Here is a 121896-nt window from a genome sequence, read left to right on the forward strand (position 1 = left end):
GATGAGCGACCATGTTATTCTTTTGTGCTCCTAAGATTTGGAGGCTTTAGTTCGAAAGGTCTGGGAACAGACATCCTGCGCTGCGCACGTCTGGGAAATCCTGGCAAACATCATTTATTAATAAAAATATATAATAGAGATGAAGACAGTAAAAAGTCACAATCTACAAATCCTAAATAATGTCAAGAATGTCAGCCTGTCACTATCCTGTACCCCGAGTGTCAGCTTGTCACTATACTGTACCCCGAGTGTCAGCCTGTCACTATACTGTACCCCGAGTGTCAGCCTGTCACTATCCTGTACCCCGAGTGTCAGCTTGTCACTATACTGTACCCCGAGTGTCAGCCTGTCACTATACTGTACCCCGAGTGTCAGCCTGTCACTATACTGTACCCCGAGTGTCAGCCTGTCACTATACTGTACCCCGAGTGTCAGCCTGTCACTATACTGTACCCCGAGTGTCAGCCTGTCACTATACTGTACCCCGAGTGTCAGCCTGTCACTATACTGTACCCCGAGTGTCAGCCTGTCACTATACTGTACCCCGAGTGTCAGCCTGTCACTATACTGTACCCCGAGTGTCAGCCTGTCACTATACTGTACCCCGAGTGTCAGCCTGTCACTATCCTGTACCCCGAGTGTCAGCCTGTCACTATCCTGTACCCCGAGTGTCAGCCTGTCACTATACTGTACCCCGAGTGTCAGCCTGTCACTATCCTGTACCCCGAGTGTCAGCCTGTCATTATCCTGTACCCCGAGTGTCAGCCTGTCATTATCCTGTACCCCGAGTGTCCGCCTGTCATTATCCTGTACCCCCAGTATCAGCCTGTCATTATCCTGTACCCCGAGTGTCCGCCTGTCATTATCCTGTACCCCCAGTATCAGCCTGTCATTATCCTGTACCCCGAGTGTCAGCCTGTCATTATCCTGTACCCCGAGTATCAGCCTGTCATTATCCTGTACCCCGAGTGTCAGCCTGTCATTATCCTGTACCCCGAGTATCAGCCTGTCATTGTCTTGTCCTTTGTCCTGTCCCCCTCCTAAGTGTCAGCGCGTCTTCCTCCACCTCATTTTCCTCCGTGTCCTCCAGCCGGTCTCTCTCTCACTTCTGAGTTTCCCTCCCCATTAGTTCCTGTTGTTTTCTTCTTCCCCATGTGTCATTGATCTTTGTTGTGCACTGGGGGTGATATTACAGTAATATTAGAGTCGTTACCCCAGGATTCCCCCTTGTCCTCTGCGGTTCCTCTGCTAGATGCCACTTATCCCAGCAATGAAGGGTCCCGGAGCTGTCAGGCGTCTAGACAATTTCCATCACCAGTGTTATTGAACATTTCTTCTTTTTTTTTGTCAGTTTTGTGTTTTTCTCAATTTCCGGCCTCATCTCCAACAATAATGTTTATGTAACTGCAGCCGTTATGTGACGGGAAGGGGAGGGGGGGGGATGAAGCTGCAAATGAAATTCCATTTTGACCTAGTTCAGAACTAATTCTTAACTCCAACCTTTTAGTGTCCTGTAAATCTGCACTAGTGTACATTACTTTGGTCTGAAGATTTTCCATTCTGTTTATGAACCAGGAAGCTGTGTATGAACAGCGATATAGGCCCTTCACAGGTATGGGGGAAGCATTGTGTGAAGATATGCTAAAAAAAGATGAATCTATGATCTGTGATGCCCCAGGCCCAACTTATTGTGGCCTCTACCGCATTGACAGATCAATGACTTGGGAAGTAAGGGAGGTGATGGCTCAATGTCTGCAGGAACTCATAGAAAACTAATAATACTATATACAAGGAGGAGCAGATTGTATACAGTGTCCTATCTACAGGTTATAGAGGAGTAGATTGTATATTGTGTCCTATCTATAGGTTATAGAGCAGATTGTATTGTAGTGAGCGCAGCTCTGGGGTATAATACAGGATAAGTAATGTAATGTATGTACACAATGACTGTACCAGCAGAATAGTGAGCGCAGCTCTGGGGTATAATACAGGATAAGTAATGTAATGTATGTACACAATGACTGTACCAGCAGAATAGTGAGCACAGCTCTGGAATATAATGCAGGATAAGTAATGTAATGTATGTACACAGTGACTGCACCAGCAGAATAGTGAGCGCAGCTCTGGAGTATAATCAAACAGGCTTTATTGGCACGTCCGAATAGATATTTTGCATTGCCAAAGCTAGTAAAGTGTGTGTGTGTGGGGGGAGTCGGAGGAGGGGGGGGTTGATTTGGGGTATAACAGTCCGTGGAGTCTCATCTTCCTCTTAGTTGGTGGCCGCTATATGGGGAGGCGGGGTGGTGTGGGTGGTTTGGGGTATAACCGTCCGTGGGGTCTCATCTTCCTCTTGTTTGGTGACAGCTGGACACGTATTGAGCAGCGATCTCCACAGTGGCCTCTTCTTCTCCCAGTAGGATGTAGAGTTTCCTCTTCTCGTCTGCAGATATGAAGTCTGGGACTGTACCAGCAGAATATATTATTATATAATTACCTTTGTTGAATAATTGATATTGGTTAAATTTGGTTCCATGAGATGTTGGTTTTTGGTTTTACTTGATTTTAATTCACATGTTTTAGATAAGATAAGATAATCCTTTAATAGTCCCACAGTGGGGAAATTTCAGCGTGTTACAGCAGCATAGTAATACAGATACAGGATAATACACAGTAATATATTACAGACGTAGACACACATAAGCTGAGAAGAGAAGATATACTAGGAGTCCATAGCAGCTAAGGGACAGAAGAAGGAAGACTTCATAATTAGAGATGAGCGAGTACTGTTCGGATCAGCCGATCCGAATAGCACGCTCGCATAGAAATGAATGGACGTAGCCGGCACGCGGGGGGTTAAGCGGCCGGCCGCCGTCAAAGCGGAAGTACCAGGTGCATCCATTCATTTCTATGGAGCGTGCTGTTCGGATCGGCTGATCTGAACAGTACTCGCTCATCTCTATTCATAATCATTAGTTGTCTGTGCAGAGTGTCTTCGCTTGGTCTGATGTAGATTATACAGCCTGATCGCGGTTGGAAGGAAGGATTTGTGATAGCTCCTTCTCACACTTGGAGTGAAGCAGACGGTCACTTACAGTGCTGCCAAATCCCATCAAGGTCTCATACATGGGGTGGGAGTTGTTCTCCCGCATGGAGGTCACCACAGTGTCCTTCTGTACTCAATGTGCCAATAAATAACTTTGTAGCTTTTCTCTGAATATTGGGTTGATCCTATCACTTTTATGTATTCAAGTCTTACTTGTCCTGTGTATACATGCTGACTCTGCTGTTTCTGGAGATACATTCTGTATATATCTTCTATCCTCTGTATATATCCTCTATACTCTGTATATTCCCTCCATCCTCTGTATATACCCTCCATCCTCTGTATATACCCTCCATCCTCTGTATATACCCTCCATCCTCCTCTGTATATACCCTCCATCCTCTGTATATACCCTCCATCCGCTGTATATACCCTCTATCCTCTGTATATACCTTATATCTTCTGTATATCCTCTATCCTCTGTATATACCCTCTATCCTCTGTATATACCCTCTATCCTCTGTATATACCCACTATCCTCTGTATATACCTTATATCTTCTGTATATCCTCTATCCTCTGTATATATCCTTTATCCTCTGTATATACCCTCTATCCTCTGTATATACCCTCTATCCTCTGTATATACCCTCTATCCTCTGTATATACCCTCTATCCTCTGTATATACCCTCCATCCTCTGTATATACCCGCTATCCTCTGTATATACCCGCTATCCTCTGTATATATCCTCTATCCTCTGTATATATATCCTCTATTCTCTGTATATCTCCTCTATCCTCTGTATATCTCCTCTATCCTCTGTATATACCCCCTATCTTCTGTATACCCCCTATCTTCTGTATATCCTCTATCCTCTGTATATACCCTCTATCCTCTGTATATACCCTCTATCCTCTGTATATACCCTCTATCCTCTGTATGTATACTCTATCCTCTGTATATACCCTCCATCCTCTGTATATACCCCCTATCTTCTGTATACCCTCTATCCTCTGTATGTATACTCTATCCTCTGTATATACCCTCCATCCTCTGTATATACCCCCTATCTTCTGTATATCCTCTATCCTCTGTATATATCCTTTATCCTCTGTATATACCCTCTATCCTCTGTATATACCCTCTATCCTCTGTATATACCCTCTATCCTCTGTATATACCCTCCATCCTCTGTATATACCCTCCATCCTCTGTATATACCCGCTATCCTCTGTATATACCCGCTATCCTCTGTATATATCCTCTATCCTCTGTATATATATCCTCTATTCTCTGTATATCTCCTCTATCCTCTGTATATCTCCTCTATCCTCTGTATATACCCCCTATCTTCTGTATACCCCCTATCTTCTGTATATCCTCTATCCTCTGTATATACCCTCTATCCTCTGTATATACCCTCTATCCTCTGTATATACCCTCCATCCTCTGTATATACCCTCCATCCTCTGTATATACCCGCTATCCTCTGTATATACCCGCTATCCTCTGTATATATCCTCTATCCTCTGTATATATATCCTCTATTCTCTGTATATCTCCTCTATCCTCTGTATATCTCCTCTATCCTCTGTATATACCCCCTATCTTCTGTATACCCCCTATCTTCTGTATATCCTCTATCCTCTGTATATACCCTCTATCCTCTGTATATACCCTCTATCCTCTGTATATACCCTCTATCCTCTGTATGTATACTCTATCCTCTGTATATACCCTCCATCCTCTGTATATACCCCCTATCTTCTGTATACCCTCTATCCTCTGTATGTATACTCTATCCTCTGTATATACCCTCTATCCTCTGTATATAACCTCCATCCTCTGTATATACCCTCCATCCTCTGTATATACCCTCCATCCTCTGTATATACCCTCCATCCTCTGTATATACCCTCCATCCTCTGTATATACCCTCCATCCTCTGTATATACCCCCTATCTTCTGTATACCCTCTATCCTTTGTATGTATACTCTATCCTCTGTATATACCCTCTATCCTCTGTATATACCCCCTATCTTCTGTATACCTTCTATCCTCTGTATATACCCTCTATCTTCTGTATATCCTCTATCCTCTGTATATGTACTCTTTATTATAGGTTACATGCATTGACCATTGTTTGCATGTCTCTCACAGGCGCGGTGTCACTGGTTGCAGCTCTTGCCATCTTCTGCTGATATTAATAATCCACATGGCCGGTTTCTGCTCTGATATCTCTCAGGCTTTATCTCGCACACTCTCCAGTAACTTCTGCACAGATATTACTTTTTCTCAGAAGGTATTTTTTCCCATGGGAACCAGGAGCCCAGACCCGGCCACCCAGGTCTAGTGCTGAGGCCAATTGCTCAGTGTCTTTGCTGGCTGCTAATCTTGGAGTGTTCCTGCGGTTTCCTGGATGGTTTTGTCCATGTTTGGTGCTACCTGCTGACCCCGTCCTGTGAGTGATGATGTCTGCACAAATCGCAGCTCCATTCCTCTGTTTATACAAAGCCCAAGTGCATCTTCCCTGCAGATCTGCTCTCTTATAAAGAAGACACTTTCTATGGATTTCCTTCCACTTGCATTTTTTGATGATCTTTTCCCAGAGTCGCATAGATCACAGCTTTCATTTAGTATCGCTGTTTCATCTTATTCACTGTTTTCTTCTATCTTCACAAATTTTAGAACCATATGGGAGATTAATTGCTCTCTATAGCCTTGGTCTACTTCTTTACGAACAGAATTCAAGTATAGACTTGTCAGTGTGGACTGACACAAGATAAGGTGAGATAATTGCATTGATTATTGCATCCCACCTTCTTCCATATGAATGGCTTTGACATACAATACCAGATGTAGACTGTAGACACACATGGCAATGTTTCTGGGGAATGCCGCCCTTGTTTTATCTCTCTAGACCACTCCATTATGGCTGTTTTGCACAGAGACTGACTTGCTTTGGACATTTATTGTAACTCCAGATGACTTTTATAAATCTGACAAAAAAATAAAATAAAAAGAAAGTTGTGCTATTGTATGCCATATTGTGGAGGAAGCAATGCTCTGTGCACACTAGACATCCCGCCACACCGTGTGCATGCTAAGATAATGGAGGCTATTCCAGTCTATGTGAGAGGTGTCTGCCCCTCTCTATTCTCCCCACACCAGGGGCAGAATTATTCCTCACTAATACAAACCCCGGCTTAGACTCTGCCCAAGGCAACGGTTTGGCTAAGTCAACATTCCCACGCCGACACTCTGTACAGGGTCGGGATTGCGCCAGAACAGTCTGTGTTCTGCGTGGAGGGGAATATACAGCAGAGCCGAGCGCTGGTCCTTCCTCTCTGATCTCTGGAGGCGAAAGAACAACACTTGGCAGATGTGCAACGTCTGTTCATATGTGTGTAATGTTTATACAACCATACAGAACCGGCCCGTCTGTGCCCGGGAAAACAATTCCCTGCTTATCTTTTGTTTTTTGTATTGCTAGAAAAATGCAGAGTACAAAGTGTGGGGTGGGCTCATCTCTTAGGCTGGGGTACCCGCTCTACCCCTGGGCTGCCACTGCCAGGAAGCTGCGGATCATGGTGGATAGATGAAAAAGCTGTGGCCACCCAAGATGCCACACAGCCTCACTGCCAGCAATATGTGCTGTGCCGCCATGTCCTGGCTCAGGGAGAAGGCCCTGCCATGATCCTATACTGGCTGAATAACCCCTGACATCCCGACCGCTTTGTGTTTTCTCATGTGGTGTTTTTTCCTGTATAAACCCCTGAAAACTTTTAAGTGATGTGAAATCAGCCGATCTCTGGTGGATTTACCACGTATGTGTGTTATACATGTACAGCTGTATGTTTGTCCACGTATGTGTTATACATGTACAGCTGTATGTTTGTCCACGTGTGTATACATGTACAGCTGTATGTTTGTCCATGTGTGTGTGTATACATGTACAGCTGTATGTTTGTCCACGTATGTGTTATACATGTAGAGCTGTATGTTTGTCCACGTGTATATATGTCCAGCTGTATGTTTGTCCACGTATGTGTGTTATACATGTACAGCTGTATGTTTGTCCACGTGTGTGTATATATGTACAGCTGTATGTTTGTCCACGTGTGTGTATATATGTACAGCTGTATGTTTGTCCATGTATGTGTTATACATGTACAGCTGTATGTTTGTCCACGTGTGTGTATATGTACAGCTGTATGTTTGTCCGGGTATGTGTGTTATACATGTAAAGCTTTAGGTTTGTCCACTTATGTGAGTTAAACATGTACAGTTGTATGTTTGTCCACGTGTGTATACATGTACAGCTGTATGTTTGTCTACATGTGTGTATATATGTACAGCTGTATGTTTGTCCACGTATGTGTGTATATATGTACAACTGTATGTTTGTCCACGTATGTGTTATATATGTACAGCTGTATGTTTGTCCACGTATGTGTTATACATGTACAGCTGTATGTTTGTCCACGTATGTGTTATACATGTACAGCTGTATGTTTGTCCAGGTGTGTGTTATACATGTACAGCTGTATGTTTGTCCACGTGTGTATACATGTACAGCTGTATGTTTGTGCACGTGTGTGTATATGTACAGCTGTATGTTTGTCCACATATGTGTTATACATGTACAGCTGTATGTTTGTCCACGTGTGTATACATGTACAGCTGTATGTTTGTCCATGTGTGTGTGTATATGTACAGCTGTATGTTTGTCCAGGTATGTGTGTTATAAATGTACAGCTGTATATTTGTCCACGTGTGTGTGTTATACATGTACAGCTGTATGTTTGTCCACGTATGTGTGTTATTCACGTACAGCTGTATGTTTGTCCACATGTGTGTATATGTACAGCTATATGTTTGTCCACTTATGTGGGTTAAACATGTACAGCTGTATGTTTGTCCACGTGTGTATACATGTACAGCTGTATGTTTGTCCACGTGTGTATACATGTACAGCTGTATGTTTGTCCATGTGTGTGTGTATATGTACAGCTGTATGTTTGTCCAGGTATGTGTGTTATAAATGTACAGCTGTATTTTTGTCCACGTGTGTGTGTTATACATGTACAGCTGTATGTTTGTCCACGTGTGTGTATATGTACAGCTGTATGTTTGTCCACTTATGTGGGTTAAACATGTACAGCTGTATGTTTGTCCACGTGTGTGTATATATGTACAGCTGTATGTTTGTCCACGTATGTGTTATACATGTACAGCTGTATGTTTGTCCACGTGTGTGTATATGTACAGCTGTATGTTTGTCCGGGTATGTGTGTTATACATGTAAAGCTTTAGGTTTGTCCACTTATGTGAGTTAAACATGTACAGCTGTATGTTTATCCACGTGTGTATACATGTACAGCTGTATGTTTGTCTACATGTGTGTGTATATATGTACAGCTGTATGTTTGTCCACGTATGTGTTATACATGTACAGCTGTATGTTTGTCCAGGTATGTGTGTTATACATGTACAGCTGTATGTTTGTCCATGTGTGTGTATATATGTACAGCTGTATGTTTGTCCACGTATGTGTTATACATGTACAGCTGTATGTTTGTCCACGTATGTGTTATACATGTCCAGCTGTATGTTTGTCCAGGTATGTGTGTTATACATGTACAGCTGTATGTTTGTCCACGTATGTGTTATACATGTACAGCTGTATGTTTGTGCACGTGTGTGTATATGTACAGCTGTATGTTTGTCCACATATGTGTTATACATGTACAGCTGTATGTTTGTCCACGTGTGTATACATGTACAGCTGTATGTTTGTCCATGTGTGTGTATATGTACAGCTGTATGTTTGTCCAGGTATGTGTGTTTGTCCACGTGTGTGTTATACATGTACAGCTGTATGTTTGTCCACGTATGTGTTATTCACGTACAGCTGTATGTTTGGCCACGTGTGTGTATATGTACAGCTGTATGTTTGTCCACATGTGTGTATATATGTACAGCTGTATGTTTGTCCACATGTGTGTATATATGTACAGCTGTATGTTTGTCCACATGTGTGTATATATGTACAGCTGTATGTTTGTCCACATGTGTGTATATATGTACAGCTGTATGTTTGTCCACGTACGTGTATTATACATGTACAGCTGTATGTTTGTCCACGTACGTGTGTTATACATGTACAGCTGTATGTTTGTCCACGTGTGTGTATATGTTCAGCTGTATGTTTGTCCACATATGTGTGTTATACATGTACAGCTGTATGTTTGTCCACGTGTGTATACATGTACAGCTGTATGTTTGTCCACATATGTGTGTTATACATGTACAGCTGTATGTTTGTCCACGTGTGTATACATGTACAGCTGTATGTTTGTCTACGTATGTGTGTTATACATGCAGTTCCCACTATAAGATTGGACTTGAGTAGGTTGTATCCGTCACTGTGCGGAGGATCGGGCTCAGTAGCTTCAGTCGTCTCCCATGTGTAGTGCGGAGAGGACATGTCGGGGCACAGATCTCCAGGATCATGTGCCATTGGCTTGTGAGGAATTGAGCGGGATGTTTTCTTTTAAAAGGTGCAGGGAGATTGGTGCGGATTATTCCAGATTTCAGACTTGTCACATTGTGCTGCTCCTGTCATTGGCTGTGCATCTGTGTACAAACAAACCAGCCCGTAGCGAGTGCACAAACTGGAGCAAATGTAAGAACTATTGTTATAGGCGACTCTAAATAACTTAACAAAGTCTGCCTGTTACCGGCATGTGTAATTGTTATAGATCCGGCAGATAGACCCGGCCCTCAGGCTGCAGTTTTGGGGGTCTCCCGACTCGGGGCATATTCCGACAATCACCGTTCACCTTCCACTTGGTAACCAAGTTGAGTCAATGGCGAGTGGCCTTCACCTACTAGAGGTCATCCTTATACCTGTCATCTGCCCCTCTCCTGCTGTGTATAGCGCCCCCTCTAGATCATGTGCTCACAGATGGCCATTAACTCCTTGAATCATCTGTCAGCCAACATTATTGCTTCTGCAGGGGCTCTTACCTTTCCTAGCTTTCCTAGAATCCTGAGATACAGATCTGTCATTAAAGCGTTCAGGAAACACGGATTGTCACCCAGCTTTCTGAGTGTCCTGATTTACCTACATAGGAAGCAATGAATCTCCTGCAGATGATGTATCACTGCAAAAGTAAGGAGGATTACTAGTCAGGACTCTAGGAAAGCTGGGTGTCTGGTTCACAGATAGATCTAAGAGATGCTGCAGATATTTCAGGCTCCTCTGTTCACATCGGGGTCAGATCTGAAATCTCTCGAGATGAATTTTCAGGATAATCTGGATTTTTGGTGATTTAGTTCCTATTTGTGGTTTGCTCAGCTGTGTGAGCAGGACGTGGTCAGGCCCTGACCCTGAGGAGGTCTCACATCTGACCTTCTCCTCCACGGTCCTCCCAAACGTCATAGACTTATAGATCAGACACTTACATTGTATGTACAACACCGCGGAATATGGGGGTGCTATATAAGAGGAATCAGTAAGAACGTTCACTGTTGTCCTGAATGGGGGGGGATAAGCAGAGAATGGCACCAATCACCGCTGATCTCTCACCACATCAGATTGTCCCATTCACTTCCCAAATGCCCCCCAGTGAGGGGGAGGGGATGGAGAGCAGCGACTGACAGATGGCGGTGACCTCTCCTCCATTCACAGGCCACATGGGCCGAGTGTGGCCCCAGGTAACCCCTTCAGGACCTATGGGAACCAGCCAGGAAGGGCTGGAGTTAGAGTTCTCCTTTAAGGTTGAATTCACACCTAGCAGATTTATTTTAGACCTTTCTGTATCTGGTTTGGGGTTATTTTGCCCAGCCCATAGTGATGGAGGGACCCCAGTGTAGGACAGAGGGATAGCGCCCCCCAGCTTTGTGTCGTGGTCGCACAGGTCAGCGGTCCCCTCTGAATTCTGGCACTTGGGATGTTCTTGGCTGGAACTGCCTATTACATTCTAGAAGGTCCTGCCTGATGGAGAACTACAAGCACCAGCATGGTGTGAGCGCGTGACAGGCTGGACCCCCCCCTCACTATCAGACAAAGCCCCGCACAGCCCCCGCCCCGGCCGCACAGCCCTCCACACTCCCATTCACATGGTAATGAGGCCGCACCATCCGGATCCCTCCGCGGACACAAGTCACAACTTTTGAAGTTTGTCTAGAAGTAGTTCTGTCTGCAGCGGAGGGAGACGGAGGAGCGACAGCGGCTCACAGCCTGCAACTGCAGTACCCTGCTGAGAGCTGGAGGAGTCCGAGGGCTCCGGGGAGAGGAGCGGGGAAAAGCTGTGACTACAGGTGTACGGGAGAGAGAGTCCGACTACAAGTGTACGGGGAGAGAGAGTCCGACTACAAGTGTACGGGGAGAGAGAGTCCGACTACAAGTGTCCGCAGGGAGACGGACTACAAGTGTGCGGAGAGAGAGAGTCCGACTACAAGTGTACGGGGAGAGAGAGTCCGACTACAAGTGTACGGGGAGAGAGAGTCCGACTACAAGTGTCCGCAGGGAGACGGACTACAAGTGTGCGGAGAGAGAGAGTCCGACTACAAGTGTGCGGAGACGCACCGTGTGATTACTGTCTGTGGAGCTAAGGATCCCGGGACTTATGTGTCTGCTGTAGTCGCATCCAGGAGGAATGGAGAGGGCAGGAGCCGCGGCTATACTGGTCCTGGCGCTGAGCGTTACCGCACAAGGTGAGGACTGAGCCCAAGAGCTGACACTCACAAACTGCTGATTATATACGGATACATTGTAACGACCAGGAGAGCTGTGTGTGCTATGTATAGGCTGACACATTGTAACGACCATTAGAGCTGTGTATAGGCTGATACATTGTAACGACCAGGAGAGCTGTGTGTGTTGTATATAGACTGATACATTGTAACGACCATGAGAGCTGTGTGTGCTGTGTATAGGCTGATACATTGTAATGACCAGGAGAGCTGTGTGTGCTGTATAGGCTGATACATTGTAATGACCAGGAGAGCTGTGTGTGCTGTATAGGCTGACACATTGTAACGACCAGGAGAGCTGTGTGTGCTGTGTATAGGCTGATACATTGTAACGACCAGGAGAGCTGTGTATAGGCTGATACTTTGTAACGACCAGGAGAGCTGTGTGTGCTGTATATAGGCTGACACATTGTAACAAAGAGGAGAGCTGTGTATAGGCTGACATATTGTAACGACCAGGAGAGCTGTGTGTGCTGTATATAGGCTGACACATTGTAACGACCAGGAGAGCTGTGTATAGGCTGATACATTGTAACGACCAGGAGAGCTGTGTATAGGCTGATACATTGTAACGACCAGGAGAACTGTGTGTGCTGTGTATGGCTGATACATTGAGCAGTATCTCCGCAGTGAGACTCCTCAGACTTCTGCCCTGCAGAGCTGACTATCTATCTAGTTACTTCTGATGGGTTCTCAGGAACCCGCTGGCTGATGCTGCTTCTTACCATGACTTGTACATCAGGTGTTGGAGGAGGCGCTGCTGCTTCTGGTGCATCACATTATTGGGGGGGGGGGGGGGGCGCAATGTGTGAAGTCTGATCATTATTGGGGGGGGTGCCCATTCTACTCGCTCACCTTTCTGATCTACAGCCCTATATAGTACTTTTGTAGGTCCGGACGTTGAGGGGCGTCAGATCCACCTTCTCCTGAAGTTCTGATTGTTGAGACGAGACCCCCTGAGCTGTGGAGATGGGGGGTTGAGGGTCGAGTTGCTGCCTGGGGTCATGTTCTCTGGCTGGAGCCTGTGTACAGCACCATGGAGTATGGCTGTGCTATATATGTAGGTTTGTGGAGTGATGTGCTCACTTTGGTTTAGTAGGTTCTAAGTTTTCCTTGTTCTTTGGCTGCAGAGTATAAGGGGTTAATGTGCCTGTGATCTATATTGGGGGAGGTCCGGGTATTTGTGATACCCCCAGTGTCTTATGTTTTATTGCAGGCTTGAATGCCTCTGACTTCTATGAAGGATCTGCCCTGAGTGGTGACGGCTTCTTGTCTTGTCCCATGAGCTTGCAGTTGCATTGTTGGTGGTTTCGATGTCGGCTCCATGTTGATGGTTTCCTGTCTCTCAGTCTAGGGACCGTCATTCTTCTGCTTTCTGTTTAGTGGCGGATGCTGACACCCCCCACACTGAGGTGTCCAGGCCTCATATCTGCCAACTCTCTAGTGACTGAGTCCTCTGTAGGGCCTGGGGTCCGGCTCTCCGAGGTACTGAGAGGAGACCCTCTGGGCCTGACAGGTGCTGCTGAGGTCCCTACCAGTTTGGCCAAGTCTTCTTAATAATAATATGTTGTAGCAGAAAGGGTTAACTCATAAAAAGGAAGTTTCTTACTACTATTATAGTGTGGACTGCCTGCTGCAGCGCCCCTAGTGGTCCCATCAGCAAGGAGATGAGACCTCCTTACTATTTATATGAGAACTGTCCTGCCTCAGCCTTGAGAGGGTTAACAGGCTGCCGTACAATTTAGGCTCAGGCGACCTGTATAAAACGCGTCACGTGAAGTCAGTGCTAAAATCATCACATGGAGCCTGCAAAGAAAATTCACTGGTTTGGCGTTTGTGTGGTTGTTGCGTCCCATGGTGCAGGCAGATACCATAGAGATGTATTGAAAGGTTTGTTGGGCAGCTTTGTGTAGGCCTAACCTTAGTGACTGGTCTCCAGGGTGTCACAGGGGGCGCTCTGGGGTCTCTTGCTGTAGGGCTTGTATTTGAGGATCCCCTCACGCCCCATTAGGGTGGAGTAGTTAGTTCTGCAGACAAGTCTCTGAACTTGTTTTGGAGCTGATTTCTGTCCCGGTAGCGAGAAGCTGAAGGCGCAGATTTCCCCGTCTAGTTTCAGAGCTCAGATCATTCATTTCCTATAACAGAATGACTTGCAGGTTGGGGGGGGAGGGGGTGTCTGGGTGTAAAATCAAGAATTTCCAAGTCTCTGACTATAAAACAGTCGCCGTCATTACGTTACATTAGGAGGCCGCGCCGTCCTTTTAGCTCTTTCCTAGTTGCATATGAGTTTGGACAATCTGTCTGACATAACGGGCCCCTCACCTGATCCTTATGGTGGCGCTCTAACATATCTGGGGACAGCTCACAAAGTGCTGTGTATATGAGTAGTGGCCGGGCCTGCTAGGGGTTGTAGTGCTCTGACAGGTGTAGTGCTATGTATGAGTAGTGGCCAGGCTTGCTGGGGGTTGTAGTGCTGTGTATATGAGTAGTGCCTGGGGCCTGCTAGGGGTTGTAGTGCTGTGACAGGTGTAGTGCTGTGTATGAGTAGTGGCCAGGCTTGCTGGGGGTTGTAGTGCTCTGGCAGGTGTAGTGCTGTGTATATGGGGCTTGCTGGGGGTTGTAGTGCTGCTCTTGTAGTGCTTTTGATCTTTTTGGAGTTAATTGGCCGCTCTTCTCCAGGAGGGCAGACACAGGCGGCAGGGGGGGTATTATAGCCCCGGCTCCAGGTATTAAGTGACAGGGGGAGCGGGACATGGATTCCTGCCCTGTGCTGAACAATATGTGAGAGGTGTGTGGAGCTGCGCACAATGGCCGGCTCTGATTTCCCCCTTTGTTGGGACTCCAGAATAGACCCTGCTCTGCAGCTGTTGTGTTTTCCCAGGAGCGGCCTGGAGGGATGGTGGGGGTGTTGTTTGGATGTCGCATGTCCCCTCCCCCACACTGGGCACATCAGGACAGTTGGGGGTATTACTCCATCACTAGTGAAGCCGAGGAATGATCCTTTTTGTCTCGCCTTCATATTTCTAAACCTTTTACCTGCTCTGCATGCGACAGTCTCCTCCCCAGTAAAAGTTACTAGATGACTAAAACAGTGGCTACTACAACTCCCAGCGGACAGTCTAGGCTAGCTTGCTGAGACTTTTAGTCACAGAGATGGTAAGCTATTAGCCGTCATTGTCCCCTTCCCCCATCTTCAGCAGCTTCGTGTGAAGAGAATTTCTGTAGGGAACTGCTCTCGGCTTCTGCAGGAATTAACATGAACTTGTCAACTGTCTGCAGGGGTGACAATGGCCGATCCCTGCAGAGAACAACTGTAACACCCAGGTGACTATATACCTGCAGGGCCCCATACCAGGCACTAATACCCAGATGACTATATACCTGCAGGGCCCTATACCAGGCAGTAACATCCTGGTGACTATATCAAATCAAACAAGCTTTATTGGCACGTCCCAGGACCCCATACCAGGCACTAACACCCCAGTGACTATATACCTGTAGGGCTCCATACCAGGCACTAACCTCCAGGTGACTATATTCCTGCAGGGCCCCATACCAGGCACTAACACCCCAGTGACTATATACCTGCAGGGCCCCATACCAGGCACTAACACCCCGGTGACTATATACCTGCAGGGCCCCATACCAGGCACTAACATCCAGGTGACTATATACCTGCAGGGCCCCATACCAGGCGCTAACATCCCGGTGACTATATACTAGGCACAGGGAGAAACATCATATACTTGTGCAGGTTCAGGGTTTGATAAGTCTCTGTCAGTGTTGCAAGGCTCTGACTCCTGCCCTTCATGTTCATGTTGGTGTTCAGGGCACTTGATGATGATGATGAAGTTCTGCAGGACTCGCACCTTGAGGAGCTCAGCTCTAGTGACCCCCATCTGGAAGAAATCCACCATTGCCAGTAGATGGTGTAATAGGGATGGCCGTCGTTTCCTTGTGCATATTTGTAATACTGAATTACTGACATCTACTCTTCTACTTGTTGTCTAAACTTTGATGGTTCTTCACTTTTTGCAGGATTACGGTGTACACAGCTGGGAGAAACGTGTCTGAATAACGGAAGATGTGAGGCTAGCGGGACGGAGTGCAAGTAAGTGAGCACAGTACACTGCAGGCTATTGCGCCCTGTTATCTGCTGCCTGTTGTGTTTGTCAGTGGGATGTGGGACAACACGTGTATATACCATCCTGTCTGTGCACATATAGGGGATGCCGCTGCTTGGGTCTGGTCTTTCCTGCTACCTGGGCTTGTCAGATTTGCTCGCTCAGGTAGTCGGCTTCAGGACTGAGGCTTTTGAAATTTCCCGGCCATGTAACTCGCTCCCTCTCCGGGATGATCCTGTGCAACAATAGACAGTCATTCAGGCCTATTGACAGGCGGCCCCTCCATTGTGAGCCCCTCATGAATACAGACCACTTTTTTCCCCTCCCTCCCTCACACTGAAGCCACACGGACGCTTGACGCTGTAAATCTTGTTTTCTTTTCATTGAAAAAAGCGACAGCTGGGGTTCGGTGGAAATGTGGTCTCCATTATTCAGAGATGCAGATTAGCATTGTGTGACTAATCACACGCTGGCCCACAATGCACCGCGGCCCAAGGACAATGAATGAAAAGTTTGGCCAAGAAAAAAAATGATTAAACTTTCGAGGAGATTTGATGAGAACTTGTATCCCGGAATCCATCATGGAATATTCTACGGGAGGAATTGGCGGCAGCTGCGTCTGTACAAGAGAACAGATCACCAACTTGTCTGCTGTTTCTTCACTGATGAATTTCTATTTTTCTGCTGTTTGGATGGGACTTTTTGCAGATCAGCATTGGCGGCGCTGGTGACTGGTTGTAGCGTCTGAATGAAGCGTGTGCGATGGCAGATTAGTCTCCAGGAGTTTCCCCGGCAGCTGTTCCCAAATGAGCAGGGTCTGCGCTGCCCCCGTCCTGTTTTTTTTTTTTTTTGTGCTTCTGTGTGTAATTTGTCGCTAGGAGCCAGATAAAGCGAAGCCGTGGTGACAAGCTGCAAAAACAGCGATCTTAAATGAGCGTGGTGCCCATAATCTGCCGGCAGATGGCCGCCCGCTCCCAGGGGCCTGTGAATAACACAAGTGTTCTGCTGAATGTTCCTCCCCGTGTATCGGGCTGTGTAATGCTAAGTAGCTCAGTCATTTTAAGCCCGATCATCTCCTTAAATAATTTTCCCAAAGGGACGTCTTTAAAGGAAAGTGTAATTATCACCCCATGTTCACGTCCCCCAGTACAGGAATCGGGGACATTAATTGCACCAATTAAACCCTGCGTTATAGTCACATTATAATAGGGAGGAAATTCTCAGTCAGTTGTTTAATGGGAAATTTCTGGTATTCGCTCCCTCCTGATTTTTGGAGCCTCTGTCATCGCAGCGCCAGGTCCAGATAAGCGTCAGGACTGATAGCATGGCATCTGAGCCAGCGTGGGATACAATATGGTGCACTGGCTGGCAGCCACATCTCCGTTTCACCTGTCACTTATCAGTTTTGCCCACAAAGGTTCCTTTATGTTCCCCCTAAATCCAATTAGAAAGGCAAGTGAAATAAAACCTTGTTGGGAGAGCGGATTCCTGGCTTTTCTGCGGCCGAGATGTAAGACAAGCGAGTCTCCTGCATCTCCAGAGCCAGATGCCACATTATATTAGGGCGCCCTGCCAGGGCTCGGGGGCTTCTGGGCTATAATTCTTTAACAAAACCTTTTCCCCCTAAAATGGACAAATTCCCCAGTAAGTTTTCTGGTCTCTGGTCTTCCCAGTTTGGTTATCTGTTCCTTGGAAAGCAGAGTTATGGATTTTTTAGACACTTTTTTTCCCCTATCCCCGGACATTAGAGTCTAGAAATGTGACAACTCCTAGGAGATGTGTAGTGATGACCGTACTGGTTGTCAGCCAGCGTTACCTGCTGCCTACATAACAAAGAATATTGACGGAAGGATGTGAAGTCTATAAGAAGTTCATCCCACTTGTAATCATGTTATAAGGGCAGGGGGTCTTCTTATATAATGACCTCTATGAGGGGTCTCTCCCCACCCATCTGCCAGGGTTGCAGTCAACAGCTGTTTGCACAGACGGCCTGGACTCTTGGCCCTTCCCCCATCAGTAGTATAATACCCCCATAGAGCAGCACATGAGCCTCCATATTGCCTGGTATATAGATGTAGGTCTTGTACATGGCGCCTGGGAGGAAGTGTGGGTAACACTGATAGAAGCGTTTACAGGGGAAGCCTGAGCTTTGACGGGTTAAGGACGCTTCTTCTCACTGCGCTGTCCAGTGCCACAGACCACAGAGCCGCCATAGTAGGTGGCAGCGGCATCATCATGAGTTTTTAGTACAATGTCACAGTTTCCTAACAAACAATCTGCAAAATGTAAAAGTCCTTCCTGCTGCTTGTTGTGTGCCAGGGTATAAGAGACCTATGTCAGGGCGCCTCTGCAGACCGGTACCTGAGTATACAGGGTGCTGTGCTGGGAGGTGACTGTATACCCAGACGCTCTGCCATGCCTGACTAGTCCTGACTGCCATTCCTGGAGTGTAATGGTGCGTCCCCTTGCCTTGGGGTTCCCATGCCCAGTGTGTTAATATTCCTCAAATTTCCCTCCTGGTGAGAGTAACGTCCATACAGAGGTGGGAGATTCACAGCTCACTGGATACTAAGAACTTGTTCAATGAGTCAAACATACAAATAAGCCCCAAGGCTGCAGAGTTTATAGGAGAGCGACGGAGGTCACCGCGCAAGGTGATTATTCTGCCGCCTCAAGTATATGAAGTGTGGAGATTAATGGTGCAGGGCGCTTAGACTTTGTGCTCAACAGGTGCAGAGGACGTTACTATAATCCGTCCAGGGTGTGCGGCGACCAGTAACCTTATTGCACGTGCCCGCAGATGAGGGAATCGGGGAAACCGTGTGCAATTACATGAAGTCACCGCTGTACCCATCTTTCTTGGGGCGGCCATCTTCATTCATCTCTGCAGGTACCTAGCTACATGAGCCTTGTACTTTGGGTCTCCCAGGATCCTGGTAACGTGATCTCCTCATTTGGGGGGAAAAGCCCCTCCTATTGTCTGCTCTTGGCAACTCCTGCCATGGAATCCCAAAGACTTCATCCATCATCCCAATCACTGGGGTCATGGATCCTGAGGAATGTCACGGGGGTGATGCCGACCTTCCTCTGCAGGGCTCGCAGCTTAGTGAGATCTTTATTGTATGTTTTACAGGATTGGTGCAGCCTCTGGACTTTTCCTGAGTCCTGAAGGGCAATAACCTGGAATGACATTTCTGACCCTGCTGGCTCCCTGTTTTGGTTGGATGTGGCCCGGTTTGCACCCAATAATCCCATTCATTCTGGCTACAGGACTTATTTTTATTTGCAGTTGTTGATGTTGGGAGTTGTGGTTTAGAGTAAGTTTTTATTGTTAAGCGTCTATGGGGAGCGAGGAGAGGTCTGTGTATGAGATCCCGTTACCCCTGAGGTATCTTTGCAGACTATTACAGGTTATTAGTTGTAATGTTCAGTCTCTAGGGTCGGTTATTACATCTCTTCAGGGTTAATAATCTGATCATTCTACCCAATTTTGCAGCGATGTCTGTTTGGCAACGAGTTTCAGATTCCAGGAACAGATGTAGAAAAACCACATTAAACTCCCATCCAGGTGGAGAGCCGTCTGTTGGGGGCCGGACACAGGCAGCTCGCTGGGTTAAACCGATCATTTGTGGGTTTTGGGGACAGGTGTTCTGAGGATCATCCCCCATGCTGGGGGTATGGGGGCCCTCACTGTAGTGTATATGCGGGCCTGGGCTTGTATAGGGGCCCTCTGTAGTGTATATGGGGCCCTGGGCTGGTAGTATAATGGCCCTCTCTGTAGTGTATATGGGGCCTGGGCTGGTAGTATAAGGGCCCTCTGTAGTGTATATGCGGGCCTGGGCTGGTAGTATAGGGCCCTCTGTAGTGTATATGGTGCCTGGGCTGGTAGTATAGGGGCCTCTCTGTAGTGTATATGCGGGCCTGGGATGGTAGTATAGGGGCCCTCTCTGTAGTGTATATGGGGCCTGGGCTGGTAGTATAGGGGCCCTCTCTGTGATGTATATGGGGGCCTGGGCTGGTAGTATAGGGCCCTCTGTAGTGTATATGGAGCCCTGGGCTGGTAGTATAGGGGCCCTCTCTGTAGTGTATATGGGGCCTGGGCTGGTAGTATAGGGGCCCTCTGTAGTGTATATGGGGCCTGGGCTGGTAGTATAGGGGCCCTCTGTAGTGTATATGGGGCCTGGGCTGGTAGTATAAGGGCCCTCTGTAGTGTATATGGGGCCCTGGGCTAGTAGTATAGGGGCCCTCTCTGTAGTGTATATGGGGCCTGGGCTGGTAGTATAGGGGCCCTCTCTAGTGTATATGGGGCCCTGGGCTGGTAGTATATGGGCCCTCTGTAGTGTATATGGGGCCCTGGGCTAGTATTATAGGGGCCCTCTCTGTAGTGTATGTGGGTCCCTGAGCTGGTAGTATAGGGCCCTCTGTAGTGTATATGGGCCCTGGGCTGGTAGTATAGGGGCCCTCTGTAGTGTATATGGGGTCCTGGGCTGGTAGTATATGGGCCCTCTGTAGTGTATATGGTGCCTGGGATGGTAGTATATGGGCCCTCTCTGTAGTGTATATGCGGGCCTGGGCTGGTAGTATATGGGCCCTCTCTGTAGTGTATATGCGGGCCTGGGCTGGTAGTATATGGGCCCTCTCTGTAGTGTATATGCGGGCCTGGGCTGGTAGTATATGGGCCCTCTCTGTAGTGTATATGCGGGCCTGGGCTGGTAGTATATGGGCCCTCTCTGTAGTGTATATGGGGCCCTGGGCTGGTAGTATAGGGGCCCTCTGTAGTGTATATGGGGCCCTGGGCTGGTAGTATATGGGCCCTCTGTAGTGTATATGGGAGCCTGCGCTGGAGGTATATGGACCCTCTGTAGTGTATATGGGGCCCTGTGCTGTTAGTATATAGGCCCTCTGTAGTGTGTATGGGGGCCCTGTGCTGGTAGTATATAGGCCCTCTGTAGTGTATATGGGGGCCCTGCGCTGGTAGTATATGGGCCCTCTGTAGTGTATATGGGGCCTGCGCTGGTAGTATATGGGCCCTCTGTAGTGTATATGGGGCCTGCGCTGGTAGTCTATGGGCCCTCTGTAGTGTATATGGGGCCCTGTGCTGGTAGTATATAGGCCCTCTGTAGTGTATATGGGGGCCCTGTGCTGGTAGTATATAGGCCCTCTGTAGTGTATATGGGGCCCTGTGCTGGTAGTATATGGGCCCTCTGTAGTGTATATGGGGCCCTGTGCTGGTAGTATATAGGCCCTCTGTAGTGTATATGGGGGCCCTGTGCTGGTAGTATATAGGCCCTCTGTAGTGTATATGGGGGCCCTGTGCTGGTAGTATATAGGCCCTCTGTAGTGTATATGGGGCCCTGTGCTGGGAGTATATGGGCCCTCTGTAGTGTATATGGGGCCCTGTGCTGGTAGTATATGGGCCCTCTGTAGTGTATATGGGGCCCTGCGCTGGTAGTAGAGCCCCAGCATTGGGGGACATTGCAGGCTTGCTGTGTAACCACCCGCACAGGGCCCGTCTTACTTGTACTTCTCATCATCTGAGGTTGTCACTGATCTGATACTGAATTGTGTTGTCAGGATGAAGCGTCTCCTATCTTTAGGTTCCTCTAGATGATTATAATCTTCCCTTCCCAAGTCTGCACTTTTTATTAAATGTTTTTGGGGTGAATTGCGGGTGAAATGCCATTATAGTGATAAGAATGTAAATGTTAGGACTGACCCCTCCGGTAACCCGCAGATACTCTGCCATCCGGTAACCCGCAGATACTCTGCCATCCGGTAACCCGCAGATACTCTGCCATCCGGTAACCCGCAGATACTCCGCCATCCAGTAACCCGCAGATACTCTGCCATCCAGTAACCCGCAGATACTCTGCCATCCGGTAACCCGCAGATACTCGGCCATCCTGTAACTCGCAGATACTCCGCCATCCAGTAACCCGCAGATACTCAGCCATCCAGTAACCCGCAGATACTCTGCCATCCAGTAACCCGCAGATACTCTGCCATCCGGTAACTTGCAGATACTTGGCCATCCCTTCCTTGACTCTCCCCAGCACCTGGAAACGTTTAGGACTGTAGTGATTACTCTGAGGAGGCCGGGAGGGGAAGGGGCTAATTCAAGTCGTGACCCCTTTACATTTTAAGGCTTCTTTCCCACGGTTAAGAGAGGAAATCTGGAAATGCCACAAGACTGAAGGCGGTGTGATGGTAACATGGCCGCCATGGCTGATAAGTGGCAGTAGTATCGATAGCCGAGATTTTTCTGATGTTTAGAGGCAGATCCAGGATTTTATTCTGGGAAAATGGGGTTGGGGGACTTTAAATGAGGTCTCCAGTTTTCAGACACAGTATAAAGCCAAAGGCCGTTCTTGTGGTCACTCTGGAAGGTTCCGGCGTCTCCTGCACTGTGTTTACAATGAATCTGTCTAAGACTGTCACGGACTCCCAAGACGGAGCTGCAGCTGGATCAGGGAGTTATCTGCTTGATAGCTATGTCTGCCCTTGAATCAGGGAGCCAGAGACCTTAGGGGGGTGATTGCCCTCTCCTATCCCCCCTTTCACCTAAATCTGCCCCTTTTACTGCCAAAATGTCTAAAAATGCAAGATGGTTACAGCCATTGTGGGGGCCATTTCTGACCAACATGCCTAACCAACAGATTACAGGTTGGTTATTCTGCCCTAAAGGAAAGCTGGGTTCTAACTCTGTATACGGCCATACTGACTGTTTCCTCTCCTTTGCTGAGCCAGATCTAATAGACTTTTCGCTACTTCTTGTGCAGTTTGACGTCAGTTTCCCACGCTGCCCTGCGGCCCAGACTGCGGCTTTCCCTCTTGTTCTTGTTGTGCCTTCCCTCTGGCTCCATTGTTGTCCTCTGTATTTCTTGGGAGGAGGCGGCAGATGGCTGCACACACAATGGCTGCGATCCCTCCACTCTGAAATAAGGCTGGGTCAAAGGTCACAGGGAAACATCTGCCATCTTGAGAGTCTTGGCAGCGGGCGATCAGCACGAGGCACAAATACCAAGTTTTATTGAACTAGTAAAGTGCGGTATAAATGTGCGGCAGATGGCTGTAATGTAGATGCCGGGTGCAGGTCGCTTCTGTTACTGCTTTTTAGTCACAGATGAAGTTTCTACATTTTCTTGATTTTTGTTGCTTTACTGTAATAAGACGCTGGGATCTTGCTTCCTCTTTTTGCTGGGTGCTTACTCTGGTTTGCATCTTCCTGTCCCATCTGTGCACAGTATACAGCACATTCTGCTGAGCCCTCTAGTCCCCCTGGCCGCAGGAGCTTGCAGTCTTCCTTAGGCAGGTCCTATAGTAGATGTAGTGCCCCTCCTATTGGTAGGAGACTCCTTATGGCCCCTAAGGCTCCTCCTGGGCTCAGGTCTGTTGCATCTCTTCACCCCTGATGGCTGCTCACAATATCAGCGCCCTGGCCAGTAACACTAGTATATAATGGCCGATCCCTGACGACCCCCAGCCCCAGCACACGCTGTCAGGGTTTGTGTCATTTTCTTTCTTTGCTCCTCCAAACTAGTTTTAAGAGGTGGAGAAGAATTTTGCAGTGTCCGGCGATGGTTTGCTGCCTGACTGCCAGGCACACACGAGATCTGCGGACTATGTATTTAGCATCTCTGTGATACATTAGGTGAGACGTCTCCAGATTTCACACCAGCCGCTCAGGGTCTCATCACTTTCCATATTTCTTCTTTTTCTTTTCCTAGATTTGGTCACGTTATGTGTCAGATTGCTGGAAATATAAGAAAGATCATTAATGGTCCATATTGCATAGGGGGGATATATGTAGTAAGTGTGTGTCCTATACGTGGCAGGGATTCCCATAGGTTCTGGGTTATTCTGTGCTCTCTGATCTGAGGTTTGGGCCCTCCGGGATGTGATGAGGCTTCATGAGACTTGTCATGTGCTTCTTGTAAGTGACCTAAAGGAGAAGCGTCGCTTGTGTCTCCACATCCGGAAATAGGCAGCGTGTGTATCATAGGGAGGAAACAGAAATCTTACAGGGTGTGGGGTTTTTTTTGTATTTCCCCATGTAATATGGCATAGAGTGTAGGAGGACGTACAAGGTATAGTATAGGAACGTTCCAGCCTGAGATCCTGCCTTGACCTAGTTCAGCTCACACAGATGAGGGTTTGTTACAATGTATCAGTTTAGGTCATTGCTGTGTAGCTCGGACTCGCCTATGCAGACTTTAGGGTGTATTCAGACTGTGCGGTGGCTGGCAGGACGCCATGTGTTTTATGGATTGTGTTCAGTGTTCCCTCGTTGATAACCTGACCAATTCCCATTGTGTCTACCTGTATAATAGCCGCGCTCCTGTCTGTGCCGTTGTCATCCTGCGGTTTTGGAGCGTGTTTTACTTTAGCCAGTTCTTCCCGGTCATTTGTCAGAATAGCGCCCGGCCGGTGCGGTCTCTGGAATGTCGCCCCCTGCAGGTGCATGTGGCCTTGAATAGCACATTGACTTGTGCCAGAGCTAACCCACAAGATAACATGCAGCCTATTAATATTAGCACGCGGGGCGAGGTGGACGTTCCAGCTGAGTGCACACTTCACACAGGCCACATGCCTTCACTGGCCTCAGCGGCTGCAGGACAATGGCGCCTCTCATGAGCTGGAGGCAGAGCGCACCCTCACCACCCACAATCCCGGGCTCATTCTTCATGATGATTGGGCAGCACTCACCAGGGGCAGCTGCCGCCTCTCATTAATATGCACACCTGTTCTCTGCAGCTTTTGTGCAGCCGGCAGATGCCCTAATTAATTTTGCTCCCATTCTTTGCGCTCCTTTTGGCCGGGATAATGCTTTCTCATTAACTCGAAATGTCTCCGATTCCTAACAAATTCTCTCACAATTCCCCAACAAAGAGAATGCGAGCCAGGAAAACAGGGGGGATGGGGGGGGGGGTCCTCCCGCCGAATTAAGGATCCAGACTTTTCCCAAAGTTTTTGTTACTTTTTATTCCTGTTTTCTATTCTTCTTATTAAAATTATCTTTGAAGTGAAGAATTCTTCTCATCTTGTATGTCTGGACTGTAATGTCCCCGGGCGCTCACAATCTAACCTTCAGATTCTGCTGAGTCTATCGCACCCCTGCAGACTGTACGGTGACCATTTTGTTGTTTGGTGTTTATGAATGGGGTCATGTCCCCCCTGTCCATGCAGCAGATGGGGCAGGTGTCTGTACAGTAACAAATGGTGGCCGTGTCCCAATGTGAACTGGGAGACTTGGACCTTCTGCCTGTGTTTGGGTGGTTTGTGATATTACGTACAATGTTGGTCTAAATAATATGTGAATGATCTATGTGATGGAGGGATCCTTGGTTCCCTTTATCAGGGGGTCCCAATGTCCGGCTATATGTAACTGATCTGTATACTCTTTCTGGAGGGTCCTGTATACTACTGCCTGCTCCTGCCCGCTCCTCCAGGGCACTAGTTGCTGCCACCTCTCCCTCTGCCGCTTTATGTTTATTCAGTTTTTCTTTGTTGACTTTTGGTTTTTGGGAAGATTTGGAAGCGCTGATCCCTGACCACAGGGGCGCACACTCCCAGAAATCTGCCTTTAATCTGTGAGGCGGCTGTGCTGGACAGTACACTGGTAACAGGTGGTGATGTTGGGGTCAAACATCTGCTGCACCCCCTCTGATCACCAGGCTGCAGGGCCTCGTGCCCATTTCATGCTTTTTACATGAGACACTAAAGTTATATTAAAGGCTTATCGCCTGGAGGTAGACGATTCTCTCGGGGCCAGGGGCAGATCTGGTTACCATTTGTGTATTGCACAAGCTCCTAAACTAATCCTGGAGGAGAGAGCTCAGAGCATGTCACCATTGAGAAAATCCTACAACTTCAAACACTGCCAGACATCCTTAAAACCGACCATGTGTCCTGGACCCACTACAGGACTAAAGACTGTTAACAGAGAGTAATAGATTGTATCTTCCTCTTGCAGGTGCCCGGGTCCGTATGTCGGTGAGCGATGCCAATTTACCAATCCCTGCACCAGTAATCCATGTTTAAATGGTGGATCGTGCCAATATGACATCAGAGGGAACAGCATTTACTTCACCTGCAGTTGCCCCCTGGGGTATCAGGACGCCCGCTGTATCACCCGGAAGGACAACGCGTGTCTCAGTAACCCTTGCCGTAATGGAGGGACTTGTAATTTGACCACCAATGAGTGGACCTATAAATGTCGCTGTCCCCCGGGATGGACAGGTAGGTGATACTTGTGTACTTTATGTTCTACCCTCAGTCGTGTGTTATTGGGGGGGGGGTGTCTTTTAGCTCCCCATTACCTCTCTGCTTATTTTCACAGTGAATACAATGCCACTTCTTGTTAGTGGGGGATCATTAACACTTTCATAACTTTCCCACAGGTGACACATGCCAGAAAGCTGACCCTTGTGCATCCAACCCCTGTGCCAATGGCGGGACCTGCGTCCCATTCGATTCTCAGTACGTCTGTAAATGTCCGGAAGGATTTACTGGAGAGACCTGCAGGACGGATGTTAATGAATGCAAAGAGAACCCGTGCAAGAACGGAGGAATATGCGTCAATGAGTTCGGCTCTTTTTACTGCAAGTGCAAGAGCAGATTTACAGGAAACTACTGTGATATCCCCTACGTGCCATGTAACCCATCCCCGTGCCAAAATGGTGGGACCTGCCGGCAGACGGATGACACGTCCTATGAATGCACATGTCTGCCAGGTATGTTCACTGAGCATTATTGTACTTTCCAGCATGTGAGGGCGGTCCTGAGGCTGCAGCCCCTGTAGGATGTGAGGGGGGTCCTGAGGCCGCAGCCCCTGTAGGATGGGAGGGGGGGGGGGTCCTGAGGCCACAGCCCCTGTAGGATGTGAGGGGGTCCTGAGGTCCCCTGTCCTCTGTGTAGGTATCAGCAGCTTCTCTTGTGCTGCGGCAGGAAGTGTTGTGTTTGTCGCAGTGACAATCCTTCGCCGCTTCCCTCCACAATACAAGGATATCGCCATTCACTCTGACCTTTTGCCCTGTGCTTATGAATTGGACGTTTATAAAGGGATTATAATGTTAAAGGTGAAGTTGGAAAATGTTTGGTTTTGAGCTTTATGGAGAACATGTGATTGCAGGTAGCTTCATACTCTAGTCACATCCAGAGCTGTTAATCCAATCCTGCCTAGTGCACAGACTGCTCCACAGACTGCAGCAGGAGAGAGATACAAGGCCCTGCAGAGGTGGAACCAGGAGATTGGTGGATGCAGCTCTGGAGGTGACTAAGGTATAGGGGAGTAATGATGCAGCGCTGGTTTATTCCTTCTGCCCCAAAGATGAGATTTGTGCCGCTGGAGATTCATCGTTTGCTTTTCCACTAATAGTTGTAACGTCTAGTTTAGTTCTGAGAAGTAAGATGAGGGCCGGCGAGGCGAGAACATCGCAACGCTCTAGAACAGGAAGCTTCAACCTCACACAAAGCGGAAGCCGTTTCTTCCTCCTCAGATCACAATAAGCAGCCAAGATGAAAAAAATCCCTCGTGTTAAGACCAAGACGAATAGAAAGATCCTGGTTGTCCCCTCATTATCCTGCGACTTCCCCCTCAGTGTAAAACCTGTGACATGAACTAAAGGAATCCGCGGGGGTCTGGCTCTGAAAAGGTTTTATTTGGTTTGTTGAGTTCCTGCAGTTATGGAGAGTTGTGAGTGCTGATCCCTATTCCCTGCATTACATTAATAGGTGACCCTCATGGAGTGCTGATCCCTATTCCCTACATTACATTAATAGGTGACCCTCATGGAGCGCTGATCCCTATTCCCTACATTACATTAATAGGCGACCCTCATGGAGCGCTGATCCCTATTCCCTACATTACATTAATAGGTGACCCTCATGGAGCGCTGATCCCTATTCCCTACATTACATTAATAGGTGACCCTCATGGAGCGCTGATCCCTAATATTACATTACTTGAGGACTCTCAGCTGTGCTCAGGTTGTGAGCGGACAGCCGTGTGCCTATAGTCTGTGTCAGTCATGTAGAGCCCATAGCATGTCCGTAGTGCTGGGTATATAGCAGATATATAGCAGGTGGTGTCTGTACACGGTCTGAGGTTTATGTGCATGTTGTTTCCTGACTGTTTTAGGGGTTAAGTTGTGAATCATTGGCCATTCTCTCCTTCCTCTTAGTTCTGCACCCGGGCATGTTATATCTGGGCAAACATTAACCTGCTTGGTACTTTGAAGCTGCACAACAATAGCCGCCCAGCTTTTATGGGCTTGTGGGCAGGTGTCTGCAGCAGCACATGTGGCCCAGGACATTTTATCACATAAGAACTCCCCCATAGATGTAGAGATCAAAGAGCAGATGATGTGACGGAGGTGCCTGCGTCGGGCTGACCGCGCTCCCATCACACCGGGGTTATTGCTGCTTGCTCACATTGTCTGACTACCATTTCTGCTCCAGCCGGTTCTGGGGGCGGCAGATTTAGAAACACTTTCGGAAAGACTTGTTTCTTGTTGTTGGATAAACATGTGAAGATCAGATTTCATCTGACGTCTCGGCGGCAGAGCGCGGCCGGCTGAACGGCAATGTTGTCACTGTAAACACAAGCTGGGCTGGGGCGCACATTGTTCACATTCACTTCTATTATAGGGCCCCTCCCGGGCCCCGCTGCTGTAATGAAGCATTTCTGTTATCAGATACATTGTGTATGCAGTGATTTATGGGCTTGCCCCAGTTCACACACACCAGTTATACGATGAATGGGAGCAGCCATGTGAAGGAACAGGTTCACACCGACCCACATGCTGATGAATCGCTTCCGCCAGCGCCGCTCTTTGCCGCTGTGTGTATAGTAAACTTACATTAACTGGAAAAGTTTGTTTTTCTCACAGTAACTTTATGTAACTTTTTTATCGTGTCCTGTATACGGACAGATACCATGTAGTGGCCAGTCTGGTGTGAACCCGGTAACGCCAATCTCTCTCCTGCCCTGATAAGTCACCACCATGTGTCAGTCCGGGCAGTCTAGTGTGCACAGTGTTATCTAGTTCCAGTCACTGACACCAAGCAGAGATCTTAAAGGCAAAGGCAAGGCCATAAAGCAAAGTGTGAGAGAGTTGCAGTAAATGGGTCACTTGAAAAACACTTGAATCGGCCAACTATCTGTGTACAGGGAAAGAAGGATCATTGGGTCAGATGATAGTTTGTCCCCCAGTCTGCAGAGTGTGTTTGGGGGAGTCAGGATACCCATGGATGTAAGATGTGGGGCCAGCTGTAGGAATAGTGAGTGTTATCACCCAGGCCCTGATAGGAGGCGGCAGTAGCCCGTTTAATGAGTAACTTTCCACATGTTGGTCTTGTGTACGGGGTGCCAACTATCAGTCAGGCGGCAGCATTAGAAGTCTGCTATCAGCAGTTTTATGAGCGGTCTCGGCCCTGGCATTCTCATTGCTGCCCAAGACTTGCACTAATCTCTCTTGTTGCTCAATTTTTCTTGCACTTTGCAAACAAAACAACAGATTCCCAGTAAGTGAGATTGAAGCGTTCTGTATATAGTGCAAACAGCCCAGGATATACTGCTTGTGTTGTGTATACAGCCCTGTAGCAATCAGAACTGCGCCTTACCTGCACACGGCAGAGGCCGTCATCTTGTTCCTCGATATAGTGCTGCAAATCATTAAAACCTCTTAACACAAAGGAAGCAAAATTTGTGTCGTCCCCCCCCCCAGCAATTATTGAATTTTATGGGAAAATGTGCGGATTTGACACAAATCTTTTGACTTCTGGGAATATTATAACTTTTTATAGGATTTTCTGGTCAAAACTGTGAAGTGAATATTGACGACTGTCCAGGAAACCAGTGCAAGAATGGAGGAACCTGCGTGGACGGGGTGAACACCTACAACTGTCGCTGCTCTCCTGACTGGACAGGTATGGCGCTGTGTCCGCTAGCTATCCCTCTTATATGGCTATATATTTATGGAAGATGCCACCGCCTAATTCCCTTCTTCCTTCTGGTTTGCAGGCCAGTACTGCACTGAAGATGTTGACGAGTGCCAACTGATGCCAAATGCCTGTCAGAATGGAGGCACCTGCCACAATACCCACGGAGGATACAATTGTGTCTGCGTCAATGGCTGGACTGGAGAGGACTGCAGTGAGAACATTGATGACTGTGCCAATGCCGCCTGTAACAACGGGGCCACCTGCCATGACCGAGTAGCCTCCTTCTACTGCGAGTGCCCACACGGCCGCACTGGTAAGAACGCGAAGCCTGATGCCAACACATGAGGCTGAATAACAGATTTCTTATTTGCAGCTTATCTGAAGTTTTCACTTTTGCATCCAGTAAATAAGTGAAGCCGAGCTGTCCTTTCTTGCATTCCAGGTCTTCTTTGTCACCTGGATGACGCTTGTATCAGCAACCCCTGCAATGAAGGCTCCAACTGTGATACTAACCCAGTGAATGGCAAAGCCATCTGTACCTGCCCCTCTGGGTACACCGGACCTGCCTGCAACCATGATGTGGACGAGTGCTCTCTTGGTAAGATTCGTTTTCCAATAACAAGCTGAATACCACAAAATTGCACAATAATGAAAAGCTGCATTAACCCTTCATTTGACTGTACAGGTGCCAACCCCTGTGAGCATGGTGGAAAATGCATCAACACCCAGGGCTCCTTTCAGTGTAACTGCCTCCCGGGCTACACCGGACCTCGCTGTGAGATTGATGTTAATGAATGTCTGTCCAACCCCTGTCAGAATGACGCCACGTGCCTGGACCAGATTGGAGAGTTCCAGTGTATCTGCATGCCAGGTGCGGCCATTGCTGCGTATAGGAAGATTAGTTGTGTGCACCTCCTTGTTCTGGTGCTGTCGCTGCTGAAACTTTTTTTATATGAACTATTCCTCTTTAATTTGTTAGGTTATGAGGGGAAGTTCTGTGAAATCAATACTGACGAATGTGCCAGCAGTCCCTGTCTACACAATGGTAGATGCATCGATAAAATCAACGAGTTTCACTGTGAATGTCCCACAGGTGAGTAGACGGATCAATAAGTCAGCGCTGTCTGGCGAGGTTACAGTAATCTGCACCTGCAGGCATCTTCATTCCATCGCTGGGAAAATCCCACTAATTCTGTATGGATTGCATCTGCTGTCCTCATATAATAGGGGGTCAGGGGTATCCTGATAAGACCATATACACACATGTAGTGGTGCTGACTGCTACAGGAGACATGTGCAGAGAGGTTGTGATGTCTGATCTCTCAGGATGTTCTGTCCTAGGCTGAAAGTAAGATTGGGGTCTCTGTCCCCTTTAATTCCTTGTGTGGAGGATTCCATGGTAACCCCGAGGAAGCTTTAAAGGTGCCTGCGGGAAGCCTGTGTATAAGGATCAGGAACGTAGGAATCCTAAAGTCATTATTTTAGGCCACTGGTTCTTTTGCTCTCACATGACAAGGGGCCTGGACCAGGAGAGACGATTTATTAAATGCAGTGTAGTGTGAAGTCAGACAAAGAATGTTAAACTGATCCGACGGGGTGGCAGGAATGGGGCAGACGGGCTTCATGTTGTGAGGCGTCTTCTCAGACACTGCCTGGTGCCATATTGGGTCACTTAAGGCAATGACTGGAAGCCTTGAGCGAGCCCCCAATAACCTGCCACTGTTTGCTGCCTTTCTAAGACATGTGTGCACTGCATAGTTGGGCAGGTTCTCCTTGTCGTCCATGCAGATTCCAGGGCTCAGTGAGGACCTAGTGCCATCCCCCTCCCTGTGTATATTTCCATCCACTCACTGAAGCTTTACCTACATGAAGTTGCCTGTGTCTGCAGTAGTTATCACTAAGTGATTGCAAAAATATTTCATCAAACAGCCTAAAGGTGTTTTCTTTCCTCTCCAGGTTTTAATGGTCACTTGTGTCAGTATGATATTGATGAGTGTGCCAGCACGCCCTGCAAAAATGGTGCAAAATGTGAGGATGGACCCAACACTTACAGCTGTCAGTGCACAGAAGGTAACGCACCCCCGGCATCAGCTCCTTGTCCTGACCAAAGGGCCAAACCTTGTATTAGTCTAGAGGATTAGAAATGTCCGCCCTGCGCTGCAGCAGCCGATGGACTCTGCATAAAAGAGCCTTGAAAGTGATCTGTGCCGGAGCAGATGTCGCAGCTTTGGTGTCGCAATTAGAGTGAAAGCGGAGCGCTCTCCATGTGGCGCGCAGGGCAGAGGTGTTGTCGGCACACAGGGGCTCTTCTTTCTTTTTTTTCCTTTTGTGCTTTTATCCTCTTTCTGTTGAGAAGGAAAAAAAAGACGCGGGAAAAGTTTGAGCCAGAAAGGAATTTTTTTTTTTTTGCATGGAGCATCGGCCTACGAGGAGTGGCCTTGATGGGACGATGACATGAGCCCGAGGGGAGACAATGGCACTATTGTCATGGCAGAGAGGGCTCACAGATGAATGACTTCTAATCAGGCTCCTGTGAATGGCAGCCAGCGATGAAAAGCTCTTATTTCCACCAAGTGCAGCCAGAGCTGTGCTCTGAATTCTTCTCTTTGCAAGACATTTTGCAGAACGAATCGCTTCAGCCTCTTTATCCATGTTACTGCAGGGACAGATAAGAGATTTTAGAGACTGCCGATCTATTAGGATGTAGGAGCGTGACTCTGACATGAGTGTAGGGCAGCGTACAGCTTCTCCATATAGTAATCGGTCCTAAACCGGTCCCCTGCTGCCGCTTCAGAATTACACGTATAGGAGTCCCAGGCCTAGCGCTTCTCCCTAGTGGTCGTGTATAACATTGGCCAATCTCATGGCTTGTGACTAGTAGATGAGAAGGGGCTGATAGCTTTCAGCATACATAAAGGCTGGTTATAATTGGTTGTAATAATGCTTCTGTGTGCAGGATTCTCCGGTCCCCACTGTGAAGAAGATATCGACGACTGCAAGCCGGACCCCTGCTACTATGGCACCTGCGTAGATGGCATCGCCACCTTTACCTGTGAATGTACCCCTGGCTATACTGGAAGACTTTGTGACACCAACATCAATGAGTGCATGAGCATGCCCTGTCAGAACGGAGGAGAGTGCGTGGACAAGATCAATAGCTATGTGTGCCAGTGTCTGAAAGGCACCTCAGGTACGAGGGATTCGTAGTCTCTGACTGGGGGGGGGGATTCTCAATGATCGTCCGACTCTCTGTAAATCCTCCTTTTGACATCTATTGAGCTTTCTCAGCCATGAGCCTGTTAATGTATGTGGCGATACAGCCGTGATACCTGGGACTCGATGGGCTGCTCGTGTAGCTGAACTTCTGTTTTTTCTTTTTAAAGGGATCAACTGTGAAACAAACCTGGATGACTGCGCCAGCAATCCCTGTGACTCTGGAAAATGTATCGATAAGATCAATGGTTACGAGTGCGCCTGTGAGCCGGGCTATGCCGGTAAGACTGCCAGATACTGAAGCATTGGTCATGGGGATATAAGGTACAGTCAGAGCATGACCGTGGGCCGCCTGCTGCTTAGAGGCTGAGGAGGATGGAGATTCGGGAGTCCATTCACTTCAGTGGGGGGGATCGGGTTTCTGACTGCTCCGTCTGATTAGAGGGAGTTAATAAGATCCTTTGATTTGGAGTCCACCCCTCTGGACGGCCCACTGCCCACCTGTGCAAAGCCTAGTTTTATGGTACTCCGCCCCCCCCCCCCAGCCCCAATTTCTCATCTGTCCTGTGATCAATGGAGCCTTTATGCCAGTAAATAGCCAGTGTGCGCCCCATTAAAGGCCTCCCTCCCATGAGAAACAGGAGTAAGTAACTGGAGAAATGCGACTCATGAGGCCCAGGCCGGTTCACAGTCACCAGGATCCTTTTTCCATTAATGACTCTCTTTATCGACATGTCAGCCGCCATTTTGAACTTTTATTTTGTTACTTTGTGTCCAGGAAAGATGTGCAATATTAACATTGACGAGTGCGCCAGCAACCCCTGCCACAATGGCGGCACCTGCGAGGATCTCATTAATGGCTTTAGGTGCACGTGTCCCGAAGGTTTCCAAGGGCAGATGTGCCTGTCTGAAGTGGATGAGTGTAGAAGCAACCCTTGTATCCATGGATTCTGCCATGATGGGGTCAACGGGTAAGTGTTCTCAGGAGGGGAATTTATTCTGACAGCCAAAGTGTTCAAAGGGAAAATATCTCCGGATACGAGTGAATTTATTCTACAGGCCTAATGTTGGATGAGACATAATATCGGTCCATTACAGTTCCTACATGACCTGTCACCACACACTTAGAATGGCAGATCTGCCTAGTTTTGGAGCAGTTGTTGTATTGGGAGGTTTGGCTACTCAGGCAGCCATATTGGACATCCATATAATTTTGTATTTAATGTCTGTTTTTTAGATACAAATGTGACTGTGATTCGGGCTGGAGTGGAACCAACTGTGACATCAATAACAATGAATGTGACTCCAATCCGTGTATGAATGGGGGAACGTGTAAGGATATGACCAGCGGTTACATCTGCACCTGTAGGGAGGGCTTCAGCGGTAAGTGTCACCTTCTCCGCGCTCCGGCCAGACTAATTGTGAATACCTAGATCTATGCCTGATGTTAAATGGTCTGTTCTTTCCTAGGACTGAATTGTCAGACAAACATCAATGAATGTGCCTCAAACCCGTGTCTCAATGAGGGGTCGTGCATTGACGGTGTGGCGGGATACAAGTGTATCTGTATGTTACCGTATACAGGTAAGCCATATATATATATGGACCCATGGCCTGTACCAGAAGCAGTGCTGTCGTCTGGGAGAGTCAGCTTTTGTTCATTGTTCTCTTCCAAGTAAAACGAAAAAAATATTTTACTTGGAAAAAGGCCTCAGTAGCCCCTCACCCCCATCCTCCCTCCAAAAACAACACAGCTTTCCTGCAAACAAGTAAAGACTGCGAGGAGTCTCTAACCCAATCCTGTCAGGTGCTGGGTGGATAAAATCCTCTGTGTTGGCATATTTCGTGCCATTTTTTGACAGTTCTTGGGCGACTAGCCCGTGGTATGTGGCTGAAGCCCTGATGGGTGGGTGAGGGAATATTTTGACAGATTTGCAGTAGATGGGAATTGCTGTCAGAGTCGAATCCTGCTTACTGACTTCCTGCTTCCCCTTCCATTAAAATGGCAATGTGCACAATTGCAGGAAACCCGATTGAATTTCCTGCCGGGCCCCGGTCGCCACAGTAACCCGAGGAGTATAGTGAAGGCTTTGGAAAAAGGCCACGGCCTATCGGGGAGAGAGCGCTTCATGAAGAAAATACGTTTCCTAGCTTTTGTTTTTCCTATTAATGTGCTAGAAATAAATATGGCCCTTCTCTTGTTCCAGGGGCCACATGTGAGGACGTTTTAGCTCCTTGTGCGAATAGTCCATGTAAGAATGATGGGAGATGTCAAGAATCAGAAGACTTTGAGAGTTTCTCCTGTATTTGTCCTCCTGGTTGGCAAGGTAAGCTTAGCCTGAGCAGCGAAACGTCACTTCTTCTGTAGAAACTGCAGAGACGTCACTGTCTCTTTAAGATAGTGTGTGGAAAGTGATGACTGATCTGACGCTACATGTGACGTCTGCGCCGCGTCTTCTTTATGTGTATCTCGGTACTGCTATCATGACTGAGATTGTGTAATGGATCCTATTGTGTAGCATACAGTGGTTTCTGGCGGATGGCTGGAGAGCTGCCATGTTTGTTCTGAGTAATAAAGTCCATGTAACTTGATATCTATAAATCCTTTGCTATAGAATCTCCTGCGGCAGCCGCACATACGTCTGATCCTTCAGCTGAGTCACTTGCCAGTCCGTGACCTGTAACCAGCATCTTATCCCTACAGTCTTATTACTATGGGTTTTATCTTCCCTTTCAAAGGACAAACCTGTGAGATTGATATCAACGAGTGCGTGAAGAACCCCTGCCGAAACGGTGCCTTGTGTCAGAACACGAATGGCAGCTACAAGTGCCTCTGTAAAGCTGGATATACTGGCAGGAACTGCGAAACCGACATTAATGACTGCCAGCCAAGTGAGTGCCAGCCGCAGCCGCCGCTCATTTCTGCTTGGTTATGGAATTTTTGGGAGAGAGCAAGCAATTGATTGTGGTCTTGTCACTTTTAATTTCAGACCCTTGCCACAATGGCGGCTCCTGCACGGACGGGATCAACGCCTTCTACTGCAACTGCTTACCTGGTTTTCGTGGGCCAAAGTGTGAAGAGGATATTAATGAATGTGCCAGCAATCCCTGCAAGAACGGGGCCAACTGCACAGACTGTGTGAACAGCTACACCTGCACCTGCCCTTCTGGGTTTAGTGGCATCCATTGTGAAATCAACACTCCAGACTGTACAGAAAGGTACTGCGGGTCTCCCACTCTGCTGCCCTTTATGTATTTTAGGGGACCATGATGGTTCCCTCATTGTGTACAGGTAATAATCACTGCCTTTCTTTGGCTGTCTCTTTGCCAGCTCCTGCTTCAATGGTGGCACCTGTGTGGACGGAATAAACACCTTTACCTGTCAGTGTCCGCCTGGATTCACCGGGAGCTACTGTCAGCACGACATCAACGAGTGTGACTCCAAACCTTGTCTGAATGGGGGCACGTGCCAGGACAGCTATGGGACCTATAAGTGCACCTGTCCCCAGGGCTACACTGGACTGAACTGCCAGGTAAGTACAACCTAGTCTGCCAGTTCTGTGGATGCAACGCAAAGAGCTATTGAACTCCATGGAACTGAACTGACTTATATTTGCAGAACTTGGTGAGGTGGTGTGACTCCTCTCCCTGTAAAAATGGAGGGAAATGCTGGCAAACAAACAACCTGTATCGCTGTGAGTGTAACAGCGGCTGGACTGGACTCTACTGTGACGTACCCAATGTCTCGTGCGAGGTGGCAGCTTTACAGCGAGGTGAGACTTCTGTGCACCCCATAATCACGTTACTGCACATAGTCACAATCCTGACACTTGTCACACTGTAACGCTTCTATCACCAGGAGTGGACGTCAATAATCTGTGCAGGAATTCAGGATCTTGTCGTGACACTGGGAACACCCACTACTGCCTGTGTCAGCCCGGGTATACAGGAAGCTACTGCGAGGAGCAGGTGGATGAATGCAGCCCCAACCCATGCCAGAACGGGGCCACCTGTACAGACTACCTGGGGGGCTACTCCTGTGAGGTGAGGAACTCCCTGCTACGCCTTATGCTGAATAAGATCAGCTCCTGACATGAGACCTTGTCATATTTATTATGTCTCCTCATATTCTGCAGTGTGTTGCTGGATACCATGGGGTTAACTGTTCAGAGGAAATCAATGAGTGCCACTCTCACCCCTGCCAAAATGGAGGAACATGCATTGATCTGATCAACACCTACAAATGCTCCTGTCCCAGAGGCACACAAGGTAATGGGGATATTGCTTTACATACATAGTAGATGGGAATACAATGCGAATGTCATAGGAACTGTCCCGTTACTTTGTATAAATACATCATGTTCAGTGTCATCTTTTTTTTCCTCCAGGAGTTCACTGTGAAATTAACATCGATGACTGCAACCCACTGTATGAGGTATCAAACCAAGAACCAAAATGCTTCAACGGCGGCAAATGCGTGGATCGTGTGGGTGGATACCACTGCAACTGTCTGGACGGCTTTGTGGGGGAGCGCTGTGAGGGGGATGTCAATGAATGTCTCTCAAACCCTTGCGATACACACGGAACCCAGAACTGTGTCCAGCTGGTGAACAATTACCGCTGCGAATGCCGCCAAGGATTTACAGGTAATAACACCTGTCCTGTCGCCGCCTCCTGTCTGTGACGTGGATCCCTGGTGCGCTAATGCAGCTCTTTATATTCCCAGGGAGACGCTGTGAATCACTGCTCGATGGATGCAAAGCAAAACCTTGCAAGAACGGAGGATCCTGTGCTATAGCGAGTAATACAGAGCGAGGCTTCATCTGCAAATGTCCCCCGGTAAGAAGAGATCATGTCTGAAATGAATTACATGTTAGAGAAGAAGGTGACCTGGAGCCTGAACCCCTGGCCTAGTCCTGCTCACACAGGCTCAGGACCTTGTTCAGGAATGTATATTAGAGATTTGCCGTACTTTGCTAAACTAATCAATAACTTTTTTTTATAGGGCTTTGATGGGGCCACATGTGAATATGACACTCGTCTGTGCGGGAACCTCATTTGTCACAATGGTGGAACCTGTATATCTGCCCTCAAGACCCCTAAATGTGTCTGTCCAGATGATTTCACCGGACCTTTGTGTCAGTATCCAGTCAGCAGCCCCTGTAATTCCAACCCTTGCTATAATGGCGGCACGTGCAAGTTTGTCACTGAGGAGCCTTTCTATCAGTGCATCTGCCCGCGCAACTTTAATGGTCTCATTTGCCACTTCTTGGACTATGGCTTTGAGGGTGGCCCAGGACAGGACATCGAGCCTCCTCATTTTGAAGATGTTTGTAAGATCGACCTCTGCTCCAAGCAGGCTGGAAATAAGATCTGCAACACTAACTGCAACACTCATGCCTGTGGATGGGACGGAGGTGACTGCTCCCTGGACTTTTATGATCCTTGGAAGAATTGTACAAATGCTCTTCAGTGCTGGAAATATTTCAATGATGGTAAATGCGACTCCCAGTGCAACAACGCAGGATGCCTCTATGATGGCTTTGATTGCCAAAACATTGACAACCAGTGCAAGTAAGTTATATTGACACACCAAAACACACTGGTGGGCAAAGATGTGGTGAGAAAACAAGGGCATGGTGGCAGTGTATGGCGAGCAGAAGTGGCCATGATGGTGGCAGTGTATGGCGAGCAGGAGTGGCCATGGTGGTAACAGTGTATGGCGAGCAGGAGTGGCCATGATGGTGGCAGTGTATGGCGAGCAGGAGTGGCCATGGTGGTGGCAGTGTATGGTGAGCAGGAGTGGCCATGATGGTGGTAACAGTGTATGGCGAGCAGGAGTGGACATGATGGTGGCAGTGTATGGCAAGCAGGAGTGGCCATGGTGGTAACAGTGTATGGCGAGCAGTAGTGGCCATGGTGGTGGCAGTGTATGGCGAGCAGGAGTGGCCATGGTGGTGGCAGTGTATGGTGAGCAGGAGTGGCCATGGTGGTGGTAACAGTGTATGGCGAGCAGGAGTGGCCATGATGGTGGCAGTGTATGGCGAGCAGGAGTGGCCATGATGGTGGCAGTGTATGGCGAGCAGGAGTGGCCATGATGGTGGCAGTGTATGGCAAGCAGGAGTGGCCATGGTGGTAACAGTGTATGGCGAGCAGGAGTGGCCATGGTGGTGGCAGTGTATGGCGAGCAGGAGTGGCCATGATGGTGGCAGTGTATGGCGAGCAGGAGTGGCCATGGTGGTGACATAGAGTTAGGGAGGTCATGGTGGTGACAGCTAAAAACTTAAATAAAAAAAAATCCTTTGAAATCAATGTGCTTATAAACAGAATGTGATGGGGGTAAGCCGCACTGACTGACCCTATGTTGTGACTCTTTCCAGTCCCCTCTATGACCAGTACTGCAAGGACCACTTCCGGGACGGTCACTGTGATCAAGGCTGTAACAATGCCGAGTGTGAGTGGGACGGTTTGGACTGTGCTAATAATATGCCGGAGAAGTTGGCTGATGGCACCCTGGTGTTAGTGGTCCTGGTGTCCCCAGAAAAGCTGAAGAACATTTCGGTGGACTTCCTGCGGGAGCTGAGCAGGATCCTCCACACCAACGTTGTTTTTAAGAAGAATGAACATGGAGAGTATGAGATTTTCCCCTACTATGGGAATAAGGAGGAACTGAAGAAACATCACATTAAGAGGTCCCTGAGGGAATGGTCTGACGCCCCGAGTGCCATCTTCACCGGTGTGAAGGAATCCCTGATCCCTGGCCGGTATCGCAGAGAACTGGACCAGCTGGAGGTGAAAGGGTAGGTAGAGCATTTACTTGTAGTGCTAAGTGATGTGGTGCCTTATGATGGAGAAGTAAGTGACCCCCCCCCCCCCCCCCGACCCTCCCCACAGGTCCATCGTCTACTTGGAAATAGATAATCGCCAGTGTTTTCAGACCACTTCTCAGTGCTTCAACAGCGCTACAGACGTGGCGGCATTCCTGGGTGCGCTGGCGTCTCTCGGCAGCTTGGACCTCCCGTACCAGATAGAAGCCGTCAAAAGTAAGTTCCCAAACTTTCAGGAATCCTCACACTGAAGAAATTCTACATATTTTTTTTTTTATCCCCTTCATCAAGCTTAGTAAATAAGACGCCTTTCAAGTTTTTTTTTTTCCCTTTGACTGGATTTACGTCGGGATCATTAATTCTTTAAGCAGGGGGAAAAGAGAGGGAGAGAAATTGATCAATAACGTACAGGAGGTGCTGGAACCGTTATCTCCAAAATCCCATGTAAATCCTCTGTCTTAACAGCTCAATGAGAGCGCACTGATGTGAAGGTGATTAATCCGTTTTCTTAAAGGAGTAAAGAAAACCCGTCTCTTGATACTGCCGTTCGGGGCAGGAGAGAGTTTTAAGGGTAATTTGCAATTCTGATGAGTAACGGAAAATAATCTTATTTTTGGAATGATTTTTTTTTTCGAGGCGTACAAATTTTTTTTTTTTTGGTTTTAAAGAAAATTCAGTTCATTTCCATTGTGTCAGCGCTTTGAAATGCAGCTTTAATGTCTGTCTCACCGAGCTTCTCCTGGTTATCTTCAGGTGAGACGGCTATTCCACCAAACATCTCGCCGCTCTATCCTAGCCTGGGTGTCACCCTGTGTGTTCTGCTCGTCATCTTTGCTGTCGTGGGAGTCATCATCCTCAACAAGAAGAGGCGCCGAGAACACGGTCACCTTTGGTTCCCAGAAGGCTTCAATCCAAAAGAGTCAACTAAAAAGAAGAGGCGAGAGCCCCTCGGGGAGGATTCAGTGGGTTTAAAGTAAGTGACCCCAGTGCTGGATGTGTGTGGACCCTGCGACATGAGCGATGAGCTTTTATACTGATCCTATGTCTGTAGTACTAAGCTGTATTAACCCTTTCCACTGGGTTCATAGTTGGGAATCTTTTTAACGTTTTATACAATTTTTATTTTTTTAATGTTTTGTTTTTTCTTTGTTAAAGGCCCCTAAAAAATGCTGCAGAAGGTTCATTGATGGACGATAATCAAAATGAGTGGGGAGATGAAGAAAGCTCAGAAAGCAAGAGATTCCGGGTGAGATGTGCTGGAGAGGTTTATTGCTTACAGACTTGGGTTTCTTTAGGATTTTGTGGTGCATTTATAGCTTATGCTGACCGTTGTCGTCTTCCGTAGTTTGATGATCACGTCATACTTCCCGATCTGAGTGATCAGACGGACCACAGACAGTGGACACAGCAACACCTGGATGCAGCCGATCTCCGAGCTCCATCTATGGCTCCCACTCCGCCCCAAGGAGAGATTGATACCGACTGCATGGATGTTAATGTGCGAGGACCTGGTACGTTGTGTTTCTTTCTTAGAGGGGTGTTAGCTGTGTCCTGGGATATTATTAAATAACCGTATCCCCTTAACCATATCTTGGCTCCTTGCAGATGGCTTCACCCCACTAATGATCGCAGCCTGCAGCGGAGGAGGATTAGAGACCGCTAACAGTGAGGAGGAGGAGGATGCATCAGCCAATATGATCTCTGACTTTATTGGTCAAGGTGCAAATCTGCACAACCAAACTGACCGCACTGGAGAGACTGCCCTTCACCTGGCTGCTCGCTATGCCCGGGCTGATGCTGCCAAACGACTGCTGGAGTCCAGTGCAGATGCCAATGTACAGGACAACATGGGGCGCACTCCTCTTCATGCTGCCGTGGCGGCTGATGCTCAAGGCGTTTTCCAGGTGTGTATCCTTGTTTTATTTCAGACATTATATGGAGATCTTGTCATACAGATGTTATTGTACTGAGATTTCTGATAGTTCCACAATGATTGAGCTGACTGATGGCTCACATAGAAATGTCTAGATGTTCCGAGTTACTTCCTGAGTGTCTGAAGATCTGCAGTCTTGGTCTTCATACGAATCAATATTGGTTTTGTTGTTACACAGATTCTTATTCGGAACAGAGCGACAGAGTTGGATGCCCGCATGTACGATGGCACAACTCCACTGATCTTGGCTGCTCGTCTGGCTGTGGAGGGTATGGTTGAAGAACTGATCAACTCCCATGCAGATGTGAATGCCGTGGATGATCTTGGTAAACATGGATACTGTTAAATCCATTACGTGCTGTCCCTGTGCATTCTGGGAATTGTTCTAAAATCTGTCCAATATTGTCTTGTAGGAAAATCTGCTTTACACTGGGCAGCTGCAGTGAATAATGTGGATGCAGCGACTGTTCTCCTGAAAAATGGCGCCAATAAAGACATGCAAAATAATAAGGTGAGAAGTAAATGGCCACGGTGACATTTCGGCCATTCCTGGGGACTTGGTAGATGATCCAGCTTTAACCTTATTTCTCATTACCTGCAGGAAGAAACTCCTCTGTTCCTTGCTGCGAGAGAAGGAAGCTATGAAACGGCCAAAGTACTTCTGGATCACTACGCAAACCGAGACATCACCGACCACATGGACCGGCTTCCACGAGACATTGCACAAGAACGCATGCACCACGACATTGTTCGATTATTGGATGAATATAACCTTGTACGGAGTCCACAGCTGCACAATGGTCCCATGGGTGCTCCAACCTTATCTCCCATCTGCTCCCCTAATGGTTACATTGGAAACATGAAGCCAGCTGTGCAAGGGAAGAAAGCTCGAAAGCCAAGTGCCAAGGCTCCCGGGTGCAAAGATTCCAAGGACCTTAAAGCCAGAAGGAAAAAGTCTCAAGATGGCAAGGGTGGGCTGTTGGATAACAACAGCTCTGGCGTCCTGTCTCCTGTCGACTCGTTGGAGTCTCCTCACGGATACTTGTCTGATGTGTCCTCTCCACCTTTGATGACCTCTCCATTCCAGCAGTCTCCATCCATGCCGCTCAACCATCTTAACAATCTGCCCGATACACACATCAGTATGAATCACATGAATATGTCAGCCAAGCAGGAAATGGTTGGTGGCGGTAACCGGATGGGTTTTGAGTCCATGACGCCCCGTCTAACCCACCTTTCCGTATCGAGCCCCAGCACCGTACTGAACGGAGGCTCCATGCAGTTTACAGTGGGTGGTTCAGCGATGAATGGCCAGTGCGACTGGCTGAGGCTGCAGAATGGGATGGTCTCTAACCAGTACAATCCCATGAGAACTAACCTCCAGCAGGGTGGCCATCAGCAGACGGCAGCTGCTCTCCAGCACAGTCTCATGACCACCTTGCATGGCAGTTTGCCTAACTCGCCTCTATCACCTATGATGACCTATCAGGCTATTCCCAGCACACGCATGTCCCAGCCTCATCTAATGCAAGCACAACAAATTCAGCAGCTACAGCAACAGAACCTGCAACTCCAACAACAAAGTATGCAACAACAACAGCAGCAACACAATGCAGCGCCTGCAGCTAGCGCCCATATTGGCGCACCCTTCTGTGGAAATGACCTGGCTCAATCAGACATGCAGCAACTGACAAGCAATGGCCTTCGCTCCATTATGCCCCAGGACACCCAGATCCTAGCGGGCTCTCTGCCCGCCACTCTTACACAATCTATGTCAACCACCCAGTTCTTAACGCCACCCTCCCAGCACAGTTACTCTTCCCCTATGGACAATACCCCAAGCCACCAGTTACAGGTTTCAGACCACCCTTTCCTCACTCCTTCCCCTGAGTCCCCGGACCAATGGTCAAGCTCGTCTCCTCACTCCAACATGTCTGATTGGTCCGAGGGTATATCGAGTCCTCCAACAAATATCCAGCCCCAACACAATCACATTCCCGAGGCCTTCAAATAAACTCTACTTAAGGACTAGAGCCATAAAGCGAGGCCCGGCTGCTGCGACACACTGGCACAGACACAAAAAAAACATTTTATACAATTTTATATTTCAGAGACTCCAGACTTTTTTTTTTTTTAATTTATTGAAGTACTTTTAGCGATGACCTGACGTAACTGACCGGCCCTTGTATTTATGTGTTACAGGACGCTCCTCGTATTTTATTTTTTTTTATATTCCTGCCTTAAAGTATAAAAGTTTTAGATGTTTATTGTGCAAAGTGTAATGACAGATTCTTTGTATTAAATGGTATTTATTCTGCCCTCCCCCTTCCAATAACCACAAAGAACAAGAACATTGTACATTGATAAAGGTGTAAGAAATTTCTATCTGTTATATGGAGCAGCTCGTGTGTCCGCGGGGGCCTTACCCTCCTCTGAGACGTCTCCAGGATTCTGGACGTCACATAAACCCTCACGGCTCTTACGAGTCTCAGCTGGATTGGAAAGGAGAAGCAGATTGTAAAGTTTTTTTTTTATAAGATGTTGTATTACTAGTCCCTTCTTCCCTCTATATGGTTCGTGGTCGGTGTCTGGACATTTGGCATCCTTCCCCGGAGCTCTCCTCCCACCCCTGGGATCAGCGCCCGGGCGAAACAAACACAAAGAAGTGACTTTTTGGTACAAGCCTGTGGCAATTCTAAGCTTTGTATATAGAGATTATTCCTATACTGTGGATTTTGTTTAAAAAGTCTACGTGAATATTCCTGATCTGCATCACATTTCAGGTTACGTGCGCCCGCCGCGCTTTTAGGCCGGCACAGACATTTCAGCAACGGCCACTTACGGGATTTACGGACGGCTTCACGATAGGATGTAAAAAGCGTATTAGGACTAACCTAGGAGCGCTGGACTCTGTAGTCCCTCGTATACGCCGCTTATATGTGGAGCAATACCAGGAGCGCCAGACGTCGTCTTGTAAAGTGAAAAGGACAAAATTCTAGAATGTAGAAGAAATCTATCGCCTGCAAAGTTGTAGTTTGCAAATAATGATGTAATTTTTTATGGCTTTGTAAACAGACATTTTTGTTATAATAAATCATATAAAAAAAGTTGCTGTTTTATTAATGGGCTTAGAGGGTTGGGGCGCTGCTAGAGCTGATGTCTGGCCCGCTATGTCCACAAACCTAATCGGCAGTGCTGCAGGATCCTCTAGTACCGGCGGCACCTCCGGAGCATCACAAAGTGACTTTATGTAGATAACAGACATGGCCAAGACCTGAGCTGAGTGTCAGAACCGCTCTATAACGGGTCAGAATCTGCGGCGCTCCAGCTGCTGTGACATGTCGACTCCCAGCCTGCTCAATAACAGAAGAGCAAGTATTGCATGCTGGGAATTGAAGTCTTACAACAGCTGAGTGCTGAAGGTTGCCGACCCCTGCATAAAGGTGACCTGTAGACCAGAATCCAAACCTCTTCTCCCCCAAGGGCCAAGGTTATAACATGTGATATATATACAATATGGATGCCACCTTCACTCCTATGGGGACAGACACTCAGCATCTTTAGATTCCCGGAGGTCAGATTGGCCTAGTTATAGTATAAGAACAGGGTTTAATATGGGGAAAGTCAACTGTTAACCCTTGCAGGAATAAGGATGGCGGTCATCATCCTGGTAGATTAGAACGATGCAGGGACTCCTGTGACTAGACTCGCTCCGGTCAGCGCCCTGTACACATCTTATCGCTGACCGCTGGGGTTCCTGTTTTCCGGCAGTCATGTGCCTTGTAAGACTTGTTTGTTGCTGAGATCTATGATTGGGAGGTCCAGTCCATTATTAGCAGACGCTGGTATATTTTCTGTCTCTGTGGGGTCACCAGGAGTCTGCAGGGCTGGGCCCTAAACACACATCACATAGATCCCCATTATACGGCGGCTCTGAGGCTTCCTATTGGAATGTTAAACATCCTCCTGGGGAAATGAGTCAGCGCGAGCCGTCCATGACAACACATCTCCCTGGGCAGAGCGACACTCGCATACTGCGCCCCCCACTGACTCCTGTAACGTACAGTCCAGTAACCTCTGATACAGCATCAGTATAATGTCCTCAGGCATGTACGTGGCTTCACACACTGCTAGCAACACCACAGGGCCCCTGACAGCAGTACCTCAGGGGCCCTTACAGCCCCAACAGCAGTAAAGACACAAAAAAGACTTTAACAACTCTCTCGCTATGACTGATCTATACTCTGCTCTGTAATCCTCAGTATGGATAAGGGGTCACCTGGTTAGGACATCACACGGTCTCTCAATCTTTCAAATCTACCATGGATTATTGGGATCTGACCTCTGGGACCCTCACACATCCTGAGAATGAGGAGGGGTCATCATAGATTCCGCATTACAGCTCCTTCACTGTACAGCGCCACCACAACCATATGGCTGCACAGAGTGTATCAGACTCTCCAGATCAGTGAGATCGGACCCCAGTGCTCAACCAGTGATGGCAAACACTGGCAATATGAGGAGGGAAAGCTACACCCAATAAGTGCTGAGGAGCACACGGGCTCTGATATACAGCCATGTCTGATATACAAGTGCTGAGGAGCACACGGGCTCTGATATACAGCCATGTCTGATATACAAGTGCTGAGGAGCACACGGGCTCTGATATACAGCCATGTCTGATATACAAGTGCTGAGGAGCACACGGGCTCTGATATACAGCCATGTCTGATATACAAGTGCTGAGGAGCACACGGGCTCTGATATACAGCCATGTCTGATGTACAAGTGCTGAGGAGCACACAAGCAGTCAGTGGTAGGGCCTTATGCTCTCATTCACACCAGTGTACACAGCAGCTCCAGGAGGGGTAGAGTTGTATTAACCTACGATCAACTCCTGGAAATCTGGGCCTAAAGTTACAGAGTGAAAGCGACAATTCCTATTAGCAGACACATGACTTTGTGTATTTGTAGTGCGGTGTCTCCCTCTAGTGGTACAGGTGGGCGCTGCAGTACCAGTAAGTGAGACCCCAAAACTATGGGAAACAAAACCGCAGTCTCCAGGTTTGATAAAGAGCGGACAGTGCAGCAGAATAACCACAGGATAGGTCATCAGTATGTGATCTCTGGGGTCACCCAGAACCCGCACAAATCCAGTTGTTCCTGCAGTGTCGGGATGCCAGTGTAGTTGACAAGGATGACAAGCAGTCTGCTCTTATTCAGTAATAGGATCGATACTGCACATTCCCACTATACAGTGCACTGTGCTGCAGCTCTGCTCCTAGTACTTGAGTAGGAGAGCCATGTGCCTAACTGTCTTCTGTGTCTGACCACCCTCTGTACCCGTGCTTCGCGTTCCCTGTCCTCTGTGCCCATGCTCCGTGTGCCCCCGTCCTCTGTGCCCGTGCTCCGCGTGCGGCCTTCCTCTGTGCCCGTGCTCCGCGTGCAGCCTTCCTCTGTGCCCGTGCTCCGCGTGTGGCCGTTCTCTGTGCCCGAGTTCCGCATTCCCCCATCCTCTGTGCCCATGCCCCGCGTGTGGCCGTCCTCTGTGCCCATGCCCCGCGTGTGGCCGTCCTCTGTGCCCATGCCCAGCGTGTGGCCTTCCTCTGTGCCCATGCTCCGCGTGTGGCCGTCCTCTGTGCCCGTGCTCCGCGTGTGGCCGTCCTCTGTGCCCGTGCTCTGCGTGTGGCCGTCCTCTGTGCCCGTGCTCCGCGTGTGGCCGTCCTCTGTGCCTGTGCTCCGCGTGTGGCTGTTCTCTGTGCCCGAGTTCCGCGTTCCCCTGTCCTCTGTGCCCGTGCTCCACGTGTGGCCATCCTTTGTGCCCGTGCTCTGTGCCCGTGCTCCGCGTGTGGCCGTCCTCTGTTCCCATACTCCGCGTGGGGCCGTCCTCTGTACCCGAGGTCCGCATGCGGCTGTCCTCTGTGCCCGTGCTCCGCATTCCCCCGTCCTCTGTGCCCGTGCTCCACGTTTCCCCGTCCTCTGTGCCCGTGCTCCACGTGCGGCCTTCCTCTGTACTCCATATGCCCCCGTCCTCTGTGCCCGTGCTCCGCTTTCCCCCATCCTCTGTGCCCGTGCTCCGCGTGTTGCCGTCCATTCTGCCCGTGCTCTGTGCCCATACTCTGCGTGGGACCGTCCTCTGTGCCCGTGCTCCACGTGCCTCTGTGCCCGTGCTCCGCGTGCCCCCGTCCTCTGTGCCCGTGCTCCGCGTGTGGCCGTCCATTGTGCCCATACTCCGCGTGGGGCCGTCCTCTGTGCCCGTGCTCCGCGTGCCCCTGTCCTCTGTGCTCGTGCGCCCCTGTCCTCTGTACTCCATGTGCCCCCGTCCTCTGTGCCCCTGCTCCGCTTTCTCCCGTCCTCTGTGCCCATACTCCGCGTGGGGCCGTCCTCTGTGCCCGTGCTCCACGTGCAGCCGTCCTCTGTGCCCGTACTCCGCGTTCCCCCGTCCTCTGTGCCCGTGCTCCGCGTTCCCCCGTCCTCTGTGCCCGTGCTCCGCTTTCCCCCGTCCTCTGTGCCTGTGCTCCGCGTGTGGCCGTCCTTTGTGCCCGTGCTCTGTGCCCATACTCCGCGTGGGGCCGTCCTCTGTGCCCGTGCTCCGCGTGTGGCCGTCCTCTGTGCCCGTGCTCCGTGTGCGGCCGTCTTCTGTGCCCGTGCTCCGCTTTCCCCCGTCCTCTGTGCCCGTGCTCCGCTTTCCCCCGTCCTCTGTGCTCGTGTTCCGCTTTCCCCTTTCTTCTGTGCCTGTGCTCCGCGTGTGGCTGTCCTTTGTGCCCGTGCTCTGTGCCCATACTCCGTGTGGGGCCGTCCTCTGTGCCTGTGCTCCGCGTGTGGCCGTCCTTTGTGCCCGTGCTCTGTGCCCATACTCCACGTGTGGCCGTCCTTTGTGCCCGTGCTCTGTGCCCATACTCCGCGTGGGGCCGTCCTCTGTGCCCGAGTTCCACGTGCCCCCGTCCTTTATGCCCCTACTCCACGTTCCCCCGTCCTCTGTGCCCGTGCTCCGCGTGTGGCCTTCCTCTGTGCCCGTACTCCGCGTGTGGCCATCCTTTGTGCCCGTGCTCTGTGCCCATACTCCTCGTGGGGCCGTCCTCTGTACCCGAGGTCCGCATACGGCCGTCCTCTGTGCCCGTGCTCCGCGTGCGGCCTTCCTCTGTACTCCATGTGCCCCCGTCCTCTGTGTGTCCCCATCCTCTGTGCCCGTGCTCCACGTGCCCCCGTCCTCTGTGCCCCGCGTGTGGCCGTCCTTTGTACCCGTCCTCTTTGCCCGTGCTCCGCGTGTGGCCGTCCTTTGTACCCGTGCTCTGTGCCCATACTCCGCATGGGGCCGTCCGCTGTGCCTGTGCTCCGCGTGCCCCCGTCCTCTGTCCCCGTGCTCCGCGTGTGGCCTTCCTCTGTGCCCGTGCTCCGCGTGTGGCCGTCCTCTGTGCCCGTGCTCCGCGTGTGGCCGTCCTCTGTGCCCGTGCTCCGCGTGTGGCCGTCCTCTGTGCCCGTGCTCCGCGTGTGGCCGTCCTCTGTGCCTGTGCTCCGCGTGTGGCTGTTCTCTGTGCCCGAGTTCCGCGTTCCCCTGTCCTCTGTGCCCGTGCTCCACGTGTGGCCATCCTTTGTGCCCGTGCTCTGTGCCCGTGCTCCGCGTGTGGCCGTCCTCTGTTCCCATACTCCGCGTGGGGCCGTCCTCTGTACCCGAGGTCCGCATGCGGCTGTCCTCTGTGCCCGTGCTCCGCATTCCCCCGTCCTCTGTGCCCGTGCTCCACGTTTCCCCGTCCTCTGTGCCCGTGCTCCACGTGCGGCCTTCCTCTGTACTCCATATGCCCCCGTCCTCTGTGCCCGTGCTCCGCTTTCCCCCATCCTCTGTGCCCGTGCTCCGCGTGTTGCCGTCCATTCTGCCCGTGCTCTGTGCCCATACTCTGCGTGGGACCGTCCTCTGTGCCCGTGCTCCACGTGCCTCTGTGCCCGTGCTCCGCGTGCCCCCGTCCTCTGTGCCCGTGCTCCGCGTGTGGCCGTCCATTGTGCCCATACTCTGCGTGGGGCCGTCCTCTGTGCCCGTGCTCCGCGTGCCCCTGTCCTCTGTGCCCGTGCTCCGCGTGCCCCTGTCCTCTGTACTCCATGTGCCCCCGTCCTCTGTGCCCCTGCTCCGCTTTCTCCCGTCCTCTGTGCCCATACTCCGCGTGGGGCCGTCCTCTGTGCCCGTGCTCCACGTGCAGCCGTCCTCTGTGCCCGTACTCCGCGTTCCCCCGTCCTCTGTGCCCGTGCTCCGCGTTCCCCCGTCCTCTGTGCCCGTGCTCCGCTTTCCCCCGTCCTCTGTGCCTGCGCTCCGCGTGTGGCCGTCCTTTGTGCCCGTGCTCTGTGCCCATACTCCGCGTGGGGCCGTCCTCTGTGCCCGTGCTCCGCGTGTGGCCGTCCTCTGTGCCCGTGCTCCGTGTGCGGCCGTCTTCTGTGCCCGTGCTCCGCTTTCCCCCGTCCTCTGTGCCCGTGCTCCGCTTTCCCCCGTCCTCTGTGCTCGTGTTCCGCTTTCCCCTTTCTTCTGTGCCTGTGCTCCGCGTGTGGCTGTCCTTTGTGCCCGTGCTCTGTGCCCATACTCCGTGTGGGGCCGTCCTCTGTGCCTGTGCTCCGCGTGTAGCCGTCCTTTGTGCCCGTGCTCTGTGCCCATACTCCACGTGTGGCCGTCCTTTGTGCCCGTGCTCTGTGCCCATACTCCGCGTGGGGCCGTCCTCTGTGCCCGAGTTCCACGTGCCCCCGTCCTTTATGCCCCTACTCCACGTTCCCCCGTCCTCTGTGCCCGTGCTCCGCGTGTGGCCTTCCTCTGTGCCCGTACTCCGCGTGTGGCCATCCTTTGTGCCCGTGCTCTGTGCCCATACTCCTCGTGGGGCCGTCCTCTGTACCCGAGGTCCGCATACGGCCGTCCTCTGTGCCCGTGCTCCGCGTGCGGCCTTCCTCTGTACTCCATGTGCCCCCGTCCTCTGTGTGTCCCCATCCTCTGTGCCCGTGCTCCACGTGCCCCCGTCCTCTGTGCCCCGCGTGTGGCCGTCCTTTGTACCCGTCCTCTTTGCCCGTGCTCCGCGTGTGGCCGTCCTTTGTACCCGTGCTCTGTGCCCATACTCCGCATGGGGCCGTCCGCTGTGCCCGTGCTCCGCGTGCCCCCGTCCTCTGTCCCCGTGCTCCGCGTGTGGCCTTCCTCTGTGCCCGTACTCCGCGTTCCCCCGTCCTCTGCTTTCCCCCGTCCTCTGTGCCCATGCTCCACGTGCGACCTTCCTCTGTACTCCATGTGCCCCCGTCCTCTGTGCCCGAGCTCCGCTTTCCCCCATCCTCTGTGCCCGTGCTCCGCGTTCCCCCATCCTCTGTGCCCGTGCTCCGCGTTCCCCCATCCTCTGTGCCCGTGCTCCGCGTGTGGCCGTCCTCTGTGCCCGTGCTCCGCGTGCGGCCATCTTCTGTGAGTAGCCAATATAATCTTGTTTTCTCACAGACAAACCCTAGGTCGTACCCAATGATGGTCCCTGGTGTAACCTCTCAGTATGAAGCTATGAACAGACAGATGTCACGCTGGGACTTGTACTAGTTCTCCAGCCTGCTCATTACCTCAGAAAGCGACACCAAGAAAATGGCCGCCCGGCTGATTCCCAGCGACACAATTCTTACGCAGGCACCACCCACCCATCGTACTGGTCTCAGGCACTGACCGGGATCTGGTGACGTCATTACGCAAACGTCATGTGACGTAGGAATGTACACGTCGGCGAGCCGGATATCCAAGATGGCTGCTCTGCCGAGTTCGTCCTAGTTCGTTCGCTGCCGGTAGTCAGTGAGTGGATTCTCCCGGATTGGAGGTGAGTAGAGGCGGACTCGGGGAGCCTGCAGGGGGCGTAGTGGGGTGACAGTCTGACCTACTGTGTGCAGGACTGGGGGTACTGCTGGGTATCGGGGTGTCGGGCCACAGGGCGCTGCTGGGGGGCGCTGTCTTGTCCTGCACGGTTCTAGAGTGCAGCTTGTGCTTTGCTGAATTGGGGGGGTCTGAGCAGGTGACATGGCTGTATCTGTAGTGCCCCCCACCCCTGTGATACCCCTGAGTGTCTTCTGCTTCATGTCCAGGGACTGTGGGGGGGGGGGCAACTTGTCATTCTGAGGTATTAGTGGGGGGTAATGTATGTGGGGGGGTGCCTGGTCTCTCCCTCTGACCTGTCCTGCAGAGTGGGGGGGTAGAGGGTGCCCGATCTCTCCCTCTGACCTGTCTTTCAGGGTGGAGGGGTTGGGGGTCTCTCCCTCTGTCCTGCAGGGGGTTGTTAGCCATTCATTAGTGAGGGGAGCAATGGGTTAATCCTCTCCTGCTGCCTCCCTGCAGAGCGTTCCTTACCTGAGTCCCTGCATCTGTCTGCAGAATGTTTCATCATCCACCATTATTACCTGTGCACATAGATGGACTACTACTCCCAGCAAGTACCAGGAGAACCTCCGAAAAGCTAGAAATGGGGGCTCATGTGGGAACTGCAGGACCGCGCCATTATTTACTTGTAATTACTGTAATGAGATCTGACTGCACAGTGTAAACAGGGCCCTAGCTCTAATCTGCAGCGTCCTGTTGACTCATTAGTTGCTGGATTCCTAGCAGGATGTTTATTCTATTGTATAGATGTAAGGACGATGTGAATGGGAACCTATTATGTCTCACAGCTGAGAGTCTGCCACAGTGTATCAGTCTATACTGCCCTCAGCTAAACACTTCCTGATAAGTTGTTACTATGTATCAGTCTGTAGTCTGCAGCAGATCTTCTAGACTGGAGACAAATGTAACAAAATCTCAGCTGCTTGCAGGAGAGGGGAACGGAATGGTCCGAATGCAGATGTGAACTGGGCCTTAGAAGTGTCTGGGCTGTAAACAATTCACTGACAGCAAGCGGAGGTCTGATACATATATGGGGAAATGTGGCAGAATCGTAACCTCAAAATTGTGTGCAGAATGCTGTCTTGTCTTCAGCCCCCGTTTCTGGTACATGCGGTGCACACCTCCTCCACCGGACTTGGCTACAGCAGTCTATAGGGCCACGACTGAGACATGACAGCTGGCCGTCTATAGGGGAGTCATGTGATCTCTCCACATGTTGGTGTCGCCCTGCTGGCAGGCGCGCTGTGTGTAAGCTCCGGTATAATCTCTGGCTGTGTTTGCTCTCTGACGTTCCCTGTTCCACGCCGTCAGCCGTGAGTGTGCGCAGAGTTATTTACTTTCTACATGTCGCTGCATCTGTAGAATTTGCGTTTCCGTGTGTCCTTCCCAACTTTACCTCTCTTTGTCATCCTGTAATACATCTGTACGTCTTTCCTGGCGCCATTCATGGGTTTTCTGCAGCTGTGGATCTTGTCAGGTCACTCTGACATCGTGCAGGTTCAGCGGTGACCGCTCTCTGCTGCCTCTCCACATCCTGGTTGGAGGAGGAATAGCATGCATTAGATGTTTGGGGACTGGACCCGGCCTCCACCCTGGATACTTGCCCTGTGGCTAATGAAACCTTTTACATTGCATATGGTAGTCCCAGACCTGAAGCCTCCAGGTTATACAGCAGAGTAAGGTCATTGTGCGGCCGCCCGCTTGCTCAGGTCTTTGTTCTTTTAGGGATCGGCCTGGTGTAATCCTGTGATGGTGAATAGAGGATTTGCCGCCCTCACTATATATTTGCTGTCGTTGCTTTCCATTTTCCTTACGTCTTGTCTTTTTTCTTTTTCGGCAGGGTCGTATTGTGCAGTTTCCGTTGATTCTACCGAGATCAGTGACACGTTTCCTCTGAGAAGAAGATGCAGCCACCTCCTCAAACAGGTCCTCCAGGGCCGGGGGGGCCTCCACGCATGGGAATGACCACTACTCCATACTGGCGCAAGAGAACTCCTACCCCTTCAGCAATGGCTCCCCCTCCAGTGCAACCTGTCACAGACCCTTTTGCTTTTGGCAGAATGACTCCACAGAATGTACCACCAACTACTGCACCAAAGACTAACATTTTGGCAGCACCAAGTCCATCTCCATCAATGTATCCTCAGCCTGTTGCTCTCACCTCTCCTCTGGGAGATGCAGCTCAAATGTCATTACCAGGGTCTTCATCTCAAGCTATGGGAGCTGCAGCCTCATACAGTTATGTTTCTGCTCCGTCTGTACCGAGTGCAAATTTTACCAATACTGTGGCATCAACTCCCGTCGGTCACCCTACTGGATCATCCCTGCCAAACATGGCAAGTGGACTAGAGAGTGCGTATGCATCGGGCAGAGCTCAGAGCAGGCAAAGCGTGAATATGGAAGTCAATAGCAGCAGCAGTGTAGCTCCCCCGTTACAGTCTCATCCTCCCTCCACATCCCAGCCATCCACTGCACCTTGGTCATCTAGTCAGACTTCTCCCCCTACCTCCACCCATCATGTCCCTGCAGTACAGCACCCAGCATACACTGCTCCATATTACTCCCCTCCATATTTAGAAGTTTCTCATTTGCCTGCCCAAACCAGTGACCCGGGCTATTTTTCAGCACCACAAAGGACTGCACCAGTTACTTACCCTCTTGGCAGTGGATCAGGTCAGGTACAGCAGCATAGCATGCCGCCATACAGCAACATCATGCCATCGGATTACACACAGAACCAGAATCCTGAACACAACAATTGGTTTAATCAGCCGTACCCAGAACCACTGAAGCAAACTCCCCTGCCCAATGCCATACCAGGTGGAGCGCCAGCTCCTCTACCCAATCCCAACACCTTGCAGACTGGAGCGCCAACTCCTCTGCCCAACACCTTGCAGACTGGAGCGCTAGCTCCTCTACCCAATTCCAACACAACACAGACTGGAGCGCCAGCTCCTATGTCCAATTCCACCCCTATGCAGACTGGAGCGCCATTTTCTGCACCAGAAAACAAGTCGCAAAGTGAGCCTGCAAGACCTTTGCTTCCGGCCACCAGTGATGCTGATTCTGGGACAATATCTATGTTCTTTAAAGGAGATGAAGCTGAAAATGTGGAGATCCCTTCCACTGACCAGCAGCAGCCACCTAGGAAACAATCTGGGGAGACCAATTACCACCGCCCGGGACCCTTCCATTCATTTACAGCCCTGCCAGCCGTGCCCAATGTCTCATCACCTCTGCCTTTACATTCTGCTACTCCACAGAGTTTATTATCCCAAAGTGCCAGTGGTTTCCATGATCCTCATGTCCCGTGGAAAGCCGATCACCTCGAGAATCAACCTGCTGAGGCCAGAGGCGGCTCCGAGATCCCATACGATAACGTGGAGAATATTGAATGTGTCCAGAACCTAGAAGTTCTCCCCAATGAGAATCCTAATAACAATCTGTTCTCTACCGCAGTCAATCCTGAGGCTTTTAGATACGGACCTGTACCCAAGAGCTCTGTCACCCACCCTGAAGGGGCTCAGAATTTGGAGGCTCCTGATGTCTTCCCACGCCCAATCCGGTCAGATAGTGTGTCTTCTAACTACAGTAACTTAAGTCACAGAAGTTTACCCATCTCAGCCAGACCTCCAGAGCAGGAGGGGACCTTCATTCAGAAGGAGATTGGAAGACTCGAGCACGAAAACTCTTCTAGTTTCTTTAAGCAGATTGACTCCTCGCCATCAGCCGGAGATGTCTTTGCACACGCAATGACACAAAACGTCTACCATGGAACTCTGTCTCAGCCACCAACGCCGAGTCCACCAAAACCTACTGGGATCTTCCAGGCAAGTGTGAACAGCTCCTTTGAACCAGTCCGTTCTCACACAGGTGTTAAAAGCACAGAAATGGACCAGTCAAAAGTGGTTGGCAATGTCCGAGAGAATCCGAAGTTGCCACCAACCTCTTCCCACAATGCAGGACTGGCGGCTTCCCCGGGAAATTTGGAACAGCCTCCTGATAACCTGGAAACTATATTTTCTGGTAAAACGAATGCTGAGATTTGTGCTGTAAACAGCGGCCTCCATTTTCCTGGAGGCTCCTCTGTGGATAACATATCACTACTGCTAGAGAAACGTCCATCCTCTAGAGCTCATGGGTCAAATAAGAAGTGTGAGAGCCCTGCTACCACCCTCTGGGCACAAGGAGAGCTGCCCAATTTTGGAGGCAATGTCCTTCTGGCCCCCCCAGCTCCTGCTCTTTATGTCCCTCCTAAACCTCAGACTGAAGTCATTCAACCTCCGGAGGAGGGGTCATTGGAAGCTCAGCATGGCAAGCCGGAGCAGAACCAGTTTTCGGCCTCGTCAGAGGAGCACATATCGTCAGAAAATTTAGAGAACCCTCCTAAGATTGGAGATGATGAACATCCCCAGTCCCAGGCAAGTTCTGGTTACGCCAGTTTGTTGTCTTCTCCACCCACTGAGACCTTACAGAATCAGCCCGTTTTGATTGCTCCGCCTAGTAAAAGCTATAATTTGGCGCAACCTGTTAATTTTTCTCTGTCTTTACCCAATCAAATAAAGAACCTTAATTCTGCTAAAGACTTCTGTGCTGCAGATCAGAGCGCTTCAGCCCCTCTCTTCCAGCTTGGACCTCCTCTTAAAGTGCCCGCAGCCTCTAAATTACCCGCCGGCAGCGAGCTCTTTCCTGACTCTTTCTCCGGTGCTCCGCAGAACACGCTCCTTTCTTCTCCTGGTCAATTGCCACTTAATTTAGTAACTGAAAATCATCAAACTGCAAAGAGTGCCAGCGAGGCCACAAGTAAGCCCCCACTCCCCGGCTCTGGGGCTAATTTATCGGTGAGTAATGGAGCGGGCATGTACCCTCCACCAGTCTGTAGTAGCACTGGCACCAAATTAGAGAATGCAGGGGCGCTAGATTTCACAGTTCCACGCGTGCCTGCTAATCATAATGCTAATGGACAGGTGTCTGCACCCACTAGGCCTCCAGCAGGGCTCCCAAACTTCCAGCCAGGGCCCGATAATAACAAACAGGTATTTTATCAGCAGGTTACTAAAGACGTTCAGTCCCAGCCATCAGTGGAGACTTCACAACCCGGACCAGGGCCTTCTCATGAGTACATGGCTCCACCAGCCCCTCCATTGCAGACCATCTCAGGCACTAATAAACCTGCTTACCCCCAACAAACAGAGGCTCCGGTACCTAGCTCTCAGAACAGTGCCAGCCTTCCTTACAGCGGGACTGGCCAACCTGAACACTCACCGTACCCTGGACAACCTGCCACTAGCACATCTGCACCAGGCAACCCCATGCAGCCGGCTGGCTATCCTGATCCTTCAAGGCCTCCGGCTTCTCAGACCCCTCAGCAGACAGATCCATACTATTACTACCGAGGCTATGGAGCGTACCCCTCTGCTTACCAGGCGCCATACCCACCGGTGGATCCCCGCGCTTCTCACCTCTACTACCAGGTAAAATCTGTAGTGCTCGGACAAGGGAGATGGTCGGGTATGTGGATGGTGTTAGAGGGCACTGCCCTGTCCACCTTTGAACTGTATCACGTTTGTCTTGGGTGACCACAATCTCCAAGTATAACACGGCTTGCTTGATATGTTGCCTGATCATCTTGTAGGACTCCTATGGAGCGTATGACCCTTCATACAGACAGTACAGTAATCCTGGTTTTGGGAACACAGGGAAATACCCGTACCAGGAACCTGAGCGACCGAGCTCCAGGTCCAGCCACTGCTCAGATCGCCCACCTTCAAGGTCAGTCATGCCGTCTTTCTGCCTACACTTACGTTCTGCTCAATGTTCCAGCCTGGTGATGGCGCTGTGCTCTGTATCTAGTTAAGTGGGTGGTCCTAAGATAAAACCCCCTCCCCCCGCTATCTAGAGATCTACTTGTAGGGCTGCCCTGTGTGTGGCGTCCTCTTCCCGCAGCCTGAGAGATAATCGCAGCTTCTTCCAGTATCTAGGGATTATTGGGAATCTCAGCACATTGTCGCTATGAGGGGTGGTGCAGGATTACACCATGTTCACACTAGTGCTGGCCTATCTGTTCTGGATCGTCAGAAGATAGGCACGCCCTCCAGGTAGCGGTTATACACGGAGACCAATCAGTCCTATTGACTATAATGGGGTGCGTTGGGTGGCCATTGTTTTAAAACTGAAACTGTCAGAGGAATTTGACCTCTTTGGTTCAGTCTATTGTCTAGGCTCCAATAGTAGCAAACCCTCAGCTGTGTGTAGTGTTAGGTCAATATGTTTTAAGCCTCAAGCCTAGTTAGACGTGTTTTTGGTCTCTGACAGTAAGCAGAGGTGGTTTGTGTGACTATGGACCTTCCTGTACGTGCGGGTATAACTCTGCTTTGTGTCTCCCCCTGCAGGCAGGGCTACACGGCTCCGACCACTTACTATGACTATTACCAGAGTCAGTATGAATACGGAGGTGAGTCCCTGCCCCCTTTATGTCAGGTTCTGTATACCAGGAGGTGACTGACAGATTTCTTGCCCTTACAGACCCTACCAGATGGGATCGCTATCCAGGAACCTACGATCCTGGGTACAGGGACCCTCGAAGCAATTATTGGAACTACATGTACGGCAGCCGAGAGGACCCTTACAACCGGAAGGTCCCATATGCTTACACCAGCAGGTGACTATCCCTTTAAGAAAAGCTGTGGACACTATGTGGTTCTGCTAATAAGACATATATCCCCCCTCCCCAACATTAGGTATGATGTGTATGAGGATCGCTGGCAGTACGACCCCCGGTATGTTGGTGGTTTTGATGACGAGCCGGACGCTCGGAGGGATCTTACAAAGGATGACTTTGATCGTCGCAGTGTGCACAGTGAACATTCAGCCCGTAGCGTCCATAGCGAGCACAGCTCTCACAGCCGCCGCAGCAGCTTCAGTTCTCGCTCGCAGCAGGTTTGTTCTATCAAATACGTCCTTTCTCTTTGCAGGTAACACTGCCTGGCCGATGAATATTTCATGTCTTTCTCTTTCCAGAGCCAGGTCTACAAAAGCGAACAGGATCTAACGGCTAATACCTATGGCAGCCAAATCCCCAACCCCCCACTGGAGGATTACTCCTATAGCTTGTACCCCAATGACTACAGCACCCAGCAGGCACTAGAGGGATATCAGTACGGTTACCAAGTCAGCAGTGAGTGGCAGCCAGTGGAGCAAGGTGGGTGCTCAATACAAACATGGCTTCTCTCTGGTGAGACGGAGCTGCAATTGGGACACAACTAGAGATGAGCGAACACTATTCGGAAACAGCCGTTTCCAATAGCACGCTCCCATAGAATTGAATGGACGTAGCCGCCACGCGGGGGGTTAAGTGGCTGGCCGCCAGCAAGGTCTGCGTGCCGGCTACGTCCATTCATTTCTATGGGAGCGTGCTATTGGAAACGGCTGTTTCGAATAGTACTCGCTCATCTCTAGTCACAACCTCTAGACCAGGGGTAGGAAACCTCGGCACACAAAAAGTACAACTCCCAGCATGCATACTGGCTCTGCTGCTCTTGGAACTCACATGGAAGTGACTGTAGCATGCTGGGAGTTGTAGTTTCACAGAAGCTGGAGTGCCGAAGGTTGCTGACCCCTGCTCTAGATAGTTGGGGTGCTGTTTTTTTTGGAAGATATCACCCATGTGTTTGAATCTGACAAACAATTAACCCTTGTTTGTATGTAGTTCCCTCTAGGTCATTGACGCCAGAGAAGTTTGGAAGCCCTCATGTCTGTGCCAGGTTTGGTCCTGGCGGACATTTAATTAAAGTGCTCCCCAACTTACCCTCTGACGGACAGCCAACATTGGTGGAGATCCACAATATGGAGGTGAGCAGTGCATCGGGTTTATAGGGTCTGACTTTGATGTTGTCCTTTCTTAGTGTTGTCACGTCAGTCAGTCATGTGGTCCTGCAGCCTAGCCCTATACCAAGTGCAGCCTCTTCATTGGGGGTGTCGGATACTACCCCCCCCCCCCCCCTCCAAAAAAAAAATAGAAATGGACTTGTGAGCAGGATTTAGAGGAAAAACCAAGAAGGGGATTTCATGGCGTGATCCCCACTAGACTGATCTTCTCTACGCTTTGCGTCTACTGTTATTGATCCTTTACAGGCGGTCGCTCGTTTTGTCATTAATGAGTTTTTTTGTTTTTTTTTTCTATTCCAGATTATTCTCCAGAACAGCCCAGAACAGGAGCAGATGAGAGCTTTCCCCGGCCCCCTGGTCAAGTAAGAATTCAGGAACCTCTATCAAAGGATCTGTCCTAAAGGGTTGATGTGCCGGTTATAGAAGAGGGCTGTAGTCTGGGGCTTAATATGAGTGAGCTCGGGGTGGGTGGCAATCGGGCAGGTAACCTCGAGACGTGTCTGCCCCTCGCAGGTGGGTGCTCGTACCTCTCCTGTCTGACTCCCATTATTTTCTGCAGAGATGAAACTCACAAAGTCGACGTCATCAATTTTGCACAAAACAAAGCCAAAGACTGTTCCCAGGACGAGAGTCTGATAGACCAGGAGTCTGCGCGGCTGCTGTGGGACTTCATCGTTCTCATGTGCAGGCAGAATGGGGTGAGTAGTGCTGGGTTTATGCTGTGGGATGGCGCCGCCCGCTCCGCATGGGGTTGGGGGTTGGTGTTGATAGGTTCAGTTACTAAAGACTGTCCCCTCATAATAAGAACATACAAAAAATGTCGCTCAGCATTGCTTGGGAAACTGAAAGTCCCGCATGGCCCAAAGCCAAGTGCACAAGAGCCCATAATGTAGTCAGTGACTCTCTATAATCCTTGTCTTGTCCCATCTCTGATGTGCAGATAACTATTCCCCTGAGACACAAGGTTTGGTGCCTTGGAGTACCCCTTTAATGTTTGTCAGATTTTCTCCTCTTTTCTTTTTAGCGGTCTATAAGTCTCAGTATTTACTTTGTGTTTTGTAGACTGTCGTAGGGACAGACATTGCAGAGTTACTCCTTCAGGACCACAAAACAGTCTGGCTCCCCGGGAAGTCGCCAAATGAAGCCAATCTGATAGATTTCACCAATGAGCCACTGGAGCAGGAGGAGGAGTCCGGGGCGTCTCAGCTCTCCTTCCTCACAGACACTTTACCCAACTCTGGAGCCGTTCTGGAGAAGGAGACTGAGAGATTCAGGGAGCTGCTGCTTTTTGGACGTAAAAAGGTTAGTTCCCCGACCTCTGGCCACAGTCCACTCCCACCCCTGGCCTCTGGGGCCATAGTCTGCCCCACGCATGGCCTGTGACTCCCTCTGGGGCAATGGTCCGCCCCACCCACAGCCTGTGACTCCCTCTGGGACCACGGTCTACCCTCACCCACAGCCTGTGACTCCCTCTGGGACCACGGTCCGCCCTCACCCACGACCTGTGCCTCCCTCTGGACCACAGTCCGCCCTCACCCACGGCCTGTGCCTCCCTCTGGACCACAGTCCGCCCTCACCCACGGCCTGTGCCTCCCTCTGGACCACAGTCCGCCCTCACCCACAGCCTGTGACGCCCTCTGGTTACCCTGTCCCTCTTCTCATTATGATGTCTTGTTTTACTGCTGTGTCCTTTGTGTCAGGTCTCACTTTTCCTGAAACATTTCATTCTCTGGCATCCTCCATATTTAATGCCTCTCTCTGTGAGTGCCAGTGGCTCGGCAGTGATGGATTTCTGTGTGACTCTTCTTTCACAGGACGCCCTGGAGTCTGCAATGAAGCACGGCCTGTGGGGCCATGCTCTGCTGCTCGCCAGTAAGATGGATAGCCGCACACACGCCCGAGTAATGACCAGGTAACATGGGCTATCCTTCATACTTACAGGTGTCGTACAGCTGCTTTATACCGTCGCCACCTCTTCTTTCTGGTGTGGTATTGAATTGCTCGGAGCTCATCACGACTTTATGCATTAATGTAATATTGTGTGCCCTCCTCACTGTGCACCTGAATTGCTCTATACTGCTGCTCGTATACAGTTCTGCAGCTTAATGGGGGGGGGGGGGGTTATCTTAGCTGTCAGGGCATTGTGTGGGTAGATATTGGTGCACCTCAGTAATTCCCTTCAGTCTAGCTGGAAAATGGACTTCTCTGTAATTCCTGGTTGTGTTTTCTAGGTTTGCTAACAGTCTCCCGATCAATGATCCCCTGCAGACGGTTTATCAGCTCCTGTCTGGGAGGATGCCGGCAGCCGCCACGGTGAGTACCTGTAGATGTGTGTATACGGGACCTATGTATGTGTCACACCTCTGCACTTTGGGGACATGACTGAGGGTTTCGTTACCTGTTGCAGTGCTGTGGAGATGAGAAGTGGGGCGACTGGCGGCCACATCTGGCTATGGTGCTCTCTAATCTAACCAATAATGTGGACGTACCCACCCGAACCATCGTGACCATGGGCGACACTCTGGGTGAGTCCAGCTTGTGCCTCCTCTACAGCCCGAGGGTGGTGTCCTGCTGGTGATGACACCCGGACACAGCTGTAGTAATAGTTTATTTCCTATCTGCTTGTGTTAGTGAACAGGCTGAGGGTTTGCTGCAATGTGTTCAGTAATGGCCAGGACAGATTTGTGGGGCTGATTGTTAGCTGCATTCATACCATTGTAACAAACCTTCAGCTGTGTGAAGTATTACTGCAGACTGCCTTTATTTTTTCTCTTTCCCTCTGTGTCTTTCAGCCTCCCGAGGACTCTTGGAAGCCGCTCATTTCTGCTATTTAATGGCTCAGGTTGGATTTGGCGTATTTACCAAGAAATCAACCAAGCTTGTTCTCATCGGCTCCAATCACAGGTGTGAACACAGCTATGCAGTATTGTCCTGTTATTAGACAATGGTACTACCTTGTGCCTGATACAGAAGCGGAGGTTTCTATAAGATGCCCTGTATTCACCACGTCACTAACCACTGTCCTCTGTTCTAGGCTCCCTATAATAGTAGCGCCTGTCATGTGGAGCTCCCACTGGTCCCACCTTGTGGATATGCCTGTCAGGGGGTGTTCACACTTGTCCCCCTGTGCACCCTGTGTCATTCCGCTGGGTTTCCGTCCTATGCCCCAGAGAAACTGCATAGGGGATGGCTTCCCAGTGGTCAGTATTAAAACCCATTCCTTTGAATGGGTTTTAAAAGCAAACCGCTGGTGTCCGTATGCGGCCTCTCCATGGGGAAACTGCTTTTTTTTGGTCGGTCACAGGGGCGCAAGTGTTAACGCCCCCTTATAGTGATGGGTATGAAGCGTCCTGTGACTTGTCCGGCTGTATTTACAGACATCTTGTCTTTTGATTCTTTCTCTCAGTTTGCCTTTTGCTAAGTTTGCCAGTAATGAAGCCATCCAGAGGACAGAGGCCTATGAATACGCGCAGTCACTGGGGGCGCAGACCATCTCCCTCCCCAATATACAGGTACGAGCTGGTGGTGTAGATGGAGTCAGCAGTTGTGTCTGAACGCAGTCACTACAGCCAAGTGTCTCTTACAGGTTTTTAAGTTCATCTATGCTTGTCGCTTGGCTGAGTATGGACTCGCTGCTCAGGCTTTCCATTACTGTGAAGTTATCTCCAAGACTGTTCTCAAGCATCCATCGTACTACTCTCCGGTGCTGGTCAGTCAGCTACTCGAGGTGAGTGCGCCCATGTGGCCTCTGGAGAGTGTTACAGCTGCAGACTGGTACATTGTAACAAATCACACTCTGTGACCGCTTTGTGCTGCGGATATGATGGATTCAGTGAAGTGATGCTGGAGAGACACACAAAGGATTTTGCTGCAGTTTTTGAGCAAAGTCAGGAATGGGTTAACCGGGAATGAGAAATCTAAAAGCAGGGATCAGACTTCTCCTTGCAGCAGGTTACAGGACAGGTGCGAGGATGAGGGTCTATAAAGCTCATGCACGTGCTGAGGACATTCAGCTGCAGGTTACTGGGCCTGGTATTCTCACTATGCTGCAGAATATTGCACTAGTTCAAGTCTGGCAGGAGTAAAATCTACAGTGAAAAGTTTCTCTCTGGATTTACCTGAAGTCATGAAGTGTGTGAGGAGGTTTCAGAATTTCTGAGTATAATGTGGCTGTATGTATACCCAGCTGTAATCCTTAGGCCCCGGCCCGACACCCCCAGTTCTCCCTGGCTGGGCTCTGCTGCTCTCTGTACATAATACGCTGCATTTCATAAGGTTAAACCCCACGTTTGTTGTATTTTCAGGTGTCCTTACACTTAAGGTTGTTTGATCCTCAGTTGAAGGAGAAGCCAGAGCAGGAATTATTTGTGGAGCCGCCGTGGCTCCTCAGGCTCCGCCACTTGGACATGCAGATGAAGGTATCGTTTTTACAAGTTTTCTACAAGATGTTGAGACCAAGGCAGCAGGATGTGGATAAATCATTGTCTTGTCTTATTGCTTTGTACCACCTTTAGCAAGGAGCCATAGTATACAACACTGGTAGGAGCACGCCGCAGCAGTATGCCTGCAGCACACCAAGCTCGGAGCAAGACCACATCAGCCAGTCTGAGGGCATTGCTGCAGCACACGACCTGCCCGCTCCCACTGATAATCCATTGCTGACAACCTTCCTCCCCAACATGGGACCTGCCCAAGGGGTGCAGCTGGTGCTGCCAGGTAAGGAGATGGTTTATAACCTGCCAGTGACAAGTGTCAGCAGAGGTTTTTTTGACTGGTGTCAGACATGAGGCTGACTGTCTTATTGTTCGCATTGTTTAGTTTCTTGCCTGGTCATGGGACAGAGACCCGGCCTTAGTAAGAAGCGAGTAATAAACCAGACTGTGCCCCTAGAATCTCACCCAGGATCCTTCCACCCTGTGCCCATTATGCCATGGTTTCTCGTGTTTGTGCCAGTTGCTCATGAGGTTTTTCTCTTCTCTAGGTCCCGATAACTCCGCCACACTTTATCCACCACCTCCTCCAAACCATGAGCTGCCAAGCTCCATGCCACCCCAGCCATTTATACCCTCTCCTGTGCTGGCACCTCCAGCAGCTGGACTGGGGTTTGGCTCTGTTGGCAGTGAACAGGTGTCCACCTATACCCCTGCACCAATGGAAACTGTACCCCCTCCTCCTCAGCCTGCAGAATTTCCTCCTCAAGATCAATGGAGCCAAGATCCAGGTGAGCTGTTTTCTATTGACCGCCTCCACCTACTTACATGTGACATCTTGTATGGTAATCCTATACTGTATTAGTGGGTGGTGAGCGGATACTCCAGCACAGGGGTTTGTAGGACATGTTCACACTTCTTAGTCCTTGATGAGTATTCGGATTCAGGGAGAACATGGAAAGTGAAGCTTTAGCTTTGGATAGCGGTAGATCTTCTACACATGGCCGCCTATTCTCTTCTGGGTTTGTGTAATGACAGAATTGTTAATTATCTTAATTTTTCTCCTAAGTGTTACAGAGACCCCCCACGAGCTCCCCCACCAAAACCACCTTCACAGACACAGGATTCGACTTCTATGGTGAAATGGCAAAGATGGTTTGTATTAGTCTTTACCTTTAACAGTTAAAGTGCAGAATTACCAAGTTCCGCCATTTATGGTGTCCGGCTTTACTGTGTCTCGTGTGACATTTAACCCTTGTTGTTGTCTCAGGCTCCAGGCCAGAGGTCCAGAACAGTCTCTCAGTCGTCTTCTCATATGGTGAGCTTCTTTGTTATTTGGAGATTGTTTCTCTAGAGCGCCCCCCTCCTCCTCACTTGTCACTAATCATTTGGTTTCATTGGCAGAGACGGACCCGGACAACCTCAGAATCCTCCACTCACTCAGTAGGGTCCACAAGGCGGAGGAGCTCAGTCGGTTTGCAGCCGTCACCTCCCCCTATCCCTGAGATGAAAAAACCTGAGCCCAAGAAAGAACCAAAGCCCAATGGTGTAAGTGACATTCTGCTGGAGCCCTGGCGCGAGCACAGCCCATGTTAGTGCAGCCGTGATCACAGCCCATGTTAGCGCAGCCTTAAGCACAACCATATTATAAGAGCTGTGCAAAGTAGTAGCTGCACTTGTCTGTGTACAGAGCCTGTCGTGTAACCCTGTGTGTGATCTCCTTACTGCCTGGTAAACCTGCACAATAAGCAGACTGGTAAGGTTCAGCTACTTGGCTGTAAGTTCTCAGTGCAGAACCTGAAGGGTTAAGGTTGTGGCAGGGCCCTCTGTATCACGTCTCTTAGTTTATTCTTATGCATTGTACATTGTGACAGAAGTTCGGCACATCAGTCCTTATACTTGTCTCTCTTCAAACCATTTTGTAGAGCGGTAGAAGTTGGTTTGGATGGCTGATGAGAAAAGGAAAGAACGAAGCTCACTTGCCAGATGACAGGAATAAATCTGTAAGGATGAGCAGCTTGTCCTCTGCTTTCTGTGCCCTGGGGTAGCCATGTCCAGCGGGGTCTCTGCTCCTTCATATAAAGTGTGATATATCAGTATATAGTCGTGCTCCCCTGTTCGGTCTACTGTCATTGTACTGGGAAAGCTGGGTGATGACCTATATGGCTCCCCAGTCCCTTAGCTTTCTTTGTGTTACACTGTGACGCACCTGCTGCTGTGGCTGCGGCCCAATGTACACAGGACCTTATGTCTAATAGCTGGAAAGACCAGCGCAGGAGGAGCAGAGACGCTTTTTATCTTAGATTTGTTCTTCAGCGTCTTCTCTGTCGCCTGCTGACCATTGTCACACCCCAGTGGCCATTATGTGACCCCATGAGCTTTGCCTGTAGCTGAGGTCTCTTGTTTTCATTGTAGATTGTTTGGGATGAGACTAAACAGCGATGGATTAACCTGGACGAGCCTGAGGGGGAGGAAGTGAGTATCTAGCGATGGCTCCTTGGTCTGAGGCCCGGCCGCCCCTTCGGTTAAGGGTCCTTCATACTGGAGAATACACATCTTCATTCTATATCATCTTGTATTTTCTTTCCTAGAGTAAACCCCCACCCCCTCCTCCATCCAGCATGCCGAAAAGACCTCAGGCCACTCCGGCAGGTCCAGGGGCACCGAATGCTCCCCCCATGTCTTCAGTTAACATGTTCTCCATAAAAGCAGGTACAAGGAGCTTATTTTAATGTCTTGGAACTTCGAAAGAATCTGATGGGGTGAAATGTCATAGAACAAGCCCCCCCTTCCCCGCCGCTCTGGGGTCCCCTCTGTGGTGATGTGCAGTATGACACGCTGTCACCAGTACGTACACTATCATGTATGGCACGGGAGGGTTGGTGTGTAACTTGTCACTGCTATGGGAAGAGCAGCAGGGCCGGAGCGGCTGGGAATGTAACGCTTATTTTTTTTGTTGTTGTTGTAATTTTGTGCTATTTCCACCCATTAAATTTGCTTAACTTCTTGCTGATGGACCTGGGGGTTACGGCCTGGTGCTGACCTCTTCTCTGCTCTCTGTCTCACTCTCACAGGTGGAGCGCGGGCCCGTTATGTGGACGTGTTAAACCCCGGGGGCACCAAGCCCACAAACTCTGTGCCGCCACCAGCTGATCTCTTTGCCCCTTTGGCCCCAATGCCGCTGCCTACAAATCTCTTTGTTCCTAACGCAGGTATTTGACCCGTCATTTCCCTCAGTTTTTGGGTAAATGTAGAAGTTGTCTTATTCTCCTGTACGGTTTCCTCCTCCATCAGTACGAGGTCACTATACGGGATCCTTTGTAAACAGGCGACTAGATCTCTGTAATCCAGTGGAGATCGGGGGATTCAGGAGGCCCCCTTGGAAGTTGCCGTGCAGTTTGCTTGTGATCTAATATAAATCTGTTTTTAACAGTACTTGAAGAGGCTCAACCCCCTGTAGGGTCTGAGGCAGAAATGGGACAACCGTCTGATCAACCTGGGATGGACAGCAGCGCACAGACACAGGTGAGACTCCCCCGGGTCACTGAGGGTCTGGGGGGAGTAGGAGGTTTAGTACTAATGGTAAAGCCACATGGACCAGCACTAGCCAATCAGAAGCTGCAAGTAAACTGTTCGGACATCGCCCCCTTTAGGGTGAATTCACACACTGCAGATTTGTTGCTGAAGCTTTCCAGGTTCTCTCATTTATCTGAATAGAGCATACAGAAGTCTATGGAGGAGGTTTATGGAGACTGTTTTCAGTGACAGTTCCCTTGGCCAGGCTGAGCCCTGAAATCTGTGCCGGCTGCTAGTTGTATATTCCATGTCATGGTGAGGGTGTTGTGAAAGGTTTTGAGCTTGTGCCCAAATACCTGTCTTGTGTAAAATGACTGCCCTTCTCCCTGACTCATACTGATGAGACTGGAGAAATCTTCCCCATTCAGATACATAAAACGCAGTTTTAGTTGCAGAAATATTTTCTTCATGTGAACACAGCTGTGAAGCCGCAGGGAGATCACAGGGCATTAGTTCTGGTACATGCGGGGTGTGGGGGGGCCTGATGTCCGGACACGTTTGTGGCTCCGCCAATTACTCTGACATCATCTTCCCTCTTCAGTTCTTGAATGCCGCCCCTGTCTTGGATCTTCCTAATCATGAAGACGTTCCCTCAGGAGAGGTGAGACCCGCTGTATTCCCCGTGGTCCGCTAGTCATGTAACATTCTCATTCATTAGTGACTGATAGAGCTGATGGTAGGGGGGCTGCCCTATTGACGACAGTGGGGTCCCCAATATCAGCAGGGAGTGCAGACCCCCCCTCTCCCTTGCTAACGATAGCCCATGTATGGGGGTTCAGGGCCTGGGACCTTTCGCTAGCAGTTTCCCCTGCTGTCAGTAGCTGCATTACTTGCAGAGGTCAGACACACTGGGGGCCGGTGCGGAGATGAGCCGCCATTTGCTAATCCATGTGTGTAGATGGGTTTGTGCATTTTCAGCTTTTCCCATTAGTTTGCCGTGTTTTGGAGGACGTGACGCATCTGCATGAATATTTATGATTTGTGTGTGGATTTTGCTTTTTTGTAGCTTTCTCGATCTAGTTCTCTGAGTTCCTTATCTCGTGAAGTAAGCCAGCATTTCCATCAGGTATCCGCGGCTGGCAGCCATTGCTCTAGTCCTCTTTATAGACTATTGCACCTTTTTTATTTTTTACACTTTTTCGTGTACTAATTTTGCTTGCTTACTATTACACCCCTGTCCTAACCCTGGGAAGGTGGAAGAAAACGCTCTGCGCACTCAACATGGCATTAGGTATATGTAAGATAGCTAGGAGGGTCAGTGGGGGGGGGGGGATGTGCCGGCCTCAATGTGTGGTCTACTCTTCCATTACTCGCCCGCCCTGGTCATAGACTGCCTGACACCAAGAGCCAGATCAGGATGTGCTGTCAGAAATATGTCCATTCATTGACAGCAAGCAGAGCTCATCAGGTAGTTCATTATATAGGAGTGGAGCTCATTCCTTACACTCCAGTCACACCCAAATCTGAGCATTGTAAACCAAGCAGCTGTGGGTGTGTGTAGAGTATAGAGTGCTGACTTATTGCTGGTCCGATGTGGAGTGGAGCGGCGTACTCCGGCAGACACTACTGAGGTCTGGGCACGGTTTGTATTGTACATGTCTCTGGTTCTTCACTAACAACGCCCCGGTATATGCATGCTGTACAGTCTCACCCGCTGCATGGAGCGTGGCTGACATAACACCATCCCGCCGCCCCTTCTGTGGACCCTCCGTCCACCCCCTGATCCCGTGTTGTGGAGGAGTTTTCTGGCAGAGCTGTATCCGAGCCCCATCCCAATGAAATGATTGCTCAGCTTCATCCCAGTACAATGAAACCTTCTCGGTGCGCCGGTTCCTTGGCAGATCTCTGCTTGCTGCCAGTGACTGGAAACCTTATACATCTGCAGACTTACATTGGAAAATCCTCTGTGAGCCAAACAAGATGGACTCCAGAAATCTTAAAGAGAGTGACAGTCGTGCAGCTGTGTGAGCAGGACCAGGGCAGAAGCTTTCATTGTACAAGGATTAATATTTGAGAACATCCTGATTTGTCAGCGTCTCCCCTGCGTGCTGACTGTATGGTCACCTGTGTGCCCCTCGGCAGAGCAATTGTGTAAGATGGAGGCTGCTGCACCGCTCCTTGGTGTACGGCTCAGTCTGCAGACTCCTCCGGCAGCACCGGGCTGTTACCACATCTCACCACATTTCCTCTGCTTCTTCCAGGCTCCTGGTAACATGGCTGCCACTGGCGGTCCTCCACCTCCTGCCGCCGCTGCCGCCGTTCCTTTCTATAATCCTGCAAGTTTTGCACAAGTAAGTAATTTCCAGAAATCTCTCTGAGGCAGACTCTATTACCACAATGCTACAGTGTGCTCCAGTCACATCCAGAGCTGCATTCAGCATGACTTGCTACTCTGTTATTGGTGCAGGTGGTTGCATGGAGTTGTCCCTGCAGCTTGGGATGTGTTTGGAGTATAAGCCAGTAGATATATAGTTTTCGCTGCAGTACTTGATTCCGTGTAACAGTCGCCTCTTTCTCGCCAGCCTCCGGCCTCATCGGGCGCTGCACGGCCTGGACGACTGGGGCAGCGGAAATATCCATCTCTGAAGTAAAGCAACATCGGCTGCAAAACCCCCCAGACATTTCACCTCCTCCTGACTAAGAGCTGCGGCTTCTGGCCTTGTGTCCTGATTGGGTGATGTGGTTGCTGAGAGACGTCGGCCATGACTGGAGCGCTCTGCGTTCAATACCCCTCCCCCTCTGGAACCTTCTAGAGCAAGTCTATGGAGAGAGTAGACCTCAGGTGGTACCACACACGCACAGAACCAGCGTCGGCTCCATCTATGACGGTCCTGGATGTACGTGCAGCTGTAATGGCGCTCCGCCCCTCCCCCTCCAGATAATAATATATTAAAACTGTGACTAATTAAAGCGCCTCCCCGTAGCCTCCTGTAGTTGTCGTCTCCCGGACTCGCTTGTATAGTCTGCTGTATTATAGGTCCTGGTGGGCGGGGCCTGCTGTGCCCCCGCCCAGAGATCAGCTCCCACCATCATCATCTTCATCCTCCTCACCACCATCATCTTCATTTCTTCATCTTTCTGATCTCAGTGATTTGATGATTATATATTTTTCTTTTTTTTTTTTTTTTTTTTTTAAGTGCAATATAATGAATTGTAGATGATCAAGAAAAGCTCCGGCCGAGCTCTAGAAGCCTCTCCTTATTCTAGATCTTATCCCAAATCTGCTGTGTCTTAAGAGACTGTAAAGGAGCAACTTGAATCGCTTTTAAATGTTTTTTAAAATTATTTAAATAAAAAATGCACAAAAGCTTAGATTTCACTGGAGGGCGGAGTCTGTGCTGCAGGAGGCGTGGCCTCAACACACCTGACATCTGATATACGAAAGACTAGCTGTGACCCCCTGTGTATTATAGGAGCTCAGAATAGTGAGCGCAGCTCTGGAGTATAATGCTGCGTCAGAATGGGGCCAAAATGCGCCTTCTGACAGTCACGGCTTCCTACTCCGGAGTAAGCCCAAATGAATGGACCTAGACCGGAGGCTGCTGCCGCAAGGTGGACGCCGGGGCTCAATCAGCAGCAGAATCTGCCTGAAGAAAGGGCAGCTCATTTATTTTTTGCATGAGCAGCTACATACCACTCATGGAAAAAAGTAAGCGAGCGATCTGCATAGACCTCCATTGTGAGGGGGTGGATTATGACGTGGATTCAGCGCCAAAATCCGCCCCCTCTGTCCCCGTGTGAACGAGCCCTAAGAGTCTCAGTGCCATTATTGGTCTTAAAGGGATTGTTGGGGATTAGAGACACCTGGTGGCTTATTGGATAAAGCTGTGGGTTGTGTCCAGTATTGCAGCTCCGCTCGATCAGTATGCATGTGGAAGCCATATTGTATCCATGTCTGAATAATCCTATCTCCGTGTAAGACCCCGATACACCGCCATGAGGGTCTGCTGGTCATTGCCTGTAGCACAGGAGTCTCTAGGGGACAACGGTCAGTGGAAGTGAAACTGTCACTGAGGGGCAAATACTGAGCGAGCGAGTGATAAAGGGAAAGCTTATTGGTGACTGACCTTCATCATTCACACTAGAGCAAAACTGGTAAATCTTACTGGTAATGGACGGCAAGGAGAATGTCTCGTCAGAAAAGAAACGGTCTAATTTAGTACAAGTGAATCCCAACTTTAGCGGTGGGAGGAGGTGACAGCAACCAAAGGCTGCAGTGTATGGTCTGTGCAGTCACCTCTGCCATAGGCCATAGTGTGTGGTCTGTGCAGTCACTTCCTCCCACCGCCAAAGGCCACAGCAGGCCCAGGGGGGGGGGGAGAGAGAGAGTTAGCGCTGCAGCCTGAGCCCAACGCTCTTCACCATATACGTTAATGAACTGGCTCCAGACCTGGAGGCCTCACCAACACCAGGCCTCACCCTGAACGACTGGAAGGTGAAGTTCCTGCTATACGCTGACAGCCGGCGGTTCCTGTCCTCCACAGAGAGAGGCCCCCAAGACAGCCTGGCAGTGCTGGAAAAATTCACAACATGGGCCCTACCCATCAACCACAAGAGGACCAAAGTCATAGTATTCCAGAAGAAGGGCCACAATAAAGCCCCCACCCCACAATTCACACTGAACGGCTCCACTCTGGAGAAAACCAACAGCTACACCTACCTGGGGCTGGAGCTCAGCCAATCAGGAAGCTTCAAAGCAGCAATAGAAACCCTGAAAGCAAAAGCCTGCAGAACCTTCTACGTCATTAGAAGACAACTGTACCACCTCAAACCACCGGTGAGGGTCTGGTGGAAGATATTTGACACAGTCATCTCCCCGATCCTTCTCTATGGCAGCGAGGTTTGGGGCCCAGTGACCTACACAGACCAGCCGAAATGGGACTCTAGCCCAACAGAGAACTTCCATCTGGAGTTCTGCAAATACCTGCTCCATGTCCACCACAGCACCTCCAACTTTTTTTTTTAAATGTAGATTGTGAGCCCCATATAGGGATATATGATATTGGGAATACAATGTACTTTTTTTTTCCCATTTAAGTATGTCTTTGTAGAATGGGAGGAAATCCACGCAAACATGGGGAGAAGCAGCACCTCTAACATGGGATGCCGGGCAGAGCTAGGCAGGCTCCCTCTATAGCTCAGCATGCAGCAGAGGGCGCTGGTATTCCAGATGCACATTCAGGGCAGCAGCCCCGGCTCTTACCACCACCAAGCCTGGCTGAGCCACAGAGCCCTGAGCAAACCCGACACCCCCCAACCAAACATCAGCCGTCTGCCAAGCCAAAACCCCCAACATGCCCTGAACAAGGCTCAAATAAAAGGACCCATTGAGAGCAACAGAGAGCGGTACATCGAGGAATGGAGAAGCGCAATAAATAACTCCAAGAAACTCACCGTGTACCAGTCACTGCAAAGGGACTACACCATGGCCACCTACCTGGAGAGAATACGCCACCCCAAACACAGACAGACCCTGAGCCGGTACAGACTGAGCGCCCACAACCTAAAGATAGAGACGGGACGACACAGGCAGACGTACAAGCCACAGGAGAACAGACTGTGCCAGCACTGTGACCAGGGGGCCCTAGAAGACCAGACCACGTCCTGCTACACTGCACCAAATACTCAGCTACTACCAAAGACTCTCTGCCCACATCCCAGACGAGAAGAAGAAACTCTTCATCCTACTGGGAGAAGAAGAGGCCACTGTGGAGATCGCTGCCCAATACGTGTCCAGCTGTCACCAAACGAGCAAGATGAGACTCCACGGACTGTTATACCCCAAATCACCAACCCCCTCCCAATCACCAATCCACCCCTATACCCATCATGTGTCCACCTGCCACCAAATGAGGAGAATGACGAGACTCCAAGGACTATTGTACCCCAAGCCATCCATCCACCCTATGCCCGCCCCCCCCCCCATACCCAACTCCTACCCTAACACACACACACTTCTTGCTTTGGTAATGCCAACTACCTAATTTGGACGTGCCAATAAAGCTTCTTTGTATTGTATTGTATTGTATGGTATGGTCTGTGCAGTTACCTCCTCCCAGCACTAGAGGCCGCTGTGTGTAGTCTGTGCAGTTACCTCCTCCCAGCACTAGAGGCCGCTGTGAGTAGTCTGTGCAGTCACCTCCTCCCACCGCCAGAGGCCGCTCTATACAGTCTGCGCAGCTTCTCCGGTCTCTATGACGCTCCTGTTACTAGGCGCCGAGATGTGGGGCGCTGTCACCGCGGGGTGTCGGTAACGGGAGGCGCTGGTCAGTGAGTTTGATACCAGCGGGGAAGACGCGGGTCAGTCCTAGAAACTCTTCATGAGAACCGGATTCTGTGGGAACAGACGTGACCCCCCCTTCCCCACCGGGAAATTCTCCGGTGGTCCCCTCTGCTATGGTGATGTGCTGTACGACCTGCTGTGGGGCGAGACGTGACCCCGCTGTGGGCGTCTGTAGGATGAGACGTCACCCCTCTGTAGGGCGAGATGTGACCCCGCTGTGGGTGTCTGTGGGGCGAGACGTGATCCCTGTGTGGGCGTCTGTGGGGCGAGATGTGACCCCGCTGTGGGCGTCTGGGGAATGAGACATCACCCCTCTGTGGGGCGGGATGTGACCCTGCTGTGGGCGTCTGTGGGGCGAGAACTGACCCCTCTGTGAGAGTCTGTGGGGCAAGACATGACCCCTCTGTTGGGCGAGACGTGACCCCGCTGTTGATGTCTATGGGGTGACCCTTTTGTGTGCCGTCAGGGTTTGGCCCTTCATTACCACTGCGGGTCTTCACCTGTAATGCAGACCCCGCAGTCTCGTCATGTTGTTGCCCCGCTCTGGGGTGTGGGGTCACTGGGGTGAGGGTGTCAGGGTGGAGACTGTCGCAGCTCCTGGAGTTTCCTCCCCCGGGTCCCCAGTGCGGATCTTGTATCTATAGGAACCAGTGAGGAGCAGGGACGTCGTCATCTCATGTCTCTCATTGCAGATCCTGCTCCATGAAGTGACAGGTGCCCTCCGCTCTTTGCCCTCCAGCCCTCGCCCTGTCATGGTGGTGCTGCGGAGTTGTGTTCAGGGGCCGCTCTGACTCTCCTCCAAATGGACGTCCTCCAGCAGCCTGGACCCACCATGCCCATATTGATGGAGCGGAAGAGCTCTCACCCCTTGCTGCTTTCTAGCCATGGAAGTGCCACGACAGAGGATGGTGCGATGATAATGGACGATTCGGAGTTAACCCTAAAGAAAGAGCAGGAGATCAGGGACTGGATAGAGCAGCAGGATGGCGGCCCGGGGAGGAATGCTACTAGTCATGTGACTCCTAGACCTCCGGGCAGGCCAAAGCCAAGGCTGCGCAGACTGGAGAGGGCCTTCTCCCTGGATGACCACAGCTGGCGCAGGAAGTTTAAGGCGAGCCAGGGGAGCTTAACGGACCCCAACGAGAGCGGCTCCTCCACCGGGTCTCTCCAGGAAGCCGCCGAGCCGTCAGGGAACACTCACCTACCGTCTGGAGTGGTATCAAGATTTCCCCAAATCACTCATGTGTCCGATAATCATAAAGTGCATCTGGTTCACACGAAGCCCCTGCAGCCGCCCCCCCAGGTGGAAACCAGAACAAGCTGGAGGACACCGAGGACGGCTAATAGGATGCGGGCGGATTACCCGGATTATGAGCACCAGCAGCTCCTCCGGCACACCAGCAGCCTGAGCGACACACGGCTGAACGGTGTGGTGTGTGACCACTGCTCCAATGACTCCATGAGAAGCACGTACAGCCTGCTCACACCCCTCCGCTCCAAAGATGTCCGCAACAGGTAAGGGGAGCCCAGGTCCAGGTGTGAAGAGTGTGTGAGCCTGTGCAGTGTGACGTGGCCGATCCTGATAGGGATTTCTCATCTCACTTCAGTCCTTCTGCTATTGTCTTTTCATTGGGATGTACTACAGGTGCAATTTGGTCTAGAGATGGGGTGGGGAGTTAATGCTGGTGGGGTCCCAGGTTGTAGAGATTGCACCTGTTTACCCATGGGTCCCGGGTTGTGCCGGCCTCTTTACCCGGGGGTCCTGGGCATTGCCGGCTTCTTTACCCAGGGGTCCTGGGTGGTGCCGGCCTCTTTACACGGGGGTCCTGGGCGATGCCGGCCTCTTTACACGGGGGTTCTGGGTGGTACCAGCCTCTTTACCCGGGGGTCCTGGGCATTGCCGGCTTCTTTACCCAGGGGTCCTGGGCGTTGCCGGCCTCTTTACACGGGGGTCCTGGGCGGTGCTGGCCTCTTTACCTGGGGGTGCTGGGTGGTGCCGGCCTCTTTACCCGGGATTCCTGGGCGATGTCGGCCTCTTTACCCGGGGGTCCTGGGTTGTGCCGGCCGCTTTACTGGACTATATAACCCCCCATCCCTATGTCTTCACAGAAGTTACTTGGAGGGCAGCCTCTTGGCCAGCGGGGCATTGCTTGGAGCTGAGGAACTAGACCGATATTTCCCAGAGAGACTGCTGAGAGTTTTTATTGCTACCTGGAACATGCAAGGAAGGAAGGTAAGGAGACGACTCTGATCAGGAGATGAGTTCTTTGTCTGTCTTGTCACTTGCACCCCCTGCACATCTGGATAGATTTTGTGCTGAGTTGCTGTGTAAAGGATTTGGCTGTGATGCTGCTCATCAGGAGACGATTCCCTGTGTTGCGCTATATTTACCTGCACCGTCCTCCGGGGGGAGCTATAAATACTTTCTTTCCTGTGCTGATGATTGTGCAGTCAGGTCTTTTAACTCCTTGTAGTCTGCTGCTTGCTGCACCTGGTGTGAGCTGCCAGGCCGGGTGCAGCTTCAGGGGTCTTCACATCCCGGGGTCCGTGGCTGGGCTACATGGTGGATTATTTTAGGGTACCAATGTGGTCATATTGCGGTCAGTCGACATGTTGTGGGGTGTCAGGCCTTCCTGCATTGTACATGGCGGTGGTGCGGTGATATTTGCTGCCTGTTTGGGGACTGCACAGGGTTCACCTGTACTCGCTATAAAACCATAATGGCGGATACTCTGGCATTACAGCGACATGTACGGGCACTGGGGTGGGGGAGGGCTCAGCACAGGTACAAGTCTTGCTGGGACCATCCAGGGCAACCTGAGGCAGTGATGAGGCGCCTTCTGTTACTGCTGGAACATTGCCACCATCTTGTCTTGCTGGATTTGTTCCCAGTGATTCTCCTTTTATATATTCTGTGCTTTGCGCAGGAGCTCCCGGAGACGTTGGATGATTTTTTGCTGCCTTCAGACGATGATTTTGCGCAGGACATGTACGTCATCGGAGTCCAGGAGGGAAGCCCAGAACGGTCAGTGTCCAGAGTCTTCTCGTATGTACAGACAGGGTCATGATTGTGTCGTACAGCCCTGTGCAATGGGCAGGATGAGCCCCAGGACATTGTGTGGGTAACAGTCTAGGTCACCGTACACACACAATACACACCCTGCTGCTGCTGTGTACATTGACACCATCGCCCTGCTGGTATTATAGAGGTTCATAGCCTGATGTGTGTCCTTACAGGCGGGAGTGGGAGATCCGACTGCAGGAGACCCTGGGCCCTCATTACGTGCTGCTCCACTCCAGCGCTCATGGCGTCCTCTACCTCTCCGTCTTCATTCGACGTGACCTGATTTGGTTCTGCTCCGGTGAGACCCTAAACCTTTCTGACCCATTGTTGGGTGCATGACCACATGACACAGCGCAGGAGAAGCGTTACACTGTGCCAGCGGAGTCCTGCTTTCATATAGTATATACAGAGGCTTATTAATAGCCCCATTATATTGTGACATCCGTCTGCAGAGCTCCCACTTATCTTCAGGACGGGGGGCCTCTGCCCAGGCAGTCGCCTGGGCAGAGGCCCCCCGTCCTGAAGATAAGTGGGAGCTCTGCAGACGGATGTCACAATATAATGGGGCTATTAATAAGCCTCTGTATATACTATATATATATGTATATACTATAAATATAGTGACATATTATGGTGGGTCACTGCTCATCCGGAAGGTTCTCTGCCCATATAGATCCCATTGTGACTGTCTGATAATCCAGTCCATGTCCACCCACTTCTTGTACATCCACCGCCCCATGTTTGTGCCTGTTGTCAGTGGCTGACGCTATATCTACACCCTGGGAAGTGGCGCAGTACAAACTGCTTGTCGTCTTACTGCTCTGTGTATTTTATTCTATAGAGGTGGAATACGCCACGGTGACCACGCGGATTGTCTCACAGATCAAGACCAAAGGAGCCCTGGGGGTGGCCTTCACTTTTTTTGGAACCTCCTTCCTCTTCATCACGTCTCATTTCACATGTAAGAGAATCCAGTGATAAACTGCGAATAACCGGAAGATCTCTGCGTGTCAGTGAATGGCTTTCATTAGAAGCGGGTTCGTTACAGTGTATCAGTGCAGGACTGCTTGGCTTACACAAGATTGCCTGTCTTGATACATTGTAACAAACCTTCATCTAGTTGAGCAGGACTGGGTGAAGGATTTCAGACAGAGATCTTGTAATTGTGGCCCCAGCGCTTCGGTTCTGATTGGAGTCTTTCTATTGGCAGCTGGAGACGGGAAAGTGACAGAGAGGATTCTTGACTACAAGAAGATCGTTGAGGGGTTGGCGCTACCCCGAAATATCCCTGACACTAACCCGTACCGCTCCAGTTCCTGTGAGTACGCCCTCCATGAGCCCACCAGATGTCTCATGTCATATAAAGCTCTGTCATGGCTGCCCTATTGATGAGATGTCGCCTGCAGCAGTGACATGACTGCGGACTGTGTGACACTGTGTGTGTGCGAGGCCCTGCACTAGATATAACACATACACCCGTCAGTGACCACCATCTGCCCGCCATCATGTGACTGCCTCCTCCATAGCCGCTAGTTCACACCTGTATTTTAAGGCCTCATTTCATCTCTGTCTCCCATTGCTTGGTCTGATGATGTCTTTTCCTTTCTTTGCTTCTTCAGTGGATGTTACAAGCCGATTCGATGAAGTGTTCTGGTTTGGCGACTTTAACTTCCGGTTGAACAAGGATCGTCCAGGAGTGAACTCCATTCTCCAGTGCAAACCGGAGAGCGACATGTCCCACCTGCTGCAGTACGACCAGCTGATCAAGGAGATGAATGACGGTAACGCTCTGCCCCCTAGTGGCTGCAGATAGAGCGGCTGCCACCAGAAAGCAATAACCTCAGCGCAGCCGCTTTCTAAGAACATCTAAAGGATTTAGTTCAGAATGTCGTTGCCTCCCCTACTCTGGGCTACTTGTGTCTGACCCCCTCCCCTATTTCCCCCCTGACCATCCCCCCGGCCCCCCCTGGATCTTGCGGAGCCTAGTTTAGGACTAGCAGAGGGCAGCAGGTGAAAGGTTAAGACAGATCTGAGCGGATTACACCGAGTGCCACTCCTCCTGCGCTCCTAATCTTCTTTGTTCTCTTTTTCTGCAGGTTCCATATTTAAAGGCTTTGAAGAAGCTTCCATCCAGTTTCTCCCCACGTATAAGTTTGACATCGGCTGCGACGATTACGACACAACCTCAAAGCAGAGAACGCCGTCCTATACAGTAAGAGTTGCGGGTGCGGAGACCCTGATCGGGGGTAATAGAAGCCTTGGGATATGCAGTATCCAGCTGTGTGGTGTATACCATGTCAAGTACTGCATGTAACAACAGGGGGCGCCATAACATGTTCTGTACAGTATGTAAGATCAGTAACTGGCTCACCCATAGTATCTCAGTATTGGGAGGACTACAAGTCTCAGCTCTGAGGACCATATGTGACTCCTCTCTTCCTATCTGTGCAGGACCGGGTGGTGTATAAGAGCCGGAATAAAGGGGACATCCGTGTACTGAGATACGCCTCCTGCTCCCTGGTGAAGACGTCTGACCACAGGCCCGTGTTCGGGTTATTTGAAGTGAGGATCAGACCTGGCAGAGACAAGTAAGTCAGCTGAGCGAGCGGGTGGTACAGCGGGTCATACACCCGGGCAAGGACCCCCATCCCACCATCACCACTAACCAATGGGCACAACCACTATAGAGAGCGGAGTGGCCCTGACCTGGAGGAAAGATGGAGGAGCTTATCATTAGGGTGTGCGATGATCCTCCTATAACTCATCTACAGGGAGGCCTATACGTATATATGTGTCACATGACAGTGTCTGCTCCTCCACACACATTATATTATATTATATACATATATACCAGAATCTGACACAAGTAATAACCAAACTCCATGCTGAGGCCACAAAGCTTCTGGGGAATGTCCTATGGACAGAGGAGACTTTTTGGCCAGGCACATCAGCTCTATGGTCACAAATGGAAACATGAAGCCTATCCTGAGAAGAAGACTGTCCCTACTGTGACACATGGAGGAGGCTCTGTTATGTTCTTTGGCTTTGCTGCATCTGGCACAGGGGGTCTTGAATCTGTGCAGGGCCCAATGAAATCTAAAGACTATCAAAGGATTGTAGAGAGAAATGTGCTGCCCAGTGTCAGAAAGCTTGGTCTCAGTCGCAGGTCCTGGGTCTTGTAACAGGATAATGACTAGAGATGAGCGAGCAGTATTCGAAACGGCAGTTTCATATAGCACGCACCCATAGCAATGAATGGAGCTGGCTGGCACACAGAGGGGGCTGGCGTCCTGCCGCTTAACCCTCTGCGTGCCGGCTGCGTCCATTCATTTCTATGGGTGCGTGCTATATGAAACTGCCGTTTCGAATACTACTCGCTCATCTCTAATAATGACCCAAAACACAGAGCAAAAACCCCCAAGAGTGGCCAAGAGGAGAACATTGGACTATTCTGAAGTGGCTTCTATGGACCCGCACCTAAATCCTATGGAAGGAGCTGAAACCTGTCGTCTGGAGAAGGCCCCTTCACCCCCAAGACAACTGGGGCAGAGGAGGGGCCCAAAATCCCTGCGGAGAGGGGCAGAAGTCTCACTGACTGTTACAGGAATCCTCTGATCGCAGAGATTGCCCCAAGAGGTGCAAGAAAATATTAAGGGAAGGTCATCTCTGTCCCGGCCGTGTCATGAGCGAAACGCAAAGTCTGACTTTCATTTCTTTATTCTCAGAGAATTATTTCTTACTTGTGTCAGATTCCGGATATTTCTGTGACCATTGGGGGGTTTCTGTCATTACACGAGGGGGCCTATAATTGTATTATGTGTATATAGATATATATAGTGTGTATATTGTGTACTGTGTGTATATATAGATTATATAGTGTGTATGTTATGTATTATGTACTGTGTGTATATAGATATATATAGAGTGTATACACGCTCAGCATGTCCTGTATACCTGGATGACCTCCTCTCGTCCCCCTCCCCCGCAGTATACCTTTGGCCGCCGGGCTATTTGACCGCGAGTTGTACCTTCTGGGCATCAAGAGGAGAATCTCAAGAGAACTGCAGAAACGTCAGGCAATCAAAAACCAAAAAAACAGCAGCGTCTGTACAATCTCCTGACAGCAGCCGCTCACACCTGAAGAAACAGAGTGCACATGAGCTGGGAGTGACCGGACCCCCCTGGAGGGGGCGCTCTACACTACATTCCTTCCTGGGCCTTCTCCTTTCTTATTCTATTGTAATATATGTAAATATATATTTCTCTGTGAGAACTCCGACTCCACATTATTGACTGCTGGGAAGTTTGTGGCCGCGGGGGGATAATCCAGGGCAATCCCTGCATAGTCTGATCCTCACTGTCCCTTATTATACATTACATCAGCCGGGGACAGATGGCAGAGAGTGTGAGCGGACGGACTCCTCATCCACATGCACACTCGGCAGGCAGAGCTGCCCATACATACAAGATAATATCTGCGGCAATCTGCTGTCTGTGATGTCACACATAAGACTAGAACAATCTGATCTGCAGATAAATATCTCATGTATTACTGGCCATAGATCTGACAGTCGCCAGCCCCCCCTCTCATACACACCAGAGCCCCCCTCCCCCTCATACACATCAGATAGTAGCCAGCCCCCCCATACACATCAGATAGTAGCCAGCCCCCCCATACACATCAGATAGTAGCCAGCCCCCCTTCATACGCATCAGATAGTAGCCAGCCCCCCCCATACGCATCAGATAGTAGCCAGCCCCCCCCATACACATCAGATAGTAGCCAGCCCCCCCTCTCATACACACCAGAGCCCCCCTCCCCCTCATACACATCAGATAGTAGCCAGCCCCCCCCCCCATACACATCAGATAGTAGCCAGCCCCCCCCATACACATCAGATAGTAGCCAGCCCCCCCATACACATCAGATAGTAGCCAGCCCCCCTTCATACGCATCAGATAGTAGCCAGCCCCCCCCATACGCATCAGATAGTAGCCAGCCCCCCCCATACACATCAGATAGTAGCCAGCCCCCCCTCTCATACACACCAGAGCCCCCCTCCCCCTCATACACATCAGATAGTAGCCAGCCCCCCCCCCCCATACACATCAGATAGTAGCCAGCCCCCCCCCCCATACACATCAGATAGTAGCCAGCCCCCCCCATACACATCAGATAGTAGCCAGCCCCCCCATACACATCAGATAGTAGCCAGCCCCCCCCATACACATCAGATAGTAGCCAGCCCCCCCCATACACATCAGATAGTAGCCAGCCCCCCCATACACATCAGATAGTAGCCAGCCCCCCTTCATACACATCAGATAGTTGCCAGCCCCCCCTCATACGCATCAGATAGTAGCCAGCCCCCCCCATACGCATCAGATAGTAGCCAGCCCCCCCTCATACGCATCAGATAGTAGCCAGCCCCCCCATACGCATCAGATAGTAGCCAGCCCCCCCATACACATCAGATAGTAGCCAGCCCCCCCATACACATCAGATAGTAGCCAGCCCCCTCATACACATCAGATAGTAGCCAGCCCCCCATACACATCAGATAGTTGCCAGCCCCCCCTCATACACATCAGATAGTAGCCAGCCCCCCCCATACACATCAGATAGTAGCCAGCCCCCCCCCCATACACATCAGATAGTAGCCAGCCCCCCCATACACATCAGATAGTAGCCAGCCCCCATACACATCAGATAGTTGCCAGCCCCCCCTCATACACATCAGATAGTAGCCAGCCCCCCATACACATCATATAGTAGCCAGCCCCCCCCCATACACATCAGATAGTAGCCAGCCCCCCCATACACATCAGATAGTAGCCAGCCCCCATACACATCAGATAGTAGCCAGCCCCCCATACACATCAGATAGTAGCCAGCCCCCCCTCATACACATCAGATAGTAGCCAGCCCCCCTCATACACATCATATAGTAGCCAGCCCCCCCATACACATCAGATAGTAGCCAGCCCCCCATACACATCAGATAGTAGCCAGCCCCCCCTCATACGCATCAGATAGTAACCAGCCCCCCCATACGCATCAGATAGTAGCCAGCCCCCCCCATACACATCAGATAGTAGCCAGCCCCCCCCCCCATACGCATCAGATAGTAGCCAGCCCCCCCCATACACATCATATAGTAGCCAGCCCCCCATACACATCAGATAGTAGCCAGCCCCCCCTCATACACATCAGATAGTAGCCAGCCCCCCCATACACATCAGATAGTAGCCAGCCCCCCCATACACATCAGATAGTAGCCAGCCCCCCATACACATCAGATAGTAGCCAGCCCCCCCTCATACACATCAGATAGTAACCAGCCCCCCCCCATACGCATCAGATAGTAACCAGCCCCCCCCCATACGCATCAGATAGTAACCAGCCCCCCCCTCATACACATCAGATAGTCGCCTGCCCCTCCCCCCCATACACATCAGATAGTCGCCAGCTTTCCCCCATACACACCAGAGCCCCCTCCCCCTCTTTCAGTTTGTCAGGACTCCTTTACCATCTTGTCCTGCTCGCATAGCTGAGGGTTTGTTGCAATGTGTCAGTGTAGACAGCGAGGAGACTCCGATACCAGAGAAGAAGAGAAGTAAAGTCGATTACAAAACTGCAGAGCTTTATGGTTCAATCAGAGAGATTGGGGGTGCAGGAGATGGAACAGGGGGTGCAGCATCCAGCAGAGGGGGGAGACGGGGGTCTTCTCAATGGAAATGACCAGTCATGTGATATAAACTGCCCCCCCCCTCCATTACCTTAATAAGATGATGCCCAGGACACAGCTCCCCGATATAAGGGGGTCACATGGGGGGGTTCCTGTGTTACTGCCTTTACCATAGAGTTGTAGTCCAGACTCTTGGTCCACATTTTGGGGTCACGGTGGGAGGTGCAGACAGTGAATGACCCTTCACCATGATTATCCGCATTCACGCCATGATCCTGGTTGTCAGTAGTCAGAGAATCCATGTCGCTCTGCACCCCATAACCTGGATTGTCCATAACGTCAAGGATCTTACAAGAAGCCGATCGTGCACAAGACGCAGAGGAGAATGTGAAGCCTGAAGATGGGGGGCGCCGCGGCCCCGTTACATAGGTCGGTGTCACAGCAGTGGATTCGCACCCCCGGCAGCTCCTGCTGCTGACAGTGACGGGACGTGGCGCAGCCGCTGCTCACAAGTTTCCCCAAAACCACTAAATGAAAGTGAGCAGAAGGAGACGGAACGTTACTAGAAGTAAACCTCCATGACCAAGGCAAAAAAAAAAGCACATTCTTAATAATGTGAACTGTAACCTGTGTGATCAGGGCAATAATGTCTTTATGGTAACAGACTACAAACTATCCCGTGTAGTCAGATCCTGCAGTCATGTCTGAAGTGTCGAGCGGGGGATGGGGGTTATGACTGCAGGTCCTGGCCAAGGGTTTGTCCGCCGAGCACTCACCACTTTCTGTCTTGATGCAGAATCTTTGCTTGAATCCCTTGTGTGACTGCGAGCAGGCGATGACCTCGGGGCTGGTGCAGCCTTTGTCTATGTATCTGGTCCCAGAGATGATGTTACAACTGTAGCACTGAAGGCCGCGGACTGCAAGAGACACACAACGAGTGATTATGAAGATAATCTTGTTTCCCTTAGTCCTAACAGCGGCACAATGTGGGGTATTTCTGCCCCTGTGTGCTGGTAGGACAGGCGGATATTTAATTAGCCAATCAAATGCGTGGCAGGCCCTATAAGAGGGCACAAGAACCTCCCCTCTGCGTGTAAATACAAAAGTACCTCCATTACATTTATATACAGTTTTATACATAAGATATGATTCCCAGGGTGGGAAATCTTGTGCCGCTGTTAGGACTAAGGGAAACAAGATTATCTTCATAATCACTCGTTCCCTGTCGTCCTCAACAGCGGCACAATGTGGGGATATAGCAAGCAGGTCCCCAAGATGGGTGGGACAAACCCATGACCGAACTTAAACTGGTCTGGGCAAAGGCAGTGGAATCTGCCACTTGGTCCTTCAGGCGGTAATGCCGAATGAAGGTGGATTCAGATGCCCAAGAGGCAGCTGCATATATTTGGTCCACAGACAAAGCACTTCTTTCTGCCCGTGAAGTGGACACTGCCCTGGTTGAATGGGCATGAAGGAAAGATGGAGCCGACAGCCCTTGGGCGGTATAGGCGACTCTAATAGTCTCGGTAACCCACCGGGATATTGTAGCTTTGGCGGCTTTGGCGCCCTTGTTTTTCCCCGTGTAGCTGACCAACAGGTTTTCAGTCCACCTAAAGGGGCGAGTGCGCTGCAAGTAGATCTGCAGGCATCTAACCACATCCAGCTTGTGCCATCTTTCTTCTTCAGCAGGAGAAGGGAACGGAAAAAATACTGGAAGGGAAATCAGTTGGTTCCTGTTTACAGCAGATGGCACCTTGGGACGAAACCCAGGGAGGAACCTAAGCTGTACATGGTCAGAGAAAAAGGTGGTATATGGCTCCTCAGCGGACAAAGCTTGTAGTTCACTAACGCGTTTGGCAGGTGTGACTGCCAATAGCAGCGCCATTTTGCCGGTTAGCGACTTGAGGGAGACCTCTTCCAGAGGTTCAAATGGCTGGCCACATAGGGCGTTCAGGACCGGAATAAGGTCCCATTGGTGGACAGGGGTGTTTACCACCGGTCTCAGCCTAGTTGCCCCTTTAATAAAGGTGCTCACTAAAGGATCCTGAGACAAACGCCTCCCCAGATAGGCGGACAGGGCCGCTACGTGTACCTTGAGTGTGGCCGCAGCAAGACCTCTGTCTAGTCCGTCTTGAAGGAAGTCCAGGATCGCCTCCGTAGGGGGATCGGTGGAGTCCACTTGATGCTGCAGACACCAGGCATTAAAGATGTTACCTATTCGACGGTAGTTCCTGTTAGTCGAATCTGCTCTGGCGCTGGATAGGGTCTTCAAGACGGCTTGTGACAGTCCTCTATTTCTCAATAGGGACTGGTCAACCTCCAGGCTGTCAGGTTGAGTCTCCTCAGATCCTGGCATCTCAGCTCTCCTTGGGTTACCAGGTCTGGGAGTGGGGGAAGCCTCCAATATATGCCCTGACTCATTTGTATGAGCTGAGCAAACCAAGCCCTTTTTGGCCAGAACGGGATTATGGCTATTCCCGAGGCTTGGTCCTGTCTTATTTTTATCAATACCTTCGGTATGATTGGAATTGGAGGGAATATGTAAAACAGCCTGAACCTCCATGGGATGGACAGGGCATCCACCGCCAAGGGATTGTCCTCCTGGTACAGAGAGCAGAAGGTCCCCACCTTGGCGTTGAGTCGGGTAGCCATAAGATCGACCTCCGGGAGACCCCATCTCTGGACGATCTGTTGAAATACGTCTGGATTGAGAGACCATTCTCCTGATACGGTAATACCCTGACTCAGCTGATCCGCTACTATGTTCAGGGAGCCCTTTATGTGAACAGCGGATAACTGGACCAGATTCTTCTCCGCCTAGGCAAATATGAGATTCGTCTCTCTCAGCAAGGTTGGTGACCTGGTGCCCCCTTGTTTGTTTATATAGACTACCACCGTCATATTGTCTGACCGGTTTTTGACAGACTTGCCTTTCAATTCTGGGGCAAAGTGTACTAGGGCCAGGTACACTGCTCTGAGTTCCTTGAGATTGGATGACCCCAGCACCGGACATCTCCATCGTCCTTGTACAGTTTTGTCTTGACAATGGGCTCCCCATCCCCACTGGGATGCATCTGTTGTCAACAGGGTCCACACTGTCGGGACCGTGGACCTTCCGTCTTTCAGGTGTATCCACCATCTGAGGGAAAGACGGGTAGCGGGAGAAAGGCAGATCTTCTTGTGCAATCCCCGTGGAGACCTGTTCCAGGTTCTCAACACTTCCATCTGCAGGGGACGCAAATGCCATAAAGCCCAAGGGACTGCCCTGGCCGAGGATGACATCAGGCCCAGGACTCTCATGGCGGTCCGGATGGTTACCTGCCGAGTGCGCAATAGGAATCGTGCACTGGCTTGGATCCTTTCCTTCCTTGGACTGGAGAGGAAGATCTGCATCGCTTCTGAATCCACTATAAATCCGAGGAATTTTCTTCAGGTGGATGGAACGATTTCGGACTTCTCCCAATTGATAATCCTAACTCCTGTAGGAAGTTGATGGCAAGGTTGAGCTGCTGGAGGAGAGCAGCAGGAGACTGAGCTTTCAGTAGCCAGTCGTCTAGGTAAGGGACGATGAAAAGACCCTGAAGTCTGAGGGCCGCGGCGACCGAAGAAATCACCTTGGTGAATACCAGTGGGGCGGATGTGATGCCGAATGGCAGAGCTGTGAATTGATAGTGCTCCCTGTGGCCGGCCATAGCGACGGCAATCCTGAGGAACTTCCTGTGGAAATGAGCAATGGGGACATGTAGATAGGCGTCCCTCAAATCGAGGGTAACCATCACCTCTCCTGGCTGAAGAAACACAGCCACGGAATCCACGGTTTCCATTCGAAATGACCTCTTCCTGATAAACCGATTGAGGTACCTCAGATCTATTATCATCCTCCAGCCCCCGGTGAACTTGGGGACCAGAAAGACGGGGGAGTAGACTCCCAGACCGAGGTCTGAGGCTGGTACCTTCTCCAGGGCGCCCTTGGTAACATATTCGGCAACCAAGGCTTCTAGACTGGCCTGCTGAGAAGGTGGAAGAGTTTGGGTGGAAACGAACCGATCTGGAGGTGGAAGATGAAAGTCGATGTGATACCCGTGTTGTATGATCTTCAACACCCATGGGTCTTGGATATGGGTGAACCATGCTCTGGAAAAGGAGGAAAGACGTCCTCCCACAGGAAGGGGGGCCACAGGGAGCTGCCCCACGTCAAAACTCAGGCTTCTTCTTGGTGTCCTCCTTGGAAGCGCCACAACCAGCTCCCCTAGGGCGATATCTAAAACGCCGTTGTTGGGAAGGGCGTCTATAATTAGAGGAAGAACCTCTGCCTCTAGGGGGAGCACGTCTGCCCCTGGATGCTTGAGGTAGGGACCTTCCCCTACCTTCAGCTAATCCCTCCATAATGGCGTCTAAGCTTTGGCCAGACAGCCTTCCCGGCTCAAAGGGGAGAGCACAGAGTGCTGCTTTAGACGCAAAATCTGCCCGCCAAGGCTTTAGCCAAAGGGGTCTACGGGCAGCGGTAGATAACGCCATAGATTTGGCGGAGATTTTAAATTGATGGCAGGAGGATTCCGCCAAATAATCTGCAGCCCTATGAACTCTTTTCATAGAGGCCAGAATCTCATCTCTGTCTACGCCCAAGTCTATATCCCGCTCCAAGGCGGCTAAGCGGTTGCGCAAAGTCACCAACCATAGAGGAGGCTATGGCCACAGAGGCTTGCGCGGAGGAAGCTGAGTAGACCTTCTTCAGAACGGAGTCCGCCCTACGATCCAGAGGGTCCTGAAGATTTGAACCATCTTCCAAGGGCACCAGGGTTCTGCGGGACAGCTTTGCTACGGCCAAATCCACCTTCGGGGGAGGCCCCCAGGAATCCCACTGGGTAGTGTTAATAGGAAACAAACTCTTGAAGATCCTGGAAAGCGAATGTCCTTTCTCTGGCTGTTTCCACTGCTGCACCATAAGGTCGGTCAGCGTGGCGTCCGCATGGAAGGCAATATGTCCCCCAGAGGCAGACGTGGAGGCTTCCCCGTCAACATCTCGGCCCACTGTAGACCGGATGGACTTCAGCAGCCTGCCCGTTTGTTCATAATGGAACGCAGTTCTGCTGGAATAACTGAGTCGTCCTCGGAGGAATCATCCTCTGCCACCCGCAGGTGTTACAAGGGGGGGGGGGGGGAGACGAGGAACGGAGCTCAGAGCATGGTCTCCTGGTGAGCTGAGACAAGGTGCAATGGATCCCTTTGAGGGAATCATCCTGCAAAACAAAAAGGAGAGTACAAGCAAGGGAAAAACTATTTACCCAAGCGATGCCCAAACTCACCATCTCCTTGACCCATGCCATCATATCTCTGGGAGAGGGCTCCACAGGTGGAGGACCTCTGCACCCGCGACCACGGGCCCACTCATAGCCTGAAAATAGGCAAGTTATAGGACCAGTAGTACCCCGCAGGGCACAACCTTTCAAGCCGCTACCTACCATCAGGGAGCGGTGTGTCGCAATCGGAGCAGGAAAGATGTTTCCTCTTGGAAGAGGTTTTCCTCCTACCATCCCCAGGAGGGGTAGTAGAGGATGACATATCCAGGTCCTGTAGACCGGACAGAGAGGTGACTTGGCGCCCAACGTGCGACTCGAACCCACGACCTTGAGATTAAGAGTCTCATGCTCTACCGACTGAGCTAGCCGGGCTGGCGCTGTGAACAGGATCTGAACCTGTGCGGGGAGACCCCATTGGATTTCGAGTCCAAAACCTTAACCACTCGGCCATCACAGCCGGTTCCCAATAAAGTTTGCAAACTGGAAAAGAGTTCAAGATCAATGAACACCACAATCGCACGCCTTCAGCAGATACTGCAGGAAGGTCTCTGACACCAGGCCAGCCAGCCTCTTAATTCTGGCCGGCTGGAAATGGGCGGAGCCACAATCAAAACAGGTGAGGCAACCTGCCCAGACAACTAACCCTGTAATCAGGGGTCTGCAAAGATATACATTCCCCCCCACCAAGAGGCCCTTAACACGGGCACTTACCCCCACATCTCCCCGTCTTTTCCGGCCTTTAATAAGGCCTGAATCTTCCCTGAGTGAGCGGCCGCCAGCGCCAGGCCGTTGCCATGGCGCTATGATACTTCCGGCGAAACCGGAAGTGCGCGCTTACAGCGGCCGGCGGGGAACAGGATACATAACAGTGTGGTTCCACCCGCCGGCAGTCCGCGCGGCCACCAGAGGCGGCATGCGGAGTCCCCGGACTCTCACCAAAATGTCAGGTAAGTCACAAGGAGCAGGGGAAGCGGAGGAGAGGGGGGGCAGGGGGGATAGAGGGGGGTAGCCACACATGGCTAACAAGCACCTTCTCCCCGCAGGGCACAGAAGGTGACAAGAAGAAAACAACCGCTCAGGAGGTGAGTGATCCTGCTGAGCTTCTCAAAGAGGACACAAGTCCTCCCACCTGTCCTCTGTCCACACAGGACAGAAAAAAACACGCAGAGGGGAGGTTCTTGTGCCCTCTTATAGGGCCTGCCACGCATTTGATTGGCTAATTAAATATCCGCCTGTCCTACCAGCACACAGGGGCAGAAATACCCCACATTGTGCCGCTGTTGAGGACGACAGGGAAGAGCTGTTACACCCCCGCACCCTAATCACATAGCGGCCTCCACCATGACCCCGCAAATCCCACCAGATTTACAAGAAATAATTGGGGATTAAATAACCAAAATGAAAAAAATTACTACTTGGTAGAACCAAGAAAGGCCACAAGATGGCAGTACAGAGCTGTGAGACTGTATCAGGCGCCACCTTGTGGCTATAGTTAGAAGTGCAACAGCTTTACGTAGAACACACAATATTGCCACTAGATGGCGCACAATCTGTTTAACAAGGAATAATCCAACAGAATAAAATAATAAGCTTTCTATAAACACCAACATATTGGATAGGAGAGATCCCTGCCCCTCAGAGCTTACAGTCTACGCCATCAATACCCTGAATACTATAAACTTATCAAATATGAGGGAAATGCTACACAAATACAAAGCGCAGTACCAGGAATGACCACAAGATGGCGAATACCATACAGAGAGCTCCTGTAGCCATAACACAGGCTGCGCCATCTAGTGCTCATAACGCCAAGGTGCAGTAACAGATGTCATCACTAGACGTTACACTTCCTGCTACACTGCACCAAATACTCAGCTGTGAGGGCCGTCTACTTCCAAAGACTCTCTGCCCACATCTGCAGACGAGAAGAAGAGGCCACTGTGGAGATCGCTGCCCAATACGTGTCCAGCTGTCACCAAACAAGAGGAAGATGAGACCCCACGGACTGTTATACCCCAAAACAACCGCCCCACCTCCCCATATAGCGGTCACCAACTAAGAGGAAGATGAGACTCCACGGACTGTTATACACCCACACCCACACACACACACACACACACACACACACACACACACACACTGTACTAGCTTATCTATTCAGACGTGTCAATAAAACCGATTTGATTTGATTCGATGGCCAAAGAAGATACATTGTGACCTACTGCCCCCTCCCGTGGCTATAAATGGAACTGCAGGATTGTGACAAAGAATTTATTACTGGATTCAGGATCAAAGGTCTCTAGAATAAAAGTGTAAATGTAAAATGCTACAATACTGAATATGGCCACAAGATGGCGGAGCTGAGCAAATGTAATCAACTATTTTCATAAAGCTTTCAGGTTTGTACTGAATCTGCCCCTTCCTCCAGACCCCTCTGTCCCCACTTCCATACCCCTCAAGACTACTCTGACCCTTCCTTCACACCCCTGTGTCCCTGTCCACACCCCATGTCCTCCACCCGACCCTTCTGTCTCTGTCCATGCTCCTATGTCCCCTACAGACCCCTCTGTCTCTGTCTAGACTCCTATGTCCCCTACAAACCCCTCTGTCTCTGTTCAGACTCCTGTGTCCCCTCTGCCCCTATCTAGGCTCCTATGTCCCCTCCAGACCCCTCTGTCCCTGTCCAGACTCCTGTGTCCCCTCCAGACCCCTCTGCCCCTATCTAGACTCCTATGTCCCCTCCAGACCCCTCTGTCCCTGTCCAGGCTCCTATGTCCCCTCCAGACTCCTCTGTCTCTGTCCAGACTCCTGTGTCCCCTCTGCCCCTCTGTCCCTGTCCAGGCTCCTATGTCCCCTACAGACCCCTCTGTCTCTGTCCAGACTCCTGTGTCCCCTCCAGACCCCTCTGTCCCCTCCAGACCCCTCTGTCTCTGTCCAGGCTCCTATGTCCCCTCCAGACCCCTCTGTCCCTGTCCAGACTCCTGTGTCCCCTCCAGACCCCTCTGTCCCCTCCAGACCCCTCTGTCTCTGTCCAGGCTCCTATGTCCCCTCCAGACCCCTCTGTCCCTGTCCAGACTCCTGTGTCCCCTCCAGACCCCTCTGCCCCTATCTAGACTCCTATGTCCCCTCCAGACCCCTCTGTTCCTGTCCAGGCTCCTATGTCCCCTCCAGACTCCTGTGTCCCCTCCAGACCCCTCTGTCCCTGTCCAGGCTCCTATGTCCCCTTCAGACCCCTCTGTCCCCTCCAGACCCCTCTGTCTCTGTCCAGACTCCTGTGTCCCCTCCAGACCCCTCTGTCCCCTCCAGACCCCTCTGTCTCTGTCCAGGCTCCTATGTCCCCTCCAGACCCCTCTGTGCTCCTCGGGCCCCGGGCCCCTCCTGATGTTTCAGTCTCTGGTCCAGGCTTTATTATTCACATAATATTATCTGGACTGGACGGCGACAAACCCTCGGCCACCGCAGGACAATCCGGCAGCTTGTAGAAGAGAATATTCCTTTTCCCGGGCACAGAGAGACGTTATAAGTAGATTATACAGAGAGGAATCTTCATACACTGCAGTCTGGACACTCACCTATGGCATCTATAAGGGGCAGATGTTCCCGTATCCTCTATATAGCAGAGTGCCGAGTGTAGTGGGGAGTCTACCCTAAACCTACCCCCACTATCACCAGTCCGGACAGTACTGAGATGGGTAAGAGTGGGATAGTAGCTTGTAAATGGCGACTGGAAGGACAATTTTTCGGTAATGGCCTTCACATCGCTCCCCGCTCATTCAGCATTGCACGGTCACCTCCATAGATAACAGCTTAACCCCTTACTCACCCACCGAGATGAGGACGGCGAGGAGCGGCAGGACCACGAGCAGCCCCCGCGGCGGTCCCATGGGCTACGCAGTTGGCGTCCCTGTTTGGCTTGGAGCAGAATGTTGTGGCCGAGCCGCCGTCATCGCTCCTGAGCCGCTGCGCTGGAAGGTCACATAAACCTTCTTATAAAGACACGGATTAGACCACAGCGAGGAATAATCTTTGTAATAACCTCCGCTCCAGCTCCCTCCTGGTCTCTGCTGATTTGTGGACGTTTCCCGCACTGACAGGTGTTCAGAAGACGCCACAGACCCCAAATAACCAACCGGACTCCGGAACCTGTGTAAGAGATGATGGAGAAGTCCCATCGGGCAGCGGCCGGCCCTGCACAGACAAGTCTCACACATGAAACCTTCCACAATCTGAAGTGAGACATAGGCAGCCATTGTTCCCTGTTATCAGCTAAACCATAAAGTAGCCATATTGTTTGTCACTTATCTGCCTAAGAAGGATGAACGTAACATATAGCAAACCAGAGTGACCCAATAAGGACCCGACCCCGACCCTGAGCAGATTATCAGGTCAGTGACACAATCGCTCCATGATAGCGCAGATTACCGAGCCCGAGCGGATTGTGCAGAAAACCAGACGACAACCTCACAAATCTCATCCGAGAAGATAAAAGGAACAAAACACGAAGACGCATCAGAGAAAGTGACAGCGAACACAATACACAATATAGTATCCATGTTCTATCTTCTGAGACCTATAGAATAGGGGCAAATATATAATAGACTAGCTGGTACCCGCGACTTCGTCTGCGGTGATTGTAGCAGTGGGTATATACAGGCGCGGGTAAGGTTTTCGTACTGTGTATAAGGTATGGGATATGAAATGTAACTTTGTATCTTGTTTTTTCTGTAATTCAGAGAATACGTGAGACTTTTGTGTTGAAGTTATTTTGTATTAGAGCTGCTATATATACGGTGTTGGGAGAAACTTTACATAGTGACTTTGGGACAGAAGTATTTGAAGTTAACCCTTTCCCGCCGATGGCATTTTTTGATTTTCGTTTTTGACTCCCCTCCTTCTAAACCCCATAACTTTTTTATTTCTCCGCTCCCAGAGCCATATGAGGTCTTAATTTTTCCTGGGACAAATTTTTCTTCATGATGCCACCATTATTTATTCTATATAATGTACTGGGAAGCAGGGAAAAAACTCAGAATGGGGTGGATTTGAAGAAAAAATGCATTTCTGCGACTTTCTTACGGGCTTTGGTTTTACAGCGTTCACTATGCAACCAAAATGACATGTCCCCTGTATTCTGTGTTTCGTTACGATGCCGGGGATACTAAATTTATATGGTTTTATTTACATTTTGACCCCTTAAAAAAAATCCAAAACTGTGTTAAAAAATTATTTTTTGAAAAGTCGCCATATTCCGACAGCCGTAACTTTTTTATACGTGTGTGTACGGGGATGTATAGGGCGTCTTTTTTTGCGGGACCAGGTGTACTTTGTAGTTCTACCATTTTCGGGAAATGTTATTGCTTTGATCACTTTTTATTCAAATTTTTATCAGAATCAAAACAGTGAAAAAACGGCGGTTTGGCACTTTTGACCATTTTTCCCGTTACGGAGTTTACCGAACAGGAAAAATATTTGTGCAGCTTTGTAGAGCGGGCGAATTCGGACGTGGGGATACCTAACATGTATGTGTTTCACAGTTTTTAACTACTTTTATATGTGTTCTAGGGAAAGGGGGTGATTTGAATTTTTAATCCTTTTTATTTATTTTTTTATATTTTTTTTTAACTTTTTTTAAACTTTTTTTTTGCATTTATTAGACCGCCTAGGGGTATTGACATGGGTGGGGGGTGTCGCGGATTGTCAGAGCGGTGGGGGTCGGCAAACATGGCTGCTCCGGAGCGTTAAAGAGAGCCTCCTGGAGTATCGTTAAGGTGAGGGGCAAAGTGGTAAAGTATATGTATATGTGATTGTGTGGGGTTAGGGGCGAGGCTGCAGAGGACAATATGAATTTTGTGGCTTGCTATGGTCCAAAGTGTGTGAGATTGCAGAGATGGTGGTGTGAGTTTGGGTTTTGTGGGGGTCCTGGCACAAACGTATGTGCGCTATTGTGACGAAAAGTAGCCTATTATTTAATCGGATGTATTAACTATGTTTGTGGAAAATTTCAGCCAAATCGGTGGAGCGGTTTTTCCGTGATTGAGGAACAAACATCCGAACATGCAAACATCCAAACTCACAAACTTTCACATTTATAATATTAATAGGATGATAGAGCGGATTGTACAGTATATAGTGTCCTATCTATAGGTTATAGAGGAGCAGATTGTATATAGTGTCCTATCTATAGGTTATAGAGGAGCAGATTGTATATAGTGTCCTATCTACAGGTTATAGAGGAGCAGATTGTATATAGTGTCCTATCTACAGGTTATAGAGGAGCAGATTGTATATAGTGTCCTATCTACAGGTTATAGAGGAGCAGATTGTATATAGTGTCCTATCTACAGGTTATAGAGCAGATTGTATATAGTGTCCTACCTACAGGTTATAGAGGAGCAGATTGTATATAGTGTCCTATCTACAGGTTATAGAGGAGCAGATTGTATATAGTGTCCTATCTACAGGTTATAGAGGAGCAGATTGTATATAGTGTCCTATCTATAGGTTATAGAGGAGCAGATTGTATATAGTGTCCTATCTACAGGTTATAGAGGAGCAGATTGTATATAGTGTCCTATCTACAGGTTATAGAGGAGCAGATTGTATATAGTGTCCTATCTACAGGTTATAGAGGAGCAGATTGTATATAGTGTCCTATCTACAGGTTATAGAGGAGCAGATTGTATATAGTGTCCTATCTACAGGTTATAGAGCAGATTGTATATAGTGTCCTATCTACAGGTTATAGAGCAGATTGTATATAGTGTCCTATCTACAGGATATAGAGGAGCAGATTGTATATAGTGTCCTATCTACAGGTTATAGAGGAGCAGATTGTATATAGTGTCCTATCTACAGGTTATAGAGCAGATTGTATATAGTGTCCTATCTACAGGTTATAGAGCAGATTGTATATAGTGTCCTATCTACAGGTTCCCTGTCATCCCACCAGCGGCACAGTATGGGGTATTTCTGCCCCGTGTGCTGGTAGGACAGGCAGAATTTTAATTAGCCAATTAATTAATCATGGCTTGCCCTATAAGAAGGCACAAGGACTTCCCCCCTACGTGTTTTTTTCTGTCCTGTGTGACCGGACAGGTGGTGAGGAGGCCTGTGGCCTCCTGTAGGAGTTGGAAGAAGGTGTCTGTTAACCCTTTCTTCTTTCCCTTTTCCCCCTATGCCCAACAGCAGCACAACTGGGGTATTCCTGCCCCTATGAGCTGTTAGGACAGGTGGAATATTTAATTACCTAACAGCTTTTGACCCCTATAAGAGGCCGGAAGACCTGCTCCTCCCTTGTGTTTTATTCTGTCCTGTGGGACAGGACAGGTGGTCAGGGGGGAGCAGGGTCTTCCCCTCTCCCCCCTTCAGTGTGTCAGGGGGGCTCCCTCTCCTTGGGTGGGGGTGGGGGGGAGGTTGACAGCTTTCCTCTCCCCCCCTTCTTTGTCTCTTGCGGCGCCAGCTTCGGTGGCCGCGTCTCCTCCCCACCGGGTGCTCGGTGGTAGGAGGAGGGGGAACCTTTTTGCCTGGGAACCTTTCTCAGGTTCCCCAGGTCCGCCGGCTATAGCGTCCCCCTGGGAGATTATATTAAGAATCTAGGGGATTTTATTGTTTGTTCCCCCCTGGAAAGATAGGGGAAGGGCCCCCAGGCTGTCACAGTGTAGGTTTGTCAGTGGGTGGTCCCGCTGTAAGCCCCTCCCCCAGCTCCTATAAGTTCCCCCCTCCACCATTCATTCTTTGCTGGCCGCTCCGGTTGCAAGCAACTCAGTAAGCTTTGCCTTGCTGTACATTGCGTGAAGTGCAGTCTGACTTCTACGGATTTGAAAGGTTTGATGGAGGGGGAGGGGGGCTCTGCCTGTTAAAGCAGTTTGTGAGGGGTGTTTGTTCTTTTCCCAGGATGTCGTCCTCGTCTTCCTCCGTTTTGCCGCCTCGAAGGAAGGCCACGAGCAAAAGAAAGCACCTAGCATGCGCCAAGTGTAGGATTCCATTACCGGATGACTCACAGTATCGATTTTTATTTTTTTTTTTTTTTTTTTTTTTAAATGTAGATTGTGAGCCCCACATAGAGCTCACAATGTACATTTTTCCCTATCAGTATGTCTTTGAAGTATGGGATGGAAATCCATGCAAACACGGGGAGAACATACAAACTCCTTGCAGATGGTGTTTTGCCCTTGGCAGGATTTGAACACCAGGACTCCAGCGCTGCAAGGCTGCAGTGCTAACCACTGAGCCACTGTGTGGCCCCTTCACAGTATCGATTTTTGCCAAGGGTGTAGAGTTCCTTCATCTGATGTGACCCCCATGCGCGAAATGGTCTCCTGGGTGAAGGGGTTTGTCCAGGATTCCATGAAGCGGGTGGAAGATACGGTTTCCCACCTAGTGAAAAGACCGCGCCTGGAACCATGTGAGCTGTCGCTACCGCCGTTGGAAAGTTTGCAGATTAGAGACGTGGAGTCTTCGGAGGACGACTCTGAGGAAGGAGAGAAAGAGATCTTCCCCCTAGAGATCTCTAGAGTGTTTAAAACACTAAAGATAAAAGACCACTACGCCGGTGAAGGTCCAAGCCGCAAAACCAAGACCTTCAGACCCAGCCCAGACTTGGCCCGCGTGATGGAAGGGGAGTGGAGGCGCCCGGATAAACCATTCATCCCTTCCAGGCGTTTCAAGACGCTGTTTCCCGTGGCGGAGGCCCATCTGAAGGCATGGGGACACCCCCGAAGGTGGATGTCACAGTGGCCAAATTGTCTAGGCGTACTGTGCTGCCCACGGAAGACGGGTCAAGTTTAAGAGACCCAATGGATCGTCGGGTCGAGAGTTCTCTGAGGCGTATCTATACAGCCTCCTCCGCCCAGGCCTCCTTAGGCATCTCGGCCAATGAAGTGGCTTTGGGCCTTCGGGCTGAGTTGTCATCCCTATCAAGGGACATTGATTCCGGAGTCCATCGGGATGACCTCCTGGATACTATGGCAGATATCTCCTTGCTGGCGGACCACCTGGCAGAGGCCACCCGCTTCCAGACGAGGATAGCCTCCAGGGCGATGGCACTTTTGACTGCTGCCCGACGGCCCTTGTGGTTGAAACCATGGAGGGCTGACATCACCTCCAAGAGCAGCCTCTGCAGCCTCCCCTTTGAGCCTGGGCGGTTGTTTGGGAAAGAGCTCGACCGGATCATGGAGGGCCTGGCCGACTCCAAGGGGAAAAACCTCCCACAGCCCTTAGAGGGACGAAGATCCTCCTTTCGGGGGCAGGGTTCCGCAAGAAGAGGGTCCAGAGGACGGAGGCATGGCGGCAGAGGAAGGGGCGCCTCTAGCGACCGTAAGCAGGTCTCCTTCTGAGAATCCCCTCTGCCCCCTCCCTTCCCTCTTCCCCCTCCCTTCCCTCTCTCCCCCCCCCCCCCTGTAGTGGGCGGTCGTCTTTTCTACTATGTGGCTGCCTGGTGCCAGCAGACTCGGGACCCCTGGGCTATACTGACTTGCGCAGAGCAAGGCAAGGGCGTCTACTCCCCAGTCTTCTTGGTCCCCAAGACATCAGGCGAGTGGCGTATGATCATTGATCTCAGATACCTGAATCAGTTTATCCACAAGGTGCGCTTCTGCATGGAAACCATTAGGTCGGTGCTGCCATTCCTACAGCCCGGAGATCACTTCGTCACCCTGGACCTGAAGGATGCCTATCTCCATGTACCCATATTTCCAGCGCACCGGAAATTCCTAAGGATTGCCATGTACATAGAAGGGAAAGAGGCGCACTTTCAGTTCGCAGCCCTCCCGTTCGGCATTACCTCAGCCCCCCACACCTTCACCAAGGTAATAGCTCCAGTCGCTGCCCGCCCTGCGCTTTCAAGGCATATTTATAGTCCCTTATCTGGACGACTGACTTCTGAAGGCTCATTCAAAGGAGGTTCTTACCACACAGGTGCAGACCGTAGTAGCTCTGTTAACCAAGTTGGGGTGGCTGATAAACTGGCAAAAATCGGTGGTGGTGCCAGCGACACGAATTCAGTTCCTGGGATTCATTCTAGACTCTCGCAGCATGACGATCTCGCTACCCTCCTCTCGCAAGGGAAAGATTGCTCGAGTGGTTCATCATCTAGCCACTACCCGGAGGGTCACCATCAGGACGGCCATGAAGGTCCTAGGATTGATGTCCGCCACTATAGAAGCAGTCCCCTGGGCCCTATGGCACATGCGCCCGCTGCAGAACAAGATCTTGAGAGTCTGGAACCACAATCCTTCAGGACTTCAGAAGCCTATCCAGTTAACCATCAGCACCCGGCAAACCCTGCCCTGGTGGACCCATCTGCGAGATGGGAAGTCCTCGGTCCAGCCCGTATGGACCCTGTTGACTACAGATGCCTCCCTCACAGGCTGGGGAGCTCATCTGGGGGAGACCCCGGTACAAGGTACGTGGAGTCAGCAGGAGAGGGCGCACTCATCCAATTGGCGCGCGCTTACGGCAGTTCATCGGGCTTTTCTAGCGTTTGCTCCAGTTCTGCGGGGGACAGCGGTCAAGGTGAGGTCGGACAACCTGACGACAGTCCACTACATCAACAAGCAGGGAGGGATCAGGTCTCCCTCGCTTCTACAAGTCATCAACCGAATCTTCTCCTGGACAGAACAGAACCTCTCCCAGCTGACTGTGGTACACATCCAAGGTCGTCTGAACATCCTGGCGGATCGACTCAGCAGAGGCCTGACAGTCACAGGCGAATGGTCCTTTCATCAGGAAATCTTCCACTACCTTACCACGATATGGGGTCTCCCGAGGTGGATCTGATAGCCACCCGATACAACGCCAAAGTAGAAAGATTTTGCTCCCTGTACCGGGAAGACAACCCTTTGGCGGTGGATGCCCTGTCAATACCATGGAGGTTCAAGCTGGCATACGTTTTCCCTCCCATTCCAATGATTCCGAAGGTATTGGCGAAACTCAGGCAGGACCAGACTTCGGCAATAGTGATCATGCCGTTCTGGCCGAAAAGGGCATGGTTCACCGACCTCATCCTAATGAGCCGGGGGAACTACTGGAGGCTTCCACCAGTACAAGATCTGGTGTCACTGAACAGTCGGCCGTGCCAGGGCCTAGACAAATTCAACCTCACTGCCTGGAGGTTAACTGCGCCATACGCTCAGACAGAGGATTGTCCCAGGGAGTGCTAAGTACCTTCGCTCATTCAAGAGCAGAGTCAACTAATCAGAGCTACAGTAGAATCGCCCGCATATTCCAGGATTGGTGTGCGAGAAATCAACGCGATCCGGATAGAAACTCAGTTCTGGAGTTCCTACAGAATGGCCTGGAGAGAGGGTTAGCAGTGTCTACCCTGAAAGTCCAAGTCTCAGCTCTATCTGCTCTCCTGGAGACACGTCTGGCACTAGATCCTCTAGTCAAGCAGTTCCTAAGGGGGGCTGCCAGGCTCTGCCCCCAGGTGCATCCCCCTGTCCCCAGCTGGGACCTGGCTGCGGTTCTACAAGGCCTCTGCTCCCCCCCTTTCGAACCTTTACCTGAAGTGGACTGGAAGTACCTATCATACAAAGTGGCTTTCCTGTTGGCAATAACTTCCGCCAAGAGAGTTAGCGAGTTACAGGCCTTATCGGCCGCTGAACCTTTTACTACCTTCTTTCAAGACAGAGTTCAGATGAGGTTTTATCCCAGAATTCTTGCCAAAGGTACCAACCCGTCAAAATACTAACCAGGTATTCGTTTTGCCGGCTTTCTTTCCCTCCCCTGCTTCCGAGCAGGAGAAGAGGTTTCACACGTTGGATCTGGTAAGGACTTTATGTATTTACCTAGACCGTACAGCACCAAATCTGGAGATCGGAGAATCTTCTGGTCAATGTGTTTGGCCACAATAGAGGCTCTAAACCAGGGGTCCTCAAACTGTGGCCCGAGGGCCACATGCGGCCCTCGAAGCACTTCTGTCTGGCCCTGCCGACAACACCGGCAGGCGTGCATTTATAATGAAGCTCCTGGGGAGCTCGGGCCAGGCCATGGAGCGCACTTCACTTTACCTATTGGAGGGCACCGCTCCCGATGTCTGTGCGACCTGCTCTGCCTCCGGCCCACTGTTTAAAAAGTTTGAGGACCCCTGCTCTAAACCATTAAAGACCACCCTGTCAAGATGGATCAGGGAGCCATCAGTTGTTCCCTACGGGCTCAGGGGCTTCCTGTTCCAGAATTTATCTGTGCCCATACCACCCGTGCAGTAGCAACATCATGGGCAGAGACACGGTGTCTTTCTAAGGAAAGATATGTGCCGCGGCTTCATGGAGCTCACAGCTGACTTTTGCCAAGCACTACAGACTGGACTGGCGTATGACAGAGTCAACTACCTTTGGACACTCTGTTTTGGCATCAGCTTGCCAAGATGGCCCACCCTAGGGGAAATAATACTTGCTAAATCCCCAGTTGTGCTGCTGTTGGGCGTAGGGGGAAAGAAAGATTATGAATGATAATCTGTTTTCCCTTAGCCCAAACAGCAGCACAACTGGGGTATTCCTGCCCCTATGAGCTGTTAGCACAGGTGGAGTTTTTAATTACCTAACAGCTTTTGGCCCCTATAAGAGGTCGGAAGACCTGCTCCTCCCTTGTGTTAGTAGCAAGTATAAGTACAGTATAAACTTTTATGCACACATAAAATATACAAACAGTACCTCCTAGGGAGGGAGCCTTGTGCTGCTGTTTGGGCTAAGGGAAAACAGATTATCATTCATAATCTTTCTTTTTCTTTCTCTCTGAGAGAGAGATTTAGGTTTTGTCTTACCTGTTCTGCAGGTGTCTGATTGTTCAGCTGTGTAAACAGCTCATTCACTGCCCGGTAAGGTAAGCTGAGTCCTCTCCAACTTTCCTCTGTGTTTAGTGCAAACTAAAAGCACTGATACTTTTTGCTATGGGCCCTCTGTTGTGTTTGTGGCGCAATCCTCCAACATCATCTCCAGATAACTATCAACCTCCTACAGAAGTTAGGTTGGATAGTCAATAGGGAGAAATCAGAGATCGTGCCAGCTACCTGGAAGAAGTTCCTGGGTTTCATTGTGGATTCAGAGTTGATGCAGATCTTCCTTTCCAGCCCAAGGAGGTTGAGAATAGAGGCTGCCGCCTGCTTCCTATTTCGGACCTGGCGAGTTACCATCCGCACCGCCATGAGAGTCCTCGGCCTGATGTCATCCTCGGCCAGGGTGGTCCCTTGGGCTTGATGTCATCCTCGGCCAGGGCGGTCCCTTGGGCTTTATGGCATTTGCGTCCCCTTCAGACAGAAGTGTTGAGAACCTGGAATGGCTCTCCACAGGGATTGCACAAGAAGATCTGCTTTTCTCCCATTACCCGTCTTTCCCTCAGATGGTGGATACACCTAAAAGATGGAAGGTCCTCAGTCCCGACAGTGTAGACGTTGTTGACAACAGATGCATCTCATCTGGGATGGGGAGCCCATCTGGAAGACAAGACTGTGCAAGGTCGTTGGAGGAGAACGGAGTTGGGAACATCCAATATCAAAGAGCTCAGAGCAGTCTATCTGGCGCTTCTTCACTTTGCTCAGGATCTCAGAGGCAAAGCAGTGAAGGTTTGTTCAGACAACATGACCACTGTAATCTATATGAGATGGCACCAGATCTCCAGCCCTGCTGAGAGAGGCGAAGCTTATATTCTCCTGGGCAGAAAAGAATCTGACCCAGTTATCTGCTGATCACATCAAAGGCTCCCTGAACATAGTAGTGGATCAGTCGAGTCAGGGTATCACTGTATCTAGTGAATGGTCTCTCAGTCCAGATGTATTTCAACAGATCTTCCAGAGATGGGGTCTCCCAGAGGTCAATCTTATGGCAACTTGACTCAACGCCAAGGTAGGGACCTTCTGCTCCCTGTACCAGGAGGACAATCCCTTGGCAGTGGATGCCCTGTCCATCCCATGGAGGTTCAGGCTGTTCTACATTTTCCCTCGAATTCCAATCATATCAAAGGTATTGATAAAATAAGACAGGACCAAGCCCCGGGAATTGCCATAATCCCGTTCTGGCCAAATAGGGCTTGCTTTGCCCAGCTCATGTGGATGAGTCAAGGCATATACTGGAGGCTTCCCCCCCCCTCCCAGACCTGGTAACCCAAGGAGAGCTGAGATGCCAGGATCTGAGGAGACTCAACCTGACAGCCTGGAGGTTGACCAGTCCCTATTAAGGAATAGAAGACTCTCGCAAGCGCCATAGCTGGGTCTACTAATAACAACTACAGAAGAATTGGTAACATCTTCAATGCCTGGTGTCTTGAGTATGAAGTGGACTCCTCCGATCCCCCAGTGAGGGTGATCCTGGATTTTCTTCAGAACGGACTAGACAGAAGGCTCGCTGTAGCCGCTCTGTCCGCCTATCAGGGGAGCCGTTTGTCTCAAGATCCTTTAGTAAGCACCGTTATCAAAGGGGCAAGTAGGCTGAGACCTGTGGTTACCACACCTGTCCACCAGTGGGACCTCAATACGGTCCTTTCAGCTCTACTCACAAAGCCTTTTGAGCCTCTGGAAGAAGTCGAACTAAAGTTCCTGACCTACAAAACAGCAGTTCTTCTGGCTATAACATCAGCCAAAAGGGTCAGTGAGCTACAAGCTCTGTCTTCGGAGAAGCCATATACCTCCTCCTTCCGGATCGTGTTCAGCTTAGGTTCCTTCCAGGCTTCAGACCCAAAATTCCTTCCACCACAAATATAAACCAGCTGATCACCTTACCAGCATTTTCCATCTCCTTCCTCTGCTGACGAAGAAAAGTTCCCTACACTGGACCACATGAGATGCCTGAGGATCTACCTCCAGATTGTATATAGTGTCCTATCTACAGGTTATAGAGGAGCAGATTGTATACAGTGTCCTATCTACAGGTTATAGAGGAGCAGATTGTATATAGTGTCCTATCTACAGGTTATAGAGCAGATTGTATATAGTGTCCTACCTACAGGTTATAGAGGAGCAGATTGTATATAGTGTCCTACCTACAGGTTATAGAGGAGCAGATTGTATATAGTGTCCTATCTACAGGTTATAGAGGAGTAGATTGTATATAGTGTCCTATCTACAGGTTATAGAGCAGATTGTATATAGTGTCCTATCTACAGGTTATAGAGCAGATTGTATATAGTGTCCTATCTACAGGTTATAGAGGAGCAGATTGTATATAGTGTCCTACCTACAGGTTATAGAGCAGATTGTATATAGTGTCCTATCTACAGGTTATAGAGGAGCAGATTGTATATAGTGTCCTACCTACAGGTTATAGAGCAGATTGTATATAGTGTCCTACCTACAGGTTATAGAGCAGATTGTATATAGTGTCCTATCTACAGGTTATAGAGCAGATTGTATATAGTGTCCTACCTACAGGTTATAGAGCAGATTGTATATAGTGTCCTATCTACAGGTTATAGAGCAGATTGTATATAGTGCCCTATTTATAGGGTATAGAGCAGGAGGAGCTTTATATGTCAGTAATATCTGATGATGTGGCCTCCTGTATATATTCATTGATCTGCAGATTTCCTTGTGTATCTGTGTTTTAAGTGGACCCAAAAGAAACCTGAGCAGTAGTGTGAACAGGGTGTAATATAGAGGGAGACTTTCGCCCCTGGTGGGGACAGCTGAGGGTAAATCCACTTGGTCCAGGTCTGATCCCTGTAAATCCTTCTTACCGTCCCGCTCTGTGCACAAGTCTCTGCTGCTCTAATCCAATCTCTAATCTCTTCTCCGCTCCGTTATCTCTGCACAGATTTCTATGAGCCTCTAATTCGTCTGAACCCAGATATGTTCTAATATATAAATATATATATATATATACTGTGCAGCGCGGGGGATGGGCCTGGGGGGCTCATACTAACCCACTCATTGGGGGATGGGACCGGTGACATCGCCTGCTCAGTCATCACAATACAGAGTCGCTTCTCTCTCATTGAGTGTCACCCTGTCGTTATGTCTCGGGCAGACCAGGCCATCATGGCCGTTATATAGCTCAGATGGGTCCGTCCTATTGTGTTAATGGTCCAATATACTGTAGATGCAAACAGGTGACTGTCAACCATCGAGAACATACAAATGGATGGATGTAAAATGGCCTCAGACACAGACTAATTTGGCCATTTTTCGTCACCCAGAAACAGACGAGGTCTTGTTATTAAGGCCATGATGTGGGGGAGGGGCAGCTCATTGATTCCTATGATATAGAGGCTTTTCCTAGCTGTATATAATGCGCAGTGAACACCATGTGTACGGTGACTTATATTACAGCCAAAGATCACCATTTTACCCTGCAACTCCTGCACTGCCAAGTAACCCCGAGGATGCGGCGACTGCGAATACAAGTCACAGAACCACTGAGCAGTCATGTGATAGAAGCCGCCATTGTGGGGCCCTCGGGTGACAATGTGAAGGAAACCGGGTGATACACCAAGGCCAATGTCACGGCCTTACTGAAGCTTACTGGGTCGGGGGCCTGGGCCCTGTAGCAGCTGCCTCTGCTGCTACGCCACTGCGGATGAGGCAGAGAAGGGTCGGGAGGCTCCGGGACTGGCTGAGATGAATGGCAGAGAGCAGAAAGGCTCAAGCACACTTAAAACATGGCAGCACTTGGAGGAAGCCAAGAGGCAAGTTGGCCCTTCACTGGGAGAGATAGCAGAGAGGGCCCAGGGAAAAAAGGGGGAACCCAGAAGGATAGCCAACCAGCCCACTGGAAAGGGTGGCCCCTCGCCGACTGCTGCAGGAAGGCTGCCCTGCGAGACACAATACCTGGGGATCCTTCTCTGTGCAAAGAGGATGAGAGGAGTCCAGGACAGGAAAAACACAATGTGTGAAAAAGAAAAACCTCTGAGGAGACATAAAGCCCTTCCCCCGCTGAGGGGCTAGAGGGGAAAGCCCCCTGGCCAAAGGGAAGGGCTAGGAGGAGCCCGGAACGCAGGAAAGCCTGGGGAAGGGGCGGGCTTAGTTATGGCCTAGTCTCCTTCAAAGCCTGGGCCTCAAGTAAAATCGTGAACAGCAATGCAACACCGCCAGTGGCAAAGGAAAACGTAAGCTCCAGTGGGGCCTGAGGAAAGTACCCCACACACACAGATAGCCACTCGGGACAGAGAAAACAAGACCCTGGGGCGCCAAAAACACAAGACTCATCCACATAAAGAAGACCTGCCTAAAAGGAATAACCCCTTTAGCATTAGAGGGTGGGGGAAGGAACCCAGAAAAAAAAAAAATACTGCAGTCAGCATAGGAGAGCCACGGGAAGGGGGTATTGGAGAAGTGGGAAAACTCACCGGTCTGGTGTCTTCAGGCATCACAGGGTCACCCCCTCCGTGGACCTTGCACATGGGAGTAGGGTCATCGGATAATCCGGCCGCCAATACAGCAAGCAGAGAGTGGGTACTGGGTGACCAGAGAGGTGCTTGTAGAACTAGTAGAACTAGGGGGGCACAACTAGTGTGGTTAGTAAGGTGTACTCGCTGAAGACCCCCCCACCACCACCACCTGAAAGAGAAGAAATAACAACCATGCAAGGCAGACCTGAGTCAGGTGGAGTCTGCGTCCTACGACACTAGGCCTAGCCTGGCCTGTGAGGGGGTATAGACTGTGTCCTAATGGCGGGGCTATACCCCCCCCATAGTGCTGTATACATAACCGCTATTCTTATTAGTGTAACTGGAGTCTTACACTGAACTTACCCGAGGCCTCGCAGGAGGTGCCAAGAAAACGAACAGTTACATGAAATAAAAACAACTTCTGTCATTTTTTGGGGGGATTGTTTCTTGGACTTGATATAGCCGAAGAGGGACGCTAAGCCCCGGCCCTCCGCTCCGAGAGTGTGGGGGGGGGGGAGCTAAGCCCAGGCCCTCCGCTCCGAGAGTGGGGGAAGGGCAGCTAAGCCCTGGTCCTCCACCCCAAGAGTGTGTGTGTGTGGGGTCAGCTAAGCCGTGGCCTGTGTTTGAAGGTAATTGAAGAGTAACTGTAGGGACCCGCTGAGCCCCTTCTCCCCACATCACTTACATAGGGGAGAGGACATGATGTCAGATGTCTCCAGTCATTAGCTTTCTAGTTCTTGTAGTGCAGCTATGTTGTGAGTGGCAGAGACAGTACATCGAGGAGGACGCGGCCTCTGGAAACTTCTCTTCAATCCTGTAAGGTTAGCAGGGGGACCCCCCCTAAAGCTCACATGGCCCCCCAAACCCAGAGAGCAAGACACCAGCAGGCAGTCACGTACAAACCCACCTCTTTATTACGGCTTATGGATCTGTATGTAGTCAGAGGGCTCAAAAACCAACTAAAATCTGACAAAATATATTAAAAAAAATAATCTGCAGTAAATCCAGCCGGCCGCCGTAAGCGATACAAGACCATCAATCTCCAAAGTACAAAAACCACCGCGCAATATGTAAACTGGGATGCACAGGCCGCCATATTGTCGTCCCGTTCACACCTTTAATCCAACAACACAGGATCCAGGAAAGGAAAGAAGCGCAGGAAACACAGGGGAAGGCGGCGGCGGGCAGGGCGAGGGGTCCAGGCAGCTGGAAATACAAAATCTCTGCTCACTGTCAGTGAATGGAAAACACACAGCTGAGGGGTCGTTACAATCTAATCTGCCAGCAATTGGTCCAGCGGCTGGTTTGGGGGCGTTCACACTAGCATCCTTATCCCCGGATAAACTGCATAGGGGACGTCTTGTCGTCTGTCATTCATGGGAATGGGATTTTAAAGCAAACCGCCAGTGTCCGAGTGCGGCCATGAAACTGATTTTTTTATTTTTCTGCATGTCCGTGGAAAAAATAAAAACAAAACTGTTTCCCTGCGGAGAGGCCGCACACGGACACCATTCACATGAATTACAGACGACAAAACGTTCCCTATGCAGTTTATCCATTATAAGGATGGAAACCCAAAGGGCAGACAGCGGTGCTAGTGTGAACACCGCACTACATGGAGGTCTAAATGGATGCATTGTAACAAACCTTCAGCTGTGTTTAGGGCTGGATATTAAAGGGGTTTTTCACCATAGAGTGCACTCCAGTGTCGGGTCATCTGATCTCGGGGTCCCCGAGCGCCCTTAGTGATTGGGGTAGTAGTGCCCGTGTAACCGCTCCCTTCTGTGCCATACTAGTGTATTTAGTGGTCATACTTTCCCCACACAGGAGACTCAGGGCCCCCGTTCTCCTAATCGTTGGGGTTCCCTGATCCTCTGGAAATACTATGAAGGTTTCCATTCACTGAGAGCACAAAAAAAAGACAAAAAACAAACAAAATCTGCTAAAACCGGCAGGACCGGGGCAACAAGTGCATTTTATTTACAGAGGACTGGACGACAACTTTTATCCTCGAGGGCCAAATTGATTCCCCTGCGGCACTTAGAGGGGGAGGGGGATGTCAGGGGCCGCCCCAGTGGTGGATCCTACAGGACACGTAACTACACAAGCAGAGACAGCGGGGCGCGGCGAGGCCGGGGGGCATCTCCACAAACTCCCCAAGTTTTGGTCACAAATGATGAATAAAAAAAATATATATATGGTTTAATGTTACTGAGAGGAAACCGAGATGTTAACCGGCAGGACACGGAGAGCGCAACGGTAAAAGCAGAGGTGCACAGCCATGACAAATCACATCACGTCCTCCACTCACACCCAAAGCTCCGGCCTATGGCGCTGCCCTCTCTCTAATGGCCCCTGCTGGCTCAGTGTGGGTATTGCTGCAATGAACCGTACCTGATACACCAGGCATTGTATGACAGTCTCATAGACATGGGGAAAACATGACACCTCCCAGAATATGGTGGGGTGGGGGTCTCTGCTAACCCCAAAGAGATCTGAGGGCAGCTCTGGCTGTGACTGGAGTACAAGACATGAAAACAAGGCAAGTAAACACTTCCCGGGCAGACTGTACAGACAGGATAAAGATGGAAACTGGAACTTTATGCCCAAGTGCGATCCAATACTTTAAAAACAACCACAACAACAAAGAAAAATGGCTGCCGTGTGGGGGAGGGGCGGGGGCCGGGCAGGTCACGTTCTACCCTCCTCCGCTCATTGTTCATTGGTGACGGGAGGAAGAGACAAAGCTGGACCGGCGAGGACAGAAAATACATTTGAGGCTGCGAAATCTTCATCATCGTCATCGGATTTCTTCTAATTTCACAATAATGAAGTAAAACGTTGGATAAATCGTTCTCCTCCCTCCAGATGGCGCCGCACGGACCCCCATGAGACAGTCTAATCATACTCAGCCCGGGGGAGGGGGCTTAGCAGTCGCTCTTCCACAGTTTTATGGTCTTGTCGTTCTCTAGCGCTGCCGAGGCGATGATGTTCTCTGTAGGGTGGCAGGCGGTGGAAATGACGACATCTGAAAGCAGGAGGAAATGTGAGGACCCCCATCAGGGGCATCACCAGGAAAGACTGACCCCTCCCATAGTATAACACCGGCTCATCCCCCCCCCCCCCACATAGTAAAGAGGGAGGAGACGTTAAGACCCCCATTAGGGGCATCACCAGGAAAGACTGAACCCCCCCCACAGTATAACACCAGCTCACCCCCAGTACTGGCCCCCACATAGTAAATAGGGAAGAGACGTCAGGACCCCCATCAGGGGCATCACCAGGAATGACTGACTGACACCCCCCCCCCCCCCACAGTATAACACCGGCTCACCCCCAGTACTGGCCCCCACATAGTAAAGAGGGAGGAAACGTTAGGACACCCCCATCATTGTGATCTACAAGACGTGACCCCAGCCAGGGGCATCACTAGAAAGACTTGATGTGATACTGTCACATCACGACCGCTCTCTCGGACATTGATGCCTTCCCTGGGGAGGGCGATCGCCCTCTTGGGTTACTGATATGATAATCCAGAGATGGCCGTCCCATTATCCCACATAATCCGGCGCTCTCACCTGTGTGTCCCTGTAATTTCTGCACAATCTCCTTAGTCTGGAGGTTCCAGATGTACACCAGATTATCTTCTGACCCCGACACAATCCACTGCACGACATGGAACACAAAATTACTAATTAAATACAAACTTACAATCCCTCATGGGAGAATAATCAAGGGTTAACGACGCACCTTGCCGCCCGTCACAGAGAAATTGGCGAATATGCAGTACTTCTCGTTCTTATGACACGTGTACGTTTTCAGGCACTGGAAGTAATGGGGATATTGTGGTTAGTTATGGAGGAGACATTAGGATTTGTGGTGACGTAGTCAGGAGGGAAGGGGCACGGGATGGGATCTAAATATCTGATATGACAAGTAATCACACAATGGATATAGCGGTATACAGCGTGCTGGCGGCAATCCTGCCATTCTAATAGGCTCCTATCATGGTGTGAACAGTGTATAATGAGGAGCGCAGGAGCAACGGCGGCCCCGAGGGGAGGTGCAGATGTCACTGCTGCGTGTTTACCAGCGGAGGTCACAGCAAGGCCATTAATCTGCACTGATACCTGCTCCTGTCCCCCAGGGGCCCCGGCCTAGAGTGCACAACAGATGTGGAGAACGTACCTTCCCTTTACTGTAATCCCATAACTTCAGCGTGCTAGAAGACAAAGTGGAGAAACACAAAGTGTCAGAAAGTAAGATGGTGGCCAGGACAATCCTGCAGCGATCATGCGATTCCTGGGAATTGGGTCCAGCCCACAAATCTACTAATCGCTGCAGAAAGCGCATTCAGACCTAGTCCTGTCCACACAGCGGAGGGTTGTTACAATGTGTCAGTGTGCCAAGCCTCTCTCCTACCTCCGACGCCATGCACAGATACATTGTAACAAACCGATCAGTTGCGAGTACCAGAATGGTGGCCGGCGTCACATTGCGCTACTTACTTGTCTAAAGTGGCCGCTAGAATGTATTTGCCGTTTGGAGAAAACTTCACAAAAGACACCGGAGGATTATCGTCATCTGAGGAAGACAGGACAGAGACACGGTGACCGCGGGGATGACAGACTGACATAACGCTCTAAGGCTCCATTCACACCTGTATCGGGGGCTCCACAACTGCATGGCTTTGTTTTCAGCAGATGTGAACAAAGCCTTAGAGGATGACTGCAAGCTGGCACAATATTACTAAGAGTGTGTAACAGAGGGCTGAGGAGCCGCTGATAGAAAGTCTCCGTTCACAGAACTTACCGATCAGTGTTTTTAAGCACTGGCCTGAGGCGGTGTCCCAAATCCGGCTACGGAGAGGAGAAAAAAGGAAAATATATTTAAGATATACAAAGAAAAGAATTAGCAACACATCAGCTTCCTCTTCACATTTACAAGTCATCCCCGCTGTATGGTTTACAGATTCAGCTTTATCAGTCTCTAGGAAAGCTGGATGACGTCACACATCACCCTGAGCTCACCCTCACTCAGTGATACCTCATATCTGGGCCGTGATCTGCAAGTTCGGAACCAAGGAAACCGGGCCACAACCCCAACTAGGAGCCGCGACTATAGCCGCACCCAGCTTTCCTACAGACACTAAAGACATTTTATGTCATTATAACGCAGAGCTGACACTCACCACAGGCCGTCATAACTACTGGAGACAATGAGGGAACCGTCACGGTTGAAATGCACCTGGGAAGGTAAAAATAAAAACATGACATATGCCGATTGTTACCCATGTGCCCCCTCAGAGAACAAAGCCCCCCCGAGAGAAGGAAACCTGATACCTGCTGATACAAAGGAGATGCCAGACACCAAAATAACCACAAACAAGGAAAGAAGCCGACTATTACCTGACACCCCCGGGACGATGGGAGTGATACATTGTATGTGTGATATAGAGATTAGATTGTCAGCTCCTGGGGTCAGGGATGATGGGAGCGATACATTGCCAGGGCAGGTAAAGATGCTCACTTCACTAAAATGAATCACTGGGCATTTATTAAAGGGGTTGTCCCATTACTCCATAAACACAGAATAGGGGACAAGCGTCATTACTATGACCCCAACCACTGAAGACTGCAGTCCTATAGTAGTGAATAGAGAACCGCTTATGCGAGGAGGAGCCATGAGGAACTTTGTGACCCCTACTCTTGATCATTAGGAAACCTAGTGGTCAGACCTCCAATGATTTGAGACTTACCCTCTGTCCTACAGATGGCGAATAAGTCTCCTTAATGGGACAACCCCTTTAAGTGTGTAATATACAATAGAGTGTATCACTAACTAAGAGGAAGATGAGACTCCACAGACTGTTATACCCCAAATCAGCTACCCCCCCCCCCCATACTCTCCCCCTCAACTCCAACTCCTCCCCCCACTTTACTAGCTTTGGCAATGCCAAATATCTATTCGGACGTGCCAATAAAGCCTATTTGATTTGATTTGTATCAGATAGATAGCTGGAGCCCTGGCAGTACGGTGACCAAAAAAAATAAAACCCTGAATACAAAGCCTTACAGCAGATACGGGGTCAGAGTGCGCAGGCAACGTCTTCAGACACTTCCCAGTCTTCACATCCCATATTCTGACACTTTCATCAAACTGGGGAAAGATTAAGATGACATGATCAGATGGGTACAGGCGATCCCAAGCTGTGGTCTCTAACTACAACCCCCAGCAGGCACAGATAATGTCACATTCAGAGCAATGTAGTTAGACATAAAGACCCAACCTTCACCAGACAGAAATTCAGGTGTCTGAACCTTGAGACCCTCCCTCACCACCCCCATGAGGAAAATATAACCTCTGCCGCCTCCTCCATCACCGGCACGTCTCAGGTTAATCAATGGAAAGCAACATGGGGGCCTGAGGGCACGGACAGCGCTCAGACCATGGACCCACCAGCTACAATGTAAGACTGGACAATACAGAACGGCACTTACTGATCCGGACACAATGAGGTTGGACTGGGGGTTAAAGTTGCAGCAAAACACGTAGTTACTATGACCCTTCAGCGTCTTCAAACATTTCCCCTAAAAAAAGAGAAAAAGCATTATGGAGGAGACCCAACGTAGTCAACACCCCATGAACATAGTATAGGTTCCCAAATTGCCAGAGAAATATCTCACTCCACCACTTTTAGGGCCTCCGGCTGCTGTTACAGAGGCTCCATTTTGGTACATAGGGCTAAATGCAGAGCCCAGGAGGGACACCCAGCGACAGGTCCTCCAAGCCTGGGACACAACCCCTGTCCAGTGTCCCTGTACCAGCAGACACTGGTAGTCACAGACAGAAATGCCCCCTTACCCTCCCATCAGGCCAGAGGTCATTGTTCTACTGCCCATATATACGAGCCACCATAGATAATGGGGTTAGCCCAAACTAATAGACAAGTGAAAGTTCCAGGAACCCACCGAGCTGACATCCCAGATCTTCAAGGTTTTATCATCTGAGGCGGAGACCAAGAGATTGGAGTCGGAGGACCAGGCGACATCTGATATTCCCTGTAGGAGTTGGAAAGACACATCAGACTGAATTATGGGGTTAAAGACGCCCGCGAGCCTTAATTTAACAGTCACATCTCACAGAGAAGCCAAGTCATGGAGACCCCTGAGGAATGGCCCCTGTAATTGGGCTGAACACAGGTGGATGTTTATATGGAGGTCCCCGGGGCAGTGTATTCCAAGACTAGTCATCTCCTCACAGATTTCACTTCTTACCAGCTTGTGTCCTGATATTGTCTTCTCGAATTTGCCGTCGTATGCTCCCCAGATCTTAATCAATTTATCAGCCGCTTAATGGGGGGAAATAAAGACATAATTAGGAAACTATATCAGCTCCAGTGACAAGTCTGCAGGACAATCTCACAACCTAATGACATGGCACAATGTCTCCCCTCTGCTCAGGTACCTGACAGATCACACCAGGGTCACCCTACACACTACAGATCTCCGGACATCCCTACACTGTCTACCAATAAGTATGTGGACCCCTATAGAAATGAAGATACAGTATCTATGGTCATGATGGACGTCGCGCCTTCTGCCATTAAATAGGAAACAGCACTGGCATTAGTCGCATGAAAGAGGCCACGAAGTGCAAAGTTGTCAGATTTCGAGAAAGGGTTAATTGTGGGGACCACAGAAACGGTCGATCCTTAAGGGACATAGCAAGCAGACTGAATTACTCAAAATGGACAGCGGCCTATGTGATTAGGAAGTGGAAGGTGAACGGTGATTGTTGGAATGTGCCCCGAGTCGGCAGACCCCGAAACTGGGAGATAGAGACCAATGACGAGTGCTGGCCAGAGAAACCGCATCCAACCGATGTCTCACATACGCCAGGAGTCTCACCAGGCATCCGGGAGTATTGTGTCCATCAATCCCATATTCTCATATATGTAAGGAATAGTGTTGTGCGAGTAGTATTCGATCGAATACCTCGCCGGCATAGGAATGCATGTAATCGTCCGAACACCCAGGGGTTAAACGCATTGAATATTCGTAGCCTTTAACCCGTTGGCGTTTGGCAGATTAGGGCTAGGTATTGGATCGAATATTACTCGCTCAACACTAGTAAGGAAGTGTCTGCTGGGGTCTATCAACTATTGTATGGGAATAAATGTTATTTTCTACCACGAGTGTCCCAATACTTATAAGCAGACAGTGTATACACACCCATAATGGTTCGGAGGGCTGTCGTGTAATGTGTATGGCCAGCACTGCCAGGAGGTCCGCAGCTCTATACTATGCAGAAGCAGAATCCAGGCACGGACTATATACTATAGGGGGGGGGGGGGGCTTCCTGTACTTCTCCCTGCACAGTATCTATAGATGTGTGTACATAGTCACCCCTCTGGCGTAAAAGGAAAGGTGGAACGGCCGTACCTGGCAGCCAACCAACCGTTTAGTGGATGCAAGTACATGGGCGCCCCTCTACATGAAGTCAATGCTAAAACATATCCACTAAGTAGCAGATGACAACGTCAAGTGAACAGATGGCGGTGACCCCAAACATCCTATATCCAGATCCTTACATGAGCTCGCCAACCACTCCCCGTTGGGGCTGAACTTCACAGATGACACGGCCTTGGTGTGCCCGGCGAGGGTGAACTTCAGAGTATAGTTCGGCTTCACAGGAGCGGGCTGAGGAATGAAAGTAACACTAAAGTTATAAAGCGGGATCAAAGGACAGATGTAATCTACAACCGGAGGAGAGACGATCACAGGCCTGACAGCTGACAGGCCTGATATATATTATATGTGTATATTAGTACAGGGAAGATATTATTATACATATATATCTATAGTAGAGGGGAGATTATACTATATACAGTATATATACACGCACACACAAGGTCCCTACATTACAGAGACTTCTTCCTTTATCTTACAGACACACTTACCTTCCTCCGAGCAGGATTTGTCGCCATGTCAGCTCACACCTCAGCACAGCAACTGACAACCAACTGACACCCAGACAAGATACCACATCACCTCTTCAACTGCCCCTATCTAAGAAATGGGGTGCTATCTGTCCCCAAATAGTGGAGGGGGTGACGCATGTCTTTGTATTTCCTTATACAGGAGTTACTGTTTCAGCGATTCCTGTAATTCCCATACAAGTCCCTGCCCCGCTCCCCCCATTTCCATGACCAGAAGGGGTCCCGTTCTCGAGATAGATGCAAGTCCCAAAGCTGATATTTATGGCCCTCCCTAAGGCTGGAGCTAGAAATACTGAGAAGGAAATACATCTTCAGAGGTTTGTAATATTCCCATACCGACAACGTAAGGTAACCTGCACATGACAAGTGTAAGTCAGAGCAGCTCTCTCCTGTACGCCTGTGTGTGCCCCAAATGGGGAGAAGACCACTGACAACCCCTCTCCCGAGAAGGCCTGGGCATGCTCAACCCACCACACCATGTCTGGCCATTCTCTCCCCAGACTCCTGCCCTTGTGGGAGAGCCATAAGGCACCATACACATTAGGTCAGTGGTTTATCTAGAGACTCTTTAGATGCTTCTCGCAGGCTCTATTTTGACCGCATTTTGGATTTTCGGGTGGATCACAAGACCAGAACCAGTATCTGATCCACTTGAGTTGCTTTGCTTGCTCTCGTTTTCACAGGTAGTTACTGTGAATACAAGAAAGGGGGAGAATCGACTCACATGGCGGATAAGGACTCAGTCATATGACCCCGGGTCAGAACCGGCCCAGATATCTCAGAATAAAGCCCACGCCAAGTGAGCATTGAAGTCCCTGGTAACCCTTTCATGGACGTCTTAAGGGGGCTCTATCATTGGGAAAACTCATTTTTATCTCAGCACATACTTGCACAGGCTTTACGCTATTCCACACCTGCCTTTTGTATGTTAATCGCCTCAGTTTTGAATGAGCCGCTTTTATCCATATGCTAATTAGCCAGCAGTGAGCACCAGAAGTCTCAGCAAGCAGCAGAAGGCTCAGTGAGCAGTGTCTGCTGTGTGTACACGGGGAGAGGTGAGAACAGGGAGGCGGCTGTGCTGGTGACTCCTCCCACCGCTTGCTGAGACTTCTGGTGCTCGCTGGAGTCTAACTAGCATATGGATAAAAGCGGCTCATTCAAAAACTGAGGCAATTAACATACAAAAGGCAAGTGTGGAATCGCCTAAAGTCTATGCAAGGATGTGCTGAGTTAAATTGAGTTTTCCCAATTTTAGAGCCCTTTAACTGTGACACTGTTGGACAAGAAGTGAGACCTGGAACTCTGTGCAATGGGAGAAATTTGGCGGCCCAATGCTCCCTGCGAGATACATGAAATACCTGCACCATGTTTAAGCCCAATGTCCCGCAGCACTAACCTTGCTCTGATTGCTGGAGGACGATGGGGTGGATTGAGTTTTAGATGCTTCGGTCTCTGGCTTCTTCTCCTCTGTAGCCATGATGGATAAACTGGATGCAAATCACGTGATGTAGGACAACGACGGCTCCCTCCGGGCAGGCTGCTACAAAGACAGAACCAAAAGAGGCATCAGCACCAAAGACCCCCACCCCAAATCTCAGAATAGTCACAGAGGAGGATGGGGAAGGAAGAGAGACAAGACTGCACAGGACACCTATGAATAAGAGGAAGGAGGTGAAAGAACTAGAACAATATCCACCATAACAGAATAGTGAGCGCAGCTCTGGAGTATAATACAGGATAAGTAATGTATGTACACAGTGACTGTACCAGCAGAATAGGGATTGCAGCTCTGGAGTATAATACAGGATCAGTAATGTAATGTATGTACACAGTGACTGTACCAGCAGAATAGTGAGCGCAGCTCTGGAGTATAATACAGGATAAGTAATGTTTGTACGCAGTTGGGGGGGGATTATTAATCCATGTACCCCTGTGGGGTAGATAGGTGACACATCTTTGCCACATTCCCATTCGGTGCCTTGCTCACCATGGAGAGGAGACACTTTGGCCTGCCCTATTAATGACACCTCACAGCAGTAAACAAGTGTGTGTGTTTGTGGGGGGGGGGGGGGGGTCATAGAGGAGTCTTCGCCAGTCACTGACTACTGTAAGACTTCCATTACGATGCACACTTATATTATTACACGGCCAGAACCTCCAGATAACTCCTGGCCCTTCTTACAAGACTGGTGTAGGAGATGACAATCTTCAGCTCCTCTCCAATGACTACACTATAGACTTTGATAAGTAAAGTGGAAAATGAAGTCCAAATGGGTGTGGGGTTACCGGTCAGGAGGGAGGGGTGTGGGGATACCGGTCAGGAGGGAGGGGTGTGGGGATACCGGTCAGTACGGTTACACTTGGGGGAGGTGTTTATATACTACACAAGGTTTTGGTTCTTCACTCATAGTGACAATGTCCAGGAGTCACGTGACCATGTCCTGCGTGAATCAGAAAGTGAAAATGGAACCGCGGGGTACAGAGAATGCACCAGACGGGGTGGGGCAGCCCGAAACCCAGGGCACACGCCGGGACAGGTAGATTGGGTTGGTGGGACCCCGGGGTCCGCACTGTATCCACCACAGGGGACGAACCTGGGCAGATACAGCAGCAGCCCAATGGGGGAGGACATGGGGGGGCCACACACACCACAAACACTCTCTGCTTTATAAGGGGCCAACAGGAAATAATGAAGGGCCACAGGAACCAGAGGACACGTTACAGGAGCAGGCCTCGCCCCCGCTGCACCGAGCAGTACCCGGCCCACCACGTGCTACACCCTCCCGCCACCGAGCTCCGCTCCCCCGTTACCTGCTAGAAGGCCTTGATCTCAGCTCATTGAAGCCGCACACACTGGAAGCGAGGAGACTGCGCGCCAGGCCGGGGAACCGAGCGCTACACACGCATGCGCACACAGGCAGACGCCAGCCACAAAGCGCAAGCGTGAAAACTGCTGTAATACCCGTGTGCGCAAGCGCAGAACTCAGGCGGTAAAGCGCTCATGCGCAGATGGCGGTGGACGAGCTACAAAGAAGAAACTACGCATGCTCGTAAAGTTGGCGGGGGGGAGGGTTTGCGAAGAGACTGCGCATGCCTCTATTCTACAAGAACAATTGATCTACTATGACGGTTTGTTGGTGCGTGGGAGGTGTTTAATATGTTAATGAGATCATGGAGGACACGCCCCCGTAGGGAACAAGTTAGTCTGTAGACTGGACATCCTCACAGACAATATGTTTCCCATAGCAACCAATCACAGCACAGCTTTCATTTCTGATCCTGCAGTGGAAAAGTGTAAGCCGCGCTGTGATTGGTTGTTATAGGAGATAAGACTAAACCTGTGAGCTGGACGCCTCATACCGCCCAACGTGCAAGGGACAGTGCGTGCGGTGCGTCATATACGACGCGGCAAATTTACCTCCACCCACTTCTACATGGGCTCCGCCCATTCCCATCCATTTTTCTATGTGCCCTCACGCAGTACAATGTTCCTACAGTCACCCATTATATGGCCCCCTCATTATAATGTTCATCTCCAATTACCCCACAGAATGAAGTCCCTCTCCTCCTGGGGGCAACTAGAGGGGGACATTAAACTGGGGGAAACTAGAGGCAGACATGTCCCCCTCCAGCTACCCCAAGGTTTAATGTCCCCCTCCAGTTGCCCCATTTAATATTCCCTTTCAACTTGCCCTAGTTGAATATCATGCTGTATCTGCCCCCAATTTACTGTCCCCTTTTCATCTGCCCCCAGTGGTGAGAGTATTCACTACACTGATGAGATCCAGGGAGTGAGGAGGCATCTGGGTCTGTCCTGACACTGTGAGGGGCATTTTTCTATTTTTGGTTGATTGGTGTGCGCCACATACAGTTAGTATTTTCTGTTTAGTTAGCACTCAGACGAGCAGGTTTTGTTTTGCCTGAAGTTAAGGCTGTATTTTATTTTGCTCATTTTGTGCCTGACGTGAAGGTTTATTAAATGGATTCTACCACTAAACTAACATTTTTTCTAATTTTTGGGTGGCCGCTCTTGCTCTTGTAGTTCAATACAGGAGCCTACTGCGGCCGGCCGGTGGCCATTTTTGGGAGGCCTTCTACGCTCTTGTATTGCTCTTGTAGTTCAATACAGGAGCCTACTGCCTAGGCGTCGGAAGTTGGACTGCGTCGGAAGACAGAAAAGGCGGGGTTGCAGCTGAAGATGGAGGCGGCGCTGGAAAGAGCTCTCGGGCAGCAATGGGGACGCGCTCATCACTGTTTGAGCGCTGGGCCCTCCCTCATTGCTGCGGAGAACTCATTTGCGTACCGGTTAAAAACGGTATTTCTAAGGAACGGCGCCACGGAGACCACGTCTAAAAGGTAAGAGACGAATAGCTTTTCTTAAGGCTATTCCGACGTGGTAATTAGAAAAAATGTTAGTTTAGTGGTAGAATCCCTTTAATTTAGTTTTACTACAGATATTGTGTCCCTGTCTCTGACTGTTCGGGTCCACACCACTGCTTCTACTGCGCTAACTACCCCACATATGGTGGAAGATGCGGGCACACCCAAGTTACACAGTCTTAAAGATATACACCTAATTTTTTCCCCCCTGCTATGTCCTGGGTGAAAACTGCAGGAGACTGAAAGCTTAAAAAGGAGACCACAAGCATGGAGGACTTTGTAAAACAGTTTGGCCAGATCAACCTACAGCAGCAGCAGACTCCGGCATAGCAGCAACAAGCCCTGAGGGAAGCCGAGAGGCGTCAGCAGCAGGAGGTGAACTTGTGGCTTATGGAGATGCTGATGCTGCTCAACAAGGCTCTGGTCAACGAGAGGACGGCAGGAGAGTACACTGGTGTAAGAGAGTCCCAGAAGCTACAGACCGCTGCTCGAGCTGCCGTGACGTCTACAGACGACATGGAGGCATATCTTCGGATAATAAACGGTGCACCCCAGTATGCAGGGGCTGATAAGGAGCTCCCCTATATGTCCATGAACCAAGACCTACTGTATAGGGGGAACCAAATACGGGGAGAAATTGTTGAGCAATTGGTGGTGCCCCGGCCCTATCAGAGGGTGGTGTTAGATTTGGTACATAAGCCTGTGTTAGGAGGACACATGGGGTACGAAAAGACCAAAGAGCAAATTCTACAGCATTTCTGTAAGAGAATTGCAATATAAGCAATTCCCAAGTAGCTGGGGAAAGGGGCACAAGACAGTGAGCCCTAGGCTGAACCCACTGCTGCCTCTACCTGCTTGCCTCACTGCCCTAGGCGGCAGAGGACAAGCCTGTGTGGACAGATGGCCTGTATATAGGAAGCCCAAGACCTGCCCTAGGTTTGATTGGAAGACAGGCTGTCAATCACACAGGCATGGCTAAAATAAACCATTTGATGAACAGAGGGAAACGAGGTGCAGGAAATGGGTGTGGCGGAAATTCAATTACAGAGATAGAGCAGTGTTCACACAGTGCAACGAAAAACACTAAGGAAAGAATTAAACTTAACAAGGCTCTTGCCCCACAGCGTGTGAGCTGAGGGTGACGCAGAGATCCGAACAGGCAGAGGGTTTTATTTGGCAAAATTAGTATCGCATAAAATACTGTGCGCGGGAAAATAATAATATAAATGAGGTATCGCCGTAACCGTATTGACCCGCAGAATAAAGGTCACGTTACTTATATTGTACAGTGCACTCTGTAACCGTACCGACCGGCAGAATAAAGGTCACGTTACTTATATTGTACACTGTGCAGAAAAACATTTAAAAGGTAAAACACAATGCCAGAAATTATGTTTGTTTTTGTTTTTTTATCCGCCAAGAAAGATTTGATAAAAAATTGTCAATAAGTTACAGCGGGTACAGAAAGTCTTCAGACCCCTTCACATTTTTCCCTTGTTGTTTCCTTGCTGCCATGTTATTTCTCAGTAATGGACACTCGGCCCCATCTTCACAGAAAAACCAGGAATTTAGAGATTTTTGCAAATTTATTAAAAAAGAAAACCTGAAATCTCCCCCGGACATAAGTATTCGGAGCCTTTGCACTGAGTATTTGCCCCTTTGCTCTGAGTATTTGCCCCTTTTGAGCTCGTACGGCCAGGAGTCTTCTTGATACAACAAGTTTTTCCCATCTGGATTTGGGGATCCTCTGCTGTTCTTCCTGGCAGATCCTCTCCAGTACTGTCAGGTTGGATAGTGAACGTTGGTGGAGGCATTTTCAGGTCTCTCCGGAGATGCCCCATTGGGCTGAGGTCGGGGCTCTGCCTGGTTCGGTCAGGAATGGTCACAGACTTGTTCCTTTGTTATTTTAGCCGTGTGCTGAGGGTCATTGTCTTGTTGGAATGTGAAGCTTCGGCCCAGTCTGAGGTCCAGAGCGCTCTGAAGAGGTTTTCTTGCAGGATATCTCTGTACTTGGCCGCATTCATCTTTCCTTCCATTACAACCAGTCGTCCTGTCCCTGTCCCATAGCTTGATGCTGCCACCGCCATGTGTCACTGATGGGATTGTATTGGGCAGGTGATGGGCAGGGCCTGGTTGTCTCCACACAGACCATTATCAGAGCAGAGAGTTTTATTTCTCATAGTCTGGGAGTCTTTCGTGTGTTTTTGGCTTTCCTATGTCTTGCACTGAGGTGAGGCTTCCTTCAGGCCCCTCTGCCAT

General features: G+C 50.2%; 4 protein-coding genes and 1 non-coding gene across 9 annotated transcripts; 3 read left to right on the top strand and 2 right to left on the bottom strand.

Annotated features, from left to right (window-relative positions):
• The first annotated feature begins 11505 nt into the window (after positions 1-11505).
• Positions 11506-44938, top strand: NOTCH1 (notch receptor 1). The gene is made up of 34 exons (XM_075259413.1): positions 11506-11769; positions 15847-15919; positions 25906-26171; positions 26333-26665; positions 29739-29861; positions 29956-30189; positions 30319-30474; positions 30562-30747; positions 30856-30969; positions 31833-31946; positions 32833-33066; positions 33260-33370; positions 33868-34060; positions 34327-34472; positions 34560-34673; positions 35297-35416; positions 35829-35981; positions 36080-36308; positions 36421-36622; positions 36709-36862; positions 36949-37133; positions 37226-37358; positions 37478-37735; positions 37816-37928; positions 38095-38663; positions 39470-39889; positions 39984-40132; positions 40670-40889; positions 41072-41162; positions 41262-41427; positions 41522-41820; positions 42028-42175; positions 42263-42360; positions 42451-44938. The coding sequence occupies exons 1-34, from the start codon at positions 11712-11714 to the stop codon at positions 43861-43863; spliced, it is 7575 nt and encodes a 2524-aa protein (XP_075115514.1). The 5' UTR covers positions 11506-11711; the 3' UTR covers positions 43864-44938.
• Positions 44939-51558: 6620 nt separating this feature from the next.
• Positions 51559-70852, top strand: SEC16A (SEC16 homolog A, endoplasmic reticulum export factor). Of its 2 annotated transcripts, XM_075259545.1 has the most exons (32): positions 51559-51661; positions 53555-57188; positions 57350-57486; positions 58107-58168; positions 58240-58375; positions 58455-58653; positions 58735-58915; positions 59423-59565; positions 59902-59963; positions 60161-60299; positions 60664-60903; positions 61416-61513; positions 61833-61914; positions 62009-62126; positions 62394-62505; positions 63008-63113; positions 63188-63328; positions 63906-64019; positions 64116-64317; positions 64583-64822; positions 65101-65186; positions 65302-65349; positions 65436-65579; positions 65957-66034; positions 66447-66506; positions 66623-66743; positions 67106-67243; positions 67465-67556; positions 68149-68208; positions 68614-68673; positions 69809-69898; positions 70130-70852. In XM_075259545.1, the coding sequence occupies exons 2-32, from the start codon at positions 53619-53621 to the stop codon at positions 70196-70198; spliced, it is 7128 nt and encodes a 2375-aa protein (XP_075115646.1). In that variant the 5' UTR covers positions 51559-51661; positions 53555-53618; the 3' UTR covers positions 70199-70852. The 2 variants fall into 2 exon arrangements, with proteins under 2 accessions (XP_075115646.1, XP_075115647.1); XM_075259546.1 differs by lacking the exon at positions 68614-68673.
• Positions 70853-73693: 2841 nt separating this feature from the next.
• On the top strand, positions 73694-81188 carry INPP5E (inositol polyphosphate-5-phosphatase E). Of its 3 annotated transcripts, none has more exons than XM_075258921.1 (11): positions 73694-73907; positions 74583-75405; positions 76000-76123; positions 76818-76915; positions 77128-77252; positions 77796-77915; positions 78165-78272; positions 78574-78735; positions 79051-79166; positions 79406-79542; positions 80943-81188. In XM_075258921.1, exons 2-11 carry the CDS (start codon positions 74693-74695, stop codon positions 81073-81075), a joined length of 1836 nt encoding a protein of 611 aa, XP_075115022.1. In that variant the 5' UTR covers positions 73694-73907; positions 74583-74692; the 3' UTR covers positions 81076-81188. The 3 variants fall into 3 exon arrangements, with proteins under 3 accessions (XP_075115022.1, XP_075115021.1, XP_075115023.1); XM_075258920.1 differs by having other exon boundaries at positions 73694-73877; XM_075258922.1 differs by having other exon boundaries at positions 73694-73873.
• An 8130-nt stretch (positions 81189-89318) lies between these two features.
• On the bottom strand, positions 89319-89400 carry TRNAS-CGA (transfer RNA serine (anticodon CGA)). Its single transcript has one exon. It is a non-coding gene; the product is annotated as a tRNA-Ser (tRNA).
• Positions 89401-108441: 19041 nt separating this feature from the next.
• On the bottom strand, positions 108442-118175 carry WDR5 (WD repeat domain 5). 2 transcript variants are annotated; one of them, XM_075260578.1, is made up of 14 exons: positions 118069-118175; positions 116654-116794; positions 114850-114958; positions 113534-113607; positions 113228-113317; positions 112757-112846; positions 112332-112415; positions 111448-111503; positions 111069-111115; positions 110765-110840; positions 110445-110478; positions 110007-110081; positions 109835-109922; positions 108442-109284 (listed from the first exon to the last, which is right to left on the bottom strand). In XM_075260578.1, exons 2-14 carry the CDS (start codon positions 116732-116734, stop codon positions 109184-109186), a joined length of 1005 nt encoding a protein of 334 aa, XP_075116679.1. In that variant the 5' UTR covers positions 116735-116794; positions 118069-118175; the 3' UTR covers positions 108442-109183. The 2 variants fall into 2 exon arrangements, with proteins under 2 accessions (XP_075116679.1, XP_075116678.1); XM_075260577.1 differs by having other exon boundaries at positions 116654-116797.
• Positions 118176-121896: the final 3721 nt, after the last annotated feature.

The sequence above is a fragment of the Leptodactylus fuscus genome, chromosome 11 (assembly GCF_031893055.1).
Source record: "Leptodactylus fuscus isolate aLepFus1 chromosome 11, aLepFus1.hap2, whole genome shotgun sequence".
Classification (NCBI taxonomy): domain Eukaryota; kingdom Metazoa; phylum Chordata; class Amphibia; order Anura; family Leptodactylidae; genus Leptodactylus; species Leptodactylus fuscus.

Excerpts from the sequence above, each read along its gene's own strand:
- NOTCH1 (XM_075259413.1), top strand. The coding sequence starts at position 11,712 with ATGGAGAGGGCAGGAGCCGCGGCTATACTGGTCCTGGCGCTGAGCGTT. Across the intron at positions 39,890-39,983 it reads GACCAGCTGGAGGTGAAAGG|GTCCATCGTCTACTTGGAAA; the intron begins GTAGGTAGAGCA and ends CCCTCCCCACAG. Across the intron at positions 40,890-41,071 it reads GAGGATTCAGTGGGTTTAAA|GCCCCTAAAAAATGCTGCAG; the intron begins GTAAGTGACCCC and ends TCTTTGTTAAAG.
- WDR5 (XM_075260578.1), bottom strand. The coding sequence starts at position 116,734 with ATGGCTACAGAGGAGAAGAAGCCAGAGACCGAAGCATCTAAAACTCAA. Across the intron at positions 112,416-112,756 it reads ACCTCATTGTGTCCGGATCA|TTTGATGAAAGTGTCAGAAT; the intron begins GTAAGTGCCGTT and ends ATCTTTCCCCAG. Across the intron at positions 111,504-112,331 it reads ACTCTGACCCCGTATCTGCT|GTGCATTTCAACCGTGACGG; the intron begins GTAAGGCTTTGT and ends TTACCTTCCCAG.
- SEC16A (XM_075259545.1), top strand. The coding sequence starts at position 53,619 with ATGCAGCCACCTCCTCAAACAGGTCCTCCAGGGCCGGGGGGGCCTCCA. Across the intron at positions 62,127-62,393 it reads GACCATGGGCGACACTCTGG|CCTCCCGAGGACTCTTGGAA; the intron begins GTGAGTCCAGCT and ends TGTGTCTTTCAG. Across the intron at positions 65,580-65,956 it reads AAGAACCAAAGCCCAATGGT|AGCGGTAGAAGTTGGTTTGG; the intron begins GTAAGTGACATT and ends ACCATTTTGTAG.
- INPP5E (XM_075258921.1), top strand. The coding sequence starts at position 74,693 with ATGGACGTCCTCCAGCAGCCTGGACCCACCATGCCCATATTGATGGAG. Across the intron at positions 75,406-75,999 it reads TCCAAAGATGTCCGCAACAG|AAGTTACTTGGAGGGCAGCC; the intron begins GTAAGGGGAGCC and ends ATGTCTTCACAG. Across the intron at positions 79,167-79,405 it reads AGAGAACGCCGTCCTATACA|GACCGGGTGGTGTATAAGAG; the intron begins GTAAGAGTTGCG and ends CTATCTGTGCAG.